Source organism: Cupressus sempervirens, chromosome 10 (assembly GCF_028749045.1).
Source record: "Cupressus sempervirens isolate cs-2001-9-10 chromosome 10, ASM2874904v1, whole genome shotgun sequence".
NCBI classification, from domain to species: domain Eukaryota; kingdom Viridiplantae; phylum Streptophyta; class Pinopsida; order Cupressales; family Cupressaceae; genus Cupressus; species Cupressus sempervirens.
This window is the reverse complement of record NC_143127.1, coordinates 905,997,352-906,141,530: the sequence shown is the minus strand read 5'-3', so window position 1 is coordinate 906,141,530 and position 144,179 is coordinate 905,997,352.

Genomic DNA, 144,179 nt, shown 5'->3' with positions numbered 1-144,179 from the left:
GGAATGATGAGGTATTTCTTGAGACTAACAATGATTTGCATAATGAAGGAGAGCCAAGGAAGGAACAAAGCTTGGAACCTTTAGTAGAGCCAAGAGTTGAGATAACAACTCCTATTTCAAGAAAGAATATGATAAAGAATCACCCATCTGAGTAGATAATCGGAAGCAAAGATAAAGGTGCGATTACAAGAAGCTGAGTCAATGAAGAACTATGTTTGATATCTTAAGTTGAACCTAATAATGCAAATGAAGCATGCAAATATGACTATTGGAATCAAGCTATGAAAGAGGAATTGGAACAAATAGTAAAGAATGAGACATGCGAATTGGTCCCTAGACCAGAAGACAAGAATGTGATAGGAACTAAATGGGTATTCAGAAACAAGATGAATGAACAAGGAAAAATTGTAAGAAACAAAGCAAGATTGGTATGTAAAGGTTACTCATAGAAAGAAGGAATAGGCTATGACGAGACTTATGCTCCAGTTGATAGAATAGAAGCGGTAAGATTATTCTTAGCCTATGCAGCATAGAAAAAATTCAAAGTATATCAAATGGATGTCAAGTCAACATTTTTGAATGGAGAACTTGAAGAAGAAGTGTACATTGAGTAGCTTGAAGGGTGTCCTTTGACAGATGACAATGACATATTATGTAGACTAAAGAAAGTATTATATGGCTTAAAGCAAGCACTGAGAACCTGGTATGCAAGGTTGGATGAGCATTTGACAAAGTTTGGATATAGAAAAGGTATGGCAGACAGTAATCTATATTGGAAAGAAATTGATGATGGTTTGATGATTTTGGTACTATTTGTTGATGATATCATATTCAAAAGAAATGATGAATAAAGTAGGAAGTTTGCTAAGGAGATGAAGAAAGAATTTGAGATGAGTATGATAGGAGAAATGAAATATTTTCTAGGGTTACAGATTTTACATAATAAAGAAGGAATCTTTATTTCTCAGACTAAGTACTTGAAGGATTTACTGAAAAGGTTTGGTTTGGAAACATGCAAACCCACTGGAACACCTATGGTAACTGGGCACAAGTTATCTACAAAGGATGAGACACCTGCTGTTGAGCAAAAAAAGTACAAATCTATGATTGGAGGATTGAAATATTTGACTCACATAAGGCTGGATATAGCAAATGCAGTTGGAATTGTTGCAAGATTCTAGGCTGATCCTAGAGAAGCACATTATGTAGTAGTTAAAAGGATATTTAGATATCTCAAGGGAACATCTGAGTTTGTATTATGGTATGATAGATCTAATGATTTCACTCTAAGTGATTATACCAATGTAGATTGGGTAGGCAGTATGGATGACAAAAAGAGCACCAGTGGTGGAGCCTTCTTTCTTGGAGGAAGATTGGTTTCTTGGCCAAGCAAGAAACAGGATTGCACATCACAAAGTATAGCAGAAGCAAAATATGTTGCAGTAGCAAACAATTACAATCAAGTCATTTGGATGAAGTAGATGCTAAAGGATATAAGGATAGAAATTAGTGAACCTATTGTCATACATTGTGATAACACAAGCACGGTAAATATGTCTAAAAATCCAGTATTGCATTTGAAGACTAAGCACATTTCGATTAAGTATCACATGTTGAGAGAGAAAGTTATAGAAAAGGAAATTAGATTGGAGTATGTGAGCACTAAAGAACATATTATAGATATTCACTAAGCCTCTTCCCAAAGAGACTTTTGAGTATTTGTGAGGTATGCTTGGGGTCACGCCCCTTCCTAAATTAGAGTAGAAGATGCAAGAATGCATCAATTTAGTGTAACAAAGCACCATTGTTGTTTGGACTAAATGTTGATGCTTCCTATATGGGGTAGTATCTGTGATGGACAGAGTCATCTAAGACTCTTGTTGGATTTTGTTTTGAATAGTGTCTTTAGACACTTGATCTAGTAAGATTTAGTTATTGCAAGTTTTGATGTAGTGAAGTTGGTTGCTGAAACCTTTGACATTGATGTCAATGGTGGAGAAGTTTAGCATTTTAAACATGTTGGGGAGAAGTGCTGCATTATGAGAAAAGCATTATGAGAAAGACATAATAGGGAGAAGTTTAACATGAGCATAACATGGAATGATAGTTTGATAGAAAGCACATTGAGGTATATCAATGGAGGAGAATGATTGATGAAGAGGATTTGAAAAGAAGATGAGCAATCTTTTGTTGGTATTCTTGGAACTAGATGTTTTTCATCTATGTTGTCATCAATGCCAAAGGGGAAGATTGTTGCAAGACTATTGCAAGCATGAATGATGATGATATTCCTATGGGGGAGTATTTTAGATATGTTACATTCATGATTGAGTTTGTCATTGATGTCAACATAGAAATTTTTTGTAGTATCTGACAGAAGAACAATAGAAAGATCAAGTTGGTACAGATGACTAGTTGAGTGTTCTAACTATCTGAGGTTAGGAGAGATATTTTTGAGTATCTAGTATATGCAGTTAACGTCGAAAGAAGAAATGTTAAGTCTAGAAGAAGTTATGTAAGTTTTGGTGATGTTTGTTACGAGATAGAGTTTACAGAGGCATGTTCTGGTAAACTTGTTATATCTCTTAGCAGAATTGTTATTCTGAGAACTGAGGTTAAGGACATGTGGAAGACATGTTGATGATGATGTGGCTAAGTTCACTAGTCATAATATCACATGTATGGAAAGTTATTCAAGTTGTAAGGTGGAAGATTTATGTTATTGCTAAGTGTAACATGTTCTTAATGTGGTCTTATAATAATTAATTAAGAAGGTTTAATAGCCAACTTAGGGAATTGTTTTATGGACTCAGTATAAAGGAAGGATATTTTTCTTTATCATGATATGTGTTGAAATTGATGGTAAGCAATAGTAAGAGTGGAATGAGAAGTTGAGAAAAGCAGAGCAGAAGTGAAGGAAACTTCATTGTCAAGGTTTTGCTAAGTGATCCAAGGTTTGATATTTGGATCCAAGGTTTGTGACCTGGTCTACAAGGTTTGACAGTGATTGGTTCAATTGAAAAAATGAAGAGAAGACAAATATAAAAGTAAATTGCATGTTTGATCAACGAGCTCTTCTTGTAGTTGAAATTGCATGTTTGGGCAATGGGCTCATCTTGCATACGTTATACCACAACTCTTAACATAGTTGGAATCTCATAACAAGGATTTAAAGTCTCCTAATAGGGACTCTATGTACTAAATGTTGTAATAGACTCCTAATAGGGTCCATCCTCTAACAAGGAATATTTATATTAGTACATCATCTAGTGGGCATCATTCCCACTAGGGTTTTCCCTTTGATCAAGGGTTTCCCTAGTCAGAATATCTGGTGTAATTGTCTATGTGCATTTTATTATGGTTTCTATTTACTTTGGTTAAATGGTTAAGTTTGTTTAAAGAAGATAAATGTTTTAATTGTCAAATAATTGATTCACCCCCACCCCCTAGTTATCTTGGTGGACTATTGTTTCTAACAGTCACACCCAACAATGTGTTTTGTAACCTTTCATAGGGTTGGCTCCTAACATGACTCACTTTAGAAGAGTGAAAATTAGTAACTAGTTGTAATTGGTGGTTTTTTTCAAATTGGGTTTCCACATTAAATCTTGGTGTCACTTGTGTTCATGCTATTTCTTTTATGTGTATGCAACTAAGTTAAATTTAAGGTTAATCACATTAAGATCAGTACATTCAGTCATTGCCAAGTTAAAATTGATTCTTAGTGCTTTTCGAGTTACAACATTTGCTAGTGTAAATCGAGTGCCCATGTATTTTCCGAGTAACAATAGAATACAATTTAATCAAAGTTTATGTTTTGATTTGTATTGACATCTAAGGAATATGTGATTTATTTTTGTAGTAACTAATTCACCCCTCCCCTCTTAGTTACTCCTCTTATATTCGAACAATTGGTATCAGAGCTTTTGGTGCTTGCAGAGAAGGTTTCAAGGACCTAAGCTAAAGATCAGGATGTCTTATAGAAGAGAGATTCCCAAGTTGAACAGAGACAACTTTGCAACATGGAAAGACCTTATGAAGTTGCATCTGGCAACCATCAGTGATTCAAGTTTGAAATACTTAAACACTACTTACAAAGCTCCAACTAATACAATGACTATAGAAGAAAGTGTTGAAAAAAAATTATAATATCATGATGATTGACTTAGCATCAACTCTTAACTATGCTAAATTTGATGAGGTCAAAGGTTCCACTACTACTTATGAAATGTGGACCAAACTAAAAGATATCTATAGAGATAATGACAACATAAAAAGAGCCAAGGCAGAAAGCTTGAGAGACCAGTTTAATCAAATGAAGATGAGAGAGGATGAAAACATTACAAAATATGTTGAGTGAATTAAAGCAAGTGTGAGTGCAATGAAAGCATTTGGAGGAGATATTGATGACAAAATAGTTGTAAGCAAGGTACTCATAACCCTTCTTCATATCTATGCAATTAGAGTGTCTCCTATTCAAGAGATGAGATGTGATCCAAATGATGAGATAAATTTGGATGCTCTAGTGGGAAGATTGACAACATTTAAACTAGATAACTATGATAATTATACTCCTAGTTCTAGCAATTTTGAGTCTGCATTTGAAGCCAAGGTATCACTCAAGAAGAAAGCTAAAAGATCTAAAAGAAAACAATATGAAAGTGAAGAGGAAGATAGTTCTAACAGTGATCTTGAATCCATTAAAGCATTTCTTGCAAGAAGGTATCCCAAAGGCAAAGGAAAGTATAAAGGTAAAATCCCTTTAATTTGTTTCTCTTGTGAAGAAGTTGGACACATTGTTGCAAGGTGCCCAAAAAAAGAAGACAAAAATGAAAAGAATTACAAAAAGTACAAAGGCAAGAAGGATTTCAAGAATTTCAAGGACTACAAGGACAAAGGTAAGAAATCTTGTTTTATAGCTAAAGACTCAGATAGTAGCAAAGATGACGAAATGATATATATTGTTGTAAAAGATGATTTTGATAATGAAGGAGATAAAATGACACTTATCTCTCATGTTAGCAAGAATGATACATGGATTATTGATAGTGGTTGCTCAAATCATATGACTGGTGATAAAATAAAGTTTGAACACATGGAACATTATGATGGTGGTAGTGTGAGATTTGGAAACAATGAACTATTAGGATAAAACTATGAACATAAATAACAATTACATGCAAATATAAACAATAACAAAAAATAATATATCACATAGAAGAGAACACAAGACACCAAGATTTAATGTGGTTCACCCAATCCCTGGGTTATGTCCACCAAACATCAAGTCCAATATTATTATGATCTAGTGATTACAACCTGATTACAATTTGTAATCCCTTACAACTCAATACTGTTGCAAGAAGCAATTTTCACATCACCCACAATGAAACAATCCCTAACCCTAAGCCCTTTTATACAAGTATTTTTGTCGCTTTAGGGTTAAAATTAGTTACAACATGTCAGCCATAAAATGTTGATACTGTACATACTCCATAATTCCTTGAACCCTGCCAAGGAATTATGGAGTATGTATAGTACTTCCTTGATCAATCACCACAATCTAACATGAACCTTGTTGCATAAAGGGAAAAGGTTGTATCTCACTAACCAATGAACTTAGATGTGATAATGCTTATTGGGTTGAAGGACTAAAGTATAATCTACTGAGTGTGGCACAATTGAAAAATATTAGATTCAAGGTATAACTCATGAATGGGAAGGCCAAGCGATTGGATGGAAAAGGAAATCCGGTTGGGTCTGGCAAACAAACAAAAGGTAACCTGTTCTACCTAGACCTCTGTGAAAGTTAATGTTTTATTGCTCAAGTAGAAGAAAGTTGGTTGCGGCATAAAAGGTTATTTCATGTAAACTTTGATAATCTAATTAAGATAAGCAAGAATAAAAGAGTAAGAGGTATTCCTAGTTTGAGGAAAACTGATATGGGTCTATGCAAAAATTGTTAAATTGGAAAGATGGGAAAGACTAGTTTCATAAGCAAGAACTATAATTTAGAAGTGTTAGTGTAAATAATTATTATTTATAATTTACTTAAGTTTACTTAGGATAAATGTATTATTTTATTATTTATTAGGTTAGACACCTAGGTAGGAGTATGCATACTCATATGAGTTGTCATGTTGACAACATAGGAGTAAGAAACTCTAATTTAGCACATGGTGTCTACAACACTGGAGTTTGCATAATTAACTAAGTTTTCATGTAGACAACATAGTTGTTCACACTCTTAATTAAGCACATGGTATCAAAAACATAATTTTATGTGACACACCTATTTAGGCTTATCCTATCATCATCACACTAACTCCTGTGCTCAATGGAGGATAATCCACTCTTGGTGGGCATGTGCTTAGTTGTGAGGCTTATCATATTGCTAACTCCTAGACATTCTAGATGTTTTTATATTCAGACACTTTTGGTGTACTTGTACATCAATTACAACATCAATTGAATTTCATATTGTTATTTTGATCATACTCTATTGGTCTATTTTGTGCTAGTTGTTGAGCTTCTTGATCTTGGGTGATTTTTCCCTAAGATAAATTCTCACAAGAAGAAGTCTTGGAGTTGGTTCATACAAACCTTTGTGGACCTATTAGAATAGAGAGCTATAGTGGTGATGTAGGAGCATCTTGGGTTTCCTTGTTATCCTACTCATCTTTGTTCATTATGCATGTTGGAGCTGAGTGCCAGTGGTTTCCAATTTTTTTTGCTGTCGTGATGTTCAGTGGATGCCAAGTTACTGTAGCTCTAGTGGATGTCGAATTACTATAGCTCTAGTGGATGTCAAGTTACTATGGCTCTAGCAGATGTTGAGTTATTGTAGCTCTAGTGGATGCCAAGTTACTATAGCTCTAGTGGATGCTGAGTTACTATGGCTCTAGTAGATGCCGAGTTACTGTAGCTCTAATGGATGCCAAGTTACTATAGCTCTAGTGGATGTCGAGTTACTATAGTTCTAGTGGATATCGAGTTACTGTAGCAATCTAGTGTTGATCGAGTGTTCCTTCATGTGCTGAGTGAATCTGTTGGTGTCGATTGTTCCTGTTGGTGCCGAGTGTCAGTATTTGTCTTGGTCCTTCTTTGACCAAGTTGTTTGTGTCTGGGTCTAGTTCGGGCTGACCTTGCATGCATTTAATTTCAATATTGGTAGTTAATATTTGATCTGAGTCGACTTGTGGCTATGCATGCATTTAATGTGAGGTTTAATTTTGTGATAGGCTAACTTGTGGCCACACAAGTATTTAAGGAGGTCTAGGATTGAGTTTGAGGGCAAAACTTAGAGGATGTACAAGTTGGAAGCATATGTATCTAGAAATCTGAATTTAATATTGGATCGTGGATTTGAATGTATTTTGTATCTGGTGTAACCCAAAAGGCCTTACAACTGGGCATGTATGCTAATTATTTGATGAATCAATAAAAGTGTTTGCTCTTTTCCCTCCTTTGGTTTATGTTCTTTGTGTTGTGTTTCTACTGAGTTAACTCTGCATGGTGGTTTGGATAGCTAGGTGTGCCCTTGGCCCTAGTTCTTCATTCCTCCCTATGTCAGGTGGCATCAAAGCTTGAGGTTTGTCCATGTGGAGATTGGATTGTGTAGAACCCTAAGTGAATTTGGTTGTGGGGTAGCAAATCCAAGGATTTGAGCTACAACTTGTAGAGGGTTACAATCTTGTAGGAACCTAATTTGTAAAGATGGTTTGAGGTAGAGAAAATGATAATAATGCAATATTGGATACATTGAGACAAATTGTAGTTAGATTAGATGCTATGGAGACAACTTAGAGGAGAGGAGCACATCTTGATGATGTAAGTGATGATGAATTAGTAGCACTAAACCCTAATCCAAAACTTGAAGAAGATCAAGATGAAGCAAGGTTGTTGAGAGTGTTGTCTCAAGAAAATTCAAAGCCTGTTGTAGAAGTTATTCCTTATGATGGGAAATTGGATACCAATGTTGTGTTAGATTGGATCTCTGATATGGAGAAGTTCTTTGAGTATGATAACACTCCTAATAATAGGAAGGTGAAAATTGTTGTTACAAGGTTAAAGGTCATGCCTCACTGTGGTGGGAGCATTTGCAAACTGATAGACTAAGGAGAGGAAAGGGAAAGATCAAGACTTGGCCAAAGATGGTAAACAAAGTGAAGAACAAATTCCTTCCCACTGATTACCAAGTTAGCTTGTTGAGAAAAATGGAAAATTTGAGGCAAGGAGACATGATTGTGAAGGAGTATACTAAGGAATTCTATAGATTGGACATTGGATCTGGGCATGTGGATGATGATGTTGAGAAAATTGCAAGGCACATAAATGGATTGAGATCTAGAATTCAAGATGAAATAAGTTTTGTGAAATTGGAAAGTGTGGAAGAAGCATATCAATATGCCTTGAAAGTTGAGGAGATCTTGACAAAGAAGCATGAACAAAGACAAAGAGGTAGAGGTGGTAGATTCCAGAGAAGCATAGGTAGATCTTATGGAGAAAGTGGCAGATCTAATAATTCTGTGTGAGACAAAGGGAAATTTGAATGGAAGAATGATGACAAAGGAAGGACCGAGTGGAAAGGTGGTGGTTCTTACCAAGGAGGTATTGGTTCTTACCGAGGAAGAGGTAATTCTTATTCTAGAGGTGGGTGGTAATTGTTTTAGATGTGGTAAAGAAGGGCATAGATCCTTTGAATGTAGATCCTCTGAAAGTGGGAAAGGTAAAAAAAATTTCGTGATTCAAGGAGATGATGAGGGTTCACCAAGTGGACCTAAGGTTGGAGAAAATCTGATGGTGAGAAGAACCTTATGCAATAATGGAAGTGATGAGGAACCTTTTTTAAGGAGAAGTCATTTCAATACTAGATGTAAGATGGCTGGAAAATGTTGCAAGGTAATCATTGACAATGGAAGTTCTACAAATTTGGCATCAAAAGAGTTGGTTACAAAGTTGTAGTTGCATAAGTTGAAGCATCCTAAACTCTATTATGTTTCATGGATCAAAGATGAGCATAAGATATTGGTAAGGGAGCAATGTCTTGTGAAGTTCAAGATTGGAAATTATTTTGATGAAGTTTTGTGTGACATTATGCTTATGGATTATTGTAATATTCTTGGCAATATGATAGATATGTTATACACTTGGTAATAAATGTGGTAGGGCCCATTTTTTGGAGTCGAGAGGTGGTTTCTAGTCTAGGCCCTTGATGTGTCGGGCATCTTTGAGTATGGGGATAGTGTAGTAGAGTGCCGATAGCAAAAGCATCTGTAAGACTATACTCACCACAAACCTTGGTAGTTAATCCTAACCATGGCAAGAGTGGAGGCTAAAATGGTGTCTGGATCGTGGTAGGTTCTAGAGGAACTGGCCATGGTGTGGCCAACTTTGATCCTAGGGCAATGATTGGTGTATGAAGCTTCAACTGCATTGCAATAAGCAAAGGGTTTAGGATCTGCATGGATGGTTATCTCAGTGCCATTATGCAAAAAATTGATGCACTGATGATATGTGGATAGAACGGCTTTCATGGAATGAATCCATGGGCGACTGAGGAGGATGTTGTATGGAAGGTTAAAATCAACTACATGGAAAAGTGTTTCTTGAGTGGCTGGGCTGACTCTGATAGGGAGCAAGATGGTTCCTTTAGTGGTGTGCTCCAAATTGTCATATGCCTTGATGGTGATTACTTCATTAGTGATATCTGCCTCAGTGTATTCTGCCTATTTAATGAACTTTAGAGTACATAGATTTAAAGCCGATCCATTATCTATCATGACCCATTTAACTGCAAAGTTAGAATCATGACAACTATGCAAAGTGGAAGGATATGATTTGGTTCGATTGCTGGGATATTAGTGGTTTTGAAGGATAAGGCACATGATGCCAAAACATGGACAACCAAGCTGTGAAACTTAGTGGAATTTATGTCACAGGGGATATGTGACTCATGTAGAGTACTATCGAGGATCTCTTGATAAAGTGAGCTTGTGCGTAAGAGATCCAAAATGGAGATATGGGTCGGTGTGTTTCCAAGGTGTTCCAAGATGTTATACTGTGGCCCTAAAAAGGATGATTCTGATGGAGATGCTCTAGGTGGAGGTGGTCTTGATGGTGTAGAAATAGGTGGGCTAGTTATATTGAGTCGAGTCTGGTGAGTAGTGACTGCACATTGGGTATCTGGGCCCTTAATGTTAATGATGTTGATGGATGGCTCAACCTGTGATATGTAACTAATAAGGCTTCCATAGTCTAAATATGCTGAGGTATAGTTCTGAGACTTGTCTCGATTATCTCCTTGTTTTCCATGAGTATTATTCAGTTTCTTGACAGGAGGGTTTGTAGGTGCTTTTCCTAAGTTTGTGTTATGAGGAGGGAAAGCATTTTGATACATCATTAATCTTGCATTAGGTGAAGTTTTTGCCCCTACTATGATTTCTTTTTGGTCAATGAGGCCCTCGACATAATCCTTGAGCTGCATGCATTTAAGGGTAGTGTGTCCTTTGACAGATGGAATTTACAGTACTCATTATCCTTGTACCAGGATGCTCTAGACTAATTAGGCTCCAAAGGTTGTGTTTGTGGATACTAAACAAGGTTATATTTGGCCAAATTTTCAAAGATTACATCAAGAGGCTCCCCCAATGGGGTGTATGTGCATGGTTGCCTCTGAACACAGGGTTTAGCACCTGCCAAAAGTGTGATAGCATTGGTTTGATTATGATGAGTAGGTATTTGTTGATTGTTTTGTATGGGTGGCAGGTGATACACAAAAGGTTGTTGCTGACAAAATGTGGTAGGAACATTGGTAGCCTCCCCAACGATATGAACTTGGCAGGTGTAGGTGGCACCATCTATCACCCTATTTTTGTTTTTGTTCCAATATCAAGTTTTGTGATTGGTGTGACCTCAGTCTTGGGTGTTTTCCTTGTAAAGTTTGATAACACCATCCTTAATAAGGCCTTGTTCAACTCCCATCCCTTTTTCTTTGATGTCTTTGTATGTTTGCAAACAACTCATAACCAGATTATGGGCGAGACTAGGGTGTGCATTGTTTATGAACATTTTGACAAGATGACACTCAGGGATGGTACATGGAATCCTGGTTGTGAGTATTTGCCAATGTTGCAAGTATTCTACATGGCTTTCTCCCCCTTTTTCCTTAGTATGAACTAGGTCCACGACAGATAATTTAGTTTCAACAAGATGGGTGTATTGAGTCACAAAGGCTTTAGAAAGATCAACAAAGGTTTTAATAGTGCCCCGAGGGATACAACAGAACCATTCTAAGGCTGGGCCTCCTAAACTTTTGGGAAAGAGTTGCATGAGGAACACATCATTATAGGCTACCTCCTAACAATGCATATAGAATTCCTTAACATGTGTGACTAGATCACTTTTCCCACTAAATTTGTCAAACTTGGGGATCTCAAAATGTTTAGGAAATGATGTCATTATGATGGTTTTGTCAAATCGGTATGGGAAATCATTCTCAAACTTGAAAGTTTTGGAGTCTGTCCCATCTTTGAGGGCTTTGAGAGCATTTTTCATCTCTTCCCATTTAGAGTTTACATGTGGGGGAGCGAGCGCCCCCAATCCAGGTGCCCCCAGTGTAGGATACATGCCAAGATCTGGAGGTTGATATGGAAAACTCTGGGTGCCATATGTCATTTTTGGAAAAATAGGTTGCACAACTAGTGGTATGGATGCTATGGGTTGCTGGAATGTGTTTTGGGTATATTGCTGCACCTACTGAGAAGTTGTTTGGTGTGGAAGGTAACTATGAGGTTGCTGCCCTATGAGATAGTTCTGTGTGGGTGCTTGAGCATATTGCTGGTGTAAAGACTGCGTTTGAAAGGGTGGTAATGGGGGTACTACCTGCACCATGCTTTGGGAATACATACCTTGTCCAATATATGTGGGTTGTGCTCCTACTTGAGAGCATGACTGATTATGAAAAGGTGCAAGGTAATTAATCTATGGTAGAGTATTCAGCATAGGGAACTGCAATGGTGGGGTGGTTTGGCTATTGCCTAAAGGTGGCATGGAGAAATAGTTGGTAAGGGGTGGTAGTGAATAACTATATGAAGCAGTGGATGAAAGTACTTGAGGTACAGACATGGCTGCAGTACTAGGGGGAAGACTAGTGATAGGGCCCTACATCATAGCAATAATCCAAGGTCCTAAAGGAAATGCGGCTAAAGAGATTTGGCTAGCTACAAAGGGGTTGATAGTGATGTTAGGTGGGATGGAAGATGAGGTATTGGACCCTAGTGGTGGTATTTGAGTAGTAAATGGACTAGATGTGATGTGGGGTGGAAGTGAAAAGGTAGTATTGTTGGATGAAAATGGAGGATTAGGTGGTGTACGAAAATAAGTGGTGGAAGCAAAGGTAGATGGTACACTCGGGGTTGGTTGGGATGTAGTATGCACTAAGGGTTGAGTAAGAGTAGGATGGGTGTTTTACAGAATGGGAACAGATACCTAGGTCGAGGGTATATTTGGGTTTGCTAGTTCTACTTGAGGTGGTTGCCATCCAAACAAAGGGTGATTAGGATCTATTATGTTGATGGGGGGGTGGATGCCCAAACTCAAAGGCACCAACATTATTCCTTAAGAAATTTTCCATGATGGTTTATTTATTTTGATCTATGATGGCATTTACAATGGTAGCGCGACTAGGTTGGTCCATGAATACCTCAATATCTATGGAGGATCCTAGCTCTTTTGGAATTTGTGGTGGTGGATCTAATGACATCATGAAAACTACAAGGTACAATTGAGCTCAAGATGTGTTACTACTATGACTAGGATCCATGTCCTTCTTTTTCTGTATGTTCTTGCCAAAACGTGTGGTGGGTGACATGAAAGGGTGATTTTCCTAAGGATGACAATACAAAGAGGGATGGTGCTAGATATATGATACTTGAGGGGTCTAAAAGATATGATGCTAAGTGTAAGAGATTGTGTTTTCCTAAAATATGAGTGTGGAAATGCAATGGGGGTATGAGATGTGTGGCCCTAACCTTTGGCTCAATGTAATGTGTGGCACAAATGACAACCTTTTTCTAGAAAATGTCGAGTTTCAAGGATAACTAGGATGGTGAGATATATGATGCTAAATGTTTCTAATTAGGTGAGGAAATAGTTGGAGATGCTTGGTTTTAAGAATGCATGTGGAGGATTCTTTTTTAGAAATCTAAGATGAGAGGAAGTGATCCTATTTCTAAATGTTTGTGTGTGATAGTGGGATTTTGAGATACCAAACCTATAAGTGCACAAGTGCGTGTGGAAAAAGAAAGGACCTAATCAGAATGAGTAATAGTAGAATTGTTGATAAGGTTTTGATTAACACCATGTCAAAGAGTTAGGTTTTGAATTTTGTAGTCCCATTTAGTTTGTAATGCTACTTCTACACCATCTTTCTCAATTTGATCTAGTTTGGTAATCCTTGGGTTGGGGGTGTTTTTCCTTTGTTCTGCTTCTATTTCCTTGTAAACTGGCATTTTTGGAAGCTTAGCCTTTTTGAAATTAGTCTTGGGATGGCCTGACATGAGATATTTCCAAGGGATTTCGATCACAACTATGGGGTTTTAGAGGTAGTGACTATGCTAAGTATACCTTTTGGACCTTGGGTTGAAAACACAAATCAATTGAGAAATATCTAAACTTTTTTTTTCAACAATGGAAAATTTTTGAGTGAACTGGGACAAGCCTAACTTTAGGTTTTGTTGTGAATGAACTTGCTAACAAATTTTTTGGTCAAGGGAAAAATATGATATTTTTGGTCAGGTAGGATAGATAGCAAAGGTATTTTGGAAAAATCAACTTTTTGGATAAATGGCAAAAGGGTTTTTTGCGATTAGATTCTGTAGGGTAGTTTGTGGGTTTCTAGACAACAAGTATAGGTAGAGATAAAACAAAATGAGAAAATTTTGTTGTGAATAGACTTGCTAACAACCATTTTTCATATGGAAAATGGGGTCTTTCAAAGACAAGATGTGATATTTTTGATCAAGTAGGGTAGATAGCAAAGGTATTTTGGAAAAAGCAAAACTTTGGACCAAGGAAAGAGGATTTGAAACTAGGATTTTCTTAGTGATTTTGTTGTGCTTTGAAGGAACAAGTATAACTTTTTAGACAAAGGGATGGGAGGAGGATTGATGAGGCCACCACCTCCACTAGCACCAACACCACAGGTAGGGCGGGATGCAGAGGAGGAGCCGGAGGAGTCAGATCAGTGACTAGTGGTATGCTAGATTTTTGACATGAGCATTTTGTTGTATAGATCGACAATTTTGAGATGTATATTTTGTGTGGGCACAGACCCGTTGTATGATATGGACATTGTATATTGGAATTTTGATGGACTGTTATTCTTTCATTCTTTGATGGATTCATTGTGAAGGGGATTATATATATATATATATATATATATATATATATATATATATATATATATATGTATGTATGTATGTATGTATGTATGTATGTATGTATGTATGTATGTATGTATGTATGTATGTATGTATGTATGTATGTATGTATGCATGTATGCATGTATGCATGTATGTATGTATGTATGTATGTATGTATGTATACACACATACATACATACATATATATGTATATATATATAAATATATGTATGTATGTATACATATATATAAATATATGTATATATATGTATATATACATACATACATACATATATATATATATATATATGTACATATATATACATTTATATATCTATATATATATGTATGTATGTATATATACATTTATATATCTATATGTGTCTGCGTGACACACACACATAGATATATAAATGTATATATACATACATACATACATATATATATAAATGTACATATATATATTTATACACACACACACACACACACATATATGTATATATATGTACATACATACATACATACATACATACATACATACATACATACATACATACATACATACATACATACATACATACATACATACATACATATATATATATATATATATATATATATATATATTGTTGGAAATGATTGAAATGATCATAAGAAAAGTTGTTGGAATAATATATAAAACTGGTAAAGAATGTCCTCAATCATTGTTTTGTCATTGATGTCAAACTTGCTACTTGCAGGAATGACAATTGCTTTAGTGATCCAAATACTATCAATTAGTTGATTGTCAAGGAGGAGGCAATCAATAAGATGTAACTAGAACTATTAGAGAAAGGTTGAAGTTATGATGTTGTAATGAAGTACAAGGATCAGCTAAGCCATTGATGAAAAAGTGTATTTGATGACATACTATAAGATACAAAGAATGGGCACACTGAAACATATCAAAGATTTAAAGTTTTAGCTAAGTCTTTTGTAAAGCTCAACTAAGTTCATTAGAGAGAAGGAGCCGAGCAAGCTAGTAAGAGCCGAGCAAATTCCTAGTTAGTGCCGAGTAAACTTCAGATGTCGAGTAAACTTTAGATGCCGAGTAAACTTCAAATGTCGAGTAAACTTTAGATGCCGAGCAAGTTTAGATGCTAAGTGACACAGAGTTTACCAAGTGCCAAGCAGAACCAAGTGCCGAGCAGGTATAGGTGCCGAGTAACACAGAGGTGCTGAGCACCAGTAACTCAATGATGCCAAGTTGCTGCATTATTTTGGAAATCAAAGATTTGCTAGATCTAAGCCAACAAGGTTGTTATCTAGAAATTTGTGAATTAAAAGGAAGATAATAATGATGAGCTAGTGGCACAGAACACCACGTAGAACATTTTTAAGGATACAACTAGTGAAGTTTCTAGAAGAGAACAAGATATGGGGTAGATACATTGTATCCTACCTAATCCATTTTGAAATCATAAAATTGGAGAGGGAGAATTGAGTGGCAAAGGCAAAATAGATTTCTATTTAAGAAGACAGAAGTTAATGAAAAAAGAGAGAGAGAGAGAGGTGGTCAAGCATAAAAGCATGAAGTACTGAAGAAGGTGCTAGGGGAGAAGAAAGCATAGGAACTCTATTTGGATAGACGACCACAAGGATGATTGCATTGGTAGAATGAGTAAGAAGACTCAAGGAGATGAAGCTTGAGAGGAAGACAAGCAGTCAGAGCTAGAGTGATTGAAGCCAAGCATAAGGATTGAACTGAAAGTGTGATCTAAAATCTGCAAAGTATGTTGTAAGTTATATCAGATCAAAAGACCATTATGGTTACTTTCTAGCAATTGTAACAGTAAGTTTAAATCCTATGGACTTAGGTTGGTTTAATAGCCATAAGATAAATCCTTTAACAGGGTGACATTCCAAGTGAATGTTCTAAAGACCTTTAACCAGGCCCATTCCTAACAGTTTGGTGAAATCCTCTAATAGGGTCACATTTAACAGTGTGTTGTAAGCCTTTAATAGGGCAGGCTTTTAACAAGGCATCACTTTAGAAGAGTGAGAGTCAAGTAGCATGTTACTGGTGGTTTTTCCCAAATTGGGTTTCCACGTAAATCATTGTGTCATGTGTTGATCATGGATGTTTTATCTTTGCATGTTGATTTACTATAACTTGCTTAAATGATTGATTTAAGTTTGGATGGATGAAAAGTGTATGGATTCATTAAAAGTAGTAAAAAGGTATTAATAGGGCATTTGGACCTTGGATAACTGATTCACCCCCCCCCCCCCCTCTCAGTTATTCTAAAGAATTCTAACAATAAATGTATATATATATGTACATATATATATATATATATATATGTATATGTACATATATATATATATATGTATATGTACATATATATATATATATATATATATATATATATGTATATATATGTACATATACATATATATATATATATATATATATATATATATATATGTATATGTACATATATATACATATATATATATATATATATATATATATATATATGTATATGTACATATACATATATATATATATATATATATATATGTATATATGTATATGTATGTATGCATATATATATGTGTGTGTGTGTGTACATATTTTATATATATATATATATATATATATATATATATATATATATATATATATATATATATATATATATATATATATATATATGTACATAAATATATACATACACACACACACACACACACACACACACATACGTATATACATATATGTACATATATACACATATATGTACATATGTACATATATATACATATATACATATGTACATATCTACATATGTATATATGTAGATATATGTACATATGTACATATATACATATATACATATTTATATATACACATATATACACACACACACACATATATATACATACATGCATATATATATACATATATACATATATACATATACATACATACATACATACATACATACATACACATATATATAGCTGATCATTCTTTGAGGTGGGATATGTGTTATGGACTTTTGATGTCATGAGTATTGCCGATATGTTTGATATGCAGGATGTGATTTTTGATGATATTGCTAATGATTTGCGATGCAAGATGTGATATGTGCTTAGATTATAATGTCGCTAACAATTTATGATGTAGGATGTGATTTTTTATGATTTTTGTAGATGTGATGTGACACTTGATGATGTGATTTACCTTATGATATTTTGGATGTGATGCGAGATGTTTTGATGTGATCCCTAATGATGTGATTTCTTCTTATGATAGATATGATGTGAGATGCTTGTGATGTGATCCCTAATGATGTGATTTCTTCTTATGATATGTGATGCGATATGTTTTGATATGATCTCTGATGATAGGATTTGCCTTATGATATGTGATGCGATATGTTTTGATATGATGATAAGTACAAACTAAAGGATAAATGACAAATGTAAAAATGGATCACTAACTAAAGGATAAACAATAGATTTTATGATATGGAAAATGAACATAATGTTATGAGATTTTAAGGATATGTTAACACAAACTAAAGATGAATGAAAAATTGAAAAAAAGAAGCACAAAATAAAAGATGAAAATACAAGTTTAAAAGGAATGACAAACTTAATGATGAAATATGATCTAAAATGAATCATAATCTAATGATGAAAGACAAAGTGAAAATGAATGACAAACTTAATGATGAACTACAATGCTAAAATGAATCATAATCTAATGATGAACTAAAATGCTAAAATGAATCATAATCTAAAGATGAACTACAATGCTGAAATGAATCATAATTTAATGATGAATGATAATGCTAAAATGAACCATAATCTAATGATGAATGAAAAAGCGAAAATGAATGACAAAATTAATGATGAACTACAATGCTAAAATGAATCATAATCTAATGATGAACTACAATTCTAAAATGAATCATAATCTAATGGTGAACTACAATGCTAAAATGAATCATAATCTAATGATGAATGATAATGCTAAAATGAACCATAATCTAATGATGAACTACAAAGCAAAAATGAAAGACAATCTAATGATGAACTACAATGCTAAGGTTTAAGCAAACTAAAAGAGAGAGCAATAAATTTATGATATGCTAAAAATAACACAAACTAAAAAGATACGTCTAAGACTTGTGATAAGCATGTGAGAATAACATAAAAGATCAAATACGATGATATTATGAGATATGATAAAAGGATACAAGCTATGATAATACAACATACTAGATTCTAGGAGAGGCAAGCCAAATGATGATGGTGAAATAGGATAACCAATGTTTGACTCATGATAGTGTTCTATGATATGAAAACTGAACATAGGAAATATTGACTCTAAGGAGAATGATGTTGGAAAATGAGTAACCAAAAAACTCATAGTTAGGAGGATAGTGGAGATTAGAGCTAGGATAGTAACTTATGATAGGGATCACATCATGATGGTGGTGAAATAGTAACTTAGGGATGGGAAGCTATGATAATGAACAAGAGTCATTGTTTGATGATTTGAATCAAAAGATTTTGATAGTGGCAAAAAGTTGAAATTTTGAGGGAGAGAGGTTATGAACAGGAAGAGGATACCAAGGGTTTTGAAAATAAATGTGAGGTGTATTGGAAACTTGAGTGTGGGGTACTTTGTGAGGAATTACCACTATATAGTGTGAGCACTTTATTTGATATAGGAATATTAGGGATCCACCAAGGTTACTAAGAACATCAAGGCCTTTTTCCCAATATTACATAGGATTGACTTTAAACAAGCACGCAAGGATTGCCCCAACATCACACATGAGTCTCAGAGAGATTAGTGTGGGAACAATGTTGGGGGATCCACAAACAAATGATATCACCCAAATGCAACATGTTATTAGAAATGAAAACATGGTTGAAATATGCAAGGGTGATATCCGACTAACTCATAAGCAGGAAAAAGATAATGATACAAACCATGCCCCTAAGTTATCCCAGTCAAAACACACCATGATATGAAATGATCATGGCAATTGTGAGGAGGAAACAACGAAAGATACGTGGAAGCAATCAAATCAAAACATACAAAAACCAAAGATTTTGCAAAGAAAGAACAAAAGTGCAAAAAAGTAACCTTTTGTTAAAGAGATCAACTGATGGGCTATTGACAGGCTAGGGACACAAGGTGTCACAAAAAGACCTGGATAGTATGTACAAGCATGAATATACAATAATTAGAAAATCAGGAACATATAATAAAATATGGCACTACGTATGTACATGACGGGGGAAAGCTCAGGATGAGGAGATAGCAATGTTATAATACAAGTATTGTTACAAGGGTGTGACATGTACAACATGACTATTGTTTGTGATAATACTGTATTTACAAGATTATGATACATAGGATACAAGAGTTGGAACAAGGATATAATACATAGTGTATATGAGCAATGTTAGTATGCTAATAGAAACCAAATTTGAATAAAGCTTCTACAAACTAAAAAAAATTCATAAACTTCAAGATAGACTAAGATGAGCTCTCAATTGAGAATATGAGCCATTAATGGGCTCTCTCAATGAGAAGCTCTCTTATTGAGTGGCTTTATCTAAATGGATAGGATGTATGCTCAATATGCTTCCAAAGGCTTCAATGGATGATTGTGGATTTTTGGTGTGGATAGATGGCTTTAGTATGGATTTGGCTCTCAAAATAGCATTATGACTTTACTTCATGGATTGTGTTTAAATGACTTGGGAGAGGATTCCTTAAATAAATATTTTGAATTAAGATAAAGGGATTTAATGGCATAACAATTAATTAATTAATTAAATAAATAAATAATTAATAAATGATGATGTCATCAGGACTTTTTTAGAAAATAAAAATACTTTATTTTCTAAAGGTTTTTAGGTGTCTACATTTTGCCCCTCTTTGATGTGATGCCGCAAGTGGCATGGCATCAAAGATAAGAAAATAAGATGCCCAAGGCTAGAGCAGAAGAGGAGAGAATGGACTGTGAGATGCCCCCTCAAGAAGGTAGCGGGGAGAGAAAGTGAGGCTCGATGGCTTCTTGAAAAGTACAAGAATCTTGGATGAGCAAGGAAACTCAGATTGGCAAAGAGAAGGGGCTGAATTAGCTCAAACTCTCACTATGGGAGAATGATAAAGGAGAATCAGATGCAGAAGAGGAAACAAGCTTAAGACTTTAGGGAAGGTGGAGGATGAAGGAGTAGAGCGCTATAAAAAGGAATCCAGGATAGGGAGATGGATGAGGGGATTATAAAGCTGATGCAACAGGATTTCAAAGAGTCAGATTGGTGGAAGATGGGTTTCAGAGATCCCTAGGACTAGGATTGTGGATCTCGAAAGATGAGGCTTGGTGGATTGATTTGGATTGGTGGATCCCTAAGACTAGGATTGTGGATCCCTAAAGCTAAGAGTGATGAGTGATTCAAAGAGATACTGATGCATAAGCTGGGGTAGGAGAGACAGATGCTGGATATGGATGGGGGATAATGGAGATGAAGGAAAACCATTGAAACTTTTTGAGCAGGGGGATACTTCAAAGAGAAGTACCACCATGTAGTTGAGCACTAGATTTGCTATAGGACTATTGGTTAATTGCCAAGGTTACCAAGAACATCAAGGCCTTTTCACCAACCATCCAAAGGACTGACAAACTAACTCAAAACAAACACGCAAGGATTGCCCCAGCATCACACATGAATCCTAGAGGAAGCAGCGTGGAAACGACACTGGGTAACCCACAAGCAGAAAAGAAAAACAAACAAAAGACATGATCAAGACCTTACGCTCTGATTGCCCCATTCACAATATACCATGATATGGAAGATAATGGAAACCTTGAGGAGGGAACAAGGAGATTGCTTGGAAAAGATATTTCAAGACCCAACAGGGAAGAGTCCAAATCAAAAGAAAGCAAAAATCCAAAAGAGAACCGTTTGCCAACGAGATGGGTAGGATGAGGTACTAACGGACCAAGATCAGACATGAGGAAAGCTATATCCTGCAAGGACCTATCGGAGAGCACCTAAGCTGGTGGATTTGGATGAGTGATGCATCTGACAAGCTGAACTAAGAAAGATAACACTTTGGTGACAGGAAATCTAGCTAAAGGATGCATTGGAATAGCTAACCAAGATGTGTGATGTGTGCCAGATGCTGATCAAGGAGGAACTGACACAAAAGCTGGATAGATACAATGGTACTAAGCTAAAGAGGATGTACAAGCTGACGGACCAAGATATTTATAAGCTGAAGCTGACCAAGATAGTTACAAGCAGGCAAAAGCTCAGGATGAGAGGATAGCGGGATGGTTCAATGTTGTGCAAGATGCGAAAGCTAAGGGTGGGGTGATAGCGAAAGATATGGATTTGGCAGGATGCATCCAATGATGATGAGAGATTTTGTGACCAAGGATAGCTAGAGGAGCAGGATGAGATGGCTGGATAGGATGGTAGATAGCTAGGATTATGATGGATATAAAGAGGTGACATTGGGTTTGCATGAGGATAGCCTAGAGCTAGATACCAATGACAAGAGAGGATGGACAAGACAAGATCTCCAAGGAATACAGTGCCCCCAGTTAGAAGATGACATGTGGAAGGAGGTCTTACGATGGATGTGATAGGATTGAAGCTAGGATGGAAAAAGCTGAAGGTGCTAGGGAGATGGATGATAGCTGGGATGGTTGGCTGAAGTTGCAGGAGATAAGTGGATGGTGTGAGATGGAAGATGGAGGGTGGAGGATAGGTGGATAGATTGGAAGATGGAGTTGGATGTCAAGAGATGACCAAAAGCATGAGGGTGATAGGCTAAGCTAGGGATGGCAGGATTACGCATGACGCTTGTTTGCCAAGTTTTCATCATGGTACTTGTCCAAGGTGCTTGAATTGCCAAGTTTTCACCAGTGGACGCTTTATTTTTCTTTACTTTTTTTTGACTTTTTGACTTTGGACTTAGCTAGAATGATTTTGGCTTTCTTCAGCTATTTTGGCTTTTTTGGGATTTTTCACTAGCTGTTGGAATGTTCAATTTTGTTGCTAGTTGTTGGTACACCGGATGTGTGATTTATGCAATAGATTGGATTAGATGGGATTGATGGTAAGAGATGGAGGGATGAAAAGGTTGGAAACGAGCATGAGATGGGGATGCTTGCAAGAGCAACATTGGCACATGTTGGGACGGGTATGAAAAGAGCATATGGGGGATAGATGGTAGATGCAGGCGTGATGGAGGATTTGTGGAAGCGTGCTTGGGGATATAGGCACCCAAGATGGAGTTAGGATATGGGGGAAATGAGTCACTAGATGGGGGATTAGCAATGGTGGATGCCATTATGCATTGGGTTTCAACTTTTTTCTTGGGGATCCACATGGTTTTGGATTTTCTTTTCATAGGCTTTTGCATTGTTTTGCATTCTTTGATTGGATTTTGCCTTTTTGGAGTGTGTCTTTTAGAATAGACATATGATTGCCTAGGATGTGGATTTTTAGCTTTATGCATTTTGAAGTTGGCATTCACATTGCTGTGGTAAGCTTTGGGAAGATGGTTAGGAGAAGCTTTGTGAGATGGAGAGGATATGAAAGAGCATGTAGGGGGATGATGATGGATGATGTGCCCTGATATGTGCTTTTGTTGATCTTGCATAGAAATGGATGGAATAGGATTTTTACGATGGCTGATAGGAGGATAGAGGATGGTAGATTTTGGGACATAGGGACCCAAAATGGATTTAGCAGATGAAGGGGGGATATGGTAGGTTGTTTTGGGTTGCAAAGATGGTGGAGGGGGGATGACATAAGATTTCTTGAAGGAGTGATGGGAGGCTGGCATAGTGGGCTTGGAGATAGGCTTGGTTTGGGGGTGTGGTGTACCAACACCTTTAGATGGTGAACCTTTGGATACATATCCAAGACCATGAAATCCTAGATTTTTTTGTGCAATAATAGGCTCTCTGATTCCTTGCTCTTGTGGTCCTAAACCTTGACCTTGATAATGCCATCGATTGAGCATTTGAACAAGCTGAGGAAACTTTTTGCTTGCAAAAAATGGTAGAAGTCATTTATTAGGTGTATTGCAATGGGGAGATACTATTCTTAATTCTTCTGCTGAGAGAGGGTCACCATGGATGAATGTAAGTGAACCAAGAGGGTAGATTATAGATGGTGGAATAGCTTGGATAGGTGGTAAGATGGAAGCATGGAGCGGGGGAGATGGAAGGATAGGATCTTGATGTAGCTGGTGGGATGACAAGATATCTTGTAGTGGAGGAGATATGGCTCGAGGTTTTGGAGATGGAGGAGATGGTGACTGCACTATGGATGGAAGACATGGTACGATGATATCTTCATTTATGCTTTGGGGGATGTCAACATGCTTTTGGGCAGGATCTTGATAGGATTGGTTTGGAGTGGATGGTGCGATAGGAGGTGAAGGGATGGATTCTTCAAAGGCAACGGATGGATAGATGGGCGATTCAGTAGTGGAGATGGGTGAGTAGAAGATGGATGCATAAGGGTCATTACGAGAGATTTTGGAAATGCTTAGAGGCGATGTGGATAGGATTTGGAGGGATTTGACAGGTGGTGGGATTTTGATGCTTGCGGGAAGTGGAAGGATTTTAAGAAATTTGATGGATGGTATGGGGATGATAGCTATGGGAGATGGAGGTGATATTATAGATGGGGAAGCTTCATCACTGACTACTTCACATGGTTGGATTAGATGACATGGTTTATCGACTGTTGGAGGCAACTTTTCTTGTATTTCCTCTAGGAGATTCCATGGAGACTCATGTGTCGAAGGTGGAGGTGGATTGATAGGAATAGCTAGTGTGATGGGGGTAGAAGATTGGAAGCTTGGTTGATGGGGTGATGGAGGGGAAGCTGGAATATCAGATGGTATGACTAGATAGTTTGGAATAACTCTTGGATTTTGGGGGATGCTTGGGGGAATGTTTCTAAGGCTTTCAATATACCCATCATAGTTAACAAGATTTTCATCATCATTGGAATAGGAGGTGGTGGGAGCAAGGACAATGCGACCAAACACATCATGATAGGATTGGTACTTCATGCTTTGATGATGAGTTTGATGGGGATGGGGTCTTACGTATGGATGAACACGGAAGCTCATGGTTGGATTTGGGTTAAGCATAGATTTTGGATTGGCTGATGAAAGATTTCCTAGGGAGAGTCAAAGTTGCATGACATACCTAAGGAGGATTGGCTGGAGATTTTTGGCTTTCCTATGGATGGAAGACTTCAAGGGCATGCTGTCAAAAAGTGAGAGTTTTGCTTTCCTATGCACTGGATTTGTGGAGATTGTGTCAACCTAAGAATAGACTAATGATCCTATGGGCATGACATGAGATTGATCACTTGTGGATCCCAACCTTTAGCTCAAGGTGATGAGGGATAACAGGTGACAAAGCTAGATTACCCTAGACAAAGCTCTGTCAAAAGGATAACCGTGGTGAGGCTGGTGGATTGGTCGGATTGACTGGATAACAAATTCTAGCAGAATGACAACAACTCTCTAAAGGCTTGGGTGTGATTTTGGATTGGGTTTCTAGCTGGCTAGGGGGGGATGATTTGGAGAGACTTTGGATTTGGGATTGTTTTAAAGCAAGGAACTAGATAGATTTGGTTGTAGCGGGGGAGCTTGGATGATTTTCTGATGAGGCAGTGACTATGCTAAGTATGCCTTGAGCTGGGAGATTTTTGCTTTTTTGGGATTTTGACCAAAGTTGGCAAACATTCATTCAAAAGCTATGAACAAATAAGAAGAAAAAAGTTTTGAGCAAGCACGTCAAACACACCAACATCCTAGGAAGCTTTCTACAAGGATGAAATTTGTTATAGCTAGGGAGTCCTTGATATACACAAGGTACGTGAGGCCCAAATCCATAGATGAAACCAAAAAGATGTCACACAGCCGAGAGGAGCGGTAACCCACTTCTCCTCTTTCACTTCTCAAGGGTATAAAGTTCCTTGAGGCTTAGCCCGAGTGAAAAAATCTTGATTCCAAGAGAGGTGTCTTTGGATTCACCTCCCAATTTTTATACTCCGCTGGAACGCTGGAGTTGAGGTCGTCCCAAGGGGTGATGAAATCCCCAAGCAGGCCTCCTAAAAAGTGTAAAACAAGACCACATACATGATCTTGGGCTTCAAAAGACACGCGTTTATTCCAATTGATGATTTAGATTTTGTAAGCTATGATTGAAGACACTTGTGATTATGACATACAATGTTCATTCCAATTTGACAGCATCGTTAGCATAATGAAATTCGAGAGATCGTCAACATAAAAAATGCGAGCGTCATTGAAAATGCGTCCAAACCATGCAATGTTCATTGATTGTTAGGCATTCAAGATTGACTGTGAGTTTGTTTTAAGCCCAAAACAAAGATGTGTGAAACTCGATTGCCAAGCGCGCGCTCGGAGGCCCTCCACGTCAAGATTTGTTCAATTTTTATGCCCAAATGAAGTGTTAGCGAGACTAATACGCATTCAAGAAATTTTCTAACTTAGAAAAACCACTAAAAACCCAAGTGAGTGGAGTTTGATTTGCGTGGAGCACTTAACACCCTCTTAGGTGGACCCATCCCCATAGATGGCGCTGAGATTGCAACCAATGGTTAAATTGATGGGTGATTAAAGAGGGTGAGTCCAATGACAAACTCACTCAAAGCATTTTTATTTGTTTTTATAACTTAAAAGATTACAAAAGTGTAGATTCTTTTTATGCTCCAAAAGATGATTATTTGATCTATGGCATTCAAGATTGGATTTGTTGTTTTAATCATGCATTCATAAAAAAAAAAATTGATTTTAATCCATGGCACTCAAGAGTGATTTTAGCAACATGCATTCAAAGACAAGTGATTAAACATTCAAGTTTTTTCCTTTGAGCATTCAAGATTGAGATTTTGTGTGTTGTTTTAAGAAATTTTAAGTGCTTTGTTTTAACCTTAGATCATTCAAGATTGTTTTGGACTCAAAAGTGAAAATGACTCTTTGGACTTTGGTTTTCATTCAAGATTCTGTGTTCTAGTTTGCATATTTTAAGCCCAAAAATGATATTCCTAGATTGTTTTGATGCATGAAAAATCTAAGAAACATTCAAGATTTTGCAACAAGACATTTGTTTGGAACAAATAACAAAGCTTTTAGGACAATTTTTGGCAACCATTTAGGACTCTTAGTTTTCATGAGATTTTTAAAAGAACTTTAAAATATTTGCAAATGAGGTTCATTTTATCCTTGATTGATGCTTTGAGTTTGATTTAGATTTTAGTATGCACTTAGTGTTGATTTTGAACCTTTTGAAATGGAAATTTGAAGTTCTTTTTAAATTCCCAAAAATGAAGTGTTCCTAACTTTGCATGAATGCATCTAAAATCTTGATGTTGCAAGGATGCAAATGATTGGATTGGTTTAGTTTCACTTGTTAAAAATATTTTTTCTTTTTTGCAATTTTTTAATTTTTTAATGGATTTAAGTATGATTTGGGGGTTCATTTTAAGCACTAAAAATAAGTGTGTATGATTTTGCTTCCTTAAAAAAAAATGGCCAAGATCTCCCACAAGAAGAAGAAGAAGAAGTAGATGGAATAAAAAGAATATAGACAAGAAGAGGAAGAAGAATTCCAAGTTCTTTGTCCACCTATAAGCTTGAAAAATCTGCAAACACTATGAGATATACTATGAGTTCCTTTGTCTTCTTCATGCTCATGTGGACCTACAAAACCAATTTATACAATCCTACCAATCACAAAAACAAGCAAAATTAGCCAAAATCAGCAAATGACATACAAAACTTGACTAAAAAAGCTAATGAAGATGACCCATACGGGGTCCCATCGGGCGTGCCAAAATGTATATGAGCAATGTTAGTATGCTAATAGAAACCAAATTTGAATAAAGCTTCTACAAACTAAACAAAATTCATAAACTTCAAGATAGACTAAGATGAGCTCTCAATTGAGAATATGAGCCATTAATGGGCTCTCTCAATGAGAAGCTCTCTTGTTGAGTGGATTTATCTAAATGGATAGGATGTATGCTCAATATGCTTCCAAAGGCTTCAATGGATGATTGTGGATTTTTGGTGTGGATAGATGGCTTTAATATGGATTTGGCTCTCAAAATAACATTATGACTTTACTTCATGGATTCTGTTTAAATGACTTGGGAGAGGATTCCTTAAATAAATATTTTTAATTAAGATAAAGGGATTTAATGGCATAAAAATTAATTAATTAATTAAATAAATAATTAATTAATAAATGATGATGTCATCAGGACTTTTTCAGAAAATAAAAATACTTTATTTTCTAAAGGTTTTTAGGTGTCTACACATAGAATACTACTTGCTGAAGAGGATGGATATGGTAAAGTATAAGGATGAAAACAATTGATGAGACACATGTGGTAGAGTACAATGGTAGGGTACATCAGGTATGATATGAGATGCTATAATATAGGGGGTTAGGTAGGATAATACAAAGTGCGGAGTGCTCAAGGGTGATGTTGCGAAGCATGGTGGAAGATGTGAATAGTAAAATCATGAGTAACACCTTGGAAAAATAGGGAGATGGGTGATGTGATACGGAGTGGTGATGAGGGAGATGAGTGTCAGTGATAGATAATAAAAAGGTTTAAGTACACTTGGTGCCTATTTGCTAGGTTTTCACCAGGGACCTATCCAAGGTGCTTGAATTACCAAGTTTTCACCATTGGACGCTTATTTTTCTTTACCTTTGATTTGAGAATCTTGTTTTTAGGCGTAGAATTTCTTAAGTTGAATGATGTTGGTGGGATCATTTAGGACTTCACCTTCAAGTGTAGATAGCTGATAGGCTCCTGAGCCAAAAGATGGCATGACCACATAAGGACCAAGCCATGTGGGCTTGAACTTGCCTTTCTTTTCTTTATCAACTTGAACCTTCATGTTCTCCTTGAGGACCATGTTGCCTTCTTGAAAATTGCGTGGATGGACTTTCTTATTGAAATTTCACTTAAGGTGATTCTGGTAGACCATGAGGTGGTCATAGGCTTGTTGCCTCCGCTCATCAAGTAGATCAAGCTGAGTAAGTTGAGGCACTCTATACTCTTCATCATATATTTGACCCCGTAGAGAAATACAAAGGGATGGGAGTTCAACCTTAATAGGTAAGACTACTTTGGCACCATAGACCCAGGAGTATGGAGTTGTGCCAGTGGATGTACGAAATGAGGTGTGGTATGCCCATAGGGTGGGATTGATTTGCAAATTCCAATCACGACCAAAGTCATTGACAACTTTCTTGAGGATTCTAAGTAGGGTTTTATTAGTTGCCTTTGCCTAACTATAACCTCGTGGGAAATATGGGCTGGAAAAGCGGTGATGGATGTGAAGGGAAGTGCACAATTCTTCCATATTTAGGTTTTCAAAATTACCTCCATGGTTAGTGAAAATGGTAGCTGAGATGCCAAAGCAACATATTATATGATATAGGATAAACTTGGACACTTGAACTCTCATAGCAGTGACAAGGGGAACTACTTTGACCCACTTAGTGAAATAATTAGTGGCAATGATTATCCATTTGTGCCCTTCTGAGGAAAGTGGTACAATAAGACCGACAAGATCAAACCCCCAACAAGCAAAAGGCCATGGTGGTGCAATGGGTTGCAAGATTAGATTAGCACATTTTTGACAAGGTAAACATCATTTCACAAACTCACATGCATCATGCTCTAGAGTAGGCCAATAATACCTAGCCCAAAGGATTTTCTTTGCTAGCACTATCTTGCTTGTGTGAGCACCACAAAGTCCAATGTGTACCTCCTTGAGAGCCATTGCAGCCTCATTTTGATCTAAACATCAAGAGAGAGTATCATGATAACCATGAAAATATAGGGTTTGGGTGATAATAGTGTAACAGGAAGTTCTGCGAATAAGATTTTGGCGTTGGGTTCGTGTGAGGTGAGGAGATATGATACCATTTAGTAGGTAAGTGTGAATTTTGTGGTACCATGGGGATCGGGGACCAACTAAAATGCAGAATCATGTTGATTCATCATTCTCATATGCGAGTTCATGTAGCTGCTCGACCAAGAATTCATATTGCATAGTTGTGCGCAATATTTCCAAGAGAGAACCAAGAGTAGTCATGACATCTGCTGCTTTATTTTGGAGTCTAGGTACCTATATGAACTAGAGTTGAGTAAAATGCTCCTTCAATTAATCAACCAATTACTTGTAAGGTAGTAGCTTGTCATCCTTGGTTTGATATTCATTCAAGGCTTGTTTGATGACAAGCTGAGAATCACCGTAGACTTGTAGCTCTAGGATATTCCATTCAATGGCGATTTTGAGCCCTACAACAAGGGCTTCATACTCTATGATGTTATTGGTACACTAAAACTACAATTTGAAAGATTTAGGAATATAATCACCTTGAGGTGTGACCAAGAGTATGCTCGCGCCAGAGCCATGAGATGTATAGGAGCCATCAAAATATAGCTTCCAAGATGGTTGTTCTTCTATCAAACAGAGGTGTTCATCTGGGAACTCCATAATGAGGGGGTGGTCTGCAACCAAGGGTGCATCTACCAAGTGATCTGCAATAGCCTGTCCTTTGATGGCCTTTCTATCAATATATTGGATGTCAAACTCACTGAAAAGCATAACCCATTTTTCCAGGCATCCTGTGAGTACTGTGCGAGAAAGCATATATTTCAATGGATCAATTTTTGAGATTAGCTACACAGTATGAACCAACATGTAATGGCATAGCTTCTGGGTGGCAAATACCACTACTAAGAAAGCCTTCTCCATTGGCATGTAGTTGAGCTCATATCCCACTAAGGTACATCTGATGTAATAAATAACCCTTTCCTTCCCTGCATCATCAAGTTGTGCTAAAAGAGCACCTAATGCTATGGGAGTAGCTGTAATGTACACTATGAGTGGATGCCCTGCAATTGGAGGAACCAAAATAGGCACATTAGCCTAGTATTTCTTGATGAGCTCGAAGTTATGTTGGCAAGTAGGGTTCCATTTGAAGTTTTGATCCTTCTTGAGTAGGTATGTGAATGGTTGACATTTATTAGCAAGCTGCGAAATGAACCATCCGACTGATTGGAGTTTGCCCTGTAGAGAATGAAGCTGTCTGAGTGGCCTAGGAGGAGTCATATCCATGATGGCTTTGACTTTTTTAGGGTCAATCTTGATAACACTCTGTGACACAATGAATTCTAGGAGCTTTCTTGAGGTGACACTACAGAAACATTTCTTTGGATTCAACATGAGACGATATTTTGCCAATCAATTAAACACTTCCTCGAGGTGAAATAAATGATCAAGAACATTGAGAGATTTGACCAAAATATCATCCACATAATCCTCAAGAATTTTATGGATTAGGTCATGGAAGATGACCATCATGGTGTGCCAATAGGTTGCCCTGACATTCTTTAGCCCAAATGGCATCATGTTGTAGTAGAATGTGCCCCAAGGTGTAGTGAACCCTCTCTTATGCTGATCTTCCTCTGCTATATGAATTTGATTATATCTGGAGAAACCATCCATTAGTGACAAGATTTCATGACCTACGGTGAGATCCACAATCATGTCAATATTTGGTAATGGAAAGTCATCCTTCAGACAAGCTTTATTAAGATCCCTAAAATCGGTGCAGATTCTGATATCACCAGAAGGCTTGGTAATAGGTACCATGTTAGAAATCCATTCAAAATAATCTATTGGGTGAATGATGTTGGCCTCCAACAACTTTTCTAACTCCGCTTTAACCAATAAAGCAACTTTGGGGTGCATCTTATAGAGCTTTTGCTTAATAGGTTTGGCCTTTGGATCCACAACCAAATGGTGTACCACTAGCTTGGGGTCCAACCCTAGCATGTCTTGATATGACCATGCAAAATGACCCACATTATCACAAAGGACCTCAATGAGAAGATCTACCTGCTTAGGTGGTAGAGAAGATGCAATGTATGTGATATGTGTCTCTATCAAATTGATATTCAGCGATTGAGTTTCCTCTGTCAAAACTGAAGATATAGGAGGCCTATGCTCTTGCGGGGGAAGGATGAAATCTCCATCTTCAGGAGCCTCAAAGAGGTTTTCACCATTATACGTCCTTTATTTTTATTTCATTTTTTGAGTCATCCCATGGCGCTCTAGAGGAGTTTTCACTAAAGGACATTTTTCCTTTGATTTTTTGCCTTTTTGTTTCCTTTTTTATTCCATTTTTGCAATTGGAGATTTCCTCCTCCCCAAAATAACCCACTGGATCTAGCTTGTATACATATGCTGATGGTGGTGGCAGTTGTTTATGTGGTGTTTCTACCCCCATGAATTTAAGGAGTGTGTTCTTAGTAGAGAATTTGTCAACATGAACGACACTTGGTTGGTCCCATTCTATGAGTTTAGGGTGAGCGAGGGGTAGGTCTTTGAGATTTAGGGATAGTTGGCAGAGCATAGAAGCTCCTAGGATTATTTTGTCAAGGAATATATCACCATAGGCTTTCTTTTTCACTTCCTCAGGAATGTCTTCAAACTCAACAAGGCTATTTTGGATGTTTGTGAAGGCATGGCCTTCCTTCATAGCGCCCCTAGTTGTGGGGAGTCCATAGCCTAAGTCTTTGGTTTTCTATCCCTGATGTGTCTCTATAGGTTTTCTCATACCTAATTCTAGATGACCCAAACCACCTCCTTGATAATCCCATTGCTTTGTAGCCAAGTGATGTGACCAGGGATATTTCTATTTAAAGTGATCAAGAAATGCTTCACTTTTAAGAGGTGGCTCCTTGTATAGCCATGTGTTAATGTCTAGTGTGTTTTTCTCTCCATCAAGGATACACTTGGTAATAAATGTGGTAGGGCCCATTTGTTGGAGTCAAGAGGTGGTTTATGGTCTAGTCCCTTGATGTGTCAGGCATCCTTGAGTATGGGGACCAAGTGGTAGAGTGCTGACAGCAAAAGCATTTGTAAGACTGTACTCACCACAACCTTGGTAGTTAATCCTAACCATGGAAAGAGTGGAGGCTAAAATGGTGTCTGGATCGTGGTAGGTTCCAGAGGAACTAGCCATGGTGTGGCCAACTTTGATCCTAGGGAAATGATTGGTGTATGAAGCTTCAACTGCATTGCAATAAGCAAAGGGTTCAGGATCTGCATGGATGGTTATCTCAGTGCCATTATGCAAAAATTTGATGCACTGATGATATGTGGATGGAATGGCCTTCATGGCATGAATCCATGGGCAAATGAGGAGGATGTTGTATGGAAGGTTAAGATCAACTACATGGCAAAGTATTTCTTGAGTGGCTAGGCTGACTCTGATAGGGAGCAAGATGGTTCCTTTAGTGTTGTGCTCCAAATTGTCATATGCCTTGATGGTGATTACTTCATTAGTGATATCTGCCTCAGCGTATTCTGCCTATTTGATGAACTTTAGAGTACATAGATTTAAAGCCAATCCATTATCTATCATGACCCATTTAACTACAAAGTTGGAAACCATGACGGCTATGCGAAGTGGAAGGATATGATGTGGTTTCAATATTGGGATATAAGTGGTTTTGAAGGATAAGGCACATGATGCCGAAAGATGGCCAACCAAGTTGTGAAACTTGGTGGCATTTATGTCAGAGGGGATGTGTGATTCATGTAGAGTACTGTCGAGGATCTCTTGATAAAGTGGGCTTGTGCGTACAAGATCTAGAATGGAGATCCGGGCTCCAAGGTGTTTCAAGATGTTATACTATGGCCATAACAAGGATGATTCTGATGGAGATGCTCTAGATGGAGGTGGTCTTGATGGTGTAGAAATAGGTGGGCCAACTATATTGAATGGAGTCTGGTGAGTAGTGATTGCACATTGGGTATTTGGGCCCTTAATGTTAATGATGTTGATGGATGGATCAACCTGTGATATGCAACCAATAAGGCTTCCATAGTCTAAACATGTCGAGGTATAGTTCTAAGACTTGTCTTGATTATCTCCTTGTTTTCCTTGAGTATTGTTCGGTTTGTTGACAAGAGGGTTTGCAGGTGCTTTTCCTAGGTTTGTGTTATGAGGAGGGAAAGCATTTTGATACATCATTAATCCTACATTATGAAGTTTGTGCCCCTACTATGATTTCTTTCTGGTCAATGAGGTCCTAGAAATAATCCTTGAGCTACATGCATTTAAGGGTAGTGTGTCCTTTGACATGATAGAATTTACAATACTCATTATCCTTGTACCAGGATGCTCTAGACTAGTTGGGCTCCAACGGTTGTGTTTGTGGATATCAAACAAGGTTATCTTTGGCCAATTTTTGAAAGATTTCATATAAAGGCTCCCCCAATGGCGTGTATGCGCATGGTTGCCTATGAAAATAGGGTTTAGCACTTGCCAAAAGTGTGATAACATTGATTTGATTATGATGAGCAGGTATTTGTTGATTGTTCTATATGGGTGGTAGGTGATAAATAGGAGGTTGTTGATGACAAAACATGGTACAAACATTGGTAGCTGCCCCAATGATATGAACTTGGCAGGTGTCGGTGGCACCATCTATCACCGTGTTTTTGTTTTTGTTCCAATATTGGGTTTTGTCATTGCTATGACCTCGGTCTTGGGTGTTTTCCTTGTAAAGTTTGATAACACCATCCTTAATGAGGCCTTGTTCAAGTCCCATCCCTTTTTCTTTGATGTCTTTGTATGTTTGCAAACAATTCATAACCATATGATGGGCGAGACTAGGGTGTGCATTGTTTATGAAAATTTTGACAAGATGACGCTCAAGGATGGTACATGAAATCTTGGTTGTGAGTATTTGCCAACATTGCAAGAATTTTGCAAGGATTTCTCCCCCTTTTTGCTGAGTATGAAATAGGTCCATGATAGATAATTCAGTTTCAACAAGATGGGTGTATTGAGCTAGAAAGGCTTCAAAAAGATCAGAAAAGGTTTTAATAGTGCCCTGGCGGATACAACATAACCATTCTAAGGCTAGGCCTCCTAAACTTTTGGGAAAGATTCACATGAGGAACACATCATTATAGGCTACCTCTTGAAAATAAATATAGAATTCCTTAACATGTGTGACTGGATCACTTTTTGCCCTAAAATTGTCAAACTTGGGGATCTCAAAATGTTTAGGAAATGGTGTCATTGTAATGGTTTTGTCAAACGGGTATGGGAAATCATTCTCAAACTTGAAAGTTTTGGAGTCTATCCCATCTTTGAGGGCTTTAAGAACATTTTTCATCTCTTCCCATTTAGAGTTTATAGGTGGGGGAGTGAGTGCCCCCAATCCAAGTGCCCCCAGTGTAGGATACATGCCAAGATCTGAAGGTTGATATGGAAAAGCCTGGGTGCTAGATGTCGTCTGTGACAAAATAGGTTCCACAATTGGTGGGATGGATGCTATGGGTTGTTGGAATGTGTTTTTGGTATACTGCTGCATCTACTGAGAAGTTTTTTGGTGTGGAAGGTAACGATGAGGTTGCTGCCCAATGAGATAGTTCTATGTGGGTACTTGAGCATACTGCTAGCGTGAAGACTCTATTTGAAAGAGTGGTAATGTGGGTACTATTGCTCATTTTTGCACCCCTCCAATATTCAAATTTTAAATGCTTACCTGCCAATGGCTAGTTCCTAGAGTTAATATTATTTTAATACCTGAGAAACATCGAAAAAATTAAAAAAAATCAAACTTATGATATGTTTCTTCGGGCCCGCAAGTTCCTCATCATTGGATCAATCTGGATCAACGGTTAGCGCTATGTTGCTTTTGAAAGTTGCATGATGTTCTGCATTAGCGACACAGTGCTCTTTTTTCACGTGTCAGGTGGGTCCCCTTTTCCCTGATTGTTTCTCTGATGCCAAGTTTTTCCAGTTCCATGGTGGGCACCATGGCGCTATTAGAAAATTCGGGCTTCTCGTTGTTAGCAACATAGTGCCTAAACAAAAAGTGATCCTGTGGCAAGGTTTGGAAATATGGTGGGTCCCAAGTGTGCCCTATCAGATATCATGATGTGATTTGTCAAACGCGTTGGCAGTTGGTCAGTTTTCATTGGCTAAAGATGACTGTGCAAAATGTGGGTCCTATTTCACTTAGTGGGCTGCAAATGTGGGTTGTCAGACAGGTTGGCACATGGCCAGTTTGTATTAGTCAGTATATTGGTAGGATAGACCCATCTTACTCACTGCTAGATTAAGGAACATCCACAGTAGGAATTATCACATTATGGGAAGTTGCACGATATATACCCATAGCGACATAACGCCTCGATTACACGTGGCACAGTTGATGTCATGGGCCCACTTTCTCAAAAGGTATCAACAGGTGGCTTGTCTTCCATGGCAACTATCAGGCAGGTCAGAGTATGAAGGCAAATCTCATTGGCCCATCCAGTTGACTAGGTATGCAGTCCTGCAAAGAGTTTGAGCACCGTAGATGTGAATTTGATCCATAGTTGGCATTATGTTGTTATTGAAAGTTGTACGTTGTTTTGCCATAGCGACATAATTCTTTGATGCCACGTGTCTCTACGGGACTAGTTTCTCTGTGAATCGCTCATTCGGGCTGAGTCAAATGCTAGGTTGTGCCAGGTGTGCTGACAGTGGTCCATGGGCCCAAAAGTCTTAAAGGCAAGTGCAGGAAACGACGAGTCTTCACGATCATCAGATTAAGGAAGATTTACGGTGAGCGCTATCTCGCTATGAGAAAGCACTTGGAAGATAACCATAGCGACATAGTGCCTAAGTGACATTTGTCTCAATGAGTCTAGTGTGGGCAATAAAAGTTAAAGGCTGGTGGTTATGTTGTAAGCCATCGTGGTCAAGTTTTAAAAGGTTGGTGTAGTTAGTAAAGAAAGAGAGTGGTCAACATGGGAAGACCTTGTGAGGTAGCAGAAAGAAAGGAGGTTATTGGCCCACATGGCCCATTTTGGAGGCAGAGTTTGGTTGACTTGCTAACTCTGCTGATTCATGCACCAATAATGATAAGAGATCGAGTTTTCTGCACGATTTGATATCTATGATCGGTCCCAACCACCCAGAAGTGAATGCTGAATGCGGAAGAACACTCCACCCCTCCGATCCAACCTATCTACTTGGTCAAAGCACAATTATGGTGCCATTTTTGTCTTCTCAAGGCATTATTTGACACAAAAGGATTAGATTTTCTTCAGATCCCCATGATTGTCCTTGGCAGAGCCTTGATGGCAGTGGATGCAGGATAGTTTTGGAGGGAAAATCTCAGTTATGCCTGCACTATAAAGGCAAATTTTGTAGATTTTGTAAAGGTCGACCTTTCTCTAACTTTTCTCTGTTGTTGCTCTATAATTCCAGTGTAAATTCCCCTATGCCTCTGAACTGCATGATTCTCTACTTATCTCCTTCAGCCATTGGTGTGAAAGTGCAAGAATCCTTGCCTCTCATTGATGTTTTGTGGATATCTGTAACCTGCATGACTGTATCTATTTTGGCCTATGAATGTGATGCATAATACTCATCAGAATGATAATATAAGTGAATCTCTCTTCCTTGTGTCATTCATTCTAGTTTTCTGATCTCCATGTGATTATTAGATTAAAGCAAGTCTGGATGTGTATATTCTTAGTTTCATTCTGGTTCAATAGTGCATATATGGGCGAAGATTGGTCTGAACACTCTATTTTGGTGAAACACCTCCTTAGATTAGATTAGGTAGATTTTATTTCATCCTCTCCGTCTCCCTTTTCCTCTCCAAGAGTAGTTAGGTGTACCCTGATAGTAAGAGGAAGCCAGCCTTCTCCAGAGACTCAACCTCACAATTCAAGTCCCACAGCTTGGAGGTTGTTTCCATGTTTCACTAGGTTCTCCTCATGCATAGGCTCTGGACAAGGGTGCAAACCTAAGTGACAAAAGGTACTACCTATGCCATGCTTCCTAACATAACCATGGTTATCTTCTGAGCCCTTTCCTAACATAATTTTTCCCATCAAACACTCATCATGGGTAGCAAACCTTGTCCCTGTTAGGAAGAAGAATGGAGAAATTAGATTATGTGTGGACTTTAGGGACCTTAACCAAGCTTCCCTTAAAGATCACATCCTCTCCCTTCTATGGAGCAGATTTTGTCCAAGGTCAGTGGTTCAAAGAGGCTTTCATTTCTTGATGGATTCTTTGGTTACAATCAAGTACTGGTTAAAGAGTCTGATAATTACAAGACTACATTTACCACTAAATGGGGTACCTATTCTTATTGTAAGATGACATTTGGGCTAACCAATGTAGGTGCTACATTTTAGAAGGCAATGGAGATGGTCTTCAAAAGATTGATTGACAAGTTTGTCTTAGTTTACCTTGATGATATCACTGTGTATTCAAAGGATGTAGAGGATCATTTTGATCATCTAAGATAGGTATTCCTAAGATGTAGAGAGTTTGGGGTTTCCCTTAACCCAAGCAAGTGTGTCTTTGCTACTAACCAAGGAAAATTATTAGGACACATTGTATCTAAAGATGGCTTAACCATTGATCCAGAGAGAACAAAAGCAATACTTTCTTTCCCTCTTCCTAAACACAAAAAAAGGCTGCAAAGTTTCCTATGCAGGATAAATTTTGTGAGAAGATTTATCCCAAATCTTGCTACCATGGTGAAACCTCTTACAACTATGCTTAAGAAAGGTATGGTCTTTGCATGGAACAAGAAAGGGAAGGAAAGTTTTGAAGAGATCAAGATAGCCATAGCCTCAGCCCCTACTCTCATGAATTCAAATTTTGAGAAGGATTTCATTCTTTATACCTTAGGTGGTGAGTCAAGTATCTCTGCTATCTTGACTCAAACAAATGACAAGAATGAAGAGCAGCCCATAGCCTTCTTTAGTAAAGGGCTTAAGGAGTATGAAGATAGGTATAGTTATGTAGAGAAGCAAGCCCTTGCAGTCATAAGAGCTTTAAAGAAATTCAGACACCTCCTATCCCATAACCAGATTCATTTGTTAGTACCCCATGCTAGTGTGAAGGAGTTCCTTTTAAGCAAGGATATTAGTGACAAAAGAGCTAGTTGGATTACAAGAGGGATGGAATATGATGTTGACATCCAGGTCACCAGGCTGGTAAGAGGGAAAGGATTATGTAAACAAATGTTATCATCTCAAGAATCAGATGAAGAAGTTGTCATGGTATTAACAGAAGAACAAGAAGCAAGAAATGATGGCCCAAGGAATTGGATGGATGATATGAAGAACTTCTTGCTAGGAAATGGATACCCTCAAGGATTAGATAGAACTAAAAGGAGACAGTATAGATTATAGTCAATCCCTTACGTCATAGTTGATGGTATCCTTTTTAGAAAATATTTTAATGGAGCCCTATTAAGATGCCTTGATATAGACCAGGTTGAAAGAATGATCAAAGAGCTTCATGATGGTCCTGATGGTGGCCACTTCTCAGCTAGAACAACTGCAATGAAGATCATGAGGGCTGGTTATTACTAGCCATCTTTGTTTCATGATTGTCATAAGTATGTGAGGAAGTGTGAAAGATGTGCCTTCTTCTCTAGGAAACAAAGACTTGCAGCTCTTCCCCTTCATCCTATCCAAGTGGATCAACCTTTTGCTCAGTGGGGGTTGGATTTCATAGGCCCTATCAATCCTCCTTCTAGTTTAGGTCACAAATGGATTTTAGGTACTATAGATTACTTCACCAGATGGACAGAGGCAGTTTCATTGAAGGATGCCATTGAATCTTTAGTTGTTGAATTCCTTGATGGAATTGTGACTAGGTTTGGTGCCCCTTCAACCATTATTTAGGATAATGTAAAATCTTTAGTTGGAGCTCAAATTTGTGCATGGGTAGTGGACCATAATATTTATTTAAGCACATCCTCAAATTATTATCCTTAGGGTAATGGTTTGGCTAATTCCTCCAACAAGAACCTGATCAGAATCATTAAAGGATAGTTGAGGATAACCAAAGGTGTTGGCATAAAAAGTTAAGGACTGCACTATGGGCTAATAGGATAACACCTAAAAGGTCAATAGGGAATTCACCATTTGTGCTGGTATATGGCAGAGAAGCAAGGCTTCCAATTTCATTGGAATTTCCATCCCTAGAACTAGCTCATCAGCTGGAGTTGATTGAAGATGATGCCATGACAGTGAGAATGACAGAGCTGGAAGAAAAGAGAAATACAGCTATGAAGACCCTAGAGACACACCAGTAGTAGGTGAAAAGGAACTTTGACAGGAAGGCTAGGGTCAAAATCTTTCGGGAGGGAGATTTGGTTTTAAAATGGGATGTAGATAGGGCAAAACTAGGAAGACACTAAAAGTTTGATGCATTATGGAGTGGCCCCTATCTAATTATCAGTTGCGAACAAGCCAATGCTTTCTAGTTAAGCAAGCTTGATGGTGAGATTCTGCCCATCCTAGTCAATGGGATTTATCTTAAGCCATGTTTCTGATAGGGTTTGAGGTTCCATGTACATAGTTAGTTTAGTTTAGTTCTTTGTTTGTTTCCTATTTTCCAAGAAGTGCACGAGCATAGGGTTGTCTCTGTGAGATAGCAAGTCTTAAGTTTTTTGAAGGTTGCAAAAGTAGACTTTCTTCAGTACTTTGCTGTTTCCATAGAGGTAAGGTTAGGGTTTCACAGTGTACATGGAATCTACATGTTTTTATGACTCTATAACCCAATGGATGCTTCAGGCCACTGGTCTTATGCGTAGCTGGCTAGCATGCCCTGTGAGTCGCTAGAAATGTTGATCATTTTAGCGCTTCGCCAATATTCAAATTTTAAATGCTTACTCACCAATGACTAGTTCCCAGAGTTAATATTATTTTAATGCCTGAGAAACATCAAAATAAAAATAAAAATCAAACTTATGATATGTTTCTACGGGCCCCCAAGTTCCTCATCGTTGGATCAATTTGGATCAATGGTTCGCACTATGTCACTTTTGAAAGTTGCACGAAATTTTGCATTAGCAACATAGCACCCTTCTGCCATGTGTTAGGTGGGTCCCCTTTTCCCTGATTGTTTCTTTAGCACCAAGTTTTTCTAGTTCCATGGTGGTCACCATGGCGCTATCAAAAAATTTGGGCTTCTTGCCGTTGGCGACTTAGCGCCCAGACGGAAAGTGATCCTGCGGCAAGGTTTGGAAATATGGTGGGTACCAAGTGTGCCCCATCAGATATCATGATGTGATTTTTCAGATGTGTTGGTAGTTCTTTTCATTGGCTAAGGATGACTATGCAGAATGTGGGTCCTATTTCACTTAGTGGGCTGCAAATGAGGGTTGTTAGACAGGTTGGCACATGGCCAATTTCTATTAGTCGATATATTGGTAGGACAGACCCATCTTGCTCACCACCAGATTAAGGAACATCCACGGTAGGCATTATCACATTATGGGAAGTTGCACGATATATACCCATAGCGACATAATGCCTCAAGGACACGTGGAAAAGTTGATGTCATGGGCCCACTTTCTCAGAAGGTATTAACAGGTGGCTTGTCTTTCGTGGCAACTGTTAGGCAGGTCAGAGTACAAAGGTAGATCTCATTGGCCTATCTAGTTGACTAGGTATGCAGTCCTGCAAAGAGTTTGAGCACCGTAGATGTGAATTTGATCCACGGTTGGCGTTATGTCACTATTGAAAGTTGCACGTTGTTTTGCCATAGCAACATAATGCTTTGACACCACGTGTCTCTACAGGACCAATTTCTCTGTAAATCGCCAGTTTGGGTTGAGTCAGATGCCAGGTTGTGCCAGGTGTGCTGACAGTAGTCAGTGGGCTTAGAAGTCTTAAAGGCAAGCACATGAAATGATGAGTCTTCACAATTGTTAGATTAAGGAAGATCTACAATGGTGCTATCTTGCTATGAGAAAGCACTCAGAAGATAACCATAGTGACATAGAAACTAAGTGACACATGTCCTGGTGAGTCCAGTGTGGGCAGTAACAGTTAAAGGCTGGCAGTTATGTTGTACGCTGTCGCGGTCAAGTTTTAAAAGTTTGGTGCAGTTAGTAAAGAAAGAGAGTGGTCAACATGGGAAGACCTTGCGAGGTGGTAGAAAGAAAGGAGGTTATTGGCCCATGTGGCCTGTTCTGGATGCAGAGTTTGGTTAACTTTCTGACTCTGCTGATTCATGCATCAAAAATGATAAGAGATCAATTTTTCTACACTATTTAATATCTATGATCGGTCCAAACCACCCATAAGTGAATGCTGAATGCGGGAGAACACTCCACCCCTCTGATCCAACCTATCTACTTGGTCAGAGCATAATTATGGCACCATTTTTGTCTTCTTAAGGTATTATTTGACATAAAAGGATTAGATTTTCTTCAGATCCCCATGATTGTCCTTGGCAGAGCCTTGATGGCGGTGGTTGCAGGACAGTTTTGGAGGGAAAATCTCAGTTATGCCTGCACTATAAAGGCAAATTTTGTAGATTTTGTAAAGGTCGACCTTTCTCTAACTTTTCTCAATTGTTGCTTTGCAATTCCAGTGTAAATTCCCCTGTGCCTTTGAACTACATGATTCTCTACTTATCTCCTTCGGCGATTGGTGTGAAAGTGCAAGAATCCTTGCCTCTCATTGATGTTTTGTGGATATCTGTAACCTGCATGACTGTATCTCTTTTGGCCTATGAATGATAATATAAGTGAATCTCTCTTCCTTGCGTCATTCATTCTAGTTTTTTGATCTACATATGGTTATTAGATTAAAGCAAGTCTGGATGTGTATATCCTTAGTTTCATTCTAGTTGAATAGTGCATATATGGGCAAAGACTGTTCTGAACACTCTATTTTGGTGCATCACCTCTTTAGATTAGCTTAGGTAGATTTGATTTCATGCTCTCCTTATCCCTTTTCCTCTCCAAGATTAGTTAGGTGTACATTGATAGTAAGAGGAAGCCAGCCTTCTCCGGAGACTCAACCTCACAGTTCAAGTCCCATAGCTTGGAGGTTGTTTCCATGTTTCACTAGGCTGTCCTCACACATAGGCTCTGGACAAGGGTGAAAACCTAAGTGACAATAGGTACTACCTATGCCATGCTTTGGGAATACATACCATGTCCAATATATGTGGGTTGTGCTCTAACTTGAGAATATGACTGATTATGAATAGGTGCAAGGTAATTAATCTACGATAGAGTATTCAGCATAAGGAACTACAATGGTGGGGTGGTTTGGCTATTACCTAAAGGTGGCATGGAGAAATAGTTGGTAAGGGGTGGTAGTGAATAACTATGTGAAGTGGTAGATGAAAGTACCTGAGGTGCAGACATGGTTACCATACTAGGGGGAAGACTAGTGATAGGGTCCTACATCATAGCAATATTCCAAGGTCCTAAAGATAATGTAGCTAAAGAGCTTTGGCTAGCTACAAAGGGTTGATAGTGATGTTAGGTGGGATGAAAGATGAGGTATTGGACCCCAATGGCAGTATTTGAGTAGTAAATGGACTAGATGTAATGTGGGGTGGAAGTGAAAAGGTAGTGTTGCTAGATGCAAATGGAGGATTTGGTGGAGTAGGAAAATGAGTGGTGAAAGTAGAGGTAGATGGTACCACTCGGGGTTGGTTGGGATGTAGTATGCACTAAGCATTGAGTGAGAGTAGGATGGGTGTTTTGCAGAATGGGAACAGACACCTGGGTTGAGGGTGTATTTGGGTCTGCTGGTTCTACCTGAGGTGGTTGCCATCTAAACAAAGGGTGAGTAGGATCTATTATGTTGGTGGGGGGTAGACACCAAAACTCAAAGGCACCAACATTGTCCTTTAAGAAATTTTCCATGATGGTTTCTTTGTTTCAATCTATGATGGCATTTACAATGGCAGTGTGACCAGGTTGGTTCATGAATGCCTCAATATCTATGGAGGATCCTAGCTCTTATGGAATTTATGATGGTGGATTTGATGACATCATGGAAGCTAAAAGGTACAGTTGAGCTCGAGATGTGTTACTACTATGACTAGGATCCATGTCCTTCTTTTTCCATGTGTTCCTGCCAAAATGTGTGGTGGGTGGCATGAAAGGATGTTTTTCCTAAGGATGACAATGTAAAGAGGGATGGTGCTAGATATATGATACTTGAGGGGTCTAAATGATATGATGCTAAGTATAAGAGATTATGTTTTCCTAAAATACGAGTGTGGAAAAGAAATGGGGGTATGAGATGTGTGGCCCTAACCTTTGGTTCAAGGTGATGTGGGTCACAAATGACAACCTTTTTCTAGAAAATGTCAAGCTTCAAGGATAACTAGGATGGTGAGATATATGATGCTAAATGTTTCTAAGTAGGTGAAGGAATAGTTGGAGATGCTAGGTTTTAAGAATGCATGTGGAGGATTCTTTTTTAGAAATCTAAGATGAGAGGAGGTGATCCTATTTCTAAATGTTTGTATGTGATAGTGGGATTTTGAGAGACAAAACCTATAGTGCACAAGTGTGTGTAGAAAAAGAAAGGACCTAATCAGAATGAGTAATAGTAGAGTTGTTGATAAGGCTCTGATTAACACCATGTCAAAGAGTTAGGTTCTAGATTTTGTAGTTCCACTCAGTTTGTAATGCTATCTCTGCACCATCTTTCTCAATTTGATCTAGTTTGGCAATCCTTGGTTTGGGGGTGTTTTTCCTTTGCTTTGCTTCTATTTCCTTGTAAACTGGTATTTCTAGAAGCTTAGCCTTTTTGAACTTAGTCTTGGGATGGCCTGACATGAGATATTTCCAAGGGATTTTGATCACAAATATGGGGTTTTAAAGGTAGTGACTACACTAAGTATACCTTTTGGACCTTGGGTTGAAAACACAAATCAATTGAGAAATATCTAAAGTTTTTTTTTTTCAACAATGGCAAAGTTTCAAGTGAAGTGGGACAAGCCTGAATTTAGGTTTTGTTGCGAATGAACTTGCTATAAAACTTTTTGGTCAAGAGAAAAATGTGATATTTTTGGTTAGGTAGGATAGATAGCAAAGGTATTTTGGAAAAAATAACTTTTTGGATAAATGGCAAAAGGGTTTTTTGCAACTAGATTATGTAGGGTAGTTTGTGGGTTCCTAGGCAACAAGTATAGGTAGAGATAAACCAAAATGAGAAATTTTTTTTGCGAATAGACTTACTAAAAACCATTTTTAATATGGAAAATGGGGTCTTTCAAAGACAAGATGTGATATTTTTTATCAAGTAGGGTAGATAGCAAATGTATTTTTGAGAAAGCAAAACTTTTGAATTAGGAAAGAGAATTCGTAACTAGGATCTACTTAGTAAGTTTGTTGTGCTTTGAAGGAACAAGTATAACTCTTTAGACAAAGGGAGAAAGTGGATCAACAAGACAAACAATTGTTGTGAATGGACTTGCTAACAACTGTTGTTTGAAATGACAAAGGTGAAACTTTTTCTTTGATTTGAGGATTTTTATAAGCAAATAGTTTCTCAAAGGACAAAGAAACTTTGAGAAAGACAAACAGATGATCTCTTTAGCAAAATGATTTTGATTGTAACCATTGAATTGTGTATGTTCAACAAATGTTTTTCATAGGTCTTGATCACAAATAAAATAGTTCAAACACATGCTTTATCCCTAAGGTCATATTTTTGATTGCAATATTCTATTCAATGACCCACAACTTGATGTCTCCTAATTTTAGTGTAATATGTCCCTCTCATCGAAGAGGTGAGTCGATATAAGAGTTGATCAACAAATGATACACATCAAAGAATCTTCAAGGTAGGACAAATAAAGGTTTCGCTTCTGCAGGAACAATGATCCTTGTAGATGAAATTCAAGTGGCCTTATGCCTCTACTAGGGGAGCACAATGGTGAGTAATCTTGAGGGATGCTGTTTCCCTTGCACCATGAATGAACATACCATGGAAAAAAGTGAGATAATTTTGACTAAAAGGGTTATAAATGGGTCTGCGGAGTCCTTCAAATGGTTTTTACATATGTAATCCATTTAAGAATCTATTCCAGACATGCTAAAATCATGGGAAAGTTTTCCTACCTCAGGCTACCCTTAGAAACACACTACCCTAACTTGAATGATGGAGCGAGAAATCTTACCTTTCCCCTCATTTATATACTGGCCATAATTTTTATCAGTTTGAGCTTCTCACCAAAGGGGAAGTGCTTCCCAGAGGTGGATGAACTCGGTAGAAACACCCCCAAGTTGTTGCGGATGGTCTTGCTAACAACTTTAGTACATGCATCACGTATTTTAACGTCTTACTTTGCATGAAAAGAGAGAAGTCCAAGATTAGCTAAAATGCACAATCCCAAAACATGCAAGACATGTGTCACGTATTTTAAGGTCTTACTTTGCATGAAAAGAGAGAAGTCCAAGATTAGCTAAAATGCACAATCTCAAAACACGTAAGACATGGGGTTCATTACTATTTGGACACTTTAATGCTCTATTCTATGATTTTAAAACACATGTGATTAACATATAAAGGTTTGTTCCAACTTCACAATGTCATCAAAAAAATGAATTGAGTCAACAAAAGGGAAATTGAGCACAAAAGCTTTAAAGAGGAGGGAATAAGAGCGTTTTGACCTTAAGGCATTCAAAACTTGATGAAATTCATTTTAAGCACCAAAATTAAAGTCTTTGCACATAATGTTCATTAACTCTTAAAATGAAATGTTCATTGTATTGATTAATTTTAAGCCTTTGTCATTCAAGAGTTGTTTTTTAATTAAGCTATTTCAAGCATTCCAATTGAAGCAAGATGTCCTAAAAGCTCTAATCATTCATTCCAAGGATTTTTTTGTTTTTAAGCCTTAAAAAGATAAATATAGTAGTAAAAACCTGCAATAAAACTATTAGTGTTCTGCTCCCAAGAATATCTGCAACAGGAAAAAGTCAATTTTTTTGCAAAATAGTCAGATAGGAAAACCCGCAGGTTTAGAAAGCAATCTCGTGGTCATGGGAATGCATCTCAAAATTGTGGGATCAAGGTACAGGGACTGGTGAAAAAAGAAAAAAAAGGCTGCAGGCTGGAAAAATATAGAGTGTTCCTACGAGCTGGCAATCCCATGGGAGGTTTTATGAGTGTTCTCATGGACAAGTCTTATAGTGGGTTTGACTGGTCAACAATTAAAGTTTGATTCTATGGTTTGACTGACTGTGGTAGCGTTCTTGTAGGTAAAAGCAATGATCTTGTAGGAATTTTCTAGCATTCTTGCAAGTAAAACTTTGGTGGGGATGTAGGGATAATTTAGGGACACCTGCAAAAAGATGGAATATGGCAAATTGTGAACTCACGGTCGCAGGTTCATGGCCCCACAGGTTTATAGGTTCAATCTTGCTATCGCGGGGTTACGTTCTCGGGGTCATAAGATCGTGAACACAAGGTTTTCTAAAGTGGTTTAAATAAAAAAATATTTAGATGACTGAGAGAACATTCCTCAAAGATTAATCTGTGTACCTACAGCAATGTTAGAAAACTTCCAACAAAAACCCACAAGCAAACAAGGTTATTTTAGTTAGTTCATAAAAAAAAAACTCAAAACTGATTAGATTGACCCAATTGTGGGGCCCCATTAGGCTTACCAAAATGTATCACCTAATTTAGTATTGCAAATTGAAAACTAACTATTAAATGAAAGCTTTAACCATACTAAACAAGATTACACTTAAGATAGGACCAAAGAAAACAATATGGAGGGATGTAGACCAACAATGGTAAACTCCTCAAATGCTTCTCATGATGATGAAGCTATGTCCTTGATGAGAGGGGATGTATGCTCATGTTGTGCTCAAACTTCCAATGGATGGGGGATTTTACCAAGTGTGTGCATGGATGAGGGTTTCAACAATGGAGGTATGGAGGTATTTCAACATTATGATGGTAATTTAGTAGTTTTTAGGCTCTCAAAATAGCATTATAACTTTGCATGGAAGGTGGATGCTTTTGTAAAAGGAGAGGGTTGCATTTATAGGCCAAGGGGTAGAGAGATGGATGGTTAGGATGCAAAGATGATGAGATGATGAGGGAGGGCTAGGATTCAAGAAGAAGAGAGCACATGGATTATGCTTGTTTAGCACCAATAGGGAGGTGACACATGTCAAAGGGTGATTGGATGAAGGGAAGGCAAGGTGAATGGTCAACAAAGGAGGTTCAAGAGATAAGGGCTCCATAAATGCTTTGTAAGAGTCATAAAGGGGGATGTAAGAAATATTTTGACTTTAGCTTGGGTTAGCAAGTCTTAACTCTTGCTTAAAGTTGTGTACATGGTTAGGAGGAGGATTAGCATTAGCTTAGAAAGGGGGTTAGGAGGGCAAGTCGCTTAGCTTTGATGGGATGGGTTAGTTAGGTGACTAAGTGAGGTTAGTAAGGGGGAATGGGTTGGATTAGGGGTTAGGATAGGGTTTATGAAGGCTTTTAGGATTTTAGATATTTTATTAAATGATTTATTCAATAAAATGAGAGTATGGAATTAAATTGAATAGATTTGAGGATTTATTCAATTTAATAGAGGAATAGGGATTTAATTGATAAACTAATTTTGGGTTATCATTTGATTTTATCAATTGGACTATAGTTAATTAAATAAATTAATTAACTAAGAGATGATGATTAATTAATTAACTAGTAAATATTTAATCAATAATATCCTAGGAGATAACTAAATATGATTACTTAGTGATGTAATCAGATTTAGCTATCTACAAGAAAAAAGTAATCAAAAGTATAAGGAGAATGCTAATAAGTTTAGAAGATATCATGATTTTGAAGTTGGTGATGAGGTAATGGTTCATTTGAAGAAAGGAAGATTTCTTGTTGAAACATACAGTAAGTTGAAGATGAAGAAGTTTGGACCTTGTAAGATCTTGAAGAAGTTTGATAGTGGTAATGCTTATGAAGTTGAGTTACCTAATGACATGGATATATCTCCTATATTCAATATTTTTGATTTGTATAAATACCATAAGTTAGATGATGAAGTTGTATCAGAAGATTATCTTAAGAATCAGATTGAAGAAGTTAAATAGATATTAGATTAGAGAGTTTGCAAGAGTGCAAGAGGAAAATATTACTATGAATATTTGGTGAAGTGGAAGAACAAACCTATTGAATATGCTTCATGGATTTCTCAATCTGAGTTGGATTCAACTTAGATTGTGAGATCTTAATGATTTAGGAGAATCATTTCTTTCAACCTCAATTATCTAATGCAAGAGCATCCTAGGTTGCCTTGTTATCCTGCTCATCTTTTTTTATTCTCCATGTTGGAGTTGAGTGCCAATGGTTTCCAATCTTCTATTGCTGCCATGATGTTCAGTGCATGCTGAGTTACCGTAGCTCTAGTGGATGCCAAGTTACTGTAGCTCTAGTGGATGTTGAGTTATTGTAGCTCTAGTGGATGTTGAGTTACTATAGTTGTAGTGGATGCTAAGTTACTATAGCTCTAGTGGATGTCAAGTTACTATAGCTCTAATGGATGTCAAGTTACTATAGCTCTAGTGAATGCTGAGTTACTATAGCTTTAGTGGATGCCAAGTTACTGTAGCTCTAGTGGATGTTGAGTTACTATTGCAATCTAGTATTGACCAAGTGTTCCTTCATGTGCCAAGTGAATTTTTTGGTGCTAAGTGTTACTATTAGTGTCGAGTGTTCCTGTTGGTACCGAGTGCTAGTATTTGTCTTGGTCCTTCTTTGACCAAGTTGTCTGTGTCTAGTTCTAGTTTGGGCCAACCTTGCATGTAGTTAATTTTGATATTGGTAGTTAATATTTGATGTGAGATGACTTGTGGCTATGCATGCATTTAATGTAAGGTTTAATTTTGTGATAGGCCGATTTGTGGCCACACAAGTAATTAAGAGGTCTAGGATTGAGTTTGAGGGTAGAACTTAGAGAATGTACAAGTTGGAAGCATATGAATCTGGAAATTCAAATTTAAAGCTGGATCATGAATTTGAATGTATTTTGTATCTAGCCATAACCTAGAAGGCCTTACAGCTGGTCATGTATGTTGATTATTTGATGAATCAATAAAATTGTTTGCTCTTCTCCCCCCTTTGGTTGATGTTCTTTGTGTTGTGTTTCTGCTAAGTTAACTCTGCATGGTGGTTTGGATAGCTGGGTGTGCCCTTGGCCCTAGTTCTTCATTCCTCCCTATGTCAAATGGAGACAATTTTTTTATTTTATTTGTGGATGACACTTTATTCATAGGAAATGATGAGTTATGCAAGGAATATTCAAAAGAGATGAGTAAAGAATTTGAGATTTCCATGTTTGGAGACATAAAATTCTTTGTTGGATTACATATCTAGTAGAAGAAAGATGACATCTATATTACTTAATCCAAATATATCAAGGAGATACTTAAGAAGTTTGAAATAGAAGATTCAAGACTAGTTAGAACACCTATGTCTATTGGACATAAGCTTTCCAAAAATGATGATTCCAAAGAGGTAGTTGAGGCCACATGCAGATCAATGATTGAAAAATTACAATATGTAGTGTGCACAAGGCCTGAAATTGCATTAGTAGTTGGTATGGTACCATGATTCTCAGAAAATCCAAAAGAAAATCACATGATGGAAATCAAGAGAATCATGAGGTTTCTTAAGGGTACTGAAGACAATAGATTATGGTACATAAAAGAAGGCAATTTGGATTTGAAAGCATTCACAGATGCTGATTGGATAGGAAGTGTTGATGACAGAAAGAACACCAATGGTGGAGCATTCTTTCTTGATAAAAGAGTAGTGTCTTGGACAAGAAAGAAGCATAATTATATTTCTCAATTCACAACCGAAGTAGAATATGTGGCAGCAGCAGTTAATTGTTCCAATGTTGTTTGGTTCAAGCAACTATTGGTAGGTTTGAAGGTAGAAATTAAGGATCCGATGGTTATCTTCTATGATAACACCAGTGCAATTAATATAACAAAGAATCTTGTGATGCATACCAAAATGAAACACATTTCTATAAAATATAATTTTTTGAGAGAATAGGTACAAGATAAAAAGGTAAGATTGGAATATGTGAATACTAAAGAACAAATTGCAGACATATTCACTAAGTCATTACCTAAGGATGCATTTTTGTTACTAAGAGCTAAGTTAGGCATCATTACCCTATCTAAAATTCACTAAATATAGTTTAGTGACGCATCAACTAGAGCATGTTGAAGATCAAATAGTTGATGTAGTACTGACAAGGACACATTTCAAATGAATCGGTACATGGTGTACATTGATATTCACTAAATATTATCTTTGGCATGAGATGTCAAAGAGGGAGAGTTTGTTGTCATATCTCATAGAATTTTCCTAAAGAGGGAGAGTATATATTTTACAAAAAAATTATTACTTATAGAGATGTCAAAGAGGGAGAACTTGGTCTGATATCAAAGAAGGAAAGTTTGCTATCAAAAGAAGATGGAGTTCTCATGGATGAGAATCAAAATGAAACTAAGAATAAGTTCCTCACTTTATTCTTGCTCTAAAATTTCACTGTATTATGACATGTGTTGCCATCAATGCCAATGAGGGAGATTGTTGAAAATAATTGGTTAATTGTGTATTGTCTTTGAAGTTACAAAAAATGTTATATCATTGCCAGTCAGTGTATGTCAAGATCACTCGGGTGATGAAGATAGTTTCCTGTGTTTTCTGAAAACTCTAGAGTTTTCCAAGTTTAGAAGATAGTGTCTACCGAGTTCACTTGAGTGTCAAAGGGAAGTTTGCAAAAGTTGAGTGTTAACCAAGCTCACTTAGTTAATGAAGGAAATGTTGGATGGAACCAATGTTAACCAAGCTCACTCAATTACTAGAGAAACTTTGTGAATATGCAATGTTAACCGAGCTCACTTGGTTAACATAGGAAAATTGTTTCAGAGTTAGTGTCTACCGAGCAGGGTCGACTAACAAAGGATTTTCTTATCTTGGCATATTGAGTTCAATCGATTTGATTTTTGGTTCTAGCCAACTGAGGAGATGAATATTAGGTATTCTAAGTTGTATTCAAGTTGACTTGACAATGTATAAGATATAAATATAAGGTCAAGTTGAGAATTTAATGTGTGAAACATAACAAAAGATTTGAAGATTCTTAGAGGAAGCGAATTAGAAGGATAAACAGAATATCCTTGTTGAGTTGCAAAGATACATTCGATTAGAAAGGATCAAGTATACAAGCTAGAATTGAGATATGTAATCAATAATTTAGTTGCATCAAAAATCAGGTCATTTCATTATTACTCTCTAACCATTGTAACAGTGATCTAAATCTCTTAACTGAGTTGGCTTAACAACTATTTGTAAATCCTCTAACAAGGTGGCATTTCTATTTGAAGTGTCTTAAAGAACTCTAACAAGGCCACTCCTAATAGGGTGATCCAATCCTATAATAGGGTCACACCTAATAGTGGATTTTGTAACCTTTAACAAGGTTGGCCCCTAATAGGGCCCACTTCAAAAGAGTAAAAATTAGTAACTAGTTGCAGTTGGTGGTTTTTCCCAAATTGGGTTTCCACATTAAATCTTGGTGTCACTTGTGTTCATACTATTTCTTTTATGTGTATGAAACTAAGTTAAATTTAAGATTAATCACATTAAGATTAGTATATTCAATTATTGTCAAGTTAAAGTTGATTCTTAGTGCATTCCAAGTTGTAGTATTTGCTAGTGTAAACCGAGTGCCTGTGTGTTTGTCGAGTAATAACAAAATATAGTTTAATCAAAGTTTATGTTTTGATTTGTATTGAAATCTAAGGGATTTGAGATTTATTTTTTTAGTAACTGATTGACCGCTCCCTTATCAGTTACTCCTCTTATATTTCCAACAAAGATATGTGTATGGGTGGTCACAAAAAGTTGAGAAGGCTAAATTGTTTATTTCCCAAGCAAGACAACACTTATAAGAGTTCTAAGAAGGAAAATTTTATGTATTTTTATTTTTGATTGTTATATAAGGAATCTATCATTGTAACTAATGAGTTTTGCAATTCATCCTTTCATAAGAATTTTGATTATAAGGAACTATATGTCTTTGCAAGCTGGCATCTTAAAACATGTTATGTGGCTTCATCTCTTGCACTATCTCTACTTACTTTCCCTTGAACTAGGTACTCCAAGTAGGTGGGTGTTCTAAAAATAAAAAGTAAAACATTCATCTCCATCCTATACCCTTTCTATACAACAAAAAATAGGTTTTTCCACTGTGGGGATTAGGAAGGAGACTCCATTTCAATTAAAACCCTAAGCACAAATTAGGGTAACCAACAAACACAAAATAAATCAAAAGTACTTCAAGCTTAACCTACATGCCTCAAACTAATTAGCACCTTTTCTAGGAAGAAAAAATACAATTTTTTATAATATAAGCATGTACCTACTATGAAACTATAAGGAGATCTTAAAATTGCACTTGTTGTCTACACATATTTTCCCACCAAAATTGCTTTCTTATTGATTCAAATCTATACATATGAACTCCAACCCTTTCCTAGGTTGAAGAATATTCATTTATAGGTTATATCTCTTGACTTTGCATATTCATTCCTACTTGTTTGATAAAAAGAAAACTATGACTGTTGACCATCCAAATTTGCAAAAAAAGTTGCTCAACAACAATATTTGTTGCATGACAATGTTTTGTCAATTTTTGCAACTTTTCCACATTTCTAATCGAATGCCTTCCAAGGCAATAAAATTGCATATGTAGATTTATATATGTATGTATGTATGTGTATATATATGTATGTATGTATGTATGTGTATATATATGTATGCATGCATGTATGTATATATATATGTATGTATATATGTATGTATGTATATATAAAGAGAGATCTTGTGGATTTTGGAGATTAGTGGGGATCTAGGATTTCATTGTTGTGCCCTTGTGATTGCTATATATATATCTGTGTGTGTGTGTGTGTGTGTGTGTGTGTGTGTGTGTGTGTGTGTGTGTGTGTGTGTAGATGTATGTGTGTATATAAACATAGAGATCTTGGCACAAAAAAAGAGATTAGGCCATGGGAGAGCATTTGAGTTGTGAACATAAAATTGGAAATGATTTATGTTGTGTTTTAATTTTATTTTCATATATCTAAAATTAACTTCACATTGTGTTGTAACTCTGGTATAGGTGTTTGAAGTGGTTTCAAATAATAAAACAATGACATTACCTCTAAACCCTACAAAGGATGTTGAAGCAGTTCCAAATAATAAAACAATGACATTACCTCTAATCCAAATAATAAAACTCAATCAACCCATGCTAAGTGACAAGCCATAACCTAGTTCAATTGGTCTAGTTGCTGATTAGTTGGGTTGATTACAAATTCTTGTAGAACTTGTTAGAAATATAAGAGGGGTAACTAAGAGGGGAGGGGTGAATTAGTTACTACAAAAATAAATCCTAGATCCCTTAGATTTCAAAATCAAAACATAAACTCTTATTAAACTGTATTCTACTCTTACTCAGCAAACACATAGGCACTCGGTTTACACTAGCAAATGTTGTAACTCACTAAGAATTGAGAATCAAATCTAACTTGGTAATAACTGAATATATTGATCTTAATGTGATTAACCTTAAATTTAACTTAGTTGCATATACATAAAAAAAATAACATGAACACAAGTGACACCAAGATTTAATGTGGAAACCCAATTTGGAAAAAACCACCAATTGCAACTAGTTACTGAATTTCACTCTTTTGCAATGAGCCTTGTTAGGAGCCAACCCTGTTAAAGGTTAAAAAATACACTATTAGGTGTGATCTTGTTACAAGATTTGATCACTGTATTAGGAGTGGCATTGTTAGAGGTCTTTAAGACACTTCAAATAGAAATACCACCTTGTTAAAGGATTTACGAATAATTGTTAAGCCAACTCTGTTAATAGATTTAGATCACTACTACAATGGTTAGAGAGCAATAATGAAATGACCTAATTTCTTATTATAGATCTTAATTTTGTCTTGTATACTTGATCCTTTCGAAGAGAATGTATCTTTGCAGCTCAATAAGGATATTCTACTTATCCTTCTAATTCACTTCCTCTAAGAATCTTCAAATCTTTTGTTATTTTCCACACATTCAATTCTCAACTTGACCTTGTATTTATATCTTAAACATTGTCAATTTAGATTGAATACAACTTAGAATACTTAATATTCATCTCCTTATTCAGCTAGAACCAACAATCAAATCAATTGAACTCAATATGCCAAAACAAAAAATTCCTTTGTTAGCCGACCCTACTCGGTAGAAACTAACTTAGAAACAATTAATACTATTCTCTAGAACCCCCATTATTCTATAGGAAAATTAGTGGATGAAAATGGATGCATGCCGATGCATGCAAAGGAAGCATAACTGGGGTCTCCACTCAGACATGTGTTAACCAAGTGAACTTAGTTAATATTGCATATTCACAAAGTTCCTTTGATAATCGAGTGAGCTTGGTTAACACTGGTTCCATCCAACACATCCTTCATTAACTGAGTGAGCTCGATTAACACTTAACTTCTATAAACTTTCCTTTGACACCCAAGTGAACTCAATAGATATTGGCTTCTGAATTTGGCAAACTCTAGAGTGCTCGACAGACATAGGAAACTATTTTCATCGCCTGAGTGAGCTTCATATACACTAACTAGTAATGATATGTAAAGACAATACATAATTAACCTATTTTTTTAAACAAAACTATCATCAGATTAGGTACAATAAAACAAACAATTAGTTGTTCCTAGCTAGCATTAACTTGACTGGTCTATTTAGACCCATTGATTATTTTCACAAGCTTTTAAACATAACTATATAAGGAGTGAGTTAAGATGTATATAGGTTAACCTTACATTAACTATAAACTACAACACAAAGGTTGCACTAAGGTACTACAGGATTGTAATTATGGAAAACCACTTGATTTGCCTGAGTTGGTGTATGATGGCGAAGAGCTATATTAGGTGAGTAAAGCTCACTAGTGGTTATAGGAATACAACTACATCAAGACAATTATAAACCATAACTACATATTTTTTAGAGTGAGTAGTTCAAGGGTCTTGATCCTGTGTATATGGGTATGTAGGAAGCCTAGTAGGTGGAGTATGACTCCAGTGTGCAGACACCTTGGACATAGTTAGATAACACTTAACTATGTATGTATGTATGTATGTAATTATTCTCTACTCAACAATGCCATCCACATTGGGGGGGGGGGGGGAGCAGTTGAGCTTGCACCTTCTACAATACTTCATTTCCATTATTTGCACTCTCTGAATCAAAGGTATATAACTTTATCACTTGTAACTATAATTTTCAAATAGTAAAAACCACAATAGTTTCTTATTATTCTATGGTCTCTTTGTAAGTTCATAAAATTGAAGTTTAAAAATTAATTGCATTTATGTACATCTTTTTGAAGTTTGATATTTCTCTTTTTCCTAACTCAAAGTCCAAGAATAATTTTTCAAAACACATACTAACCAACTGGAGATTGAGCCAAAAATTGTAAGAACAATTGTGCCAAAAAAGCTAAAAAACATGATTGGTGCACAATAATCATCTCTTTATGCTCTTTTTCACTCAGTTATTCTTACATTTTATGATTTTTGGTGAGAAACAAATCCCAAACTAATTAGGTAAATGATCCAAAATTAAATCATAATTGGTTGAGATATGTTTAAATACCTTATTTCATATGTTATTGAATGTTATGTGCTTATGTGCTACTATTAATGAATGTTAAAGGATGAATGTTCTAGGCTGTTGTACCAGTTCTTAAGCTCAAAATTGATAAATCATGATTTGAAATACAAACTTGGGTGCTTAACTTAATGAATCAGCACACCAAGTGAAAGACCTTGTGTGATGAAGGATTATATGATTTTCTACATATTTCACCACATGGAAATGCATTACAGATTCACATAAATTCTTAAGTAGACATTTGTGAGGACTAGGTGTGTGAATGATCCATGCAAAAACATACAGAAGCAAAAAGGGTCATGATGAACTATGAATTAAATATCCTTTTACAAAGTACTCTCGTAACTATGTATGCAAAATGTGATGCTAGTTTTTTTCTATTATTGGCAAGAAATATTGGAATCAAACATAATGCAATCAGAGGAATGAAGTTGCAAAGCTAAACCTCATGCAAGAAGAGGTTCAAGATGACAAGAAGATGGTGATGGGTTAATGCAATACCAAAAATAGTATAGAATTGGAGTCTCTTAATGCATATGCAATGAGTTATCCATGGACAATAAACATAATTGAAGTGCAGAAAAATGAAGTGAAAATAGTAAGGTTAAAGTAACAGAATTGGATGAAGCCATCATTTTTGGCAATTGGTATGTTGAACAGTCAAAGTATTTTATTTATGTTTTGAGTCATGATAGGTTAGTGAAATAGTTATTTCAATTCATGTAATCAGGTGTTCAATCAGGGTCATGTAGACCAAGATCAAGGATCAGTCAAAGTTGGTCAATGCCAGTTAAAGGCCCTAAGGAGTATTAAATGTCATGCAATATCAAAAATGAATTAAACATGTAATTTTTAGGCCTTTTGGACCTATATATGGTGCCAAATAGGCATGAGTTAGCAAAAGAGGCAAATTGTCAAAAATGTGTAAAAAAATGTAAAGTTGTCAAAAAATGTTACTTTCAACATTTTTTGCAAAATGACAATTTTTTGAAGATGGAAGGTCAACCATCTTGTATGAACTCTTTGGGGAGTCAAAAGGCCATTCTACTACATAAAGAAGACAATCACATGTATATGGGGATGCAATGTAGAGATGAGAGAAAAAGAGTATGGTGTGGTAATATAATTAGTTTCTTTTGTCAAATCTGATAGTGAATTTGGTATTTGAATGCAGTCTTGGTATTTTCTCCCTTACCTCATGGATGTAATAGTTGAAAATATTTCTACCAAGTTGAATGAAGTCTAGAGTCAATGCTAATGCTACATGTGTTCCTAACTTCATTGGTTATTTGTCTAAGTTCTCTCTACCCACTGGTTGGATAGTAAATTGTATGTATTTTTGGGGTGAAGTATTATAGTGGCTGCGTGTCCTCATTTTATGGAGTTAGGGAAGATTTAAAAGTTTTCTTTGTTGTTTTAGATTGCCACCTTGTAGGTTGACACCATACCCCTTCTCCTTATAATAGAGTTGGTTGAGAATCTATAAGACACCTGTTGCTGCATGAAGATTACAAGGGATCAACACTCAAGAAACATGACAGAGGCTTGTGTATAATTTGCATGGTGTTTAGAGGGTTGCAATCATTCACAAGATGCTAAAGAACCATTGGAAGAGTTGGGTAGGTGAGATAATGAATATTAGAGGACAATTCCTTTAAACAATAATGGAACACTAGAAAGAATCAAATAAAGTTTTGTGGTCAGCATTGATTGTAGGGTATGGTCAGAATGGACATGGAACTAAATCCAAAAATCTCTTCTCACAAATGCAATTGGAAGGGGTTGAATTTGATAAGAAAAACATGTCCACTCTTACCTCAGTAAAATGGACCATGAATTAAATATTATTTTAGAAAGTACTCTCATAACTATGTATGCAAAATGTGATGCTATGGAGAGTGCACACAATCTTGTTCAATCAAATACAAATTGCTAGAATCAAGCCACATAAGGCTAGGGAATGCTTGTGAAAACATAAACCCAATCAATGAAACAACATGCAAGAAGGCATGCATCAGGTATTTCTTTTGCATGGTCATGATCTTCACCTTTCTGGATAATGTAGGCAAATTAAGTGGTACCAAAAATGACTTTGTCAAAGTATACAAAGAATATCCAATCTAAGGTCATCAAAGTATCAATTAAAGCTACCGTGGAATACATCAAAACCAATAGTGGATTTTCCCATCTAATGTTACCATCATTTCCTCTCATCATTCCATATACAAGGAACCTCTACATAAATGACCAAATCAAGTTTACAATCATTGTCATAACCAGACCAATCTTGTTCTTCTCCTCTACATAGATAAAAGCTAGTGAGTCAAATACTATTGCCCTATTAAGCAATGAAAATGTGAACACAATAGGAAAAGAAAACAAGAATGAAATCAATGTCTTTGAGAGCTTGTGATATATGACATGGGCATGTTTCCAATTGGGGAACTCAACCACTTGAGAAGAAGCCTGAATTTGTACTGGGTGTGGGAAAAGTGGGCATGACAGACAAAAATTTCAATAGAAATAGGAGATAGAAATAATAGTGTAATTTTCATCAATACACACAAATTTTGCACCAGAATTTGTGCACATGTCTCATACATCAATTTGATGCATATTATGTCACATTTCTAAAATGATTGATTGCTATTGGCTATACCTTGCACCTATTCTTGGGGAAAGTGCTAGTTAGCATGTTATTAGCCTGATATACAATGAGACTATTTAATTTTTTTTGAAAAAGTTTGGCTATTGTTAGAATTTTGACATGGCCTACCATTGATGATATGAAAAACTCGGTGAATCATCTCTAGCTAGAGTCATTAGTTCGACGAGGTTTGTCATTGATGGTATAACAAACTCGTCGGATCATATCTAGCTGGTGTCAATAGTTTGACATTTTGAATTAGTTTTCTAGTGCCAACATGTGACATATGTTAGGAATAAGGTGTCTCAAACTTGGATAATTCCTATTCTTATTATTTGTTTTGTAAAATGTATTTCTTGCAAATAATGTTGATGTGTCAGTATCTTGAATTGTGTATAAGGAGATTATTTCTAAAATGGTTATGACGAATTCCTATGACACGTAAGAGCTATGTTAGGAAGATTCAATGATAGGTGAAGACATGTGGCAATAGATAAATTTGAGTACGGTACACTCTACCCCAATAGTGGGGTCCAAAATTTTTTTTGGGGTGCCTATTTTCTTGGAGAATGGTAAAACCCTAATACGGTTACCTTTGGGAGTAGCCCTAAAGTGAAGTGCATGTTATAAGAATTTTTAGGGTTGCGAAGAGGAGGGATGCAAGAAAGTGTATTGTTGGTACTATGAGTTGCTACTGGAGTCTTTTGTTGTCGCTGTTGAACTTGCATTGCAAGTGTATTGTAACCTTGTGTTGAAGATAATACATTGTGCAGGTTTTGGAGGGGTGGGGTTTTTTTACTAAAAGGTTTTTCCCCACTGGAAAATTTTTGTGTTATGTGTTTCTTTCTCTATCTATTTTCTTTATGCTTGGTTGGCTGAAATATTGTTGTTTACATGATATTGAATCTGTAAGTGTAAAATATTTTAATAGGATTTGCACCATACTTCTCTTAAGAGATTAGTGTAGGAAGCTATTTCTACACCTAAGTTTCCTTACAACATAGATGGGGATGATTTTTGATGAAGCAACCCATCGATAAATTGATGGCCATGGAGTGCATCAAAATTTCAACGCAATTCTAGTGACGTTAACTTTTGACATTTAAGTGTCAAAATTTTGACCATCAACCCGTCAAAAAATAGGTCCAAATTTACTAGTGAATTGAATTAATGAAGGGTTCATTGCACATTGTTATGTGAGAAAGCTTTTAAATCATAGTTTCAAAGAATAGGAAACATCTAGGAAAAAATTGATAAGTATAAGACTCTGGATACATGTGCATTATGCTAATGAAAAAATCCCAAATGCACCAAAGCATGAGAAAATTTTCTCATAGAAACCTCATATCTACATTCACATTAATAGATTAGTAAAATAGTACAAGAAACACCCATCACAAACTCACAATGACTTCATAATCATAGGCCTTATGAGTGAGTCGTAATCCAACATTTCCAAGAATGATTTGACAATCAATCTCCTCTTGCTTGATAATGTTTAAGACTCTTAATTGTACTTTATGTTCCAATGGCATAAACTAAGGAGTCTGGCACTGAAAATGGGAAAGTACAAGTCATGTTGTGTATAAAAAGCCCTTTAACACATACATCTCTTAGACTAAGATCTAATCCCCTTTATTCATCTTCATATGCATCTTCCATGTATTTGTACTAGATATATATGTCTCTTTCAATACTTCTTAGAGATGTCACACCATAATTTCTACATATTAGAGTTCGCAAAGGGAAAGTGGGTGTTTGGCAATTTGAGTAGTTAGGAATTCCATCTAGTCATCATTATTTTCCTGTATAGATTCAGAGGGAACTACATATGGGCTCCTTGTTCTACTGCAATTACAGATAGATATTTTATGACGTGCCTCTCCCCCAAGCTCCACGTGACAATCACATAGTGGCAAAGTGGATAAAGTCTATAGATATAGTGGGAGACAATAAAAACTAATTCTTTATTTTTGCTACTTTGATAAATCTGGGAACATATTTAAACAATAAAAGCTTGTATGCCTATTACAGTCATTGGTTTCTTGCAAGAAGCCAAGTGAGCATTGGTGTTAATTGATAGCTTCATTAGAAATCTCCCATCCATACTCACCTTTGATATGGTTGCTTCACATATCACGTTCCATTTTTGGAAAGATTCATTGGATCAAAAGACCTCAAGGAATTGAACACCATTCCTTTCACTAGCATCTTCAAAGTCAAGTATAGACACACACCATATTCCCTTTTACTGGTAGATCCAGCTTGTATTTAATCTACCCTTGAAGAATGGCATTGTAGTCTTCATCATAGCTCAACATGTCTCACTTTCATCTTTTGTTGTTCATTGTGTGTAACTTCAAAAAAATTTATCTTTAACATGATATATGCACTCTCAATGTCTTTTAGTCATCATCATCATTATAACTCCTTTAAAAATGTCTTCAAACCATACAATGTTTTACCAATTTGATGAAGTCAACTAGGCCCCAAAGTGGGTTTGGCTTAAAAAAATTGCATTTTAAACAACTAATTTTAGAATCATGCCTCATACAATCTCTCATACTACTTGAATTGAATTTGGATCACTAAATGAACATTTAAACGCATTATTTTACTCTTTTGATAACTATCCCCTTTGTGCCAAGAGCCTTTAAATTTGGTCTTAAAAAATTAAATAAATAAATAAATAAATAAATAAATCTATCCTAACCTTGACACTTGGCCCACTCACTCTCTGGTCAACAATATTTTGGTTTGCCAAATCCTATCTCATTACAAATTTCCAGTCAAAGTAAATCAGTTGTCAAAGTTGCATTTTTCAAACTGACCCTGCAAGTAAACATGTCAGAAATAATTGACTACATTCGGATTTGGCTTTGAAAATAGGTCAAAATGACACTTGGGAAAATGAGATCTAGGGTATTGATTCATTTTCATGTAAATAATAGACGTCTATGGTTAGAGTTGATGAAAAATAATATGGAAAATTTAGCAAATGTGTGAAGTTGGGTACATGGAATTGAAGAACTAGGCCAACTATCAAAAAAAAGATTCTCGTGTATGGAATGGACCTAGGAAAGTATGCAAATGGATCTGTCAAGATTTGAAAATTGGCATGCTTGAAGTATTTTCTATATAGAACATTCTGTATAGAACATAGTGTTACAATTATTTTTCTTTGATCTATGACTATTTCAAAATTATAACATCTCGAATAGGGCTACCGATCAATTTGCATATTCTATTACCAATGAGACTTTAGAAATTGCATTTACAAACTAGTCAAACAAATTTTTCATAACCTCAAAATTGGAACATAGAAAATCTCTAAACCCTAGAATACAATAGTGAAAGAATTTTCTCATTTTGGTCAACTAAGTAAAAGTTATAATTGGTCAAACAGGGCTACTTAGAATTATGAGCAATGTGCATGAGCATGACAACAATAAACGACCAAATTTGAGGAACTCAAAACCCTACCAAAACATGTCAAAATAATTTGAAATTTTAAATATAGGTTCTCTAATATACATACTGAACACTCCCAAAGTGGTGAGTCATGAAACTTCACTAGGTGCAAGATATTCAAATGCAAACTAGGCTTCCTATCATTGTTTGACACTTGGCAAAAATACAAATTTGACCAATGCTCAAAATGACACTTCACATAATGGTTTAGAATGACAACTTATCATCATGAAAAACATACATATACTGAATGAAAAGTGTTAAATACATGAAACACAGCATTGGATTCGAAATGACAGTTAGGTACATATGTATGAAAAGTTCTTATAGAGGCCTAATTAGACTTGTTTTCAGAATGGTACTCAAAATCAGTGCTTCAATTTTGAGTCCCAATAGAGTGGTCTTAATCAGTCTATTTTCAAACCTTTAACAAGGTAGCATTCTTATATTAGGGTGTTGAAATCCTTTAGCAAGGTTATTCCTGGCAGAGTAAAGATCCTAACATTTCTAGAGGAAAATCCTTTAACAAGGTATACTTAACAATGTTTTGTAACCCTTAATCGAGCAAGCTCCTAACATAGCATATTCCAAAAGGGTACAAATTTTGTGAACATTATTCTCACATCATGGTTTTCACACAAATCAAGTTTTCGTGAGATAAATATTGGTGTTACTATTATGTAAATGATTTTACTATTATGTGTGATTGTTATGCACTTAACCGATAGCAGTGTTACAGGCAAAACTAAATCTTATTGGTAAAAAGTTTGGAATGTTATTAAAAAATTAAAAAATTGGTGATTATTGATTCACCCCTCAGTAATCAATCCTATACCTACATGTGGTATCAGAGCTTTGGTCCTTGATTTGGAAGCATAACTACTTAGAGCAAAGATCTCAAAATGTATACAAAAGAGGCACCTAATTTCAAAAATTATGAAGATGACTTTGGAATGTGGGTTAGCAGGATAAAATTGCACTATCAAGACTTTGAGACAACGCAAAAGACTATCTGACCACAGAATATATGGAATTGACTGGTCCTCTTGATGATGCACATAAGAAAAAAAAGTTAGTACATAAAATAGTAATGATAGAGTTGGCTAGTGCTTTGAAGAACTTAGAGTATGTTGGCATTCCAAATCTTTCCATGGCTAAGCAGATGCAGAACAAACTAATATAAGTACATGCTGGAGACACACATGTTTGGGAAGCTAAGGTAGAAGGACTAAAAGAAAAATTGGCTGTTATGAGAATGCATAAAAATGAAACTATCTCCTAGTATGGAACAAAAATCAAGGAGATCATTATTGCGATCAAAGGAGCAATAAGAATTATTGAAAAAAGTGAAGTTGTAAGTAAAATTTTGAGAACCCTACCTAACTGATATGTGCTAAGAGTTTCTCCAATACATAAGCTGAGAACAATTGATAAAAGTAAGATTATGATGCAACAAGAATCCAAGGGTACCCCACTGGAGGTAATCTGGATCCCTATAAATAACCATATAGTAGAAACACAACAACAAAGTAAGATCTAATAGAAAATCACAATACTTTATTCATAGATATAACTTTTTACATGCAATATGCCCAATTGTAAGGCCTTTTAGGTTAGGGCCAAACACAACAACAATTACAAAATAGTTTTTCAAGATTTCACAAGATCCAACTCACAATCCTAATCTCAACTAGTCTAGATCTACACTCTAGAAGAAAACCCCAAGGAAATCTCAACTTGTGCTTGCAAGCCCACCAAGCAATCTCCTAGCTTTCCAAGCCACAACTACTAGCCCTTCTCATAGTTTGCTCCTACACTTCATCCTCTTCTCCAAGCTAGATGATCAAAATTATGACTTAAGACTCCACAAGACTCCCTTATTTATACCCAACTAAGCCACATGCCAACCTAGTCCATTAAAAATTAAAATAAAACCTTACATTAAATATTTGCATAAGCCATAAGTTGGCTACAACAAAAATTAAATACCCATACAAAAATTAAATGCCAAAAGTTGGCTCATTGATAACTTGACACCACAGGAACCAAGACCAAACCAAGTGTTAGAGAAACCAAGCCCAACATCAACCTTCCACTCCAAGCATAAATGAGTTCCCAGAGTATGTCAAGCTGCAACACATGCCAAGCACTACAGTGAACGTTGAGCAAAAATATCTATTGAGCTCCTTCAGCAACCAAACCCCTTCAATGAATGAGCTCCTTAGCCAAAACTATACCCAATAATGATCAAGCACCACTCCTTTGGTGATTGAGTCCACAACTCCAACCTAAACACCCTCTAACATGCAGAATTTCCAACCACCCTAGGACACTCCTGCATCAAACACCCTAGGTTTGAAAAGATGTTCTTAGTAGCTAGAAGAACATCTTCTAGGATTTAGCACACAAATCCCAATTATTTCTTCACATACATATCCTCCAAGTCCTCAACTTGTACTCTCTTTACCTTGTTCTTCTTTCACTTCTTCACATCCACCCTTAGTATTCCACATGTCTATTTTTCATGTTGATGTCCAACCATTTCAAAATACTTCAACTCAACTCAACTACCAATACTCAGGTTCCTCCTACCGAGCTCTTTAGTCTACAAAGGAATCAGGGAATGCTTCTTGCCACCTTTCACAATTGTAAACACATTCTTGACATAATCATGCACAACCTTGCAGTCATAATTCCAAGGTCTACCAAGAAACACATAACAACTGTGCATGTCCACAATAATCACACAACACTTGATCCTTATAATAGGCAATCTAAAAATCAACAAGGCACTACTTCCTTACTTCCAAAGCATTGTCACCTTGCAACTAGCCAATCCTATAAGGATAAGAATGTCTCATTCTCTTCAAACCAAGTTTCTAAATCATCTCCTTAGCAACAAGGTTATCAATACTACCACTATCCATAAACACATTAAAAAATTTACCACTATACTTACAAAAAGTCCTTAATAAACTAGTCCTTTGACAAGAATTGAGTGTCCTCTGACCAATGAGTACTCATCAAACCAATAAATTCTCTCCTTGTTTAGGTTGACTCTCATGGTTTTCACCCTCATTCACAACAACAAAAACCCTCCTACCATGAGGACATTCAAAATATCTATGCCCTTCTCCACCACATTTGTAGCACTTACCTCTAAACTCACCTCCACATGTCCTCCTTTTTTGATCAATGGGTTTTGGTTCATCTTCTACACTCAGTTTAGCTTTTACCAAGCTATCCTACTTCTCCTTCCCTTTAGAACTACCTTGAATTTTCCTCTTTGACTTATCTTCTACCTTTAGGGCATACTGATAAGCATCCTTAACCATATCAATCTTCAACATACTCACCTCATCTTGGATATTGAATCTCAAACCATTAATGTACCAAGCTACCTTCTCCTTTGACAATTTTCTATGTCCAGACCAAATAGTCAACTTGTAGAACTCCTTAGGATAATCTTTCACAGACATATCTTTCTATTTTAGATTCTGTAACCTCTTAAATAATTCAAGTTCATAATCATCAGGAATGAACTTATCCTTCAACTTAGTCACCATCAACCTCCATCTAGTGATCTTCATCTCATCTTCCTCCTCTCAGTCTCTTTGTAGTTATTTCCACCAAGGAGAAACATGTCATTTCAACTTAGTTTGTGCCAAACTTACTCTGAGTGGATCTTCAATATCCTCAAGCTCAAATTCATCTTCCAATTCACCAATCCAATCAATCATGTCTTCAAGATTCAAAGTATCTAAGAATTTAGAAACTCTATCTTATGCTTCAACTTCAACTAAGATCCAAGTCTAACAAACTGACCAACCCTATTTTCCATAGATCTCTCAACACAATCAATTTTTTCCTCACCACTCAATCCAACAACTTCAAAATCTTCAACAAATTCCTCATAACTACCTTTAGTACCCACATGCCAAGGTAAACCACCTAAAGCACTCACAATTTCAGCAATCATATCACTCTTCATCAACACTATATGAGATCTGAAACTAGCTTTAACCTCCTCCATTTCAGATCTAAAATCTACTTTAACCTTCTCTGAGATCCTTTCTTCCACAATATCACTAAGATCATCAATCACCCTAGGGTCCAATCTTCTTGGAGACATCTTCCAATATTTTTGTAAACCCTTTGCAACAAATCCACAACTCCAAAAGATCAATCAGCTCCATAAGATCAACCTTCTCCAACCCAATATCCTAGTGTAAATCGCCTCAACTTTGGCAATTTGTCTACATGCTCGGGAACAACCTTCATTCTAATACCACCTGATGTAGCAAGAATCCAAGAGTACCCCACTAGAGGTAATCTAGATCCCTGTAAATAACCACATAATAGAAACACAACAACAAAGAAAGATCTGATACCAAATCATAATACTTTATTGATAGATGTAACTATTTACATGCAATATGCCTAGCTGTAAGGCCTTCTACGTTAGGGCCAAATACAACCTCAACTACAAAATAGTTTTTCAAGATCCCACAAGATACAACTCACAATCCTAATCTCAGCTAGTCCAAATCTATATTCTAGAAGAAAACCCCAAGGAAATCTATATTCTAGTCACAATCCCAACAAGCAATCTCCTAGCTTTCCAAGCCATAACTATTAGCCCTTCTCAAATTTTTCTCCTACACTTCATCCTCTTCTCCAAGCTCAATGATCAAAATTATGACTCAAGACTCCACAAGACCCCCTTATTTATACCCAACTAAGCCACAGGTCACCCTAGTCCATTATAAATTAAAATAAACCCTTAAATTAAATATTTTCATAAACCATAAGTCAGCTACAACAAAAATTAAGTACCCATACAAAAATTAAATGCCAAAAGTTGGCTCACTGACAACTTAACACCATAGGAACCAACACCAAACTAAGTGTCAAAGAAACCAAGTTGAGCATTAGCTTTCCACTCCAAGCATAACTAAGTTCCTAGAGCATACCAAGCTCTAAACACACATTGAGCACTATAGTGAATGTTGAGCAATAATATTTTTTGAGCTCCTTCAGTGATTAGGCCCCTTTAATGACTGAGCTCCTCAGCCAAAACTATACCCAATAATGACCGAGCACCACTCCTTTGGTGACTAAGTCCACAACTTCAAGCTAAAATCCCTCAAACATGTAGGATTTTCAACCACCCTAGGATGCTTCTGCATCAATTGATTATTGATTCCCTTATCAAAAGGTTAATAATGTTTGAGCTAAGCAACTATGATAATAGTCAATCAGCCAATGAAGAGGAACTACAAGCTTAAAAAAGTGAAGAATCATGCCAAAGAAGAAGATTTGTTGATGATGGAGAATACAAAGGATTAGCAAAAAAAAAGAAAGATTTGGAAGCCTTGATCGCAAAAATATTTCCTAAAGGAAAAGGTATATATAAAGGAAAGAGTCATATTGCATGCTCAGGTCCAGATGCACCAATTCAACTTCAAACAAGTTAATCATATTCATAATTCCACTTGGCCAATATAACAATTCATTAGTAATTCAACTTATTATATCAACACATAACTCTATGTTTATTAAATGCCAAATAACATAAACATATAATAGTAAATAACATGAAACATGAAAACAACATTAACATAAGTATGACACCAAGATTTAACATCGAAACCTAATTTGGGAAAAACCACCAAGTAACATGCTCCAACTTTTCACTCTTCTAATAGTAAACTTGGTTAAGATCCAACCTTACTAAAGGTTACAAAACACATTGTTAGGTGTGACCCTATTAAAGGAATTAATCACCCTATTAGGAGTGACATTATTAGAGGGCTTTAAAACATTCCATTAGAATGTCACCTTCATTAAAGGATGTACAATATGACTATTTGGTCAACCTTGATAAAAGGATTTTAGTGCCACAATGGTTAGAAATTAATAGCTAGGTTGATCTGATAAAATATAACTCACTTTTTAAATCCAAATCTCCATTTGGCTCATTCTCGATTCATTAACTAGAATTCATCACATTCTCCATCTCTGATCTTCTTGGCAACTCTTTAAATATTCTTTCTTCACCAACTTCTCACTTTTCCTCTACAACTCTAATCTTCTTCACAAAGCTTCCAGTCCAATAACCATAAATCATCTTCTATTTCTCCTTAAATATATAGGTTTAATCTTTTGCCACTTAAACATAACCGTAGATCTTAAGGTTTGATCAGATCCATTGAATTTGTACATCATTTTGTCCTACTTCTTTCTTGAAACTTCTAGAAACTACTCATTAAATCCTCATCTTAGATCACTTAGTAAACTCAATTTGTGCATTAAATATGCCAGCTCATCAATCCTTGACTTTTACGCATTTTGACCAATTCATAAATTCAACTATATTAGCCTCAAATCTTGATTCTTTCACAAACTACTAATTTTATGACACTCGGTCATCATTAGGTAGCCTGGTCTCTCCTAATCTATCTTGCTTGTCTTACACTGTCTCACTCGACTATCTTTGCACTCGGTCACTATGTTTGTTTTCTCTTTATCTTGCTCGGTCACTACTATCACTTTGCTAATATTGTTTACTCAACTATAACTTAAGTTCCTTAACCTTTTGCTCCTACTTCTTTAATGACCTAATAAACTATCACTTGGTCAAGATTAGTGTTTTACTCAACTTCGTATCTTTCATTAATAAACTTTTCTTCTTCACTTAATAGAATGATTAAACAACACATTATTTTGTCAGATACTAACTAATCATGTCCCATTTGTAATTCCATCATACTTACTCCTCTTCACTCAACAAATTTACTAATTCATCATGTTATCTCTCTTTTCAAATCCTCTTCACCAATCAACTGATATGGCACTCTGAACTATTAATAAATGTCTTACTAGTAAGGTTTTACATCAATTACAACATAATAAATGTTTCAATTGTAGTTTCCAACAAAATAATTACTCAAGTTTTTCAAGTAAAGACTCAAAACATACTGGCTTTAGTACACATAAATCTTTGTGGTCCTATTGGTCCTAAACACTATTATGAAGACAAATTATTTATATTATTTGTTGATGACTACTCAAGGATGATGTATGTTATATTCTTAAAAGCAAGATTGATATGTTGAAGAAATACAAGGCTAGAGTGGAAAAAGAAATTGGAAAATCTTTGAAATGTCTCACTTTAGATAGAGGAGAAAAATTCACATCGAATTAGTTCAACCAATGCTGTGAAGAGAATGAAATCAAAAGGTAGGTGACAACACCAAGAACACCCCAAAAAAATGGTATTGTAGAGAGAAGAAATAGATCCATAGTTGAATGTGTAAGAACACTATTGAGTCAAAATAAAGTATTATGCAAATTTTGGAGATAATAATTAGTACAATAGTCTATACTCTAAATTGAGTGCAATTTAGGAAAGAAGTAAATAAGACTTCATGTGAAATCTGGTATGGAAGGATGCCTAATTTAAGTTATTTTAGAATCTTTAGCAACAAATGTTACATTAAGAAAGAAGAAATAAATGGAAAGCTTGACACCAAAAGTGAAGAAGAACTATTTCCAGGATACTCAACCAGAAGTAAAGCATGCAATTATCTAAACTTGAAGGCAAATAAAATTGTTAAAAGTGAAAATGTGAAGATAGATGAATTCTCTAAGCAAAATGAAGAAAATAGCAATAGAAAAGTAGAGGAATACATTGATTTGATTACTTGGAATGTAAAAAGTCAAAAGCACAACGAATGACTATAGGAATCAATAACACTCAAGTGGCAACACCACAATAAGAACAAACTTATTAGAAAAAAAAAACATATAACCTTTGACACCAAAGTGCATAAGAATCATGTTATTTTGTGGTGACTGATCAAGGAAGTACTGTACATACTCTATAATTCCTCAGTGGGGTTCAGAGCCAGGGCAGGCCCCGAGTAGGGGTTTGGGGGCATAGCCACCAAGAATATTTTTTGGGAGCCTATTTTATTGAAATTTTTGAGTCGACATGTTGTAACTAATTTTAACCCTAAAACCAACAAAAAATACTTGTATAAAATGGATTAGGATTAAGGATTTCGTAAGGTGTGATGTGATAATTTATTCCTGCTATGATATTGAGCTATAAGGGATTATAAATTATAATCAGGTTGTAATCACTGGATGATAGTAATATTGGATTCATTCTTTAGTAGATGTAGCCCAAGAATTGGGAGAGCCATGTTAAATCTTTGTGTCTTGTGTTCTCTTCTATGCGATTTATTATTTTTTGATATTGGTTATATTTTCATGTAATTGTTATTTTTGTTTGTGGTTAATACTAACAAGTGGTATTAGAGCTTAGTTGTTGTTTTGTTTTTTCAATTATCCTCTGCATGAAAGTCCCACAGTTGAGTAGGAGAGATGGAAAAAAAGGGTAAGCTGAAGATTGAGAAGTATAATGGGAAAAACATTAAGTTATGGAAAATGAAAATAGAGGACTATCTTTATCAGAAGGATTAATGAAATCCACTAGAAGGAAAAGCCAAGAAATAGGGAAATTTGATAGATTAGGATATTTTAGACAGAAAGGTACTTCAAAGCATTCGATTATGCCTAGCACCATTGGTGACATTTAACATTACAAAAGTGAAGACGATGAAAGAGTTGATGCAAACCCTAGTAAAGTTGTATGAAAATCCCTCAGCTTCAAATAAGGTGTTTCTCATCAGGTATTTATTTAATATGAAAATGGTAGAAGGTGGATTTGTTGAAGATAATTTAAATAATTTAAATAAAATTACTAGTTAATTATCTCTTATGAATGTTATTTTTTATGAATAAATTAGGGCTCTCTTTATTTTTTGTTCTTTGCCTAAAAGTTGGAATGGCTTGGTAATGACTATGAGTAATTATGTTTCTAGATCTAATACCCTAAAATTTGATGATGTGATTGGTGTTATTCTGAGTGAGGACACTCGTAGGAAAACCTCAAGTGGATTTACATTAGGAAGTACTTTGAATGCACAAAGTAGAGGTAGAACAACTGAGAGAGGAAGTAATTTTGGAAATCATGGGAAATCAAGAGAAAAATCAAAGGGGAAGAGGTCTAAATCTAGAGGACTAAGAGATCACTGGTATTGTGGGAAACTAGGGCATAAGAAAAAAGATTGTTGGACTTGAAAGAAAAATGAAGAAGATAAACCAAAAGGGAAAAAGGAGGCAAATGTGGTAAGTAACAAATCTGAAGAGGATTCTTTGCTTCTTTCTTTAGAAAGTGTTGATGGTTCTTAGGTTTTAGATTATGGGGCTTCATTTCATGCTACACCCCATACAAATTATTTTATTGATTATGTCCAAGGGGATTTTGGGCTTGTTTATTTGGGGGATAATGAACCTTTTTACATTTTTGGAAAGAGAAAAGTTAAAATTAAGTCATAGAATGGGAATCATTGGATACTACATGAGGTAAGACATGTTCCAAGGCTTAATAGGAATTTAATTTCGGAAGGGCAACTTTTTGATGAGGGTTGTGTAGTTACTTTTAATGATAAAAATTGATAAGGTTTCAAAAGGTTCCCTTTTAGTAGAAAAAGGTGTGAAAGTAGGCACCTTGTATCATTGTATAGGTCATACTATTCCTTCTACTTTAATTATTTCAAATAAAAATGAATGTTCAAGAACATTTGCTACAGTTGAGTAGGGAGAACAAACAATTGTTGTAGATTCTGATACAACACTATGGCACAATAGACTTGGGCACATGAATGAGAAATGTATGAAATTACTTCATTCAAAGAAATTTTTACTAGGTCTAAAATGTGTCAATATAAATTTTTGTGAAAGTTGTGTGTATGGAAAACAAAAGAGAGTGAGTGTTGTGAAGAGTGAGAAGGAAAAGAAAAAATGAGAAATTAGAGCTTGTGCATATAGATGTATGGGGACCAACTCAGGTACCTTCCCTTGGTGGCTCTCATTATTATGTTAGATTTATTGATGATGAAAATAGAAAAGTATGGGTTTAATTCCTTATACAGAAATTGATGTATTTCAAACTTTTTAGAAATGAAAATGCTTGGCTGAAAATGAGACTAGTAGGAGACTAAAATGTCTTAGATCTGATAGTGGCAGTGAGTATTGTAGTCATAAATTGAAGATTATTACTCCACTAATGGTATCCATAGATAAAAATTGTTTCAAGGACTCTATAGGAAAATGGAGTGGTTGAACACATGAATAAGACAATAATGGAGCATGCAAGGAGCATGAGGTTGCATTTTGGGCTGCCCTTAAACATGCGGGTGAAGGTTGTCAATACTATTGTATATTTGATTACTAGAGGTCCCTTTACTTCTTTGGGTTGTGGTATTCCATAGGAGTAATGGACTCGTAAGAAGGTGAGTTATTCTTTTCTCAAAATCTTTGGTTGTGAAGTTTTGCAGATATAGATTCTGAATATAGAACCGAGCTAGAATCTAAGTCAAAGAAATGTATATTTATTGGATATCACATTGATGAATTTGGTTATAGGATTTGGTATTTTGAAAACTATAAAATTGTAAGAATTAGGGATGTCATATTCAATGAGAAAATGTTGTACAAATATTTGTTGCAACAATACAAGAAGAAAGAAAATGATTATGTAGTGTTGGATGATACTCAAAAAATGATCATCTAGCAGTTCCTGATGCTTTGCAACAACCACAACAAAAAATATCACACACTCCAGTGAATGTTAGATGGTTAACAAGGCTAAGTAGACCTTTAGAAAGATTTTCTCCCTCTTTGTACTCTATTTTAATTATTGATGTTCGTGAACTTGAATGTTATGATGAATATGTGTAGGTGGGGACTAAGATTTGGTGGGAATCTATGATGACAAAAAAAAAAGGACTCCTTGCTGAAAAATTAAACTTGGGATTTATGCAAGTTGTTGTTGGAAATATAAGAGAAGCAACTAAGAGGGGAGGAGTGAATCAATTACTACAAAAATAAATCCTAGATCGTTTAGATGTCAATACAAAACCTAAACTCTAAAACTGTAGTCACTCAGTTAACACACAGGCACTTAGTTAACACTATCAATATGTTGTAACTCAACAAGCACTATAATATCAATTATTACTTAGCAAATATTGAACATGCAAAAATTAAGATGTTAAGAGTGATTAACCTTAATTAACTTAGTTTCATACACATAAAAGAAATAGCATGAACACAAGTGACACCAAGATTTAATGTAAAAACTCAATTTGGGAAAAGCCACCAATTGCAACTAGTTACTATTTTTCACTCTTCTGAAGTGAGCCCTCTTAGGATCCAACCTTGTTAAAGGTTAAAAAACACACTAGTAGGTGTGAACCTCTTATAGGATTTAATCACCTTGTTAGGAGTGGCCTTATTAGAGGTCTTTACACCCTTCAATCTAGAAATGCCACCTTGTTAGAGGATTTACAAATAGTTATTAGGGTAACTTTGTTAAGAGATTTGGTTTACTACTACAATGGTTAGACATTAACAATGAAATGACCTAATTGCTGATGCAATTGTATTGCTGATTTTAGATCTCAATTCTGGTTCAAATACTTGATCCTTCCTGATCAGATTAATCTCTGCAACCCAACAAGGATATTATGCTTGTCCTTCCAATTCACTTCCTCTAAGCATCTTCTTATCTTCCACACATTCTCACACATTCAATCCTCAAATTGACCTTATAGTTATATCATATACATTGTAAAGTTGGCTTGAATGCAACTTATAATAATAATTCTTCATCTTTTTAGTCAGCTAGAACCAACAAACAAATCCATTAAACTCAATATGCCAAAATAGGAAAATACTTTTTTAGCCAACCTAGCTCAGCAGAGGTTAAATTCTAAAATGATTTTCCTATGTTAACCAAGTGAACTCGATTAATACTGCAACTTCATAAACTTCCTTTGGTAATTGAGTGAGCTCAGTTAACACTAGTTCCATCCAACTTTCCTTTGTTAACCAAGTGATCTTAGCTAACACCAAGCTTATGTAAACTTCTATTTAGTGCCCGAGTGAATTCAATAAACATTGTATTTTAAACTTGGTAAACACTGGAATGGTCAACAAATACAAAAAACTATCTTCATCACCCAAGTGAGCTTGATATACACTGACCGATAAAGATATGACATTTTGTGTAACATCAAAGACAATATACAATTAATCAATTATTTTCAATAGTTGCCTATAGGTAAAAGGGCTTTATAGAATAAACGGGTTTATAGGTTGAAAGAAGAGTATGGAGGTAAGAAAATATTTAAATCCATGTTAGTTGTAAATGGATTTGCACAAAAAAAGGGCATTAATTTTGATGAGATATTCTCCCATATTGTTAAAATGACTTCTATTCGCATTGTTTTAAGTATTGTGACTACTGAAGATTTGCATTTGGAAAAATTTGATGTTAAAACAACCTTTCTTCAAGGTGATTTGGATGAAGAAATATATATGGCACAACCATAGGGCTTTCAGATCTAAGGTAAGAAAAAATTAGTGTGCGGATTGCAAAAAAAATTATATGGCTTGAAGCAAACACCTCTACAATGATATTTGAAATTTGAAGATTTGCATTTGGAGTTTTAAGTATTGTGGCTGTTGAAGATTTTCATTTGGAGCAGCTTGATGTTAAAATAACCTTTCTTCATGGTGATTTGGATGAAGAGATATATAGCACAACCATAGGGCTTTGAGGTCAAAGGTAAGAAGAACTTAGTGTGCAGATTGCAGAAAAGTTTTTATGGCTTGAAGCAATCACATCTACAATGGTATCTAAAGTTTGACTATTTTATGCATGAGAATGGATATTTGTAAGTGTTATTTAGATCATTGTGTTTATTTTAAGAGGTTGGATGATGATAACTACATTATTTTTATGTTTATATGTTGATGATATTCTTGTAGCTGGGTCTAACATGGATCACATTAAGGGGCTAAAACAATAGTTAGCACATTAGTTTGCTATGAAGGATTTGGGGGCAACAAAACAAATCCTTAGCATAAAAAATTGTAGAGATAGGAAGAATATAAAATTGACATTATCTCAGGTTGATTATATTGAAAAGGTGTTGCAATGTTTCTTTGTGGAGAATGCTAAATTTGTGAGCACAACTTTACCTAGTCATTTGAAGCTGACTAAGGAGATGTGTCCAAGGATACAAGAAGAGGAGGATAAGATGTCCATGGTACCTTATGCCTTGGCTGTAGGAAGCTTGATGTATGCTATGGTATTTACAAGGCCATATATTGCACATGCAGTAGGAGTTGTTAGTAGGTATATGTGTCATCTTGGAATTGAGCACTGGAATGTAGTCAAATGGATTCTTAGATATTTGATAGGAACATCCAATAAATGTTTACATTTTGGGGGCTCTACTACTAACTTATAGGGCTATGTTGACTTAGATTTGGAAGGGGATATTTATATAAGGTAGAGTAATACAAGCTATGTATTTACTATTGGTGGGGCAATAGTGAGCTGGGTTTCTCGATTACAAAAGGTGAATGCTTTATCCACTATAGAGGCTGAGTATGTTGCTTCTTCAGAGGAAACCGAGGAGATGATATGGATCTAGCTCTTTTCAAAAGAATTGAGATACCCATAGAGGGATATTTATTTATAGATAGCTAGAGTGCCATTCATTTTGCAAAGAATTATGCTCTACATTCAAAGACAAAACACATACAATTGTGGTACCATTTCATTTGGTCAATTTTGGATGATGGACAGTTAAAGTTGGAAAAGATACATATAGATGAAAATCCAATAGATATGTTTAAAAAGGTAGTGACAAGGGAGAAGTTGAACTCCTCTTGAGCTTTGGTTGGTCTTCTTGACTGAACAAAATAAAGGTACATCTGAGTCCAGGGTGGTTTGATCCAGTGGGAGTCTCATGGAGTAGTGACATTACTATAGGACCAGTCTCTAAGTGGGAGATTGTTTTCTAGTGTGGAGCCTGATTAGTCACCAAGTGGGAGATTGTTAGTTATTGGTGACTAATTAAGGTAGTACTATACATAATCCATACTTCCTCGGTAGGGTTCAGGGCCAAGCTAGGCCTCGAGCAGGGGTTTGGGGGTTGCATCCCCCAACATAGTCAGGGTTGTAGCCCCTGAGAAATTGTTTTTGGGGCTATTTTATTAGAATTTTTGGGTTGACATATTGTAACTGATTTTAACCCTAAAAGTAAGAAAAATACTTGTATAAAATGGCTTAGGGTTAGGGATTTCATAAGGTGCAATGTGATAATTACTTCGTGTGGAAATATTGATCTATAAGGGATTACAGATTGTAATCAGGTTGCAATCACTAGATAATAATAATATTAGACTTGTTGTTTGGTGGACATAGCCTAGGAATTGGATGAACCATGTTAAAGCTTTGTGTCTTGTATTATCTTCTATGTGATTTATTATTTTCTAATATTGGTTATATTTGCATGCAATTGTTATTTCTATCTATGGTTAATCCTATCAAATCAACCACAACTTGTAAAACATAATTGGAGATAGAAATGAAGGGGTATTAGCCATAAGTTAAATAAGAGCAAGGAATACTACATGCTCAATATTAGAGATAAATCCTAAAATGGTAAAAGATGCATTGAAGGATGAAGATTGGAGACAAGCTATGAAGGAATAACTAGAACAAATTGAGAAAAATAATGCCTGGTTAGTAGTTCTTAGACCGAAGGATAAAAAAATTATAAGTACAAAGTGGGTTTTTACAAACAAACTAAATGAAAGTGGAGAAGTAATAAGGAATACAACAAGGTTGGTCTATGAAGGTTATGCATAGGAGGAAGGATTAGATTATGGAGAGACATTTGCACTAGTTTCTAGATTGGAAGGCGTAAGAATACTACTAGCATATGCAACTTATAAAGGATTTAAAGTTTATCAAATGGATGTGAAATCAACATTTCTAAATGGAGTATTGGAAGAGAAAGTATATATTGAATAACTAAAAGGTTTTGTTATAGAACAAGGAAAGGATTTGGTATGCAAGCTACACAAAGCACTATATGGATTGAAGGAGGTATTGAGAGCATGGTATGAAAGACTACATTCTGAATTGATCAAAATAGGATTTGTAAGAACAAGTGATAACTATAATTTTTATCTTAAGGATAAAAGTAAAAGTAGTGTCTTAATTATCAAAATATTTATGGATGCTATAATATTTAAAGGAGATGAAGCACTATGTAAGTCATTTGTAGAGGAGATGAAGCACTAAGTAAGTCATTTGTAGAGGAAATGAGTAATGATTTTGAGATGTCCATGATTAGAGAAATAAAATTATTTATTGGACTAAAAGTATAATAGATAAAGAATGGGATCTATATCACTTAGTTAAAATACATAAAAGAAATCTTAAAAATATTTGGGATGGAAGATTCTATAGATGTGAGTACACCGATGGTTACTAGTTGTAAGCTATCAAAAGAAGATGAATCCAAGGAAGTGAATGAAATATTATACATATCAATGATTGGGAAGCTATAATATATTGTTCATAGAAGACTTGACATAGCTCAAGCTGTAGGAATTATTGTAAGGTTCTCATCACTACCAAAGGAGTAAAATCTAACAACTGTTAAAAGGATGTTCCAATATCTAAATGGTACTTAGAGTCTATACAGATGCAAAATGAGCATACAATATTGATGATAGGAAGAGCACAAGTAGAGGTACATTTTTCTTAGAAGAGAGGTTAGTTTCATGGACAAGTAAGAAAAAAATTATATTTCACAATCTACTACGAAAGATGAATATGTAGCAACTGTGATCAATTGTCAACAAGTTGCACGGACAAAACATATATTGGATGGGATCCAAGAAATAGTGGAAGAACTAGTTGATATACATTGTGACAACACGAGTGCTATCAATATAACCAATAATCTAGTAATGCGTTAAAAAATCAAACACATAGAAATAAAATATCATTTTATAAGAGGGTAAGTACAAAATAAAGAAGTCATACTACAGTATATTCCCACCAAGGAACAAGTTGTTGATATATTTACAAAACCACTACCAAGAGAAAGATCTGAGTATTTGAGAAGCAAGTTAGGGTCCTACCCCCATTGTAAATCAAATAGGAAGATGCAATGTGCATTAGTTCATGAAGAGTCTAACAATGCATCTTTTGCATGGACTTATATAAGTGTGGGTTTCTCAAGGGTGGAGTAGTTTAAAAGGAAAGTAAAAGAGTTAGGATATTAAGTTAGTTTATTTGTTGCCTTTGGAATTATTGTTAAGGGTGGAGAAGATATGAAGACAAAAGTGACAGATACGAAGAAAAAGGGGAGAAAGTAAGAAGTAGGAGAAATTGAAGATCTTATGAAGAATAAAAATTATAAATATAGATGATCATATTGTATGGGGGGATCAATTTTGGCACAAGATATCATTATGTACTAAGCTTTTCCATAAATGCCAAAGGGAGAGATTGTTGGCATAATTGATCTACAAGTTACTGATGAAGAAAATAACTTATGTATAACATGTTCATCAATTATGCCATTTTTTTATTGATGTAAAATGTTTTGCATATTATTTCATCTTGTTACCATATGTTTAGCAAGTATTAAGGTAACCAAGGACCCTGTCATAAAGTAAAGTCCAATAAGATAACTTGAAGGGGTGGGGGTGAATCAATTATTTGATTAAAACAACTCTTATTAACCTTATTAGATATGAAACATGTAATCAAAAAGTGCAACAACCATAACAAGAAAACCATACACAATAACACCAGATATGTTAACAAGGGAAACCTTTGATAAGAGGGAAAACCCCTATGGTGATGGTAATAAAAATTAATGTACTAATATGTAAATTCCTTGTAAGAGAATGAGCCTCATTAGGAGTCAATGAATTGCATTCAGTACATATCACTCCCAGTTAGGAGACTTTGAATCCCTATTAGGAATTATGCCAACTCTCCTAGGAGTCATGAAAGGTAGAAGCAACCACTATCAAAATAGCTTCAGGGGAAAAACCACCAAAATCATTGTCCAACTAACCTTAGTATTTATCTTAGACTAGTTTTGACAAGTGAGTGTCAACACACTTAAACCATTTACTTAGTTCATGTCAAACTACTGATACATGCTAAGCACAACATGTGAATGTTAGGCTATGCTGAGTTGCAATGAGTGTCGGGTCACTCAAGTGCCAAGAAAATAGACCTTGTTGAGTGAATTCAAGTGTCAAGTAAATAGTGGATGCTAAGAAATTCAGGTGCTGAGTCAAAAGCAAAAATACAATGTATGCCAAGCATCAGAGACTTCATATGCCGAGTGACAAAATTTGGACATATTTGTTTGTAATGGCACAAACAACTATGCAAATCATTTTCAATCCAACTTAAGAATAGATTTTGATCTTTTAGAGATAAGGATGAGTTTATATGCAGATTCCCTATGCAATTGCATGCAACCAATAAGAAAATGGGAAGGTTTAAGTGGCAAAATGGATGAATATCAATTGTAGATTCATACCTAACCCTAAGCCACCAAATTCTTCTTAAGGAGGATGAAGCCCTAAACTCTTAACGATGATAAGAATAGTATACAAGAGGTGAATGATCAAATTGAAAGAGTGAACAAGATAGTTTGCAGAGCATTCAAGGTGACTTAGTAATAAAAGTGAATTGCGGAATCTATTAAGTGAAGAATAGAGGATAGAGAAGGATACAAAATTGATACATCAGATTGTGAAGGATCAATTAGAGATTGTGTAGAGGTGATATGTTATCAAGAAAGCTAGTGCCAAGTGTAGGATCTATGCTGAGACATTTTAAAAGGTGATTTCAATTAAATCTCTTAATAGAGCAGTCCTAAAAAGTTGTATGAAATCTTTTAACAGGGTGCTTACTTAATTGTAAGTTGAAGTCCTCTAACTAGACACACTTCTAACAGGGTGTTGAAATCCTCTAACAAGGTGGGACTTAATAGTCTTTATAAGCCTTTAACAGGGCATGCCTTTCACAAGGTAGATCATGATTCATGGTCAAACCATTGTAACCTTAATTGGAAATACTTTATTGCTATAGTAGTGAAGATTTGTGGGTGTCATCCCCACCCCAATTTTATCTTCTCACTTGGAGGGCTTCTAGGCAATCATATATGGTGTTATGTGTGTGTTTGATTACATGTTTACATGATTGATGCATATGTTTGATTACATGTTATTTTAGTAAATTAATGCATGTGACGTATGAATGGTGAAAGTTTTATGGGTCCAAGTTTAAACTCTTGATTCAACACCACCCACCCCCCACCCCCTCAGAAATTTATTTTTTTCCTACTTGTAATTCCAACACTTTGTATCAGAGCTAAGTTCTCTGATAGAGAAGCTTTGTAGCTTAGAGAAAAGATCTTGAAATTGAAGTCTACAAGCTAGGAAAGACTATTGAGAACTAGAAGATTGAAATACATCTCATAAAGAGAAGAACTAAAGAAATACTTGAAGAGAAGGAAAGAGATTGCTATTGTAGAGAATGACACACTATGCAAAGAGATAGATACTACCAAGCTATTTGCATGATGCAATAATTGTAGATCTAATGGAAAAGAATAGAATCCAAGCTAAGGAAATCATAAATCTCAAGTTGGAGCAAGAATCACAAGCTATACTACTATCTGAAGTGACTAAACAAAAAAAGAAAGCCATGGAAGACAAAGCCATGATTGAAGAAGATAAAAGAATTCTGGCAAATAGATTAGAAGAAAATTTAATAGAGCTAACAAAGATCTCCAACATGTAATTGGATACTCTAAGTCAAATGATGAATGCCAACTATGAACTGAATGTCAAGGATATTGAGATAACCACATTGAAGTTGTAGAATGAAAAATTGCAAAATGACCTAAAAAGAGAATTTTTTTTTGCTAAAAGTCTCAACAAGCCAAATGAAGCTATCAAATACTTTGAGCAATTACTAAGATCTCCTAGATCCAACAAAGACACATCAGGATTGGGCTACAAAAGCACTAAAGAAGGAGAATCATCCAAAGTCACTGAAGAAAGGAACATCATAGGTAAGAACTCAAAACCTACTTGTCATAATTGTGATAAGAAAGTACATACTGTTAATGTGTGTAGGAGCAATAATACAAATCAGAATGTCAAGCCTAATAACATGACTCATTGTCATAAGTGCAACAAGCAAGGTCATCAGGCACATGAATGCAGAACCCGGACCATGCATAAACAAAAATTTGAAGGATATTGATACAACTATCAAAAGAATGGACATAAAGCCTTTGAATGTAGATCCAAATCCATGTGGTCATCAATCAAGCCTGCAAAGGTAAGAAGATATGGAAACCTTTATGATTGAGATTACAAGACAAGATATAGTTGTCACTATTGTCAAGAATATGGACATATTCCTAAGAATTGTATTATAACACATTTCAATGGCAACTACAAAAGGTGATTGAGTCAAACTACATGTTTTAGCTATTTGAAGACTAGTCACATTAGTAAGCATTGTCCAACTAGGTCAAAGGTACCAAGTTGTGAATTTGATAAAGGCAAAGGCAAGGCATATGTTGAACGCATTAGAGATGAGATGAACAAGACATGGAAAAAGAAGGATGTTTGCAACACATAAAATGGAGAAGGGATCACTTCACCTAATGGGTCAAGTGATCACACCTCATCAAACTGAACAAACAAGAAGTAAGTGGGATTGATATTCAAGTGTAATATCATACATCAATTCCAAAAGGAGATAGTACTAAAAAGACTACATTAGCATGAATAAAAATGCAAGATGTTTTTGAAAATTAAAGTTTAATCTTTAAAGTTTTCATGTTGTTGTAGAGAATGAAATGTTTACTATGTATGCCGAGTGGAATGTTAGTAGATGCCAAACTACTAGACTATCTAGTTGATGCTGAGTCTGTAGTAGCTTTCAAGTGATGGTAATATTAATGGATGCCAAATGACTCTAAAATCAAGTTGATGCCAAGTTTACAACTGTACAAGTACTAAGCATTAAATGCAAGGGTTTTAATGGGTATATGACCAATTTCACTCATTATTCATCATTTCAAATTCAAGAAAAGAGTGAGTAGAGTGAAAGGAAATTTAGAAACTTGTTCATGACATTTTTAGAGAATTTGACAATGATCTCACACTAGTTCTCCAAATTTTACAAGGTATTTATCACAAGCCAAGCTACGTAGTTTTACTTTGCATAAACCCTAGTTTGACAAATGATGTCTAGTTTGAAGAATGTAGAAGGGAAAGAGGTTTTAAATGTTCATCTTGTCAGTAATGAAGTAAAACAACTTATATTTATGGCCATTCCTGACATAGCTTACAAACAAGATCCTTTTGGTGCTCTATCCATGATCCCGCCGAATGTTATAATGGTGCAAGATGTAAAGAGATGCTATAATTGAAAAATTGGTAGCATTGGGGACTTAGAAATTAGAGAATAATATGATAGGTTATGTGAAATGGTGTTTAGAAGCAAGAGTATAAGATAGTTGAGAAGAAGGGTTTGATGCATGCCCTAGATTTTCCTAGTGTATTTAAAACTAAATTGATTAGACTTGTGTTGAGTAAAATAAATGATTGATCTTTATGGTTGGAGGGTGGAACAATTAAAATTACCAAGAGTATATTTCACAAGGTTAATGGCTACCCAACCCTAGATCAGCCCAAGACTCTGAGGAGTGATTTCAAGGAAGTGATAGAGAAAAACACCAGAGAAAAATGGAATAAAAGAGGCATGACAATAGGTACTATTACTAATCCATTGTTGAACTTTGCTATTAGGGTAATCTCTCACAAATTCTATCAATCTAGTAGATTGAATAGTGTGCCCTATATTGTTGTGGATGTTGGCTACAAGATTGTGAAGAAAGATCATACTTATGATCTGCGTGAGCTTCAACTACAACAATTAATGGAAAATCTTGGAGCAATCAAAAAAATCAAGAGTGCTCAATGTAAATTTGGTTTGATTCTCATCTGTATATTCTTTTATGTGCGAAATACATTTCCCTCCTTTGGTACAGTAAGCTAGAAAAAAAATCAGTCAATAGTAGTGCAAATCAATGAACTTATTGAACAAATGGGAGAAAAATTTGAATCATTAATGAAAAGTCATTTTGAAGATTTTAAGAAATCAATCAAGGAAACAATGAGGATACCTATTTCATTGGTTGAGAAACATTATGATGATATATGTTTTTTGGTTGATGCTAATTACACCTTTGTACAGGTTGCCAATCCAAGGGTCAAATGGTTAAGGCCACTTGGGTATGAAATCAATGTTGATGAAGCTTCAATAGCCATCACTACACTCCTAGCAGAGGAAATTGACAAGATTGCTAAAATCTTTAGGAATTTTGATGTGATGAAATCAAATATTGAAATGGAGTTGAAAACTATCTCTACACTTAAGAAGAAAGATAAGCTAGTAAAGAAGCTAAAAGAAAAATTTGGTGAAGGTGTAGATGAGGAAGAAGAGGAAGAAGATGAAGAGGATGAAGGGAAAGAAAAAGAACAAACTAGATAACCTATTGCATTGACTCAAGACATGGAAGAGGATAATAAAGAGGAAGAAACATAAGGTGCCAAGGAAGGAGAAGCCAAGGAAGCACCCACACATGCTGAGCTGAAGAAGAGAAAGGCTAAGACATAGCCAGTGGTTAAGGCAAAGAAAACTATTAAACTAAGCCCAACCAAGCCAATAACACCTACCACCAAACCCAACACACAAGCCACAACATAGAGGGCTGAGGAGAAATCCAAGCAAATAGAGCATGGTGGCCAAGTGCAAAAGAAACAAAGAAGAAAATATGTTGCACAGCCTGATTCAGACGAAGAAAGGACTGAGTTAGAAGATATAAGCCAACTCAAAGTAGTAAGTCATAAAAAAATTTTTGATCTTGAAAATTTGTTTGAAAATGTCAAGAATAATGTAGATTTATCCAGTTTTAGACATGTAAATTTTGATGATTTGGGCAAAAAAGTGAAGAAGCTAGTGGAAGAAGCCATATATGCAATGATGTCTAAATTTAAGAAAACACCATTAGAATTTACCAACTCACTACCCAAGAAACTATATGACTTAGTTGAGAAAAAATGGCATTATTGTTTAAATTTAGAAAAACAAATAAGGGAAACAACTTTAGCCCAAGTAATGCCAGAACTAAGAAAAGGGTAGATTGCCAAGGCTACTAAGAAACATGGAGTTAGGTATATACCTAAATATAGAGCCTTCAACATACTTCAAAATAATATTGAAGATGTGATCAAGAAATCTACCCAAATATAGAAACTTATCTATGGGTTGACCACTGTTAAACAAGATGAAGCTGACCCTTTTGAGGGTAAAGATGATGATAAGGATGGAGATGAAAAAGATGATGACAAAGAAAAGGATGATAAGGAAGATGATATAGTGGGGAAGGAAATTGAAAAACAAACTGATGATAAGGCAACAACTGAACAACAACATGATGAATAGAGTGTGCAGGACACACAAGTGCCAAGTATCATTCCCCCACATGACACAGTCAAGTCTACTAAAACCATTATTTTTAAGGACATCTTTGATCTTTTAACTTAGAACATCAATCCCTTGACTACAGAAGACTTGAAGAATATACTAGACCAATCTACATTGCAAGCCAAGCTATGTGTAAATACAATTTTGGCTAGTATAGATGAGCTCCAAATGGCAGTGACTAATGTCACAAGGGACAAGGTGAATCCACAAGAACCACCTTCAATCAGCCTTTTAGTTACTCAAGTACAACCTTTGACTCAAACAATAATAGATATATCTACTAAGGTTAATACATTTGTTAAAGTTGACACAGTTGAGTAGAGGCAGACTAGAGAAGAAGTAAAAGACATTACTATTGAATAGCAAGAAGTAGGACAGATAGATTTTTTTGTACTTGAAGCACAAAGACAAGGTGCTATTCATGTCATTGTGATAGACAAGAGAAAATCTGAAGAAAGTGAGCAAACACCTAAGGTAAAGGAGCAGGAAGCCATCTAGGCATTGGTAACTCTACCAACATCTGGCACTTCTCGTACAAAAATTCTTTGAAAGCTGAGCACATAAGCTATACCATTGCAAATCTTAGTGGCAAGATATAGCTCTTCAAAAGCTAAAAAGGTAATTCACTATGGAGATATCACTCTAGATGAGGAGATTGTTATTTTGAAGTTTGATTATGATAAAATGACACTAGACCAAATAAGCATTTTGCAACAAGTTTTAGAGAAGAAAAAGCATCAAGAAATGGTTAGGAGAGAACACAGGTAGAGGCAAGCACTTCAAGACATTAAAGACATCTTTTTGAATGCAATTAGTCTACCAAATCCTGAAGAGACCAAGCCACTACTAGAAAGACTATCAAATATAGTGGAAAAGTTCAATAATGAAGACACTGATACTAATGCTAAACTCTTAGAATGGTCTGAAAATAAATTCCAAAGCAAGGTAAATGAAAAGATATCTAGTGATATGGCACTCACTCAAGGTGCATTGGCAAAAAAGGTTGAGGATGTGATGAAGGTACTTGCAAATATATTCTCATTATACACCAAATTGTGTGACCCTACACTCTTCACCCAAGAGACCAAACATCATATTCTAAGCCTAGAGAGAAATCTTAACATATCAAGTGGAAGGTTACCTCAAAACCCTACTTAGAGTGAGAAGCATTTTCATACATTGCTTTAGACACAAAGTCAATTAGCTATGTTAACAATAGAAGAGGCTAGCACAAGAGCCAAATTGACATGTATATAGGTGTCGCTCACCCAACACATGGAAATACTACACAAGGAACTAGGTTATGTAGAAACTCTGCTGAAGAAAGACCCCAATCTTTCTACTCTAGATGGACTAGTACACCTTGTTATTGAGCTTTCTATCCAAATCAAGTCATTAAATGTTGCATGTGACAACTGGGATGCAGCTCTCAAAATCATATTTGAAGTTCATAAATCCTTTTTGGATAAACACACTATACATGTATAGCCCATTTGACATAAGTGTCAAAAATGGGGGAGAGATAAACCATTGGGGAGAGATAAAGTAGAGATAAACCATGCGGGAGAAATAAAGCAACAAGGAGAGAATAAAGTGTTGGATAGTGTTGTCCTTGATGTCACACAAAATGTCATATCAGTCTCTAATCTTAGTTAACTGAGTTCAGACAATGATAACCGAGCTCACTCGGTCATCGAAGGAAAGATGGAGAAGTCAATTTTCACCAAGCTCACTCGATCATCGAAGGAAAGATGGAGAAGTCAATTTTCACCGAGCTCACTCGGTCATCAAAGGAAAGATGGAGAAGTCAGTTTTCACTGAGCTCACTTAGTCATCGAAGAAAAGATGGAGAAGTCAGTTTTCACCAAGCTCACTCGGTCATCAAAGTTGAGTCGGTTTCACCGAGCTCACTCGATCATCATAGGGAACTTAGTGCTTACCGAGTTCACTCGGCGACTAAAGGATTTCATGGAATTCTCTGTATTAACTAGGCTCAGTCGGTTAACACAGGAATTATTTTTGAACAGAGTTTACCTTACTAGGTTGGCCAGTAAAGGGATTTGTTAAATCTTGCAATTCAGTCGACTGTTGGAATAATTGTTTTCCAAGTTATTTGAGCCGACTTGATAATCTGAAATATATATATATATATATATATATATATATATATATATATATATATATATATATATATATATATATATATATATATATATATATATATATATATATATATATATATATATATATATATAGAGTTATTCAAGTTGTAAAAGTGTGAAAAAAAAAAGGTGTAAAAACAAGTGAAGAACAAGAGAAGCAAGGATGCAAAAGAAAATACTTGGATAAGAGGAGACTGAGCGAATCTTGATGAAGGATTAAAGGAGCTGTAAAGTTGTATTTGATCAGTAAGGATCCAATCAAGCCGAACAGAGATCTGTAATTAGAAAAAGATAAGTTGCATATTATTCAGGTCACTTCATTGTTGCTTTATAACCTTTGCAGCAGTGAATCCAAATCTCTTAACAGAGTTGGTTTAACAGCCATTTTGTAAATCCTCTAAGAAGGTGACAATTCAGTTGAATTGTTCTAAAGACCTCTAGCAAGGCCACTTCTAACATAGTGTTTAAATCCTCTAACAAGGTCACACCTAACAGTGTGTTTTTGTAACCTTTAACAGGGTTGGCTCCTAATAGGGCTCACTTCAGAAGAGTGAAAAATAGTAACTAGTTACATTGGTGGTTTTTCCCATATTGGGTTTCCACGTTAAAACTGGTGTCTCTAGTGTTTGAGTTTGCTGAATTGTTTTGATATCAGTTCTTAATGATTGTTATTATTTGCTGCAATATCAAGTTTCAGTAATCTGTAAAATAGATCAAACTTTTAGACATCTAAGGGACTGTGAAATGTTTTTGTAGTAACTGATTCACCCCCTCCCCCTCTCAATTACTTCATTCTCATTTCCAACAATTGGTATCAGAGCTTTTGGTACTTGCAGGAGAAGATTTCAAGGATCTAAGCAAAAGATCAGGATGTCTTACAAAAGAGAAATTCCAAAACTTAATAGAGATAACTTATCATCATGGCAAGGACTGATGAAACTTCATTTGGCTACTGTTGGTGATACTGGACTGAAATACCTTGAAGAAAAATATGAAGAACCTTCTGGCACACTGTCAGTCAATGATATTGCTGAAAAGAAAACTCACAACAACATGATGATAGACATAGCATCTGCTCTCAGCTATGAAGAATTTGATGACATTAAGGACTGCAAAACCGCCTTTGACATGTGGAACAAGCTAAAAGAAATCTATGGAGGGGATGACAATGTGAGAAGAGCAAAAGCAGAAATTCTAAGAGGACAATTTGATCAAATGAGGATGAGAGAGGATGAAAACATTGCAAAGTATGTTGAAAGAGTTAAAGCATGTGTAAGTGCAATTAGGGCAGCTGGTGGTGACATCAAAGGAGAAACAGTTGTAAGCAAAGTTCTCAGAACCTTGCTTCCCGTTTATGCAATCAGAGTGTCTGCAATTCAGGAAAGAAGATGTGAAGCAAATCATCAAATAAATCTTGAGGCCATAGTTGGGAGATTAACTGCATTTGAACTAGATAACTTTGACAACTATGTTCCAGCTTTCAAGAACATGGAATCAGCATTTGAGGCCAAACTTTCACTCAAGGAGAAAAGCAAAAAGAAACTTCAGTCAGAAAGTGAAGATGAATCAGATCTAAGCTCAGACAATGATCTTGAAGTAATTGAAGCTCTTCTAGCAAGAAAATACTCCAGAGGCAGAGGAAAATATAAAGGTAAAGTTCCTCAAATATATTTTTCATGTGAAGAAATTGGTCATATTGCAGTTAGGTGCCCAAACAAGCAGAACAATGATGAAAAGAAGGATCATAAATGGAATGGCAAGAAAGATTTCAAATCATTCAAGAACAAAGGTAAGAAATCATGTTTCATGGCTGAAAATTCTAAAGACTTTGATAAAAGTGAGGATGAAATTTTTTATATTGCTGTTAAAGATGATTCTAACAATGATGAGGAAGATAAAATTGATCTTATCTCTCATATAAGTAAGAATGATACATGGATTATAGACAGTGGTTGCTCACATCATATGACTGGTGATAAAACTAAGTTTGATCAGTTTGAAGATTATGATGGTGGCAGTGTAAGGTTTGGTAATAATGAACCTCGTTTCATAAAAGGAAGAGGAAGAATCTGTCTAACCAAAGAACTTGTTTGTAATAATGCCTATTGGGTTGAAGGTCTCAAACATAATTTGCTAAGTGTGGCACAGTTACTCAATACTGGATTCAAGGTGGAATTCATGCATGGAAAGGCACGACTGTTGAATGAGCAAGGAAAGCTGATAGGATCTGGCACCCAAACTAAAGGTAACTTATTCTATCTAGAACTTGGTGAATACTCATGTTTTATTGCTCAAATTGAAGAGAGTTGGTTATGGCATAAAATGTTGTGTCATGTCAATTTTGATAATTTGATAAAAATAAGCAAATTCAAGAAAGTAAGAGGCATTCCTAACATTAAGAAACCTGAGGTTGGTCTATGCAAGAACTGTCAGATTGGTAAAATGGGAAGGACTAGTTTTAAAGGTAAAAACTATCAATCTGAAGATATATTAGAAATTGTGCATACTGATTTATGTGGACCTATTGGAATAGAAAGCTATACTATAGAGAAATTTTTCATTCTCTTTGTTGATGATTACTCAAGAATGATGACTGTCATGTATCTAAGAAATAAATTAGAAGCATTTGAGAAATTCAAATGGTATTTGGCAAGAGTAGAAAAAGAAACAGGGAAAATACTGAAATGTTTAAGGTCCGACAGAGGTGGTGAATTCATTTCACATGAATTCAATAACTTCTGCATTGAAAGAGGTATTAAAAGATAGGTTTCAGCACCAGGAACTCCAGAACAAAATGGAATAGCTGAAAGAAGAAACAAATCCATTATGGATTGTGCAAGAACCCTGATGATAGAAAAGAACATTGCTATCAAATACTGGAAGGAAGCCATCAGCACTGCAATTCATACATTAAACCGAGTACAGCTGAAAAAGGACTCATTCAAGACTCCCTATGAATTATGGTATGGCCACAAACCCAATTTAAGTTATCTGAAAGTATTTGGAAGCAAATGTTATATTTTGAAAGAATCTAGAAAAGGAAAATTTGATGTAAAAGGTGATGAAGGAATATTTTTGGGATATTCTTCCAAAAGAAAAGCATATAGATGTTTAAATCTATCCACTCAAAAGGTCATAGAAAGTGCACATGTGAAAATTGATGAGTTTGCAGACAAATCAAAAGAAGAAAGCAAAAAGGTACCTAAAGACTACAAGAGATTTGTTTACATTGAACCAGATACTATACCAAGTATACTGTTCACTCAAGAATCCTCAACTCCTGAGTCTTCAGTAACCGAGTTGCAAATAGTTCAAACCGAGCCTCAGCAACTTTCAGACACTACCGAGCAAGTGTCTACCGAGTCTGAATCAACCGAGCCAATATCTACTAAGCCAGAACAACAAGAATTTGAAGTACAAAAGGATAACAATGAAATTCATTCAAGAGGCAAGGAACCTGTATTAGCAAAATATGTCAGAAGACATCATGCACCAGGTCAGATCATTGGAGACAAATCTGAAGGAACCCTGACAAGAAGTAAGTTGAAAAATACTTGTTTACTTGCTGATTTTGAACCTAGAAGTATTAAGGATGCACTGGCAAATGATAGTTGGATTGAGGCAATGAATGAGGAAATAGAACAGATAGAGAAAAACAAGACATGAACTCTTGTACCCAGGCCTAAAGACAAGAATATAATTGGAACCAAGTGGGTATTCAGAAACAAGTTGACTGAAGATGGTAAGGTATCCAGAAAAAAAGCTAGATTGGTATGCAAAGGATACTCACAAGAAGAAGGTATAGATTATGGAGAAACTTTTTTTCCTATTGCAAGATTGGAAGGAGTCAGAACCTTACTTGCATATGCTGCTCACAAAGGATTCAAAGTTTATCAGATGGATGTCAAGCCAGCATTCCTCAATAGAATACTAGATGAAGAAGTTTACATTGAACAACCTAAAGGTTTTGTTGATCCAGATAAAAGGAACATTGTCTGCAAATTACACAAGGCACTGTATGGTCTGAAACAAGCTCCTAGATCATGGTATGAAAGATTTCATAATTATCTTATTTAGATTGGTTTTCAAAGAGCTAATGATAATAGTAGCTTGTATATAAAGGAAGGTCCAGATAATAAGATTGTCTTGGCAGAAATATTTGTAGATGATACTGTTTTCACAGGGCATGATGATCTTTGCAAAGAATTTTCAGAACAAATGAACAAGGAGTTTGAAATGTCTATGTTTGGTGAGATAAAATTCTTTGCTGGTCTTCAAATCCAACAAAATAAGAATGGCATCTTCATCACTCAGTCAAAATACATCAAGGAGATATTGAAAAAGTTTGGTATGGAGGACTATAAACCTGTTGGAACTCCTATGTGTACTGGATTGAAACTTACAAAAGATGATGAATCCAAAGAGGTAGATCAAACATTGTATAGATCTATGATTGGAAAATTGCAGTATGTAGTTCATACCAGGCTAGATATTGCTCTCGCAGTTGGTATTGTTGCAAGATTTTCAGCAAAACCAAGAGAAACTCACCTGATGGCAATCAAGAGAATAATGAGATATTTGAAAGGAACTGAAGATTATGGGCTATGGTACAAATTTGGAGGTAATTTGGATTTGAAAGTTTTTACTGATGCTGATTGGGCAGGGAACCTTGATGATAGAAAAAGCACAAGTGGAGGAGCATTCTTTCTTGGAAAGAGATTGGTTTCTTGGACAAGCAAAAAGCAAAATTGTACATCCCAATCTACAGCAGAGGCAGAGTATGTTGCTGCAGCAGTAAATTGTTCTAATATTGTTTGGTTTAAGCAACTATTGCAAGGAATAAAGATGGAAATCAAAGAACCAGTTGTTATGTTCTTTGATAATACAAGTGCAATCAATATATCCAAGAATCCAGTGATGCATTCCAAGACCAAGCATATTGCAATCAAATATCATTTTGTCAGAGAATTGGTGCAAGACAAGGAGATTAGATTGGAATATGTCCACACAAAGGAACAAATTGCTGATATATTCACAAAGCCCTTGTCTAAGGATGCATTTTTATATCTTAGAGGTAAGTTAGGGGTCATTCCCCTATCTGAAGTTCACTAAAGGAAGCTTTAGTGATGCATCAATGCATACCAGATTGAAGATCTATCTGTTGATGCAGTTTAATCAGAAATCATTGCATATGAATCAGTACTATAGGTACATTGCAATTCACTTTACTTCTGTTGTCTTTGGCATGTGTTGTCAAAGAGGGAGAGATTTACTGTCATATCCTTTTGAAATTTATGAGACTTAAAAAAATCTGCTATGAAGCTCCTTAAAAGAAGGAGACTAGTGAAAGAGGGAGAAGTCTATTATCTTGTTTTCAAAATTTCATTCTGTTATGACATGTTGTGTTGCCATCAATGCCAAAGAGGGAGATTGTTGGATAGTGTTGTCCTTGATGTCATACAAAATGTCATATCAGTCTTTAATCTCAGTTAACTGAGTTCAGACAATGATAATCGAGCTCACTCGATCATCGAAGGAAAGATGGAGAAGTCAGTTTTCACTGAGCTCACTCGGTCATCGAAGTAAAGATGGAGAAGTCAGTTTTCACCAAGCTCACTCGGTCATCGAAGGAAAGATGGAGAAGTCAGTTTTCACCGAGCTCATTTAGTCATCGAAGAAAAGATGGAGAAGTCAGTTTTCACCGAGCTCACTCGGTCATCACAGGGAACTCAGTGCTAACCGAGTTCACTCGGCGACTGAAGGATTTCACAAAATTCTCTGTATTAACTGGGCTTAGTCGGTTAACAAAGGAATTATTTTTGAATAGAGTTTACCGTGCTGGGTTGGCCAGTAAAGGGATTTGTTAAATCTTGCAATTCAGCCGACTGTTGGAATAATTGTTTTCCAAGTTATTTGAGCCAACTTGATAATCTGAAATATATATATATATATATATATATATATATATATATATATATATATATATATATATATATATATATATATATATATATATATATATATATATATATATATATATATATATATATATATATATATATATATATATATATATATATATATATATATATATATATATATATATATATATATATATATATATATATATATATATATATATAGTTATTCAAGTTGTAAAAGTGTGAAAAAAAAAAGGTGTAAAAACAAGTGAAGAACAAGAGAAGCAAGGATGCAAAAGCAAATACTTGGATAAGAGGAGACTGAGCGAATCCTGATGAAGGATTAAAGGAGCTGTAAATTTGTATTTGATCAATAAGGATCCAATCAAGCCGAACAGAGATCTGTAATCAGCAAAAGATAAGTTGCATATTATTCAGGTCACTTCATTATTGCTTCATAACCTTTGCAGCAGTGAATCCAAATCTCTTAACATAGTTGGTTTAACAGCCATTTTGTAAATCATCTAAGAAGGTGACAATTCAGTTGAATTGTTCTAAAGACCTCTAGCAAGGCCACTTCTAACAGTGTTTAAATCCTCTAACAGGGTCACACCTAACAGTGTGTTTTTGTAACCTTTAACAGGGTTGGCTCCTAACAGGGCTCACTTCAGAAGAGTGAAAAATAGTAACTAGTTACATTGGTGGTTTTTCCCATATTGGGTTTCCACGTTAAAACTGGTGTCTCTAGTGTTTGAGTTTGCTGAATTGTTTTGATATCAGTTCTTAATGATTGTTATTATTTGCTGCAATATCAAGTTTCAGTAATCTGTAAAATAGATCAAACTTTTAGACATCTAAGGGGCTGTGAAATGTTTTTGTAGTAACTGATTCACCCCCTCCCCCTCTCAGTTACTTCATTCTCATTTCCAACATAAAGAAAGGGGAAGACAATAATAGAGAAATAAAGAAAGGGAGTATGAATAAAGGGGGAGTAGCTAAATGAAGGAAAGGAAGACAATAAATTAAAGTTATATCATTGAGGTGATATACATTTTTGAGATATTTTGAGATTCATTTTTGAGGAAAATAGTAAACAAATACAACTATTAGCTATGACAAAGCATATAAAAAACAATGCATTGAAGTTAGAGAGGAACATAGATTTTAGATACAAAATAAACACATTAACTTAGAGGGGAGTTATCAATTTTGAGGTATATAGGTTATTGCATGATTTTGATTTTTTTTTTTGAAGTTTTGTATATAAGATAAGTCATGGATATGTTATGGTTGAGAAGTTAAGAAAAATATTGTATATTTAAGTGTTTTTGACACTCATGTCAAAGGGGGAGATTGTTGATCTCAGACTAATTTTGACAAGTGAGTGTCAACACACTTAAATCATTTACTTAGTTCATGCTAAATTAGTAATACATGCTGAGCACAATATGTAAATGTTAGACCATGTTGAGTTTCAATGAGTGCCAAGTCACTCATGCTAAGTCACTCAAGTGTCGAGTAGATAGATCATGCCAAGTGAATTCAAGTGTTGAGTAAATAGTGGATGCTGATTAGTTTAGTCAAAAGTAGAAATACAATGTATGCCGAGCATCAGAGACTTCATATGTCAAGTGATAGTTTGGACATATTTGTTTGTAATGACACAAACAACTATGTAAATCATTTTCAAGCTAACTTAAGGATAGATTTTGATCTTTTCGAGATAAGGACGAATCTATATGCAGAGTCCCTATGAAATTGCATGCAACCAATCATAAAATGGGAAGGTTTAATTGGAAAAATGGATGAATCTCAGTTGTAGATTCCTACCTAACCCTAAGCCACTAGAGTCTTCTTAAGGAGGGTAAAGTCCTAAACTCTTAACGATGATGAGAATAGTGTACAAGGGGTGAATGATCAAATTGGAAGAGTGAACAAGATAGTTTGCAGAGCATTCAAGGTGACTTAGTAGTAAGAGTGAGTTGTAGAATCAATTAAGTGAAGAACATAGGATAGTGAAGGATACAACATTGATACATCAAATCATGAAGGATCAATCAAAGATTGTGTAGAGGTGATCTGTTATCAGGCAAGCTAGTGCCAACTGTAGGATCTATGTTGAGATATTTTAATAGGTGATTTCTATTAAATCTCTTAATAGAGTGCTCCTAATAGGCTATATGAAATCTTTTAATAGGGTGCTTACTTAATTGTAAGTTGAAGTCCTCTAACCAGACATACTTCTAATAGGGTGTTGAAATCCTCTAACAAGGTGGGACTTAATAGTCTTTGTAAGCCTTTAACAGGGCAAGCCTTTCATAGGGTAGATCATGATTCATGGTCAAACCATTGCAACCTTAATTAAAAATGTTTTATTGCTGTAGTAGTGAAGATTTGTGGGTGTCATCCCCACCCTAGTTTTACCTTCTCACTTAGAGGGTTTCTAGGTAATCATATCTGGTGTTATGTGTGTATTTGATTACAATTACATGTTTACATGATTGATGCATATGTTTGATTACATGTTATTTCAGTAAATTAATGCATGTGATGTATGAATGGTGAAATTTTTATGGGTCCAAGTTTAAACTCCTGATTTACCCCCACCCCCCCTCTCTGATGTTTACTTTCTTCCCACTTGTAATTCCAACACTTAGTACTATCCTTGTTAGAATAATACCAATAAACAACCATCCATAGCAACTTATTTGCAAAATATAGTCTCTCTATCAACTCACCAAGCCTTAATTGCACCAACAACTTCTCTAATAAAATAATATTCAATATTAGGTTCACTAGATCTCACTTACAAGTTTGCATACTCACATTACACAAATAGCTGCTCACAACCACAAGCACAACCTACCACAAGGAAATAATCTTTCCTTTATACCAAGTCCTAAAACTAATTATTGAGTCAGGCTTGAGGATTTCTCAATTTACAATAATAATATAGGACCATCTTAATATATTAGAATACATCTTATATTACAATTTTTGACAATTACAACCAAACTGTTGGCTCATAGGTTTGATAACTCTTCGCACATGTCACTTCAAATTTTGCTCACTTAATTTGATCATATTCATCATGTCTTCGTCCTTTATACAACATCACTTAACTAGATTCTATCTCTATTAGGAGGTATAATCAAAACATTAGTAACTTCTTCTCAAGAACTTTGTCTAAAGGTTGTCTTTGATAAATCTTGAATAAATGTCCACTATCTTCATATTTCTATTTGTACTCTTAACCACATCATCAAGAAAATTTTTAGAAGACATCCTCAACTATGCATAGTCGCATCTTCAATACTCAAATTACACAACCATAATCTTTGTCTATTGCTCTGTCAATCTCTACAGAATAACATGTATGTTGACATCAATGACAAACACTCCCATGCAATATATGATCAATATACCAACTCTCCAAAAATGTTAAGATACTCCCTCATAAGAATATCATCAGTATTCATGCTAAAAATCTCCCCCTTTGGTATTGATGGCAACATACATGAAAAACATCTAAGTTCCATAATACCAAATACTCTGTTATAACTATTTCATTGTACTATAACCAACATGTTTATGGAAGGTGTTAATCTCCCCCTTACATCAATTTTTTTTCAGATCCTCTTCATCAATCAAATCTCTTTCTTAGGAATGTCTCTCCCCTATTGATATTCTTTCCCTAAGTGCCTCTCCCAAATTGCTACATGCATATCAAAGGATGGTTTTCTTGTACACTTATCCCCCATTGACATCAATGAAAAAGGCATCATTATTTCCATTCTTTTACAAAGGATCATCAATAAGCTCAAGTGGTCAAAGACATTGTTAAATACCAATTACCAAGAGTCCTTCATGAATTAGCTCAAACATAGATACTCTCTCATTCAGGAAGCATCAAGCATCTAGTCCAAATAAAGAATAGTTCTTAGTTACCACTAGACTGATGTAATCTCTCCATAAACTACTCAAAAGTAGGAAGGGGCATAACCCCAAGAATACCTCTCAAGTACTCAAATGTATCCTTTGGCAAAGACTTTGTAAATATATCCGCTATTTTCTCCTTTGTACTAATATACTCTACTTTTATTTCCTTCTCTACAACTTTCTCTCTAAAATGTGATACTTAATAGATATGTATTTTCTCTTTGAATGTAAAACAAGATTCTTTGACATACTCACTATACATGTGTTATCACAATGTATGATAATAAGCTTTCTAAATTCTATCCCAATGTCTTTCAACATTTGTTTCATCCAAATGATCTAATTGCAATTATTTTGTTGTTGTTGTTGTTGTTGTTGTACTTTGTGAAATATAGTGTTGTTTCTTTCTTAGCCAAGAAACTAATCTTCCTCCCAAGAAAAATTCTTGACCACTTGTACTATTTTTTCATCCACATTGCTTGCCCAATCAGCTTCAGTGTATTCACATAAGGTAAAGTCATTTTATTTATCATACCATAATCCAAAATTAGGTGTTCCCTTAAAATATCTAAAACCCCTTTTTACTTTTGCATAATGTGATTCTTTAGGCTCGACTTGAAATCTCGCCAAAATGCCAACTACATTAGCTATATTAGGTCTTATGTGTGTTAAATATTACAAACCTCCAATCATGGACCTATACTTTTTCTATTCAATAATAAGTGTCTCATCTTTGCTAGACTTCTTGTGACCAATTACCATAGGCATACCAATAGGTTTATAAACCAAATCATTTCAACAAGTCTTTCAAATACTTAGTCAATGATAAGAAAATAGCATAATTATTCTGTACAATCTATAATCCCAAGAAATACTTCATCTCACCAATCATGATTATTCCAAATTCCTTCTTCATTTCACCAGTGAATGTTTCACTTGCTTCATCATCACCTTCAAAGATTGTATCATCCATGAACAATTCAACAATTAGTAAACCATTTCCAATCTCCTTCAAATAAAAATTACTATCTGTACCACCTTTAGCAAATCTCAATTTTTCCAAATACTTATCTAATCTTGCATACCATGCTCTAGGTGCTTATTTTAATCCATACAATACTTTCTTCAACTTACAAACCATATCTCCTTTTTTTGTCAAAGAAAAACCTTTAGGCTTTTCAATGTAAACTTCTTCAAGCTCTCCATTCAGAAATGCTGATTTGGTAGTCATCTGGTACACTTTATTTCTTGTTAGCCACATATGCCAAAAATATTCCTACTGCCTCTATTCTTGCAATAGGTGCAAATGTTTCCTCATAATCAATACCTTTTTGTTGTGAATAACCTTTACCTACTATTATTTCTTTGTTTCTCACAACCTCTCCTTGTTAATTCATCTTATTTCTAAAAACCTAATTAGTTCTAATAAAATTTTTGTCCTTAGTCTAGGAACCAATTCCCTTTTATCATTATTTTCAATTTGATCTAATTCTTCTCTTATAACTTTAATCTAGAAATCATCTTTACTATATTCATAAATATTTTTAGGTTCTAATTATGAAATCAAACATAATTCTTCTCTTTGCAACTTATTCCTTGTCATCACCCCTTTGTCCTTGCTTCCAATAATCTGATCAATAGGGTGATTCTTTATCAGATCTCTATTAGGTGTCACTATCTTTGTTGGAAATAATTCTTCAATTGTAGTTTGTCATTGATGTTTACACAAATGTTAGTATTAATAGAGCAATATAGAGTTTGTAGTATTAACCTTGTGATACTCAGTATTAACCGAGCAGTCAGGTAAAGAAGACTTTTTAGTATTAATCGAGCAGTTAGGTAAAGAAGAATTTTTAGTATTAATCGAGTAGTTGATTAATGAAAGGATTCCTTGTTGTAGTATTGATTGAGTGGTTGGGCATCAAAGGCATATAATATTGACCAAGTGGTTAGACATTGAAGAAGTCATAGTATCAACCAAGTCTTCAGTCCTAGTGTTGACCGAGTGACATTAGAATGTAATTGTCAAATATTTTATTAATGGAGGCTGACTATTTGGATGTTTATTAATATTTTGAAAGGTTATTCAAGCTGAAATTTCCTAGCTTATGATATATAAGAAAGGTCAAAGTTGTGAGGACAAGATGTAACAAGAAGAATATGAAAATGATGGATATGTGAGCAAAGGAAAGGCATAGTAGGATAGTGTGAGAGATAACTTGCAAAGAAACATCTGATAAAGAATGATCTAGAGGTCAAGCCATAATAGAGAGCTAAATCTACAAAGAAAGTTTCTTCATAAATCAAGTCAAATCGCTGTTGCTTTCTAACCATTCTAGTAGTAAATAAATCTCTTAACAAAGTTCACTTAACAATCATTTTGTAAATCCTCTAACAAGGTAACATTTCAAGATGTAAGTATTTAAAGACCTCTATGTTGAAAAAAATTGTACAATTGTATGTTGTCTTTGATGTTACACAAAATGTCAAGCCTTACCAATCAATTCAGTGATTTCCAAGCTCACTCAGACATTGAAGAATATTTCTAGTGTATGCCAAGCATTCTAGTTATAACCAAGTTCAAAGTTAGTTCTTGCTGAGCTCACTCGGGCATTGAAGATAGATCTTGTGTTAACTGAGTTTACTTAGTTACCAAAGGAAAGTTAGTATGATCTTGTGTTGATCGAGTTCACTTGGTTACCAAAGGAAAGTTAGTTTAGAAATAGTATTGAATGATTTGGTTTGGTTAATAAAGAGTTTCTTTGAGTTGATTGAGTACTTAATTCTATATTAGTTGACTGATAACATATTGAGTTTGATAGATTTATTGGTTAATTTAAGCCAACTTAAGGGATGAAAATTGTTTGATTAATAGTATATTCAAGTCAAATTTACAAGATTATTCATATAAGGTCTACTTGAGGATTGAAAAATGTAAGCATGGGATTGAAGAACATGAACTAAGGAAGCAAATTGGAAGGATATCTACAAGAGGATAGAGTATCTGAGTTGACTAAGTTGCAAAGAACATTTTGATCAAAGATGTTCAAGTAATCAAGCCAAAACAAAGATACAAATTCAAAAAAGATAGTTGCATCAACAATTAGGTCAAGTCATTATTACTCTCTAATAATTGTAGAGTGAATCAAATCTCCTAAAAGAGTTAGTCGAACAACTATTTGGTAAATCCTCTAACAAGGTGGCATTTCTAGATTGAAGTGTCTAAAGACCTCCAACAAGGCCACTAGTGTAGGAGCACCTAACCCTCCACTCACCATGGAATCTTTAGTTTTCACTCTTTATGAGCTCTACTCAAAGGCATTTAGGCCTAAGAGACATGTAATAAGGTAGTCATAGTTATTCAATAATTTGAGCCTAATTGTAAGACCTAGTCCCCATTTGGTACTTTATAAACCATGGGTTTTGACTATGGTCAAAAGGAATTTCTTGGATCTAGAATAGGATAGGAATGTATTTAGGTTTCTAAACATGATATAGGACCCTAGAGCACAAGGAAAAGGTCCTACAAGGGTTAGATGGCGCAATTTGTTAAAATTGCAAAAAGTTACTAAATGCAACAAAAAGTTGCTGGACAACTTTTGTTAAAACATCCCCCAATGTTCACAACCTTTGAATTTTGGTTGGGATGGTTGGGGAAGGACTTAAAGTATCCATTTAAAGTGGGTGGAAGTTAGAGAATTTTATTTTGCCTTTCAAATCAAATAAAGATCCCATTTTTCCTTACAAAACATAGTAATTTTTGAGTTTACGGACTTGTACAGATTGACACATGTGAATAATATATTTTTCTAGAATATTGGACACCATATCTAATCAATGAAATTAATTTGAGAGTTTGAAGTATTTTACAACTCAAGTTATTGATAGATCTTTCTTGAGTGCACCAAAACCCTACTTTTGGTGGCCAATTTCAATAATGAAGCCCTAACTTGCATTGCCACCGTGGGATTTCCAATCCACTTGGTAAAATGAAAGTTAAGAAGTTGTATTATAATGTTACTAAAGTATGGGAGATGGATTTCAAGGCTTCTACATTTTCTAGCAAGCCCTAGCCCAAACATCTCTATGTGTTTGGTGCATAACAACAAATATTGAGTGTTGCAGGCACTTGGGGAGTGGATGAATCCAACCTAATGGTAGATATTGAATCTTGAGGGTTCCCCACATGTTTATTCATTGGTATTTTTTTCCTAGAAAAACATCTCATTAGAATTTCCTTCACAAACTTGAGCAAGTAGGCTTAAACAAGAAATTTGTTGTAGTTTTCCTTAGGGCATCATCCGACTAGTCTAGAGTCTGCAAGTCTGGAAACTTGTATTTCTTCCAAAAGGGTATCCATATATTTAGTTTTTTTTAAGGGTCCTTTGGAGGATTTTCAAACCAAGTCCTAATTACCTTATTGATAGGGCTAATAGGGGCTCCTTGGCCTAATAGGCAATATGATTGTTTGAGACCTTTGGGAACAAAATGGGCTTACCAAACTCACAAGTTTGGAAGTGGTGATCATCAAGGAAAATTTCCACTTCCCCTTAAACTCATAGTTTCTATATCTAAGAAAAAACCTAGTTTTAGTAGATTTTGTGCTTGAAGCCTAGTTGTGCCACTTTGGCACCTAGGCTATATTTTGAAGTACACTAGTTCCAAAGGTGTTGAGTTCTCTCTTGACTCTATCTTGGAGTGCTTAGAAGCATCCTAAGGCTACACAACAAGTATTTTTTTTAAGGGAGAGCTCTGCATCAACGAATCCTAATAGGATGAATTACATCCTTTAATAGGGTTACACCTAATAATGTCTTGTAACCTTTAATAGGGCTGGCTCCTAACAGGGCTTACTTTAGAAGAGTGAAAAATAGTAACTAGTTTCAATTGGTGGTTTTCCCAAATTAGGTTTCTGAATTAAGTCTTGGTGTCTCATGTGTCTCATGTTATTTGATTTATGTTTTTGCAACTAAGTTAGTTAAGGTTAATCACATTTAAATATCTTAAGATCTGCATGTTCAGTGGTAACTAAGTGATAGTATTATATTTAGTGTTAACCGAGTTACATCAAAATATTTAGTGCTAACTAAGTTACGTAAAGTTATTGGTTTTATATTGTATTGACATCTTCAAGGGACTTTTGGATTTGTTTTTATAGTAACTGATTTAGCCCTCCTCTCTCAGCTACTTCTTTTCATTTCCAACAATTGGTATCAAAGAATTTGGTGCTTGTAGATAAGGTTTCAAGGACCTAAGCTAAAGATCAAGATGTCTTACAAAAGGGAGATTCCTAAACTAAATAGAGATAACTTCCAAGCATGACATGAACTCATGAAGTTACATTTGGAAACCATTGGAGACACATGCTTGAAATATCTAGATAACAAATATGTGGCACCTGTTGGACCTTTGTCTATGGATCAAATTGTGGAAAATAAAAATCACAACATAATGATGATTGGCATTGCCTCTACTCTCAATTATGTTGAATTTGACGAAGTCAAAGATTGTCCTACTACTCATGAAATGTGGAACAAGCTGAAAGATATCTATGGAGGAGATGAAAATGTGAGGAGAGCTAAGGTAGAAAATTTCAGAGGTCAATTTGATTAGATGAAGATGAGAGAAGATGCAAACATTGCACAATATAGTGAAAGAATCAAAGCAAGTGTAAGTGAAATTAGAGCCTCAGGAGGGAAAATAGATGATGTGATTGTAGTTAGCAAGGTACTCAGAACTCTTCTTCCTGTTTATGCAATTAGAGTGTTAGCTATTGAAGAGATGAGATGTGATCCTAAAAATTATATAACTTTGAATGCACTAGTGGGAAGGTTGACAACCTTTGAGTCAGACATCTTTGATAACTATGTTCCTAACTCTAGCAGCATTGAGTCTTCATTTCAAGCTAAACTATCACTTAAGAAGAAAGGTGGAAGATCTAAAAGTAAAAGGTCTGACAGTGAAGATGAAGATAATTTTGATGATGACCTTGAAGTCATAAAGCCCTACTTGCAAGAAGATCCCCTAAAGGCAATAGAAATTATAAAGGTAAAATACCTCTAATATGTTTTTCTTGTGAAGAAGTTGGTCACATTGTTGTAAGGTGTCCAAATAAAGAAGGAAAAGAAGAAAAGAAGCATGATAAGTTCAAAGGCAAGAATTATTTCAAAATCCACAAAGAATACAAGGATAAATGTAAGAAATCTTGTTACATGGCTAAAGATTTTGACAGTAGCGATGAAGATGAAATGGTTTACATTGCTGTAAAAGATGAATCAGATGATGAGAATGATAAGATGACCCTCATTTGTCATATTATAAAAAATGAAACATGGATTATTGATGGTGGTTGTTCTCACCACATGACTAGTGATAAATCTAAATTTCAGTACTTGGAATACTATGATGGTGGGAGTGTCAAATTGGGAAGTGATGAACCTTGTTATTTAAAAGGAAAATGTTGCATTACATTAACTGATGAACTCAGGTGTGACAATGCTTATTTGGTTGAATGATTGAAACATAATCTACTTAGTGGCACAATTGAACAACACTAGATTCAAGGTAGAATTCATAAATGACAAGGCCAAGGTGCTAGATGGGAAAGGAAATCTAGTTGGGACTGGAAATCAAACAAAAGGTAATCTATTTTATCTAGTTTTTACTGAAAGCTCATGTTTCTTAGCTCAAGTGGAGGATAGTTTGTTATGACATAAAAGGTTGTGTCATGTGAATTTTGATAGCCTAGTCAACATAAGAAAGAACAAAAGAGTGAGATACATTCCTAGTCTACAGAAACTTGATATGGGAACGTGCAAAAATTGTCAAATTGGGAAGATGGAAAAGATGAGCTTCAAAAGAAAGAACCATCATTCTAAAGAAATTCTGGAGCTAGTTCATACAAATATTTGTGGACCTATTGACATAGAAATCTACTCTCAAGATAAGTACTTTATTTTATATATTGATGATTATTCCAGGATTATGACAATTATGTACCTAAAAGATAAATCTAAAGCCTTTCAAAAATTCAAGTGGCATATGGCTGGAGTGGAGAAAGAAATAGGAAAGAAACTAAAGTGTGTAAGATCAGATAGAGGAAGAAAATTCATCTCAAATTAATTCAATGAATTCTATAATGAAAGATGAATCAAAAGATAGGTATCTGCACCTGGTACACCTTAGCAAAATGACATAGTAGAAAGAAGAAATAGATCCATTATGGATTGTTCAAGAACACTAATGATAGAGAAAAATATTGCAATTAAATACTGGAATAAAGCAACCAACACAATAATCCATACCTTAAACTGACTTCAACAAAAGGACTTAGATCAAATACCTTATGAATTACGGTATGGCTATAAACCTAATGTATGTTATTCCAAAGTATTTAGAAGCAAATGTTATATCTTGAAAGAATCTAGGAAAGGGAAATTTGATGTAAAAAGTGATGAAGGAATATTCTTGGGATAGTCCAACAAAAGAAAAGCATATAAATGCTTGAATCTTTCTACCCTCAAAGTCATAGAAAGTGCACATGTGAAAATTGATGAGTTTGAAAAAAAGAGTGAAGGACAAGGCATAAAAGAACCTGAAAATTATAATTTTTTTCTACTATAAACTTGATACTATACCTAAGATTCAAGAAAATGTAATTGAAAATTAGCAGTCTTCACTATTTGAGTCTCCTAAATCTCTTGTTAAACATGAGTTGCAACTAGTGCAACCTCAGCCATAGTCTAAAGGACCCAAGTCATAGTCAAAAGGATCAAGTTTGAACAAGTGCAAATCAAGTCATAGTCTAACAGATCCGAGTTACAGATAATGGGACCCATGCATGATTCTAAGCATGATGAATAAAATGAAACAAGTTCTAAATCCAATGAGAAGGTACCTATACTAGCTAGATATGTCAGAAGGCATCATGCACTTGATAAAATCATTGGAGATTAGTCCAAAGACACAATGACAAGGAATAAAGTAAAAGGTACATGTTTTCTTATTAAGTTTGAACCTAATATTGTTAAAGATGCATTATATAAAGAAAGTTGGATTGAGGAAATGAATGAAGAGATTGATCATATTGAAAGGAACAAAACTTGTACTCTTGCTCTTACACCCAACGAAAAAAATGTAAGTGGCACAAAATGGGTATTTAGAAATAAGTTAAATGAAAATGGAGAAGTTTCAAGAAATGAGACAAGATTAGTATGCAAAGGTTATGCTCAAGAAGATGGTATTGATTATAGAGAGACTTTTTCTCTTGTTGCAAGACTAGAAGGTGTTAGAACACTACTTGCTTATACTTCTTATAAAGGATTCAAAGTATATCAGATGAATGTAAATTTAGCTTTCTTGAATGGAATCCTAAAAGAAGTCTACATTGAGAAACCTAAAGGTTTCATAGATCCTAACAAAATGGATATGGTTTTTAGACTACACAAAAATTTACATTGTCTCAAACAAGCCCCTAGAGCTTGGTATGAAAGATTGCACAATCATTTGGTAAAGATTGGTTTTCAAAGAACAAATGACAAAAACAACCTATATATTAAGGAAAGACCAGATAAGAAGATAATGTTGGCATAAATATTTGTAGATGATACATTATTCACTGGACATGGTGATTTATGCAAATCTTTTTATGAGGAAATGAGTAAAGAATTTGAAATCTCATGTTTGGAGAGATTAAATTCTTTGTTGGCTTGCAAATTCAATAGAAGAAATATGGTATCTACATTACTCAATCAAATTAAATCAAGGAGATATTGAAGAAATTTGGAATGGAAGATTCCAAACCACTTGGAGAACCTATATCTACTAGAAATAAGCTTTCCAAAAATGATGATTTCAAAGAGGTAGATTAGACTACATACAAATCAATGATTGAAAAATTATAGTATGTGGTACACATAAGACTTGATATTGCATTAGTAGTTGCTATAGTGGAAAGATTCTTTGCTAATCCAAAGGAAAATCATATGATGGCAATAAAAAGAAGTATGAGGTATCTAAAAGGTACTGAAGATTATGGTTTGTGGTATAAGAAAGGAGGAAACTATGAATTGAAAGCCTTCACTAATGATAATTGGGTAAGAAGTATTGATGATAGAAAAAGCACTAGTGGTGGAGTATTCTTTCTTGGAAAAAGGCTAGTGTCTTGGACAAGCAAGAATCAAAATTGCATCTCTCAATCTACAACAAAAGCAGAATATGTTGCAGCAATAGTTAATTGTTCCAATATCATTTGGTTCAAACAACTATTGTTAGGTAAGAAGGAAGAAATCAAGGATCCAATAGTTATCTTCTATGATAACACCAATGTAATTAAAATATCCAAGAATTGAGTGATGCATACCAAGACTAAACACATTGCAATTAAATATAATTTTTTGAGAGAATTGGTGCAAGAAAAAGAGGTGAGATTGGAATATGTGAATACAAAGGAAAAAATTGTAGACATATTCACCAAGCCATTACCTAAGGATGTATTCTTGTATCTAAGAGGTAAGCTAGGGGTGGTTCCCCTATTTGAAGCTAACTAAACAAAGTTTAGTGATGCATCAACTGGGTATTTCAAGATCAATCATGTTAATGTAGTATTGTCAGAGAAGATTGCAACTAAATCACTACATCAAGTGCATGGCATATCCATTGATTATTGTCTTTCGCATGAGATTTCAAAGAGGGAGAGATTTATGTCATAGTAGATAAATTTTGTATTAGTAAAGAATGAGAGATTGATGTCAGAGAGAATTCTCACTAATAGAGGGAGTTCTCGTGGATGAGAATCAGAATGAAACTAAAGATATTATCCTTACTTCTATTTTTCTCTAAATTTTTATTTGTACTATGACATGTTGTGTTTCCATCAATGCCAAAGAGGGAGATTGTTGAAAAAAATCATGCAATTGTATGTTATTTTTATGTTACACAAAATGTCAAGCCTTACCAAGCAAGTAAGTGATTGTCAAGCTCACTCAGGCATTGAAGATAGTTTCTAGTGTATGTCAAGCATTCCAGTAATAACCAAGTTTAGAGTAAGTTCTTGCCAAGCTCACTTGGGCATTCAAGGAAAATCTCATGTTAACCAAGTTTACTTGGTTACCAAAGGAAAGTTAGCATGATCCAGTGTTGACTGAGTTCAATAAGTTACCAAAGGAAAGTCAGTTCAAAATTAGTATTGATTGAGTTGGGTCAGTTAACAAAGAGTTTCTCTGAGTTGACCAAGTACTCAATTCTATATTAGCCGACTAACAACATATTGAGTCTAATATATTAATTAATTAATTCAAGTTAACTTAAAGGATTAAAATTGTTTGATTAAAAGTATATTCAAGCCAACTTGACAAGATTCATATAAGTATAAGGTCATGTTGAGGATTGAACAATGTAGGCATGAGATTGAAGAAGATGAATTAAGGAAGAAAATTGGAAGGATACCTATAAGAGGACAAAGTATCCAAGTTGACCGAATTGCAAAGAAAATTTTGATCAAAGGGGATCAAACAATCAAGCTAAAATAGAGATCTAAATTCAACAAAGATAGTTGCATCAACAATTAGGTCAAGTCATTGTCACTCTCTAATAATTGTTGTAGTGAATCAAATATCCTAATAGAGTTAGCCTAACAACTATTTGGTAAATCCTCTAACAAGGTAGCATTTCTAGATTAAAGTGTCTGAAGACCTCTAACAAGGCCACTACTCATAGGGTGAATTAAATCCTTTAATAGGATCACACATAACAATATTTTTTGTAACCTTTAATAGGGTTGGCTCCTAACATGGCTCACTTTAGAAGAGTAAAAAATAATAACTAATTGTAATTGGTGGTTTCCACTTTAAATCTTGGTGTCTCATGTGTTCATGTTATTTGCTTTATGTTTTTGTAACTAAGTTAATTAAGGTTAATCACATTTAAATATCTTGAGATCTGCATGTTCAGTGGTAACCAAGTGACAATATTATATTTAGTGTTAATTGAGTTACAAAAAAATATTTAGTGTTAACCAAGTTACAACAAGTTATTGGTTTTATATTGTGTTGACATCTTAAAAAGACTTTTGGATTTGTTTTTTTATAGTAATTGATTCACCCCTCCCCTCTCAGTTACTCATTTCCATATCAAACACTCTAACCAGGCCACTCATAATAGGGTGATCTAAATCCTCTAATAGGGTCATACTTAATAATATGTTTTGTAACCTTTAACAGGGTTGGCTCCTAACAAGGCTTACTTGAAAAGAGTGAAAATTATTGTGACTAGTTGCAAGGTGGTTTTTCCCAAATTGGGTTTCCACATTAAATCTTGGTGTCATCTATGTTGATGTTATTTTCTTATGCTTTATGTTTCTTCAACTAAGTTACCAGAGGATAAAATAGTTTAATAATCTTAAGAGTGCTTTGTTAATGAAACATCAGTAAAACTCTAATGTTAACTAAGCTATCCAATATTGCATGACAAGAGGAAGTTTGTATTGACATCTAAGGGATAGGGATATGTTTTTGTAGTAACTGATTCACCCCTCCCCTCTTAGTTACTCCTCTTACATTTCCAATAGTCTCAATTTTGACTTCAACTCTAGGTTCACTCCTTGGTTCTTCTTTGTGTTCCACAATTTGTATGTCATTTGCAAGTCTATGTCAATATCATAAGATAACTCAACATTATCTTGTTTATTCCTTGGTTTAGTTTCTTCATCAAAATCATAGTCAAGCATTCTTTCTTGAGCTCTAAACTTCTCATCCACTTTAACATTTGCGCTCTCAATAATGGTCTTAGTTCTCTGATTAAAACATCTATATACTTTTATTTTTAATAAATAACCAAGAAAAATACCTTCATCACTCCTTGAATCAAACTTACCATTATCATCTTCTCTCTTAATGTAAAACTTACTTCCAAAGAATCTAAAATACTTAACTAGGGGTGCATGTCCAAACCAAAGCTCATAGTCAGTCTTATTAATACTTTGTTTGATATGTACTTTGTTCATGGTGTATATTGTTGTATTTACTACTTCTCTCTATAATATCTTCACCATATTATTCTCAAACATCATAGCTCTTGTTGCCTCTATTATTGATTTTTTTATCCTCTTTGCTATACCATTCTACTTAGGTTTCTTAGGGGCTAAAAGTTGTCTTTTAATACCATTCACTTCACAAAAAATGTTAAACTCATTCGAAGTAAAATCTCCACCTCTGTTAGATCTCAAACATTTAATCTTCAATCTAGATTCATTTTCAACTCTATTCTTAAACACTTTAAACTTCTCAAATTCTTCTGATTTATCACTAAGAAATGTTACCCACATCATCCTAGTAAAATCATCAACAAGAATCATGAAAAATCTTTCACCATAGAATGCTCTTATTTTTGTAGGACCACTCAAATATGTGTGTATTATCTACAACTTCAGTGATGTAGTAAAATTTTTCATTAGAAAAGAACTTTTCTTCTACTTCACCATAATACATTCCTTGCATACAATGTTAGTAGGATTTATAATTTTAGTCTATAAATAACTCTCATCAATTTTATCAAAGTCTATGTGATAAAAACTTTAGTGCCATAACTAACTGTCATCAATTTTAGCAACTAAGCATGTCATCTCAGCAAGATTCAACTGAAAAATATTACATCTTGTCCCTGTACTGGTACCAATTATCTTACCATCTTTATCCTTGATAATACATGTCTTCTCTATGAACTGCAATGGATATCCCTTATCAACTAGTTGTCCAATTTTTAGAAGATTATGTTTCAGACCATCAAAAAAAAATGTTATCAGTGTTAGTCTTTCCATCAAGAGTAATAGACCCCTTTCCCTTAATGTAACAGTCTGTATTGCTCCCAAATCTAACTATTCCACCATCATAGCTAATAAATTCAATGAACTTGTTCATATCTCTAGTCACATGATGAGAACAACCAATATCTATAATCTAATCAGATTTCTTCCTTTCAACTTGTGATACTAAAGCTCTTTCTTCTCTGACTTCTTCTTTTTCAGGACTTTCTTCCTTAATATAATCAAATCCTATTTCATCATTCTCATCATTACTTTCACTCAAAATATTTCCACACTAGCTTTGAAATTTACATCATTAGAAAATAGACATTTCCTTGGCTTATAGGGCTTCTCATACATTCTCTCTCTTAGGACATTTAGAAGACTAATGACCATACTCATTACATGTCCAACATTTAAAGATTTTTCATACCTTTGGGTTCTCTTTGAATAAATAGGGAAAGACCTTCCTTAATCTTCTTGTCTTCTTCTAATTTTCCTCTATTGCTGTTAGCATAATCTCCACTAGTACTTGCACTTCTTGTCAATGTAGGTTGAACACTTAATGCGCTATAAGTAGTTTCAATTCTAGGAAAATTTCCACTTTATCTCAAACTAATCTCATCTAATTCCATTATCCCAAGAAGAGTCTCTCTTGTGAAATTCTTCATGCAAGGTATAACTTGTTCAATCATCTACACTATCTACTCATATGTAGGTATTAAAGTTTTCAAGATATTCCATACAATTTCATCTTCATTCTTCTTTCCATCAAAAGCCTTAATTCCTGTAACAATCTCTAATATTCTACCAAAATAACTTCTTATTGATTCATCTTCCATCATTTTAGATTCTTGAAATAAACACATCTTATTTTGCAATCTAACCTTTCTATGATTCTTATCACCTTCAAAAGTATATTCAAAATCTTTCCAAAATTTATGCACTAAATTTAGGGATTTTACCTAGTTGTACTCATTTTCGACAAGAGTTGTCAAAAGTGCTTCTCTAGCAAGCATATTACACATAAAAATTCTCTCTAAGGTTCATAATTTATGCATGGAGCAAGGGAAAATTCAAGGACATGTGGAATAAACTCAACTTAAGCCTACCAACACTTCCCTACCTAGAATTACACATGAAAGATATACACACAATTTAGATAACCAAAAAGAACATAGGGATAGATGCAACATATTTCATAGTTGTAATTATTTCACTTCACATGTAAAGAAACCACAACATGCCTAACTATGAGGCCTTCTAGGTTGAATCCAATTACAAATGAAATTATGAAAATAGAGTCCTAGCTCACATCTTCTATCTCTTCCTCTAAGACTACTACCTTCCTACATCTAACCAAGTTTCTTTTATATCTAACTAAATCACAAGTTGGCCAATTAAGCATTTAATTATAATTTAGGTCCAAACTTGGAAGAGTAAACCAAAACCCTAAAAAATGACAACATAAAACATGCAAATTTAATGGTAGGTCCACACATATGTTAGGAGTGAGCTCCCAACTGTGCAAGATGCCACATAAGCATGGGAAACCACACCAAATAGAACAAAACACTACACTAGATAAAAATAACAAGAAAACAGGGACCACAAATAATGACACAAAACTCATAGGAGATGACTTATATTAGAATTTGTGCACTTAGGACAAGGATCTAGAACATTTCCTCGACATGATTTAAACTACATAAAACATGAAATGAAGAATAACAATGACTACTTTGTGAACAATAGATTGGTACATAAAATAAGAAATATTTTTGATTGAAGCAAGATTGCTTAAAGATCCAAGATGCTGCTATATTAGAAGCCTAGGGTTAATAAAGAACTAATGTCCACATTAGACATTACTAATATTCTGACTTGAATCATAAAGGTCCAACTTAGCTTGTGTGATCCATGAACTGTCTTCAACTAGTTTGACTGTCCACTAAACTAGGTATTCCATGTAGTTTTTTCCTTCGGCACTCTTTCTTATTCTGCTCTTAAAAATCCTTTTATTGATGTCTACCTTCTTCTTAGGATAATCCAGTTTATTTTTTATCTTTTTACATGATTTAAAATACTTGAGGATATTTGTAATATTGAATATAGGTGAAATATCCATGTCTTTTGGTAATTCAACTTCAAAAGCATTTCCACTGTCAAACTTCCTCAGAATCTTACAAGGACCAAATTTATTCATCTTCAACTTGCTCTAGGTACCAACTAGAAATATTTCTCTCTTCAAATGAATCATAATCTCATCACCAACTTCAAAAGATTTATGTCTCTTCTTTTTATCAGACCTCTATTTGTATCCCAAATTACTATATTCCAAGTTTATTTTTACTTCCTTATGTAAAGTCTTCATGAAATTTGTAAATTCCTTAGCTTCAACTCTTCTTTTTGTCTCAAGGTTCAAATCCCTTAATTCAGTAGTTCCCTTAGGATTAATCTCAAAATGTGTCTTCTTAGTGCTTCTATTCACATTATTATTGTATGTGAACTCTTCTTGTGCCAAAATAAAATCCTACTTAGTAGGCTTATCTCCAACCAAACATCTCAACAAGTTACCCAAAATTCTATCCACAACTTCAATTTGTCCATATGTATGTGGATGAAATGTAGAACTAAACTTTAACTTTGTATTCAACTTCTTCCAAAGTGTCCTCTAGAAATAACCAATGAATTTAATATCCCTATATGAAACAAGAGCCTTAGGAAAACCATGCAATCTTATTACTTAAAGAATAATTCAATCACATGTACTACAGTAAATATCTTCTTACAAGGTATGAAATGGGCCATCTTTGAAAATCTGTTAACTACTACCAAAATAGAATCATTACCTCTATGAGTTCTAGGCAATCCAAGAACAAAATACATATTGATATCTTCCCAAGGCTTATTAGATATAGAAAATGGTGAATACAATCCCACATTTTGACTAGTTCCTTTTATTTTTAACAAATTTTGCAACTTCTAACCATCTTGTGCACATCCTTGTAAAACTACAACCAAAAGTATTTGTTTGAAATCAATTTCACCATCTTATCAATCCCAAAATGTCCAACAAGTCTATCACTATGATTCTCCATCATGATGTTCTCTCTCATAGATCTTCTACATATGTACATTTGAATTCCTTTAAAAAAAATATCCTCTTGAATGATATAATTAGTCCACTTATCTCTTACCATCTAATCTTTACAAGCTTTCCAAGTTTCTACAAAATCAAGACTAGTTTCATATAAATACTTCAAATAAATAAAAACAAGTACCTCAACTCTCATTTCTATTAGAAAATTCCTTCTTCTACTCAAAGCATCAAAAACCTTGTTGAATTGTACACTCTTATGTTTTAATGAAAAGGAAAAGTTTTGGAAAAACTCAACACACTTCATATGTCTCTGATTCAACTTATTATGATTTCCCAAATATTGTAAATCTTTATGGTTAGTATACAACACAAATTTTTTAGGCGTCAAATAATTTCTCCATTTCTTCAAGGCTTGAACAATAACATAGAATTTTTGATCATAAACTACATATTTTCTCTTAGCATCATTCAATTTACCACTAAAGAAAGATACATATATTCCTTCTTGATTCAAAACAACTCCTCTAGGACTTCCATTGGCATCACATTCAACTTGAAAATTTTTACTGAAATTAGGAAAATCAAGTGTAGGAAATTATGCAATCTTTTGTTTCAGTGTTTCAAAATTGTTTTGTACTCCATGTATTCAATTGAAATCCTTTTTATCTCCTCTCATAGTCTCAGTCATAGCATTACAAATAGAGATGGAATTACTAATGAACTTCTTATAAAAAACTTTCCAATCCATAAAATGATCTTACCTCTCCAACATTCTCAGGTGTAGGCCAATAAAGAATATCTTTCACCTTTTTAGGATCCATCTTCAAACTATTAGCTGAAATGAAAAAAACCAAGATACATAATTTATTCCTTCATGAATGAACATTTCTTTAGGTTAATCAACAATTTCTCCTCCTTCAATTTCTGTAATACTTGTCTTATATGTTCAAGATGTTCTTCTTTAGTTTTATTGAGTATCAAAATATCATCAAGATATATAATTATACATTTACCCAAGAATCTCTTCAAAACCTCATTCATCAACCTCATAAAAGTACTAGGTGCATTAGTTAGACCAAAAGTCATAACCAACCACTCATGCAAATCTTCATTAGTCTTAAATGAAATTTTCTATTCATCTCCTTCTCTAATTTTGATATGATGATTCCCACTTTTCAAATCAATTTTTGTAAAATACTTCACTCCACTAAAACTATCCATTATGTCATCCATCCCAGGCAAAGGGAATCTATATTTCACCATGATCTTGTTTATAGTTCTAGATTTATTGGACATTCTCCATTCTCCATTCTTCTTAGGTGCCAACACAATAGATACCTCACAAGGACTCAAAATTTCTCTAATCAGACCCTTCTCAAGAAATTCTTGCACTTTTCTTTTTAACTCAACCTTTTCATTAGGTGTGTTAATCTATGTGATTCTTTATTAGGAAAACTAGCTCTAGGTATCAAATCCATACAATGACTTATGCTTCTTACATGAAGCAAACCATTAGGTACATTATCAAAAATAATTTCTTGAAACTTTGCTAATAAGGATTTAATCTTAGGTGCATGCTCTAACTCATCTTGTTTCTCAAAATTTCTAAGAATCAAAGAAAAATAAACATTATGTTTGTTCATATCTCTAGCAAATTGATTAGCTTCAACCAAACATACTCTGACAACGGTACAATGATTCTACTCAATTTTTTCTACAAAAGGAAACAATATTTATTTCTTTCCATCTACCCAAATAGTATACTAATTCAATCTACCATCATGTGAAGCTTGTCTATCATACTTCCAAGGTCTACCAAATAGAATATGACAACAATCCATTAGCATAATATCACACAAGACTTTGTCATGATAATCTGCAATTTTGAATTTAACAAGGCATTCATCACTTACAAGTAATTTATGCTCCTCTTGGATCCAAGCAACATGATAATTCTTAATATGTCTCAATCTCTGCAACTGCAATTTGTTAACTAGCTCCTTAGATGCCAAATTATGAGAACTTCTCTAGCAATGATAACCTTGTAACATTTTCCAGTGACCTCACATATGGTTTTGAAAAAACTTCATCTTAAAACATGCTTTCCATCAACTTCATTCCACGAGATCTTTCTTAACATTAGGTTCTCACCATTTCTAGGTTCATTAGGTGTTTCAACAACTTTTCCACAAGCCAAAGTGTTCCTACTATTTCCTCCAATCTTCTTTCTAGAGTTAGTACATTCAAAGGCTCGATGTCCTTCTTCACCACACTTATAACAATTAAATTTAAACAAAGCTCTTTCTTCTCTCTTTCCACCATTATTGTAACTAGTGTAGATAGCTCTAGTGCAATTACCTCTTTTACCAACAACTTCTTCCTTGAATTTTGACTTCCCTTCATCCTGCATTCCACTTTTAGGTCTGCTACTTTCTCCATATGTTTTACCTCTACTTCTTTTAAATCTACCACCTCTTCCTCTCTATATTTTATCATGCCTCTTTGAAAATCTTTTTTCAACCTTCAAAGCATACTAATATATTTCTTCTATACTATCCATCTTTACATAGTTGATCTCATCTTGAATTGATGTCCTTAAACCATTTAGGTATCTAGCCACTCTCTCAACTTCATCATCCATACATCTAGATCTAATATTCAACTTGTAGAATTACATAGTTTATTCCTTCATGCTCATGTCTTTTTCTCTTAAATTCTACATTTTCCTCAAAAAGTCCACTTGGTGTCTTTATCTTTTCTTTTCCCTTTTTTTGTCTTTTAGTTTGCAAATGATCCCAACAAAGTGAATCATGATACTTTAGCTTTGTGACTTCTACCTTATCATTCTTATTATTAGGAGTACCTTCATACTCAAAGTGTTAATCCTTCTCAGTGATCTAATCCAATACAACATTTATCTTAAGTCTTCCATCATAGAAAGAAACTTCAACAACATGTCTAGCATTTTCCCTAGACAAAAATCTCAAAATTATTTCCTCATCTTGTTCAATCTCAGGTTCAAGATTAGGATTCAATGTTGCCTCTTTATCATTGCTAACATCCTCAAGATGTACACCTCTTCTATGCACAATATCAATAGCTTCAAGTCTCCCTACAATCTACCTCAACATGCCCATAATAACATTATCAGATTTCCTTAGCCACAAACCATCTTGACAATAGTTCTTAACAGACCATAACCTTCTACAAGTTATAGGTAAAATTTCAAATTTTCCACTGGAGACACTAAAAAATGGTCCGCATCTAGTCCCATTTTGAGCATCTACATTTTGCTTCTTCTAATTTTTCATAGATTCTTGGCTTTAAGTGGGTTGAGGAATCTTATGACGCGTCATAGATTCTCTTCCAAATTTCACTCTTGTGTGTCATAGAATCTTACTTTTGGCATATTCAATCATATGCATCATAGGAATTATTATTACCTCTTACACATGTCTCTATTTGGCTTCTTTGTCATAGATTCTTGGCTTTAAGTAGGTTGAGGTGTCTTATGACGCGTCATAGATTCTCTTCCACATTTAGTCAAGTTTGACTTGCATGCGTCATAGAATCTCACAATTGGCATATTCTGTCATATGCGTCATAGGAATCTCTTGCCACATCACATGTTTGTGGGTGAAAAATCCAATGCCCTCACTTTGAGTGTTGATTATAAAATGGACACCCTTCCTCTCATTTCGGAACCCAAAATGCTTAAGTCTTGAATCCTTGAATCTTTGAGTTTTTAAGTCTTTACTAATTTGCATTTTGCATTCTCTCTCTCACATAAAATCAAACTTCAAGTATTCTCATGGCATTATCACTATCATAGGCTTTTGCTTCAATTTTGTGTGCACTATAGGCAACTTTGGAGCTACAATAATTTAGAGAAGAAAGAAGGACATGGGAGCTACAAATGGAAAAGGGAGTTTTTGATTATGTTTGCTTTCTTTTTTTTAGTTTGGCTTTCATGGTAGACTAGTGGGTGCTAACGTATGATTATTGAGTTTGTGATTTGCTCATAGTATGTTATGCTTTTAGCCCATTTTTCAAAATGTAGATGCTCAAAAATGGTTCGCATCTACAACCTCATCACTTCTTCATACTAATTTGTCCAATTTTCTCATTCTACTAACTTTTATCTTTTGGCCAGATTGACCATATTTTGTCATTTGTATCCCCTTTCGTATCAATTTCATATCAACTCAGAATCATATCAAATCAACTCAGAATCATATCAAATCAACTCAAAATCACCCCAAATCAACTCGGAATCACTTGAAATCAGTCCTAATCAACCCAAAAAAATCAAAAATCCCAAATCAATCATCATTTATCTGCTCCTAGGCATTGTTGTGGCTTTCAGTCCCTTGGAAACCTATCAACTTATCAATCTTATCAATCTGACCTTAGTACTGTCATGGCTCTCAGTGCTAGGTCAAAATATCATTCATGTCATTCAATCTTTGAAGTTGTTGAGGCTTTCAATGTTAGATCATGGCATCATCAACCATTTTAATAATATTGACAATGTTTGTCAGTGTTATTATGATCGAACCTTATCAATCAATTTCAATCCTGTAGCATTTACAATGTCAGTTAAATGTTACATATCAACCAATTCATGTCATGTGTCCTTGGCATGTTATCAACTTCAATCAATCAATCTAATCATGGCTTTGATCTACTTTTCATCATCTTATTTGATATCCATCATTGTCACATTTTCATCAAAGGATACGGTCGCATTCATTCAATCAATTTGGCCAATCATCTACTAATTTTCTCTATAGGATTAAATAACCCATAATTTAATTCTATTATTCTCACTAATTATTCTTCCTGATTATCATCCTCAATTAATTAATTTTATTAATTAATTGATTCGTTATCTGCAAACCATGGAAATTTACAATTTCCTAAGTTCTATTTTCCATCATTAATTCCATTTTCTACTAATTCTTATTTTGTGGAATAAAAGGATTTTTAATTCAAATATTCCATAAAATATTGCGTCATCATGACACTTGGATGTGACACCTTGTGGATCCTCCTTTGACACTTGGCTGAGACTTGTCATAATCAAATATTGGTTGAGGAATCTTATGACGCGTCATAGATTCTCTTCCAAATTTGACTCTCATGTGTCATAGAATCTTACATTTGGCATATTCTGTTATATGCATCATAGGAATCTCTTGCCACATCGCATGTCTGTGGGTGACAAATCCAATGCTCTCACCCTACATGAAAATTATAAAATGGATACACTTCCTCTCATTTCGGATCTGAATGCTTAAGTTTTGAAAATCCAAATCTTTGAATCCTTGAGTCTCTACTTCTTTGCATGTTGCATTCTCTCTTTCAAGCTTAAAATCACACTTCTAGTATTCTTATGGCATTATCCATATCATAGGCTTTGGCTTCAATCTTGTGTGCACTATAGGAAACTTTGGAGCTACAATCATTTGGAGAAGAAAGAAGAACATGGGAGCTACAAACAAAAAAGGGGGTTTCTATTGCTTTCTTAATTAGTTCGGCTTTCATGGTAGACTAGTGGGTGCTAACATATGATTATTGAGTTTTGTGATTTTCTCATAGTATGTTATGCATTTTAACTCATTTTTTTGGTCCTACATTTGGTGAACCCGACGTGAACATGCATATCTAACTTGGGTTTTCTTGTTTGTGCTTGTAGGTGCAAGGAAGGAGCTCACTTGGAAGGGTATAATGACTATCTGCTCTTCCTTTTCACACATAGATTAATCAAGGGGTCCAATAAAATGCTTATATGATTTTGTTTCATACATTCTATTAGCTTTCTATCCTAGGGTGCACTTTGCTCTGTTAGGGCGCACTTGGGACCCCTAGGAGCAGTTTTAGGAGCCCAGAAGACACCAAAACCTCTTTCCGTTGTTTCCAACTTACCAACTATGCCCATCTGGGCCCCAACTATGTCATTGATGCACTCTACACTATTTGGGTGCACTTGGGACTGTAGCTCTAAAATTTTTAGTTTTTGGGTCTTGATTAGTCACCCATTTCCCCACACCCTGCACCTGACTTCCCAACTACACCCTAAAACTACCAACTGCTCCCAACTGGGCCCCAACTATGTCATTGTCATAGTCTATACTATTTGGGCACACTTGGGGATGTACAGAGCCATTTTGGCCTTCTAGGGGGTAATTTGCACTATCAGAGCACACCTGGGTTCATAGTAAGCACATGTACCAATCAAAATTTTCATTTCAAGTTCCTATCACTCTCTAGCATATAGATTAGGTGATTTTGTGTTACTGATGATCTATTTGCAACAATGTGGTGATTGTGGGATGAAGACATGATCATAAACTACTAATGCTTTGTTTGCAGGACATTGTTGAAGACTTTGTGTGTCTTTCAAAACTATGTGCATGGATTTCCTAGATTAGATAACATTTCATTTGGTCTTAAAAAGAACCTTTTTCTTTTCTGCTTGGTGTGTCTATGGTGTTAGATCCCTAGGAGTTGCATTGGACATATCCTCTCGCCTCGCCATTCATGGATCTTAGGTGTAAGAGAAATCTGTGTAACTTCTATAGTAGGCCTGCCTTGGACCAAGATACTCGATATTGGGTATCCCAAGGGATGACCTCAGAGTGATAATGGGCCAAAGCTAGGTCAATGTTCCAGCCACTATATAAAACTCAATTACAGTGAAAACTGTGTTGGTGTTATTGCTGCATGATAGCTCTCCTCTAGTACCATTGTGGTGTGTCAAACCCCGATTCTTGGGGCTGGGAGACCTTCTACAGAAGTTTATCATTAACTTGTCGAACGGAATGCCCTTACTAAAACCATTTTAGTGGCCAAAATCCTTTCTATCCACTGGCTCAAGGGGTCACCCATGCCCGTGAAGACATCATTCTCGTGGTCCTTAGTAGAGGCAACAATCCCTTGGGAAGTCATGCCCCTTGGGAAGTGGATCTTGGTAGCCTCGAGAAGTGAGTGCGCTGTAAGGGGGAACCTGTGGTGCCAAGATCCTAGGTTGGCTGCTCTGGATAAGCACACCTCAACTTTGGTCCAAGTAGGAATTCAGTGTATACAGTCTTAAAAGCCTAGGTTGTGGTGTGTTTGTTAACTTTTACAACAACTATTCTTGTCTTAATGTGTCTTGCATGTGTGTAAAACATAATCAAGATAAAAGCCAAACTTTTAAATTTACACCTTGGATATCATTTGAACTTGTCAAAACATCACACATTGCCAAAAAATTTCAACCTTATCAAACTTTGCAAACATTGATTCAACACACTCGAACCTTGGAAAACATGGCGACTTGTGCTCTTAAATGTGCTTGGCAAAACGTAGATCTCACACTTGCATAGATTTCACTTGCATTCACCCTAGTCTAGGCTTCATTCTTACATCATATAGACTTCATATTGCACCTTTTAGTTCTCATTTAGTATCTATTACCTTTCTTATTGCATCCATTTAGGTTCAGTTTACTTTCCTTAGTTTTTGCATTCCCATCTCATAATCAACACTTTGCATTCACCACCTTGCATCTTTGCATACCTATTCATCATATTGACCAATTTATCCATAATTTTGAGTGACTTATCATCAATTTGAGCATCCAAACTAGCCCTAACATTGTCCTCTACCATTTACCTCTGTGTGACATCAATCCTGAAACCATAGCTTCTAGAATTGCCTCAGTTTCAGCCCAGCTTACCAACTGCGGCTAGAAACTACCAATTGCACCCAACTAGGCCCCAACTGCATAATTGACATAGTCTACACTATCTGGGTGCATTTGGTGGTCCTAAGATCTAGTTTTGGGTTCCAGATAACATTTTGGGGCTTCAACAGTGTCCTTAGGTACCTAGTTAGCTCCCCTTGCACTAGCTTGCCCAGATCTGCATTCTACAACACCTAATCGTCATCACCTTCACTTAAGACACCATTATATACATAATTTTTCATCTCCCATCCCATCCTAACATCAACCCCAACATCCTGGCTTCCTGGCATGTCAGTTTGGTAACCATACTCCTCAAAATTAGCAAACATTCTTCCTAGCTTACCAAATGCGCCTAGAAACTACCAACTGCGCCCAAACTAGCTCCAAGTGCATCAATGAAATAGTTGGTACTATTAGGGTGCACTTGGAATTTTTAGGGCACACTTGGGTACCTGTATGACCATTTTGGGCCTCCGAACTACACTTTAGGACCCCAAAACTACATCTAGGAGCCTCTAGACCTCCCTGTTCTGCACTTGACCCAAAACCGCATCTTGCACCCAAAATCCCCTTTTGCATCATAGGAATTGTCTGTATCACATATCCACTCAGCATCACCATCATTTTGAGTCCTCAAAACATCATTTTGAACCCCCAAAACCTTTGAATTTAGTCAAAATCCTAGAAAAAGTATAAGTCTTAGAGTATCTCCTAGTGTTGATGGATAATGGATCTTGACTAGTCCTTTTATCTTTGCTTATCATTTTCTTTGGTCAAAATTTATCTATGTCTTGATATATTTGACCTTTTCATCTTTTATCAATTTGATTTTTTTGTCTTTTATCAGTTTTTGGTCAAGATCCAAAGTCCTTTATCACAAGGTTAAACTCTTAGGCAAAATACTTTCAAAAGGTTTTATCTAAGTTCAAAACTTTCCATATATCATTTTCATAGCATCCCCAAATGTCATTTTGACCTACCCTAGTAGTATATCACCTTCATATTGCATGGATCAAAATCCTTAACATCATTTTTACTACCAATCCCTATCAAATTGTCCATCAACCAAATTACCTTCTTGAGCATTTACCCTCATTTTGCATGTCCCAAATGTCATTACGAACCCTAGAACATCATCCTATGCATAAATCAACCTTTAGCATCCTTAAAAAGTCTAAAACATAACCCTAATTGTCATTTTGCATACCTTAGAGTCATTTTCATCCCCTCTAGTCAAACTTCAAAACATCACCTTGCATTTGCATTTGCATAACATCCCTAGGACATTTGCACTTTGCACATAAAAACCATAATTCATCTAGCATTTCCTCACACTTCATAACTTTCCTAAACACTTAAAAATCCCAAAAACACTCATATCTTGCATACCCACCACTCTTTGCACTCTTAGGTATCATGCCAGCACTTACTAGGAGACAAGTAGCTTAGAGACCAGAGGAACTCTATCAACCTTTATTTTTTGAGGCACAAACACAACCAAAACCTCATCCAAGACAAAGAAAGAGCAAGAAAATCCAACAAACCTTTGATGAAGACCAAATTGAGACATTGCAACCATTACTATCAGACCCTTTGAATATGTATCCGCAAGATCCTCATAATCAAGCTATGGCACAACAAACCTTGAACAATGCACCTATCATGAGATTTCCTCCAAACACTTTCCTCACACATGGGATGGTTCAATGGAGTCTTGACTTTGAACCTATATTCGTGCCAATGCCACCAGGAGAAGGAAGTGTAACAACCTCACCTGAAGATGGACAATCACATTCATTTGAATTTAGCCAACCTAACACATCAAACATACAACAAGGTATTGTACACCTAAGTGATGACTCTGACATTGATTATGGCATCATTGATGAAGAAATGGCTAGGGCATGTCAAGACAAAAGTTTTTGTAAGAACTTCAAACATGTGGCAGGTCAAGAAATTGTCAAATTTAACCCAAACTTGGAAGGTCCTAAGTCCAAAAATCAAACCAACACAACAATTGAAAACATCCAACCCATGATAAATTTGGACTTAGAAAAGGGAAAACAACCTTTAGAGTTTTCAAATGCAATAATGGCACCTATAAGATCCCATCAAGAACCAACAATTGAAATCCTCCAAAGTACATTTGAACACATCAATGTCAACCCCTTGTTTGATGAAATACCACCAATCCCTAAACACCCCAAAAGGACATCAAGAATTGATTTTAGTCACATGATGAAACAACAAGATGCACCTAAAGGGACCCGTGCTCTAGGGATGCCAGACATACCTTCTTTGGAGGCAAATCAACAAAGTACACCTTTGCTCCTAACTTTACCCAGTGCTACGACATCAAACACTATGGAGCCTCTCATAAATACAACATGTGAAACATCAAGCACAACCATCCCTATGGACACACAAAGGAAAAGTCTTATTGACATTACACCTGTTCCCAATAGAAATGCATCTCATAGTCAAGTCAATATGATGTCACAAGCAGGAAAATCTAACACACAAAGGTACCAAAACCATAATCCAAACATGACGTTCAATTCTCAAGGACTTAGTCAACCCCCATGACAACAACAACCTACAATGGTACAAGGACTCAACACTTCCAAGGCACAACCAAGTCTACATCCGCTTGATACACATCCCACATATCAACAACAACATCAAACACAACAACAACAACCACAAGTGGGGCAAACATCCAACATTCCTAACACACAATCCCATGTGGACCCACTTGAATTACACACAATTTATCAAAAACAATTCCAACAACAACAAATGATGTTTGCTAAACAACAAGAGCAACTCAAGCAACAATTGGAATACCAAAGATGCCTTGAGCAACAAATCGCATACCAGCAACATTTGTTACAACAACAACACGTGCCACAAGAACCTCAACAAATACCTCTAGAACAACAAGCATGCACATGGTCTCACATACAACCAACAGAGGTATCCCAACAACAACCACAACATATGACACAACAACAACACATGGTACAACAATCATAGTCAATCCCACAACAAATGCCACATCAAATACCACAACGAGTTCCCCAACAACAAGGACCTTTCTGTCTTTGAGGTGCCAACATACCTCCACCACCTAGGGACACTTCATCAGACTCATTAGACACAGAAATGTCAGAACCAAGTAGACATAGTTCTCGCCATAGCAAACGATCTACTCATAGACACAAAAGACTTGAAGGAAAGACCATCATGCAAAACCCCAATGAAGAACTATTACAAAAATTCAAACAACTTTCCAAACAAGTTGAGGCATTGGGAGTCCAAAAGAAACAAGCTCTATATACAGAAAGGGACCTACGTCCTAACCCATTCGATAAAAGTCTGTATATGCCTCCATTCCAAAAACACTTTGAAGCTCCAAGGTTTGAAAAATATCGAGGAAAAGGAAACCCTATTGATCACATTTGAGAATTTTGTGCTTCATGCACCGAACTCAGTGATGAGCCCACATACCTTATGAGATTGTTCCCTCGTTCTCTAGGTGGGCTTGCACTTGAATGGTACTCCAAACTTCCTGGTAATATCAAATCTTGGTCAGAACTAGCAGACAAGTTTATCTCCCACTTTGCCTTTAACATCACAAATGAGGTGACACTTTCTAATTTGTGCTTGACTAAACAGAAGGCAAGAGAATCATTCATCACATTCTTATTGCGTTGGAGAAATCTAGTTAGTCAATGCTCACTAGATATTCCTGAAGAACAAAAAGTAAACCTGTGCATTGAAAAATTAGTCCCGGACTTAATGTATGAACTCAAAATCAAGAGTCCAAGCACCATTTCTAAACTAATGAAAAAGGGGGCTAGTATTGAAGATGCTCTTATCTGTAAGGGAGTCCTCAAGATAAACAAAGAAAACACAAACACCAACTCGTCTAATGACAAGGCAAAATTTTTCTCCAAAAACAAGTATGTGACTAATGATGGTATTGTGGATGCTCACACAATTAGTACAGCACAACCTCAATTGACTTTGAAAGGTGTAAACCCTAAAAATTCACAAACCTCTAATCAAACATCAGCTCCACAATAGAAAACTAAGACTCCCATGCAAGATAAACCTCAAAGACATCCTAGAACCAGAGACAAGAAATTCACACCATTGGGAATACCACTTGAGACTGCATTACAATAGTTACTGAGTAATAACTTCCTGCAGCTACCCCCAATCAAAGATGAACCATTAACTAAAGCAGTTTGGTGGGATGACAAAAAGTATTGTGATTACTATCGCACCAAAGGACACAAGACTTCATCATGCTTCCAATTGAAATGTGCAATACAAGACCTTATTGCTAATGTTGTCATCATAGTTGATCCATCACTATTAGCATCCAACTCTGATCACACTATTTTCAAAGATCCTTTGGGTAATCATGACAAAGAGAAACCCTCAAGTTCAAACTCAAACTCACAAGGTAATGTGAATTACACATGCACCGGCTATGACTACACCATCAATTGCTTTAATGAGTCTGAATTTCACATATCCACATTCACATTGAAGGTTGAAGACCCTCGTTGTGCTGTCACTACAAGCTATAGCAAAATCACCCTACCTGGAGCCCCATATAGACCTACTACTTCTACTAGACCTGCACCTCCAAGTAGACCTACTGTTCCTACTTCATCTGATTATAGCCTTGTTGAACAACTCAGAAAAACCCCTGCACAAATATCCATTTTGGACCTACTGCATGCATCTCCCCAACATCAGAAGATCTTGGATCAAGCCCTTAAAGAGTCAGTAGTCCCAGATAACATTGATGTTGCCCAGTTCCAAGCCATGGTTGGGAACCTATCTGCATCACAACATATCACTTTTTCACCCCGAGATATTCCTAAGGACAAACCTAACCATAATGATCCCCTTTATCTCAAAGTCTTCATCCATAATGCCAAAGTCAGACGTATCTTAATAGATGGAGGAGTAGGACTGAACATCTGTACTCTTAAGGTTGTCAATAATTTGGGTTATTCTAAAGATGATGTGGATCCATCTCGAAGAATCACAATAAAAGCCTATGATGACAGTGAACACTATTCCAAGGGCATCATCACATTACTTATCAGAGTTGGTCTAGCTACTGAAGACACATTGTTCCATGTCCTAGACATCGAAATGAATTGTAACATGATACTAGGACGCCCTTGGTTTCATGCTATGAAAGCAGTCCCTTCTACATATCATCAATGTCTGAAGTTTTCCTATCACAATGTAGAGGTTACCATCCCCAGTGATCCAAATCCTTTCCAGTTTTGTGCTAATCTAAGAGATGCTACTGCATTCCAAATCCCAACAAACAATGAAGCACAACCCATAGATCCCTCTAAGTATGTGGATGCCAATATACTACTTAGTAAAGCCAAGGAAAAGATGAAGATTGAAGACAATGGGTGTGGAGAGTACTTTATGCCTCAAGTCTCTCACATTAGGGAGTCACCACTTTCTCCCATCAGTACAAAGAATTATTCTTCTATCAATGAGAATACATCCGTATGTATTGAGAAAGAAAAAGTAGAATGAGAACCCACTTTGATATCTCCTAGCAAGTATGGACTTGGGTTTACCATCATGCAGAAACAAGGCTATGATGGCTATAGTGGTCTTGGATCTCAGAAACAAGGAATCATTGAACCTATCACTATAGAAGGACAACCTCCTAGTTTGGGGCTTTGATTTAAACCATTATGAATAGGTCCTCCTAGTACTACAGTACCTACATGTAAGACTATGGATGTTTCGAATGATGAAAAGGCATCTGAGGATATCCCACTTGAAACCAACAATCCCCTAGCCTCTGAGCATAACACCAATGACCCAGTTGAATGAGTTACCCATATATCTACCTTCAACCAAAGCCCATTCAACACTGATGATGACATCTCCTCAAGTTATCTTGAACCTTTGGATTGGCGCCAATGTGGACCACCAATTTTTGATCAATTCGATGATGATGACACTCTCATAATAGACTTTGAAGGCATTATGATTGAAGATCATAAAGAAGAAATTTCTCCTAAAGAGAACACATTGACATACTTTGGGGAGCCTACTCCACCTTCTAGTTACAAAGAAAAAAGAGAAAGAAATAACAAGCATAGGTCTCTTGGTGAAAACCGAAAGGCACCATTAGACCATAAAAAATGAAAATCTAAGCAGCTCCCAATGATACAAAATGAAAAATATGATGCCACGAATATCAGTGTTCCAGTGTTCAACATGCCAAAAGTCTTTTGGAGCTCTCTCAATCAGCGTTCATGTGGAAGGTCATTGGTCTCAACCCTCCCAACCCTCCCTTATATCCCTTTGTTTATCCTCAAATCCAACTACCTACTTTGTCCAATAACCAAAACCATTCCTTTATCCAAAAAGCCTTTGCATATGTCATCATCAGTGACATCCCACATGACATTTCTATTGACCCAATTATCCTTAGGTGCCTTGATTTGCAAGAGATAGACATTGTCTTACATACGGTATACGATGGTATATCTCGAGGCCTTTCTAGCGGTTTGATTTTAGCTACAGACTTGGAAAAAATCCTACGTAGTTATGGTTAGTCATGGATCCATAGCTCATTAGCTAGCAGCACCAACAACAGATATCTTCTCAGCATTTTTCAGTGACATTCTTGATTCCATCTAAAAGTCCTAAAAAAAATACCAAAAAAAAAGGAAAAATTCATGAAAAAAAAAAAAGAAAAAAGAAAGAAAAAAAGAAAGAAAGAAGAGGATGCCTTGATGAAAACCTGGCATACAGGTGTCTTGGCACAAAAATTTGAGTCAAGAGAAAAATTCCATCCAAAAGTGAAAACCTAGAAAATAGGCACTTTGGGCAAGTACCATGGTGAAAACCTGGCAAACAAGCACGATGTGTAATCAATTATTGCTCCTCCATCTATCAGGATTCCATCTGGTCTTTTCCCCCTCTATCATTCTTTGATCATATCCTTCATATTGCAAGACATCCTTGGTTCCTTATCATGGCTCACGAACTAGTTAATGTCCTTTGTTATCTTACCAAGCATTACCAGTTTGTACACACTCTGTCATTGGCCTTTGTACATAGTCTACGTCTTGTCTGGGGGCATATTACCTACATAGTACGTAAGTTTGAATTTGAACTAGGGGCATACCCCTAAGTGCTTTTTATCCATTAAATCTATCACATAATAGATTGGAGCTAACACTTCTTTATGCTTATACGATCCTGAAAAAATCCCTAAAAATCATAAAATGTCCTGAGAAAATCACTAAAAATCACATAATGTCCTAAAAAAAAATCCTTAAAAATTCTAGTACGATCCTGAAAAAATCCCTAAAAATCATAAAATGTCCTAAAAAAAACCCTAAAAATCGTAAAATGTCCTAAAGAAACTAGTCACGCAAAAAAATCAGATATCCAAAAAACCCTAAAAATCACAAAACTCGTCAAAAATTTGCAATAAACTTTGTACATTTTCACTATGGATAACCACCCCTTTTGAGCAAACACTTACACTTTAAATTGATATAAAGTGTAAATTGAGCTACTCGATGATATAAATTGATCTATGAGGGTGGCCGGGATGGTTCATGGTCATCTTTTTCTATTTTTGTCTGTTACAATGTACCTTTGAGAGTCTGGGGCATGTACATATGCCTTAGGAAGGATAAGGTCATTCTCTATTTGCATCATGCTTGTTTATGCAAAAGGCTTGCATTTGCGCTCTGGCCCTTTATGCCATGATGCGTTGCATTCTATTTGCCATATCAAAATAAAGCTCCATTTGACATATAGTGCACTTTTTAGAAGCAAAAGTCTTTCCATCATACTAACATCTCCTCATCTCCTCATCTCGTCTTTCTTCATCATCTCATTCTCCATCACCATGATCATGTCTTCTGATTCACCAAATCATCTTCATCTTGCATTCATGCATTCTTGCATCATCCTACGCTGTCAATCAACTTTCTATGGCTTTCCACCTAGTTCAACCTCAGTCTAACATTTGTCTCATCATATTTGACCAAATATGACCATTTTTGATGATTTCCCTCATGTTATGATATCTTTCCATCATTTTGGGCATGCACGCACAATTTTGGGTCCACACTCTAGGCCTCATAACTTTCACATTTTAGGTCTGATTTTCATTCCATCAGTTGCTATGGTTTTGTCTTCTTGTTGTTGATAAATTGACTTATCATATGCTTATCTTAGTCAATTTATCAAGGGGGCACCCATATATATCATCCCTACTGGGGCATGTTGTGGCTTTCTCATTAGTTATTCTTTGATACAACACTCTAAATCACATTGTATCAAAGAGGGGCAAATTGTAGACGCTCAAAAATGGTTCGCATCTACGACCTCATCACTTCTTCATACTAATTTGTCCCATTTTCTCATTCTACTAACTTTGATCTTTTGGCCAGATTGACCATATTTTGTCATTTGTATCCCCTTTCACATCAATTTCATATCAACTCAGAATCATATCAAATCAACTCGAAATCATATCAAATCAACTTGGAATCACCCCAAATCAACTCAGAATCACTTGAAATCAGTCCTAATCAACCCAAAACATATCAAACATCCAAAATCAATCATCATTTATCCGCTCCTAGGCATTGTTGTGGCTTTCAGTGTCTTGGAAACCTATGAACTTATCAATCTTATCAATCTGACCTTAGTATTGTCATGGCTCTCAGTACTAGGTCAAAATATCATTCATGTCATTCAATATTTGATTTATTTGAGGATTTCAATGTTAGATCATGGAATCATCAACCATTTTAATAATATTGACAGTGTCCATCAGTGTTATTATGATCAAACCTTATCAATCAATTTCAATCCTGTTGCATTTACAATGTCGATTAAATGTTACATATCAATTAAGTCATGTCATGTGTCCTTGGAATGTTATCAATTTCAATCTATCAATTAATTTGACCATGGCTTTGGTCTACCTTTTCATCATCTTATTCGATATCCATCATCGTCACATTTTCATCAAAAGATATGGTCGCATTCATTTAATCAATTTGGCCAATCATCTACTAATTTTCTTTATAGGATTAAATAACCCATAATTTAATTCTATTATTCTCACTAATTATTCTTCCTGATTATCATACTCAATTAATTAATTTTATTAATTAATTGATTCATTATCTGCAAACCATGGAAATTTACAATTTCCTAAGTTCTATTTTCCATCATTAATTTCATTTTCTACTAATTCTTATTTTGTGGAATAAAAGGATTTTTAATTCAAATATTCCATAAAATATTTCATCATCATGACACTTGGATGTGATACCTCATGGATTCTCCTTTGACACTTGGTTAAGATTTGTCATAATCAAATATTCTTATCTCTTACGCATGTCCCTATTTGGCTTATTCGTCATAGATTCTTGGCTTTAAGTGGGTTAAAGAATCTTATGACGCGTCATAGATTCTCTTCCAAATTTGACTCTCGTGTGTCATAGAATCTTACTTTTGGCATATTCTGTCATATGCATCATAGGAATTATTATTACCTCTTATGCATGTCCCTATTTGGCTTATTCATCATAGATTCTTGGCTTTAAGTGGGTTGAGGAATCTTATGACACGTCATAGATTCTCTTCCAAATTTGACTCTCATGTGTCATAGAATCTTACCTTTGGCATATTTTGTCATATGCGTCATAGGAATCTCTTGCCACATCGCATGTTTGTGGGTGACAAATCCAATGCTCTTACCCTACATGAAAATTATAAAATGGACACTTTTTCTCTCATTTTGGGTCTCTTGGATCTAGAATGCTTAAGTCTTGAATCCTTGAATCTTTGAGTTTTTGAGTCTTAAATAATTTGCATTTTGCATTCTCTCTCTCACATAAAATCACGCTTCAAGTATTCTCATGGCATTATCACTATCATAGGCTTTTGCTTCAATTTTGTGTGCACTATAGGCAACTTTGGAGCTACAATCATTTGGAGAAGAAAGAAGGACATTGGAGCTACAAATGGAAAAGGGAGTTTGTGATTATGTTTGCTTTCTTTTGTTTAGTTTGGCTTTTATGGTAGACTAGTGGGTGCTAATGTATGATTATTGAGTTTGTGATTTTCTCATAGTATGTTATGCTTTTAGCCCATTTTCTGGTCCTATAGCCACCCTATAACCAAATTCAACAAGGTTCTCCACAATTCAAGCCTCACAAAAGAACTCAATCTGATACCACTTGATGCAAGGAGCAAGGGAAAACTTATAGACATGTGGAATAAAATCAACTTAATCCTACCAACACTTCCCTACCCATAGTTACACACAAAAGCTACATACACAAATCAGATAACCAAAAAGAACACAAGGCTAGATGCAACATATTTCATAGGTATAATTATTTCACTTTACATATAAAGAAACCACAACATGCCTAACTTTGAGGCCTTCCTGGTTGGGGCCATTTAAAAATAAAATTATAAAATCAGAGGCCTAGTTCGCATCTTCTATCTATTCTTATAAGAATGTTTCCTTCCTACATCTAACCAAGTTTCTTTTATAGCTAGCTAAGCCACAAGTCAAACAATCAAGCATTTAGTTACAATTTAGGTCCAATCTTGGAAGAGTAAACCAAAAAATAAGAAAATGATAACATAAAATCATGTGAAGTTAATGGTAGGTCCACATATGTGTTAGGAGTCAGCTTCCAACTAAACAAGTTTCCACATAACCATAGGAAACTATGCCAAATTAAACAACACACTATGCAGGATGAAAGTAATAGGAAAATAGGGACTGCAAATAATGACACATAAATTGAAGTAGATGAAACATTAGAATTTGTGCACATAGGAAAAGGATTTAGAATAGGTCCTTAACATGATTTCAATTACAAAACATGAAACCAAAAGTAACAATTACTATTTCATAAACATCATATTGGTACAAAAAAGATAAATAAATTGGTTGATGCAAGATTGCTGAAAGACCCAAGATGCTCTTGCATCAAGTAAACTTCTCAAGTTTATCTTCATCAATCACTTCCTTCTATTTCTTAATGATCAACCAATATCTCATATCCATGCATATTAAATGTGTCTTCATCTTCTCCTTCTAACTATCATAGTTGTCTCCATCAAACTTTGGGCTTTTTTTTTTTTTTCTGAAATGACTTGCCATAGATGTCCTTAAACTATTAAACTTCTCCTTCAAGGACCTAATGATCTGATACTAATTATTAGAAAGTGAAGTCCACCAAGATAATTGAGGGGGGGAGGGGGTTGAACCCATTATTTGATTAAAATAACTCTTATTAACCTTATTAAATTTGAAACATGTAATTGTTATCCCTAAAAGTTGCGTCTAGACTAGATTCTAACTCAGTCAACTTTGAGTAACATGGAAACACTCCTAGATAGTGGGAAGTACCTAAGTTAGGAGTGAATATCTAAGTTATAGGCTAACTCCTCTTGATGTCTCACTAATTTACTTCTTCAAACAAGAAAATAAACTTGAAGGGGAAAGGTATAGAAGGATTGCTTGGCAATAAATACTGGAAAAGTAAAAGGAGGTGATACACTGGATGGTAGGATGAAGATGTTGTTGGCTTGACTTGATGGAACACTTCCAGAAAACTAACAAGAACTCAATATTAAAAAGAATCATCCATGTATAAATATTTTTCAAAAAGGATACAATTCAGACAAGAAGTTAAAATGAATGCTAACATTCACAATGTCACAACTTGAAGAAAGGTCGAGTATCTCGACTTGCAACTATATGAATAATAAAATATCACTTAAAGTTAAAACTGAGACAAAATCTAGGGATTCAAAAAGTAAATCACAATAAATTCTATCAAATCAAAACCTTAAGCAACAAGCAAACACAATAAGGGTTTTAAGACTGTTCCTTCATTCAAATTTGAAAGGGTCATTGAACAACATTCATCTAGATTGATTGTAGAAAATAAAGTGATTTGCCAAGAAAGACATGGATGACTTCTAAGAGATCTCAATAATGTTATCTTGCATAAGACTTAGAAATGCCAACCCTTTTTTCACATCTTGGGAATCCTTAAATAGACCAAGATTGCAACAAGCTTTAGATGGGAGGGGCACTTGTCAAAAAAAAGAAGAAAGAGTACATATATCTTAGAGAATTACATTCACCATTAACTTTTACATCTCCCATCATGGGTAAGACCAAGACAATAATTATGGAAAATCTAGGTGCTACATGCTGTAGGAGTACCTTAACTACCCTTTTCTTCTTGTGGCACTCAAAGATCAAAACCACAACCGCCCCGCCAGCATAACATTAACCCTCATAACTATATTTGAGGAAAGATTCTATATTTCTTCACGATCATCTCATGGAATGATTAGATCTAATCTCCACCATACCTATACTCAATCATAGATCTAATATTCATTAAAACTGCCCTGCCTAAATCACCAACTCACCTCCTTGATTGATGCCAACTTGTACCACTTCATTTTTGTATTGATATTGTGCCACCCTAGGGTAAAATTTAATTGATTTCCAAGACATATTCATGTAGTACAACATGATAATCTAGGCACACAACTCTTTGGTTGATTTCATAAATGACTTTCCAATAGGGTCATATACATAATAGTTGAAAAGTCAACTTTAAACTTTGATTCTTGATCTCTCAGCACTATGACCTTACGACATATTAGAGAGGAAAACCCTTCGTAATATCTTACTATGAGGGCCCTAGCTTCACAATCCTATGATTTTTATAAATCCTCTTTATATCACAGTGTCACGAGCCCATAAAAAAAACTCTACGACCATATGAAAAACTATGTATTATAGCATTGGAACATGCTTTTAGCCTCCTAGGACCTTAAAATCACCCTTTTCCTTCATTGGTGTTGCATCAATAGTTTGATATTTATCCTTCATGATCTGATGAAAAACAACAATTGTAAGATCATAACTTGCATTAATGGCCCCTGATATCTCTTGAAATACTGTCATATTTGATTTCTAGGCATGATTGTGTGAGTTTTTTCGTTCTCCTTGATACACTTGCATCTTGATGATGGATCATGTAGTATGATCCAAAATGTTGATGACAAAAAAGCTCACACAATCATGCCTAGAAATCAAATATGACAGTATTTATGGATTGTGGAAATCTGATAGCTCTGATCTCTTGACATACTGCTTATCATAGCATTGGAGCCTAAAATCTTTATCGATCAATACTCTTCTGAAAGTTGAGACTCACAATGCTATGACAATAGGAACTCATAAGACTGGGTCCACTTGGACATGGGTCACCTCCTCACTTTGTCACTATTGATAAAGACCTTTTAGTTTCCATTAGTGGCAAAGCAATAACTATAAATCTACCATAGATCTACCATGAAAAATATCCTTGAATCTTCTCTATGCCCCTCAAAATATTTGGCCAATGGGAATGCATCTGTATGCCAACCTATCTTGACATTGCCTTTGTCATATTGTGGCCCACCATATGAAGTTGACCCTACATATTCATGTGGCAAGTGCTTGCTATGTTACTTTGGATAAAGACCTTGCAACTCCCCATAGTGACAAAGCGACAATCCTTGATCTGCTAAAGATCAAGGGCCCTCATGATTTTTCTAATTTTGTGATAAAATGGGACCCATAGAACATGAATATTATAACAAATAAAGTTTTCATAACCATAAGACATGCAAATTTACAAGATTAAAACCTAGGGATATAATGATAAAACACAGTCAATATTTTATGTATCCCCTAATGGCATGGGCATTTAATGAGATAAAATATTTCATTCTCAACACCATAAGAAATATAGCTAGTAAATCTATCCATTTTGTGCATGGTGATAAAAATGGGCAACATTTTTGGTGACTTCTACTAAATGGTTGTCTACTAGATATCAAACCAGTAGCCTTAGGTAATCTGCTGGGCATAGAGTCACCCAAGAATGATAATGGACTTTAAGATGATGGTCGCACATGCACATATATATGCACTTGGATCAAGAATTTCCAGGGAAGGATACTAAGAAAAGAGGCATTCTATATTGGTAGATGTGCAACAACTTGCTTGCTTAGACTTCTAGAACCTTAGGAATTAATTGAAATGACAGAAGACTATAACTAAACACATGTGTATAGGGCCACACTTAGGGAAAAAGGAAATAAGGAATATATATATAGAACAAAAATGATACATATGTTGGGAACAATTGATTAATTGCGTATTGTCTTTGATGTTACACAAAATGTCATATCATTGCTAGTTAGTGTATGCCAAGCTCACTTGAGTAGTGAAGTTAGTTTCCAGTGTCCACCGAGCATTTCAAAGTTTTCTTAGTTTAGAAGACAATGTCTACTGAGTTCACTCAGGTGACAATAGAAAGTGTACAAAATTTGAGTGTTAACCAAGCTCACTCAATTACCAAAAGAACTTTGTGTATATGCAGTATTAATCGAGTTCACTTGGTTAACACAAGAAAATTGCTTTGAGTTAGTATCTACCAAGTAGGGTTGGCTAACGAAGGATTTTCTTGTTTCAGCATATTGAGTTCAATTGAATTGTTTGTTGTTTCGAACTAACTGAGAAGATGAATATTAATTATTCTAAGTTGTATTCAAGCCAAATTGAAAATTTGTAAGATATAAATATAAGGTCAAGTTGAGGATTGAATGTGGTGGAACATAATAAAATATTTGATGATGCTTAGAGGAAGCAAATTAGAAGGATAAGCAGAATATCCTTGTTGAGATGCAAAGATACATTCGATCAGGAAGGATCAAGTATACAAGCCAAAATTGAGAACTCTAATCAACAATTTAGTTGCATCAGAAATTAGGTCATCTCATTGTTACTCTCTAACCATTGTAGTAGTGATCTAAATCTCTTTATAGATTTGGCTTAATAGCCATTTTGTAAATCATCTAACAAGGTGGCATTTCTATTGAATTGTCTAAAGACCTCCAACAAGGCCCCTCCTAACAGGGTGATTAAATCCTCTAATAGGGACACACTTAACAATGTGTTTTGTGACCTTTAATAGGATTGGCTCCTAAAAATCCTCACTTTTAAAGAGTGAAAATGATTAACTAGTTCCAATTGGCAATTTTTCCCAAATTGGGTTTTTACGTAAATATTGGTGTCACTTGTGTTCATGCTATTTCTTTTATATGTCCACAAATAAGTCAAAGTAAGATCAATCATAGATAATATCTTAAGATTTTCATGGTAAGATTTTGCCAAGTTAGTTCAATGTTTATCAAGTTGTAACATTTTTCCTATGTGTTTACTGAGTTATAACAGAGATCAATTTTGAGTTGTATTGACATCTAAGGTATCTAGGATTTATTTTTGTGGTAATTGATTCACCCCTCCCCTCTTAGTTAATCCTCTTATATTTACAACAACATAGGTAGATCATGCCTTGAAATAGAGCTTGAGATGTATCCCATTTATAGGGATAGGTAGAATTTCTCCCTCCATAGTTGAGAGCTGGTAGGCATTGTGTTCTTTGCATTATGAGATCATGAATGGGATAATACACACATTTTCAAACTTATTATGATGACCCAGTCTAATTTTAAGAACATCCCACCACAAAACTAGATCTCATTCCTTAAATACCTTGAGCCTAGACCTCTTGTCAAACACCCTCTTGGTTTGTATCTACTGATGTTCCATTGTTCACAATGATTTACTCCTTTCTTCTTCAAGCTCCAATAACTTCACACACCTCAACTTCAAAGGATCATCCTCTTCAAAAAGCATCAGACTGTTAGTAAGCTCTAATGATGGAAACTCTATAGAAATATATAGTTTGGCTTGTTTCCCATACATAAGAACATAGGGTAAGTTGCCTAGAATCTACTTGGGGGCAATTCTATCAAGCCATAAGGCTTATCTCAATTTGGAATGTCATTCTCATTTGTTATTTGCTAAAGTCCTCTTCAATATCCTCAGACAATTTTTGTTTGTACTCTTAGGCAGTCCATTACCCTAAGGATAATAATTCGATGAAGTGTTGAGATACACTCCATTCTTCAATGCCCATTCAATTATTCTTGTTCCCACAAACACAAAGGTATTGTCAGATATAATGGATTTAGGAACTCCAAATCTATAGATTAGATCATAATAGAAGTTTAGAATAGAAGTCTCAATGGCCTCTTTTAGGGCTACTGCCTCCATCCAATGTGTGAAATAATCTATGGCAGTTAGAATCTATTTGTGATTAGCACTAGCATTTGGATTTATGGGGTTGTTGGAAATATAAGAGGAGTAATTTAGAGTGGAGGGGTGAATAAATTACCAATAAAATAAATCCCAAATCCCTTTAGATGTCAATACAAAGTAAACTCTAAAAATTGAATACTGTTGATGCTCGACAAATACACATAAAATACTATAACTCGGTAAATAGTAAATATGCTCAGTAAGTACTTAACATGAAAATATTAGATGTTATCTATGATTACCATTATTTTAACTTAGATTCAAACACATAAAATAATATACCATGAACACAATTGACACCAAGATTTAACATGGAAACCCAATTTGGGAAAACCACCAATTGCAACTAGTTACTGTTTTCACTATTCTGAAGTGAATCCTATTAGGAGCCAATGCTGTTAAAGGTTAAAAAACACACTGTTAGGTGTGACCCTATTAAAGGATTTAATCACCTTGTTAGGAGTGTCCTTTTTATAGGTCTATATACAATTCAATAGAACTACCACCTTGTTAGAGGTTGAATAAATAACTGTTAAGACAAATTTGTTAAGAGATTTAGATCACTGCTACAATGATTAGAGAATAACAATAAGATACTTTATTTTTGATGCAACTGAATTACTGATTATAGATCTATATTATAGCTTGTACTTGATCCTTCTTGATCTAATATATTTCTTTTTAGCTTCACAAGGATATTTTTCTTATCCTTTTGATTCACTTCCTTGTTGCACCATTAGAACTTCAAAATATTCCATGTATTCACATTCTTACACACTTTCAAATTATCAACTTGACAATATACTTATATCATTCATATTGTCAAGTTGGCTCATATATAAATTAGAATAACTAATATTCATCACCTCAATTGGCTAGAACCAATAGATAAATTAATTAAACTCAATATGCCAAAATAAGAAAATCCTTTGTTAGCCAACCTAGCTCAGTAGACACTAACTCAAAAATGATTTTCTTGTGTTAACTAAGTGAACTTGGTTAACATTGCATATTCATGAAGATCCTTTGCTAACTGAGTGAGCTCTATTAACACTGGTTCCATCCAACATTTCCTTCATTAATTGAGTGAGCTTGGTTAACACTCATCTTCTATAAACTTTCCTTTGACACTCGAGTTGACTCAGTAGACATTGCCTTCTAAACTAAGCAAGCAAATGAATGCTTGGTAGACACATAAAACTATCTTCACTATCCGAGTGAGCTTGGCATGCAATGACTAACAATGATATGACATTTGTGTAACATCAAAGACAATACACAATTAGTCAATTGTATCCAACAATCTCCCTCTTTGGAATTGATGGCAACATAACATGTTATAACACAATGAAAATTTATCTATGAGAACTTTCTTTGTTAGTATGAACTCTTTTTGTCTTTAGTTTCTCCCTGTGTTAGAAAACTTTTGTCAACAACTATTACCAAGTTCATTCTCCCTCATAAACATCTTTATGATAGCATACTTCTCCCTCTTATAGAAAACTTCTCCTTCTATTTAAAATTTCTTATGAGATATGACAGTGAACTTCTCCCTCTTTGACAACACATGCAAAAGACAAAAACTTTATTGATATCAATGTACCTTAAGTATTGATTCATTTGCAAAATGCCCTTGTCAATACTACACCAACTGATTGATCTTCAACAGGTTTTGGTTGATGCATCACTAAACTTCATTTAGTGAGCTTCAGATAGGAGAATGACCCCTAGCTCACCTCTTAGATACACAAATGGTATTGGAAATATAAGAGGAGTAACTAAGAGGGGAGGGGTGAATTAGTTACTACTAAAATAAATCCCAAATCCCTTAGATGTCAGTACAAAATATAATCTAAAAACCAAATACTGCTGATGCTCCATAAACATACATAAAATGCTGTAACTCAATAATTATTGAATGTGCTCGGTAAATGTTTAACATGCAAAATTTAGATGTTAATTATGATTACCCTTAATTTAACTTAGTTGTAAACACAAAGAAAAACAACATGAACACATTTGACACTAGGATTTAATGTGGAAATCCAATTTGAGAAAAGCCACCAATTGTAACTAGTTACTATTTTCACTCTTTAGAAGTGAGCCCTATTAGGAGCCAACCCTGTTAAAGGTTACAAAACACACTATTAGGTGTGATCCTATTAAAGGATTTAATCACCCTGTTAGGAGTGGCCTTGTTAGAGGTCTTGAGACAATTCAATAGAACTTCCACCTTGTTAGAGGATTTACAAATAGCTGTTAAGATAACTCTGTTAGGAGATTTAGATCACTGCTACAATAGTTAGAGAGTAACAATGAGATGACCCAATTGGAATGCAACTGAATTGCTGATTACAAATCTTTGTTCTAACTTGTACTTGATCCTTCTTGATTGAATATAAATTTTCTACTCCATAAGGATATTCTACTTATCCTTCAAATTCGCTTCCTCTCTTCATCATAAAATCTTCAATTCATTCATCACATCTTCACACTCTTGCACACTTTGAATCCACAACTTGACCTTATACATATATCTTTCATATTGTCAAGTTAGCTCATATACAACTTAGAATAATTAATATTCATCACCTTAGCCAGCTAGAACCAATAGATAAATCAATTGAGCTTAATATTCCAAAGAAAATCCTTCGTTAGCTAACCCAACTTGGTAGATAGTAACTCAAAAGAGATTTCCTATGTTAACCAATAGAAGCTCAGTTAACACTAAAAACTTGTGAAGAACCTTTGGCAATCGAGTTAGCTCGATTAGCACTAGTTCCATCCAACTTGTCTTCATTAAATAAGTGAGCTCGGTTAAAACTCATATTTTGTAGACATTCCTTTGACGCCCAAGTGAGCTCAGTAGACACTGCCTTCTAAACTAGGCAACTACAAGAATGCTCTAAAGACATAGAAAACTATCTTCACTGTGTTGGAATGTTCAAAATGGGAAGAGTACTTCTAAGAGGGGGGGGGGGGTGAATCAGACATACCACACTTTTAACCTTTCCAAATCTGTTAAATCAAATAACTGAAAAGTAAATTGCATGCATGTAAACATATAAATGAACATAAAGTAAACACATGACACCGGATTTGGTAACCCAAAAACCCTCTAAGAATAAGAAAGTAAAACTGAGGTGGGGATGATACCCACAAAAATCATTGCAGCAATAAACGTTTGACCACTTCTGATGGTCTGCCCTGTGAAAGGTCTGCCCTATTAAAGGCTTTACACTACGTTAATAGTGACCTAATTAGAGGATTTACAAACACTTTACACGAAGTGTCACCCTGTTAAAGGATATACAATAGGATATTAAACCCACCTAATACAATAGGATTTTCAATCACCTTCTCCAAAGGTTCTCCTACCTAGCTGTTAAGCTAACATATCAATATAGGATTTCCAACTTCTGATACAATGGCAAGAAAGTATTAGAACAATGAATCTGACAGTATGCAATCTTTAATTCCTAGATTCAAGCACTTTTTCTACTCTCTCTGATGTAACCCTTGCTTAATCTGATCTCTACTCTTATCCCTTGTGCTATTTTGATCAACTGGATGTATAATTGCTGTTTTGTTCCTCTAAGTCTTACTCACTTCAAACTGAATTTTTTATAATGTCCCCATACACTGTTCTCATCCACATACACAATGGGGTTTTCATCTTCCTTTCAAAGATTTTGAAGACTTAGGGTTAGATATGGATCTACAATCCATATTGAATCTTAAGTTCCCACTCATTCCTTGAATTTTTCTCATTGGTTGCATGCCTTCTCCATTTTCTGATTGGCTTCATGCTGATTGCATAGGAAATGTAAAAGATTCATTCTTATCCTTTTTCTCCTTCAAATTCCTTCTATGTCAGCTCCAAAAATAGTTTACATTTGAATTTGTGAAGGCATAAACTCATATGCTGATTCTGTATTACTTAGCACATACTAGACTACTGGTGCTTGGCACATATACTATCTTGGATTGCTCGACACTTATTACACTCTATCTTGCTTGGCACATGTAAGATCCTAGATTGCTTAGCATTAACTATGACTTGGAAACTATATATCACTCGACACTTATATACTGCTTGGCACCTATTGGAAATCTAACTCGGCATAAATAGTGTACTCGACTTCAAGGTAGAAAGTGGTTACGTGTATTGACACTCAAATGTCAAAACCGTCTAAGGAACAACAATCTACCCCTTTGACATGAGTGTCAAAAACCACTTAACTAATCATTTCTAATTTGTCCTTATGAGTACCTTATCCACAAAATTGAAAAATTTGTTCAAAATACCTTATAACTCCCCCTAAGATGATTGTGCCTTATCCGTTCTTGAAACCAGAATTCTTTGCTGAATGTGCTTGATACTTTTTGTCTTTTGCCTTATTCCTATATTCTATACTTGTGTGCTAATTTATTCATGTCTCCCCCAATGAAAGAATGTAATCAAAATTTATAGTTTTCTCCCCCTTAGTTATATCTTCATCAAAATACTATATCTTCCTTATATCTCCCCTAAAACATATATCTCTGCCCTTTTGACACTAATGTCAAAGGGTTCTAAGGAGTAATACCATACTTAGCCAAAAAATTACTATTTATCTCCATTATTGTTTTTAGAGCTGCATCCTAATTCTCCAAAGCAATGTCAAGTGACTTGTACTGGATGGCAGCCTGTACAGAAAGGTGTACAAGTCCATCAAGTGTAGAAAGATTTGGATCTTTCTTTAAAATTGTTTCATCATACACTCGCTCCTTGTGGAGGACTTCTAAATGTGGGGTTATGGAGGATTGGATTTGCATCAATTTAGCGTTAATATTGGCTTCCTCTACTATAAGTACAGCTAACTTCCTTTGAGTGTGAAACAATTGTGCAAAATGCTTCTCACTTTGAGCTGGATCTTTTGGTAGTTGTATGCTAGAAATTTTCAAATTTCTTTCCAAGCTCATTATTCTTTGGTTCAGTTCTTGTGTGAAATTGGAAAAATCACACAGCTTCCTATACAATGAAAAAATGTTTTCAAGGATAACTTTGACCTTATCTATTTTCTTGGCCAACTCTACCTATTCAAGTACTATTCCACTTGATATCTTTTCATTCACTTTTCCTTGAAATTTTCTTTTTGACCATTCCATTAGTTTAACATTAGTATCCTGGTCTTCATTGATCACCTGGTCAACTATATCTGATAGTTGCTCTATTATTGGCTTTGCTTCATTTGGTTACTGCAAGATGAAGGCATCTATAAAGATGTCCTTGATCTCATGAAGTGCTTGCTTATGTTTGAACTCTTTCCTAAGTATTTCCTACCTCATCTTTCTATCTAGTGCAGTTTGCATTTTAGTCATTTGTGCCATTGTAATGGTCTTGGAATCATAGGAGGGTATAACAATATCTTCATCTAATTCAGGGTTTCCATAGTGAAGTACCCTTTCCAATCTAGTTGAACTCAAGCTTGGAGTTGAGAATTGTAAAGGAATGGCTTCAGTGCTCAACTTCTGAATGGTCTTTGTAGGAGTGCCAATCTTTGGTAGTTCTACCAATGTTTGTATGGTGGCCTATTCCTTTTCTTTTGAGGTATCCTCTTTTTCATCTAACTTCCTTTTCTTTGCAATCGACATCTAAATAGTCTCATTTGTTGCTCTTGGTGGAGTTGGTGGTGGAAGCATCAAAATCTTAGTGCAAGTAGTTATATATGTGAAAGGTGGTTCCTTTGGTTTCACCTTTTCTTTTTGTGGTGCTACTACTACCTTTTGTAACTCATCAACACTCACCAATATAGGACTTCTGCATAATTGTGCCTGTAAAGTAGATTGGTGAAGGATCTTGGAGAGATCCTCTATAGTAAGGGGATTGATGTTTTGAGCTGATTTTTCAGGAATATCCTTAATTATTATTGTCTCTGTAGGTGTAGTAGTTACATGAGGTGGCATTTGTGTGTCTTGTGTCTTGCACACTTTGTTCTTCTTCTTGCTGCTAATTAGCTATTTCCATAGTTTCTTCCTCCTCACCTTTTTCTTTATCCTCCTCAACTTTCTTATCTTCCTCTTCTTTAGCTCTTGTTGTTGCTTCCTTCTCCTCCTCTTGCTTCTCTTCCTCTCCTTTCTTCTCCTTTTTTTTCCTTTTCCTCTATCTTTTCTTTGGCACTAGTTTCTGCCTTATTTGCTTCCTCTACCTTGTCATCAGTTATCTTATAAATTGTTTACCACAATTGTGTGGATTTATTCACCACATCCTCAATCTTGTTTTGAAGGATGCTGAAGGCTCTATACTTAGGTGCAAACTTGCCACCATGTTTCTTGTTTACCTTTGTTATTTGAGCCTTTGTCATGTTAGGCTTTACTTGAGCCAAGGTGGATTCTTTGATCTTCCTATCCATTTTTAGACAATAATGCCATTTATTCTCAATTATTTCATATAGTTCCCTAGGCATGGTATTGTCAAGTTCTAGAGGTGTGTTTTAAAATTTTGCCATCATGGCATACATAGATTCCTCTAATTTATTCTGATCTTCCCTACTAAGCTTATTGAAATTAAGAGACTTTAAATCATTCAAATCTACATTTTTAATCTTATCACAAATTTATTAATTGCAGTCTTAGGAGGATGGCTTACCACTTTAAATTGGCTGATGTCCTCTGATTTTGTTCTTTCTTCATCATCTGTATCTGGCTATGTCACATACCTTCTTCTCTTCTTGGGCTCTTTAGTAGGCTATTCAGTGGCTTTCTTCTTCTCTTTTGATGCCTCTTTGGCCTTTTGACTGGATGCTCTTGTAGTAGCCCTTGTTGCTGGAGCTGGCTTAGTTACTCTTTTACGCTTGGGCTGAGTTGTAGGTTGAGTTTTTGCCTTTCTCTTCTTCTGCTTGGTAGGTGCAGGTTCTTCTTTAACTTCTTCTCCCTTGACACCTTCCTCGTTTTCTTCTCCTAAACCTTGTGTTAGCTCTACTAAGCCTTGCCCTTGCTCTTCTTCTTCTTTACTATCTCCTTCTACTTCTTCTACTTCTTCTTCACCTACTTCTCCTTCAATGTTTGCTCCAAATTACTTCTTTATCTTCTTCAATAACTTGTCTTTCTTCTTGATAATAGTGGTTGTCTTTAATTTAGTCTCAACTTTGGACTTGACAACATCATATGTTCAAAAGTGAGGAGCCTTCTTATCTATCTCTTCTACTAGCAATGCTATGATTGCTGCTGAGGCTTCATCTACATCAAGCTCATATCCTAATGGCCTTAGCCATCTTACTCTTGATATTGCTCCTTGGATGTAGATGTAGTCAATGTCAACCAAGAAGCATATGTAATTGACATGTTTCTTAACCAATGAAACTGGTATTCTTATTCTCTGCTTCGTGGACTTCTTAAAGTCTTCAAAATAACTAGTTGTTTGAGCCTCAAA